The following is a 131,975-nucleotide window of genomic DNA, read 5'->3' as shown; positions in this document are numbered from 1 at the left end:
ACTTGCAATTTCGAGCCCTGATTTTTGTGAGCTGGCTTTTTTCTGGCTTTTTTCTAAACGTTTCCTTCTTTTTTCTCTTCCTTTTGTTTCTTTTTTTTCTCAGCTTTTCACTACTTTTTCATTTTGGTATTTTTTCCTTTTTTGTTCTATTCCCCCCTTCCTTTAAGTCATTTTGTGCATAATTCTACATAATATTTGGTCATGTTGGGATTAAAGAAGCGAAAACAACCCGAAGAGCCGTTTAGAACCCGAAAGGGCCGTTTCGTTTTAGTGAGCCAAGCCGAAGAAGCCGGTTCCCCGACAAACTCTACTAACTTTACTCAACTTCGTTCTCCTTCGACTCGACTTCAAAATACCGCATTTAGGACCCAACGTCAGGGGAACCCGTGTAATTTTCACCTTCATGCACAGTAACTTTGACTTAATTTGCTTCTTAACTTGCAATTTCGAGCCCTGATTTTTGTGAGCTGGCTTTTTTCTGGCTTTTTTCTAAATGTTTCCTTCTTTTTTCTCCTCCTTTTGTTTCTTTTTTTCTCAGCTTTTCACTACTTTTTCATTTTGGTATTTTTTCCTTTTTTGTTCTATTCCCCCCTTCCTTTAAGTCATTTTGTGCATAATTCTACATAATATTTGGTCATGTTGGGATTAAAGAAGCGAAAACAACCCGAAGAGCCGTTTAGAACCCGAAAGAGCCGGTTCCTTTTAGTGAGCCGAGTCGAAGAAGCCGGTTCCCCGACAAACTCTACTAACTTTACTCAACTTCGTTCTCCTTCGACTCGACTTCAAAATACCGCATTTAGGACCCAACGTCAGGGGAACCCGTGTAATTTTCACCTTCATGCACAGTAACTTTGACTTAATTTGCTTCTTAACTTGCAATTTCGAGCCCTGATTTTTGTGAGCTGGCTTTTTTCTGGCTTTTTTCAAATTTTTCCTTCTTTTTTCTCCTCCTTTTGTTTCTTTTTTTCTCAGCTTTTCACTACTTTTTCATTTTGGTATTTTTTCCTTTTTTGTTCTATTCCCCCCTTCCTTTAAGTCATTTTGTGCATAATTCTACATAATATTTGGTCATGTTGGGATTAAAGAAGCGAAAACAACCCGAAGAGCCGTTTAGAACCCGAAAGAGCCGGTTCCTTTTAGTGAGCCGAGTCGAAGAAGCCGGTTCCCCGACAAACTCTACTAACTTTACTCAACTTCGTTCTCCTTCGACTCGACTTCAAAATACCGCATTTAAGACACAACGTCAGGGGAAGCCGTGTATTTTTACCTTCATGCAAAAATTCAAATTAGTTTGGATTCTACAGAAGTGCTTATTGAACACATTTTAATATCAGGATGAGAAAAAGATTTTTTTTTTAAAAACATCCAGTACAGAAAAAATAGTTTTATGGGGGTACACAAAGGGACCCAGGTGAGTAAATTCTTATTGCCTTTAACAGCCCGTCAGTGAATTCTCTTTTAATTCAAGGTTGGTTTGTTGCCTCAAATGTTCTCTGGTTGATAAATGTTTTTCAGCATATATAGCTAAAGAATAACATTTTTGCGCCCTTCTGTGTTAATTTTACCACTCCATAAGAAAAAGAGTGGCGGTGGGCCAAACCGACTCAAAATTTGAGAGGGAGGGGGGAAATCCCCCAAATGGTAAAACTCACCTCATCTGTTGCGCTGAACATGGCCAAATAGCTGACTAGAGAATAATGGAAACAGGTAAGGTTAGATAGTGCAAGTGACGGATTCATTTTTAAATTATTTTTCTCATCTAGCCAGCCCAAACTCCACCTTGACATGATTGGGCCCTTCGGGAAATATCTCATTCTTCCTGATTAGGAATATTTCCTCTTAGAGATATTCCCCCAACCGTCTATATCAGGGGTGTCAAACGGGCGGCCCGCGGGCCAGATCAGGCCCGCTAAGGGATTAGATCCGGCCCGCGAGTCAACGCTCAGAGAAGTGCAAGAGAAAAACGAGCTGCAGGTTGAAATATATCCACTTGATGTTGCCAAAGCCAGGTGCCTCTCACAAACGCTGTACTTGTATTTCTCTCTCTCTCTCTCTCTCTCTCTCTCTCTCTCTCTCTCTCTCTCTCTCTCTCTCTCTCTCTCTCTCTCTCTCTCTCTGTCTTCTTTCCACTCTTTATCTCTCTCTCTTTCACTCTCTCTGTCTCTCTTTTTCTCTTTCTTTGTTCCTCTTTGTCTCTGTATTTTTACCTTATTTCACTCTCTCTTCCCTTTCTCTCTCTCTCTCTCTATTGCTTTCCCCTTTTCTCTTTCTCTCATTCTCTTTTCTTTCCTTGTCTCTTTCTCTCTTTCTATTTCTCTCTGAATTTCATTCTCTCTCTTTCCCTCTCTCTCACTATTTCTCTTTTTATCTATTTTTTTTCTCATGCTCTCTCTCTCTTTCTTTTCTCTCTCCCTCTCTCTTTCTCCCTTTCTCCTTCTTTGTCCTACCCTTTCTACTTTTCTCTCCCTCTCTTTTTCTTATTTCCTTTTTTTTTTTTTCGTTCTCTCTAATCTACTAGTTCGGCCCCCGAGAGAATGTTTGTTCTCTCGCGTGGCCCCCGGGTTAAAATGAGTTTGACACCCCTGGTCTATATAGTCAAGTCAAGTCATGTTGATTGTATAGCCCTTCATCACAAGAAGTCTCATAGGGATGTGCAGACAATACACAATCATGAATGAATGAATGAATGAATGAATGAATGAAAACTTTTATTTCGAACATTAAATTAAAAACAGGACAAAAACAATGAGTCAACAACAAAATAATGGCACAGAACATGTTCGATAACTTCATCAACATGAAATATAAGTAATTTGATGGAACATATCTATATATCTAATCATCACAAATGCTTCAATTGCCATCAAATATTATTATTAGGGTCGGGGTCTTCATTTGCACGTGATCAGGAAGAATCTGAGAGAAAATGCTAAAATCTGGGGGTCATCAAATATGCGCATAATTGCTTGTGTATCACTATCAGCAATTTGCCGGCAGCATGTGGGCAGGGAACATGGCTTATACAGGGGCAACAAATTCAATTGGTGAACAGTAAAGGAGAGCTAATTTTAGTCTTTTTACTTGTAAAATAGGTTTTTAATCCACAATACCTAGAGCAGGGGTGTCAAACTCATTTTAAGTCGGGGGCCACACGATAGAACAAAAATTCTGTTGGGGGCCGGACTAGTAGATTAAAGAGAAGGAAGAGAAAAGAAAGAAAGAGAGAGAATAAGAAAGAGAAAAAGAAATTAAAAAAAGAGAAAAAGAAAAAGAGAGAAAGAGAGGAAGAAAGAAGAGAAAGAGAGAAGAGAAAGAAAGAAAGAAAGAAAGAAGAGAAAGAAAGAAAAGAAAGAAAGAAGAGAAAGAAAATAAAGAAAGAAGAGAAAGAAGATAAAGAAAAGAAAAAAGAGAAAGAAAAGAAAGAAGAGAAAGAAAGAAGCGAAAGAAGAGAAAGAAAAGAAAAAACAAAGAGAAAGAAAGAAGAGAAAGAAAGAAGAGAAAGAAAGAAGAGAGAGAAGAGAAAGAGAGAAAGAAAGAAGAGAAAGAAAGAGAAAGAAGAGAAAGAAGAGAAAGAAAAGAAGAGAAAGAAAGAAAGAAAATAATGAAAGAAGAGATAGAAAGAAAAGTAAGAAAGAAGAGAAAGAAAAAGGAGAAAGAAAGAAGCGAAAGAAGAGAAAGAAAAGAAAAAACAAAGGGACAGAAAGAAGAGAAAGAAAGAAGAGAAAGAAGAGAAAGAGAGAAAGAAGAGAAAGAGAGAAAGAAAGAAGAGAAAGAAAGAGAAAGAAGAGAAAGAAGAGAAAGAAGAGAAAGAAGAGAATGAAAAGAAGAGAAAGAAAGAAAAGAAAGAAAAGAAAGAAAAGAAAGAAAAGAAAGAAAAGAAAGAAAAGAAAGAAAAGAAAGAAAAGAAAGAAAAGAAAGAAAAGAAAGAAAAGAAAGAAAAGAAAGAAAAGAAATAAAAGAAAGAAAAGAAAGAAAAGAAAGAAAAGAAAGAAAAGAAAGAAGAGAAAGAAAGAAGAGAAAGAAAGAAGAGAAAGGAAGAGAGAGAGAAATAAATACAAGTACAGTGCCTTTGTGAGAGGCACCTGGCTTTGTCAACATCATGTTGACATAGTTCAACCTGCAGCTTCTTTTACTCTTGCGCTTCTCTGAGTCTTGTCTCGCGGGCCGGATTCAATCCCTTAGCGGGCCTGATCTGGCCAGCGGGCCGCCTGTTTGACACCTGTGACCTAGAGAAAAAAGAAACACAGAAATGGAGAAGGAGATCATGGACTGGTTTGAAGCCCAGAGACAAAATGGATATGGAGCGGCTCGGCTAAGTGTTTGTTTGCAAGCCCTCAAGATTGAACAGGTTAGTGTACACGTTTTCTTGTATTTCTTTAATCTTGTGGCTATTTTAAAGCAGTTTCAGAGGGTCGGCTTAAATGTAAGTAATTTGTAATTAGATAGTTAATCTAAGAGTATGCTACCTTTAGGTGTCAGTAATCCATTACTTTTAGGGAAAAAACTATATTAAAAATGTAGCGTTTACCAAATTGTTTGAATTAGTAATCTGACTCCATTAACCAAACACAAACTTCATTCTCCTAACAATGCATGCTCTTTTCTTAATTTAGGGAAAATATTGACAAGAGACCGGCATTTCCACACGGGGGCAGATTTATTTTCTTAAAATATTTAACTAAGTGAATTCCATCCAATTAGCCGAATTATTGTCGCTCGAGACATCCTCGAGCCTCCTTTTTCAATTGTCCCTCTCATTGTCCGATCTGATCCCCCATCTCTCGTCTTCCGTCTCTGAAGTTCTTTTTCACAAGTCGGGGCGTCGGCCACCCCCCACGGGGCGGGACAGGAACTCCCCACGTGGCCCCCACTTCGTCTGACCAGTGCGTCACGAAGCACCCCGCCCATGGGGCGGGTCAGGTGCCAGCTTCACCACCATCTCGCCGAAACGCGCTGCCACATCTAAAAAACTCACAACAAGAAAGCTTATCAGGCAAACAATGTCTCCTTTCCCGCGTCACAGGCTCCTCCGGCATCCGCCCTTGCCCCCGTTTTGGCTGTTTTTCTGTAAACATCATTCTTGTCTAGGCTACAATGACCTCACCCCACAGCTCAGCCAGTGAATATCTTTTGTATTTAAATGTAATTTGTATTTGATCGAAAAAAATCCTTATATTCAAAAATATATAAAACATAAAATCCTTCAGTGGTCATGGAATTACTTTGGAAATGAAGTTACCAGTAACAGTGTTCTCGTTTGTGTCATGTCCAGCATGGTCGCCGTGGCGACCGGCTGGCCCCGCCCCCTGGGCACCGGCTGGAGCAGATCGTCTAATTTGTGTGTGGGCTTCTTAAGGGTGGGTTGTGGGTATTGCGGGTTGCTGGTTCATTGCATTTTCTGTTCTGTTTTGCTCTGTCCTGTTTTGTTTGATTCGGAGGAAACCTGTGTTTGCACGTTTTGAGTAAAAGCCTGTTTTGTGAGTATCCCTAGTCTTAGTTCCTGTTTGCCTGTAAGCCTGTTTTTGTTTTGTTTTGTCCCTGAGTGTTGGACGACTTTTATCTCCTTAATAAAAGTATCTGATTGTTAACGCGAATGAGTTCTCCCTTCCTGCCTCCTGCCTCTGATCCGGTCCGGTCTCCTGACAGTTTGCCCTGCGTCCTAGAAGCATCATTTTTGCTGGGGACGCATAGTTTCAAATCAACGTTCGTTCCCGGTACGCAACTTTTTTGACACAAAATTGTCATTATTAACCGATTACATTTTTTTTTAAACAAAGATTTACCGCACTCCAAACTTTTCGTCAGGCAGATCCGCCATTGTTGTTTTGGTCTCGCCGTTCGAGTTTTCGTCTGCACGCCGATCTCAAGTTGTGTGGTGAAAAGTCCGTCTCTTTTTAGAGAACCGGCTTTTTCGGCTCAACTCATTAAAGAGAGCCGGCTCTCAAACGGCTCATTTGCTTTGATGCATTATATTACGAATGATGATGTTGTATAAAGAAGTTCAGAAAAAAGGAAGTATAAAAGGAGGAAATGAAAAAAACAGGTTTGTGGTTATCCCTTCAATCGGTATATTAGCAACAATAATTTGATGCAGAAAGTGGTGAAATATTACTCTTTAAAATCAATTGATGAAATGAAATGAAATGATCCGCATTTCTATAGCGCTTTTCAAGTCAATGACTTCCCAAAGCGCTTTACAATGTGCTCCACATTTCCCAATAGCGGCCTTGCAGCCATGTAAGGCGCTCACCTGCTTATTGGGGGTATTAGGGGTTCAGTGTCTTACCCAAGGACACTTCGACATGTAACACGGACGAGCCGGGATTCAAACCGGGATCCCTTGATCCCAAGACGAGCGCTCTACCTCCTGATCGATCAATCCTTTTTTTTTCCCTCCCAGTGGGTGAAAAGGTTTGGCCACTCCGAACTAGATAAAACATATAAGGCCATATGTAACTCATGAAATGGGTTTTAAATGGTGACTGTGTTTCCTTGTGACCTGTTCTCCTCCCACTTTTCAAACATTAACAGGTGGAGTGGCCTTGGGGACTCTCATGGGAGGAGTCACATGGAATTTGCAGACAGAGGCAAACAGCAGGAGAATGACGCTTTACGTCCAACTGTGTGTTCGTGACTCAGACACACAACATTCGATCTTAGAAGTTTCATTGAAGAACTTACTTTTTGCTTTTCTGTCTGTCTATTTGGCTTTCACCTTGGCAGGGTTCCTTTTCCTTTTCCCATTGGAGACTTCTCTTTTCCTTTTTTTCCTTTTGTTTTGTTTTTTGAATTATCTGGCCGAATATGACAGACTTCCCTTCCAAGGTTACCACCGAGACCGGTTCTTCCAATGCTCAGAACGCTCCACAGGGGGGCAACAGCCTGAGAGGGCTGGCATCTAACGTGACCACCAGCATGGACATGGCCTTCGTCAGGAGCATCCCATCTATCCTCATGATGGCTCAAATAGTGAGTGATAGGTTGGTGGATAACATCTTTCGCTTTGCCGTTTGGGATGTAACACGAATAACAGAAGTGTCTAACTTAGTTTTTGGCCAAATTGAGAATTTGATCTGCATTTCTATAGCGCTTTTCAAGTCAATGACTTCCCAAAGCGCTTTACAATGTGCTCCACATTTCCCAATAGCGGCCTAACCTGCTTATTGGGGGTATTAGGGGTTCAGTGTCTTACCCAAGGACACTTCGACATGTAACACGAACGAGCCGGGTTTCGAACTGGGATCCCTTGATCCCAAGACGAGCGCTCTACCTCCTGAGCTACTGCCGCCAAATAAGTTTCACATGGTAAACAGCACAATCAGAATTGAATTGAATATAGATGACTTTATTGTCATTGATATCAAAGTAGTGAGACATTTTATGCAACAAAATTAGACATTGCACCCAGGTCAGTAGCCTAGATGGTAAGGCGCCCGCTTTGAGACTGGGGGGTCGGTGGTTCGCGCCCCGGCCGAGTCATTCCTAAGACTTAAAAAGTTGTCGGCGGCGCCCTCTGTTGGCTGCGGCTGCATCGGCTCGCTACAACGGGTCAGGTGCAATCGACATTTCGTTCTGTGTACATTGTTACACAGAATGACAATACAAGGAAATTATTATTATTATTATTATTATAGGTGCAGTGTTCCCTCTAAGCTGCGCGTGTGCGCAATTGCGCACTGCTCGCACATTCTCAGCGCACAAGAAAATCGAGCCAGCGCACAAAAATCAGGGCTCAAAATTACTAATTAAGGAGCGACTTAAGTCAAAGTTACAGTGCATGAAGGTAAAAATACACGGGTTCCCCTGACGTTGTGTCCTAAATGCGGTATTTTGATGTCGAGTCGAAGTAGAACGAAGTAAAGTTAGTAGAGTTTGTCGAGAACCGGCTTCTTCGGCTCGGCTCACTAAAAGGAACCGGCTCTTTCGGGTCCTAAACGGCTCTTCAGGTTGCTTTTGCTTCTTTAATCCCAACACGACCAAATATTATGTAAAATTAGGCACGAAATGACTTAAAGGAAGGGGGGACTAGAACAAAAAAGAAAAAAATACCAAAATGAAAAAGTAGTGGAAAGCTGAGAAAAAAAGAAACAAAAAGAAGAGATAAAAAGAAGGAAACATTTCGAAAAAAAGCCAGAAAGAAAGAAAAGAAAGAAACAAAGGAAAAAGCTAAATAGAGAACAAAAAGGAAAAAGTAACAGCTAGGAAAAAATAAACACAATGAGATTTTTTTTTTAAAAAAGTAGAAAAAAAACACGAAAAAAGAAGAAAAAGTTTGTGTCGCATTCAAATAATTTCCAATTATATCAAGTGAATCTTGTTGCCAACATTGTACTTCCACTAAAAAATGTGATTAAGTACAGTTCTGTATCTTGCAACCGACTAAATAAGCCCCCCAAAATGTTAGTATTATGCGACAAAAGGTACCAGGAAAAAAAAAGAAATGGAAATCTTGTGAAATAATTTTTGTAATAATAATAATAATTTCCTTGTATTGTCATTCTGTGTAACAATGTACACAGAACGAAATGTCGATTGCACCTGACCCGTTGTAGCGAGCCGATGCAGCCGCAGCCAACAGAGGGCGCCGCCGACCACTTATAAAAACAAATGACGTTTGTAGGCCGTACAACCTTTGCAATAGTACACGAGTCAATTCATTCAAAAGTGAAAAATAATTTTGCATTGCCGGAAACTCAGCAAAGTGTAACACGATGTCAAGTTTTGGACGTGTTTGATAATGATTTAGTTGCCACACTTGGGATTGCCGTTGCTCACTGTTGTTTCAAGCGTTGCTCACCGACTTTGTGTGAACGCTCAGACCCGTAAGGAAAATTACAGGGAACATTGGGTGCGATCAGAAGAAACTAGAAGTCTCAGATCTGATCAGCTCTTAAACAGCTTCCCTTCTTTATTACAAACAAATCAGTCACAGAATGGGGTAAGGGATACTTGACAATTCAATGGGACACAATCGTAAAAAGGGGGAAAAATCAAAGAGACTCGGCTCGTCCGTGTTACATGTCGAAGTGTCCTTGGGTAAGACACTGAACCCCCTAATACCCCCCATCACACCAATACCATAATGCAGCTTGTCTTTTCAGGCCAGGTGTTTGGGAGCTTGGGTAGTTCACTTCCCCAACATGTTGAATGAAAACTTTATAAATGAAAACTTAATTCGAACATCAAAATAAAATAAAAAACAGAACAAAAACAGTAACTCAACAACAAAATAACGTTACATGATATGTTCGAAAGGGGTAGTAAGAAGCAAATGCTTATACTACCTACCCCTTCATCTTCCCCACCAAATGTACCAATTATATGACAAATAAATATAACTATATTAATAAAAACAGTTTTGATATAAGAATAGCAACAATAACACAAAGTTAACTAGACGCACTATTCCCAATCTCTCGTATCACTCATACCCGGTTTTCTTCATCTCTGTACTCCGCCAGGAATGTTTTTTTGTATTTAAATTTGAACAAGTGAATATTTGGACACCGTTTGTTCTCCGTTCCAAAGCTTGACTCCACACACAGACACACACATACTTTTCCTGGTGGTTCTCACCTTTGGGATTATGAATTCACTACAGCCCCTTAAATTATAATTTCCCTCTTTCCGAATGAATAATTTATGGATGTTTTCTGGCACTATGTATTTGTTGACCTTAAATAGCAGTTGTGCAGTGAAAAATGTTACTAAATCCTCTAATTTTAATAATTTGGACTGCAGGAATAAAATATGAGTATGATCTCGATATCCTACCTTGTGTATGGTTCTAATTTCACGTTTTTGGAGGATAGAAAGGGGCTGTAGTGAACTTTTGTAATTATTGCCCCAGACTTCTGCAAAATATGTATGGCAGAACTAGAGAACAATATAATAAATACAATGCATTATAGTTTAAAAGGAATTTGGCTTTATTGATTATTGAAATGCTTTTAGATACATTATATTATAACCCCCAAGAACTTAATTTCTGATACAATGTCTATTGCAGCACCCTCCATTTTTACTTCTAAAACTCTAATTGCCTTGCGATTACCAAAGAATAAATTTAAAGATAATTTATTTATATCCATCCATACTTTTAGGTTAATTAGTTCACGATGAATACAGGTTACCAAATCAATATGGTTATCATTTGAATAGAAAATGTTAGTGTCGTCTGCAAATATTACTATTTTCAATAGTTTTGAAACATTAAAAATATCCTTAATACATAATATATGTTAAGACTCTATAAAGCAAGGAAAATACTGCAGTCGATTGGAAAGTCCCTGTAGTGTTCATAATGCATTTAAATGAAATGAAATGAAAAATGAAATGATCTGCATTTATATAGCGCTTTTCAAGTCAATGACTTCCCAAAGCGCTTTACAATGTGCTCCACATTTCCCAATAGCAGCCTTGCAGCCATGTAAGCCGCTAACCTGCTTATTGGGGGTATTAGGGGTTCAGTGTCTTACCCAAGGACACTTCGACATGTAACACGGACGAGTCGGGATTCGAACTGGGATCCCTTGATCCCAAGACGAGCGCTCTACCTCCTGAGCTACTGCCGCCCCGAGCTACTGCCGCCCCATTTACAATAATCATATCTATAAGCTAAAGAGAATGGACAAATGCATGGATGGAACCATTACATGATGATCTTTCTGTGCCACTGAACAGTCATACGTAACCATTAATGGACTATTGTGTTTGCATTCTATTGTTGATGTTTGCACGACGGATATGTGCAGGGTTGGGTAGGGTTACTTTAACTGGATTACTTTTAATAACTTTTGGATTACTCCAATACCAAATATGCTAATAAAAGACAAAAGAAACTAAATATGAATAAAGTGACTCAATTTTGTGCAGGTTTGGGGAGTAACGGAACACATGGAACGGCAAAAATGATGTTGGCAAGCTGTTTGGATTTATTTTCATTTTCTTTCTGTCGCATTTGATGTTAGTTTTGCCGGAGATCAAAGCCAGGAGAGAAAGCTTACCACGTGTTGTGAGTCATCACTTTATTCCTATTTAGTTTCTTTTGTCTTTTATTAGCATATTTGGTATTGGAGTCATCCAAAAGTAATTGAAAGTAATCAAGTTAAAGTAACCCTACCCAACCCTGGATATGTGACCCACTTTTTGACCAGCGTATTCAAGTGAAACTAGGTGTGTAGGTGAGTCCATGTATCAAATTCGACAATCAATCACTTCCTTCCGGAAATAATGTCAGATATGTTTGAACAATCGGATGCTTTTAGACTTGTAGATGACTTCACCAATCGCAGTGGTGAAGCGCGTGATCATTCATGTGATTGCAGCATGAATCATTAACTTGTCCTAGTGTTTTATGAGCTCGTATTTGTAACTAAATACCCCTAAAGACAACATGAAGTGCACCTGCAAAGTCAAATCGGATAGAACACATCAAATTCTAACTTTTTGAAAAGAATTATCCTCCATTTTTCTCAGGTTTTTAATAGATTCTGGAGGTGTTGCTTGTATAGTTCTCATATGCTGTAATTTGGCTCTGCAAGTATCATTTTTAGGGATTTGTAGCCGCCTGCTAACAAGTCACATTTCAAGATATCGTATCTTTAAATGCTATCAACCAGACATGGGGACTTGAGACTTAGTGACTTGGACTCGAGTCGACTCGAGTCGCTGTTTTTATGACTTGTGACTTGACTTGGACTTGGCAATCTAAGACTCGGGACTTGACTTGTGACTTGACTTGCCCAAGAAAAAAATACTTGGGACTTACTTGGGACTTGAAGGTGAAGACTTGAGACTTACTTGAGACTTGCACATGTGTGACTTGGTCCCATGTCTGCTATCAACACAGTTCATGCTTTTGTGGCTCTAAGTTAATGTATTGTACAAATACATATTTTGTCATGATTGCCGATTCAAGGCACCTGTGACTGCCGATGGCGCCAACAGCCCTGAGAGCTGATTGGCTAAGAGACTCCTTTTAAACCCCCGGCTTCAAGAGGAAGCCGTCAGATCGTTGCGAACCGATGCTCCCAGCCAGGCAAGCTCATACTTTCAGACATTTCTCCTGCCCTGTTTTCTTCTGCTTGATACCTGTTGCCGACCTGTTTCTGGACCCGATTCTGGACCCGATTCTGCCCTGTTCTGCCATCCCGACATCCGACCTGTTTTGCCCCGCTTCCTGCCTGACACCTGTTGCCGACCTCGTTTCTGAACTCAATACCGCCCTTGCTCTCAAGTCCTGGCTCACGGCCAGTATTCCTGCAAGTCTACGATTATCCTCGCTCGACACGGAAGTGCCACTTCCACGTTTCCAGCAACCTGCTACCCTTGTCCGTCAACCATCAGATCGTGGAAGCAAGCCCTACTCTCCCTCTTTATTAATAAAACTGAGTAAACGAACGCTACTGGGTCCTGTCTCTGTTTCTGGACCGTGACATATTATGGTTAGGACATTTGCTGACCATTGGTTTATTTAATTAAACTTTGCTGAATAAATAAACACATTTCCATAACTTTGGTTTATAGGTATGACTCCAAGTAGCAATGCAGCTCTTTATAGACCAGTTTTAAAATCTGAAACACGACTACTAATACTTTAGTCATTCTGTATTTGTATCTGTATGTACGCTCCACTCATCAGTATCGGGTTGGAGAAAAAGAAGCTGTTTCGAGCATTCCTACCCATCCATGCAACCATTATCTGCACCGCTTATCCTCAGTAGGGCCGTGGAGGGTGCTGGAGCCCATCCCAGCCATCTTTGGACAGTGGGCAGGGGACACCCTGAACTGGTTGCCAGCCAATCGAAGAGAACACAGGGACAGACAACTCACTCGCTCACATCTAGAGACAATTTGGACCGGCCAATTAACCTGACATGCATGTTTTTGGATGTGGGAGGAAACCGGAGTGCCCGGAGAAAACCCACGCAAGCACGGGGAAAACATGCAAATTCCACGCAGGAAGCTTCAAGCTCATGACCTCAGAACTGTGCCGCGGGCGCGCTAACCACTTATCTGCCATGCTGCCAGCATTCCTACCATTTAATGTAAATTGAAATGTACACAAAACTGATACTCAACTCTTTATTAGTCTAGTAAAAAAGTAAAAGAAAAAGAAAAAGTAGTGAAAAGCTGAGAAAAAAGAAACAAAAGGAAGAGAAAAAAAGAAGGAAAATTCCAGAAAAAAATCCAGAAAAAAATAAAAGAAAGAAACAAAGGAAAACAAGTAAATAGAGAACAACAAGAAAAAAAAGTAACAGCTAGGAATAAATAAACACAATGAGATTTTTTTTTTAAAGGAATTAAAAAAAAAAGAAAATAAAACAGGGAAAAAGAAGAAAAAGTTTGTGTTGCATTCAAAACATTTCCAATTACACCAAGTCAATCTTGTTGCCAACATTGTACTTCCACTCAAAAATGTATTTAAATACAGTTGTGTATCGTGCAACCTGTCATGTCCTGCATGGTCGCCATGACACCCAACTGGTCCCGCCCCTTGACACCGGCTGACACAGATTGACTTAATTGCGTGTGGGATTCTTAAGGGCTCGTTTCGGGACTGCCCGTTGCCATACCATTGTTTTGTTTGATTCGAAAAAGACCTGTTCATGCCCGTTTGTTCTGAGTTATTGCCTTTAAACCTGTTTTGTGAGTATTACCTAGTTTGAGTTTTTGATTGCCTGTAGATTGTTTTGTTTTGTCTTTGGTCCCTGCGTGTTGGACAACTTTTATTTTCTAAATTAAAGTAACAGATCGTAACGCAAATGAGTTCACACTTCCTGCCTCCTGGTCCGTTCCTTGACACAACCGACGAAATAAGCCCCCAAAAATGTTAGTATTATGCGACAAAAGATACCAGGAATAAAAGAAATGGAAATCTTGTGAAAGAATTGTAAAAACAAATGACGTTTGTACGCCCTGCAACCTTTGCAATCGTACATGAGTCAATTCATTCAAAAGTGAAAACATTTTTGCATTGCCGGAAACTCAGCAAAATGTAATTTGATGTCAAGTTTTGGACATGTTTGATAATGACTTAGTTGCCACACTGGGGATTGCCGTTGCTCACTGTTGTTTCAAGCGTTGCTCACCGACTTTGTGTGAACGCTCACACCCCTGGAAAATTACAGGGAACATTGGCTGTAAGTGTACGTATAAAGCGCACAACAGGTACACAGTAGCTCTTACTGTAGTCGCAATTCCATGCGCCCTATAGTGCAGTGCGCCTTAAATATGAAAAAAAATGACAAAAGAGTATTTTTTGGGGGTGTGTGCCTTATGATCTGATGCGCCTTGTGATGTGGGAAATTCAGCACATCAGTTAAGCCCTAGGGTGGGACATTATTTAAATATGCTAAAAACACATTACGGGGCAGCACGGGGGTGCGATGGTTAGCGTGTGTGCGGCACAGTTCTGAGGTCATGAGATTGAACTTTCCTGTGTGGAGTTTGCATGTTCTCCCTGTGCTTGTATGGGTTTCCTCCCACATTCCAAAAACATGCATGTCAGGCTCATTGTCCGGTCCAAATTGTCCCTAGGTGTGAATGAGCGAGCGTATTGTCTGTCCCTGTGTGCTCTGCGACTGGCTGGCAACCAGTTCAGGGTGTCCCCTGCCCACTGCCCGAAGATGGCTGGGATGGGCTCCGGCACCCCCGCGACCCTACTGAGGATAAGCGGTGCAGATAATGGATGGATGGATGGATGGAAAAACACATTACAGTATATTGCATTGCCTTATGTTTTGTTTGTGTGTATTTTCCCTCTGTAGTTTTTCGGGCTCCTTCACTGGGCGCTGATCGCCAGCTCGCAGTACATGTGGGCACCGGCCAATGGCTGGGTTCTCTTTGTGGCCATCACATTCTGGCTTCTCACCAGCATCCTTTTCGTCATAATCCTCTTTGGTGCCCAGAGGAGACTCACCGCCATACCCTGGCCAATCACGGTACGAAGGGCAATAAGTTATTTATTTAAAAAAAATTTTTTTGGGACAATATATGTGTATTATTTGTTATTGCAACATCCATTGCAGCCTGGTCATCCTGGAAGGGGGATTATCTCATGTGTGGTCCCTTCTCGCGGTTTCTTCATTTTCCTCATGTTGAGGTATTTTTTTAGTTTTCCTAGCCCTCATTTAGGTTTTAGATCAGGGGATGGTGTCATAATAGTCTGTGGTTTGCAATAACCTGTGCAGAGACTCTTTGTGATTAAGGGCTATACAAATAAAAATGACTTGACTTGACTTGAGGCTGGAAAAGCTGCAAAAGTAATATAATTGGCAAAATAGGATCTAGTAAAAACTGGTTTTGCAAGAAGAAACTTTTTACCATTTTAATTCTAACATTATAAATGATGGATAGATGGTGTTATGAGTGCACTGCAGGAAAGAGGTCTAAATATAATGGAAGCTAGAGCTCTTGTTGGTGATAGGAAGGAGTGGAGAGGTGTTGTGAAAGGATAGTGGGATTTGGACGCGTTCTTAAGGATGGGCTGGGCACCCGTATGATGCGGCAGGGGTAAACCAGTGAAAGCTGTCGGGCCCTGCTGTTGAACAAACGAGTGTGTTGTGTCACCCTGACCTGAGTGACATCTGGAGGGACGAAAGCATGACCAACTTAGGTGCCGAGGTGCCTAACTTGTTTGGGTGTTTGGGCAATTGGGTTGGCCATGGTCCCAAAATTTTTGTGTGTGTTTTTTTTTTGCTATTTTTTTCCCTTTTATTTTCTTTGTTATTGTATGTGTTTGTCTTGCTGTCCGTCACCCCTCTTGAGGGATATGACCAAGGTAGATAGGTAGATAGATAGATAGATAGATAGATAGATAGATAGATAGATAGATAGATAGATAGATAGATAGATAGATAGATAGATAGATAGATAGATAGATAGATAGATAGATAGATAGATAGATAGATAGATAGATAGATAGATAGATAGATAGATAGATAGATAAATGATGCCCCTTTCTAAAACGTGCAATAATGAAGGCTCAAAAGCAAAAAGTATAGGGATTCTCTGGATGATACAATGACACATGAAACAACTGCGATCACAACAGAATCCAAACATACTTAAAAGGACATCCTGTCACAAACCAGAAACGGACACAGGACCCAAAAGCGCTCGTTTTCTCAGTTTTTATTAATAAAGAGGGAGAGTAGGGCTTGCTTCCACCATCCGATGTCTGACAGACAAGTGGAGTAGGCGATGCGCAAGTGGTACTTCCGTGTCAGGCGAGGAGGATCAGAGAAGGGCGGGAATTACAAGTCGTTAGCCGGGACTGGAGAGCAAAGGCGGTGTCAAGTTCGGAAACGAAGTCGGCAACAGGGGGCAGGCAGGTAACGGGGCAAAACAGATCAGGTCACAGGCAGGCAAAACGGGGCAAAGTCAGGTCCGGAAACAGGTTGGCAACGAAGATCAGGCAGAGAAAAGCAGGGTAGGAACAGAGTCGGACGTAAAGGCTTACTGAGCTGGTGGTAACAGTTCGCATAACGATCTGACAGCTTCCTCTTGGAAGCCGGGGGTTAAAAAAGAGTGCATTAACCAATCAGCTGTCCAGGTTGTTGCCACCAATCAAGCAGTCGCAGATGCTCTGAATCGGTAATCATGACACATCCTGTATTATTAAGCGTCTCTGAGTGTATAAATCACTATTGATTTGAATAGTAAGCAAACATAAACACTATGAACTATCATATGAACATGAGTGTTTTTAAATACTTATAGGTTTAAGACATTTTTATTTATTTTACATATCATGAGGCTCAGCTAGAGGGAGCTGACATGATTGTCCGCCATCTTGCTGCTACGGGTACCCCTGGAAAACCAAAAATATTGTGTAAGGCTGGGCAAATTATAGAAACAGAATTTTGTTGTTGTTGTCAAAGGTAAAACTTGTACTGGGATACAATTGATATACTTTATGATGCTGTCATAAAAAACAGTGTCGTCGTTCAGAGAATATGACATGACAGCAATGTTTCCTTTTCTAGGTGATGGTGTACCACGGAGTGGCTACAATACTCTATTTGACGGCCTTTTTGGCAAATGCTGCAAGTGTTCAGCCCTTCTACTACACTTCATTCTTTGGAAATATGGCTGCTGCTGCTGTGAGTACACTCTGATATTTGGCACCTCCAATAATTTCTGACAAATTCTATCTATCTATCTATCTATCTATCTATCTATCTATCTATCTATCTATCTATCTATCTATCTATCTATCTATCTATCTATCTATCTATCTATCTATCTATCTATCTATCTATCGATCTATCGATCTATCTATATATCTATCTATCTATCTATCTATCTATCTAGACATCTATCTATCTAGACATCTATCTATCTATCTAGACATCTATCTATCTATCTATCTAGACATCTATCTATCTATCTATCTATCTATCTATCTATCTATCTATCTATCTATCTATCTATCTATCTATCTATCTATCTATCTATCTATCTATCTATCTATCTATCTATCTATCTATCTATCTATCTATCTATCAATGTATGTATGTTGGTATGTATGTTGGTATTGTTAGGAAGTAATTATTAAAATGTATCGTTTACCAAATTGTTCGAATTAGCTATCCGACTCCATTAACATTCACTCAACAATTCGCGCTCGTTTCTTGATGGAAAAGATGGACAAGAATAGCCGACATTTTCACACAGGTGCAGATTTAATTTCTTTAACAATTTAACTAAGTGTACTCCATCGAAAATGGCCGAATTAGTGTCGTCGGTGTCTCTGGCAAGCCTTCCCTGAAGTCCTCCATCCTTTTCCTTCCGGCCCACATCTTTCCGCAAGATGGTGTACCGGCTCCTCCCATAGGCGTGCCAGGGAAGCTCACGTGGGCTCCACCACCTCGCCTTGATGTCTGGAAAACTCAAGAAGAGAGCGTTTCTCAAAACATTGCCTGCCATCCTCCGTCATCAGGGCCTTTTGCGTCGTCGGATGTGCTGATTATATTATCAGCCTCACGTCCCGTTCCCTCCATTCCCGTAAACATCATTCTCCACTAGGTTGCACCGACCTCGCCCAACAGCCCAGCCAGTGAATATCTTTTGCATTAAATGTAATTTGTATTTGATTGTACAAAATCCTTTATAGTCAAATGTATAAAATCCTTCAACGGCCATTCCTTTAAATATTGGTAGGTCAAGAAACTTGAATTTATTCTATATACTATGAGATTCTCCTTGGAACGACTTGACATGATTGTTCACTATTTATCTACTTGGGGTGCCCTAAGAAGCCAAAAACCTTTTAAAAGGCTCGGCAAAAAAATTAGGAAAAAATGGTGTGTTGTGGTCACTTTGAGTCTGTTTGTAGTCTTCGCTTTTGCTTTGTAGCACTCGTTTTTGGTTGCACTAAACAATACAGCAACATGTAGTGGGCAAATCTTACTGTCATGATGACTGATTAGTATAGCCTGTACCCGCTCGTTTGGCGCCAGCCGCTGCGGGCTACCTGATTGGTCCCCTGTCCTTTTTTAAGCCCAGTCCTTTCACTCTCCTGTTGTCAGTCCGTCAGCAAACCTCTGTTTCTACAAGGCAAGCACTTTAACTCTGACTCCCGTGGTCCCGCATTTTGCACCCGTTTTCCACCCGTCTGTTCCTGATTACCCCGGTTGTCTCCAACTACGACCTGTTTTTTGACCCCGACCACGTTTTGCTCTCCCGTCCCGGTTTACGACCCGTTTTTGATCCCGACCACGTTTTGGCTCTCCTGTCCCGGCTATCAACCTGTTTTTTTCCGTCTTCTACAATATGATCTCCCGTTCCGGGAGATCCACTTCCGCATTCGGAACACGTTTCGATTCTGAGAGCTGCTTGCCTACCGCGTCCAGCGAGCACCGGATCGCGGGCGCTGCCTTTCCTCTTTATCTCAATAAACTTGTGAGAAACGTTACGCGATTGGGTCTACCCTTTGTTCTGGACGTGACACTTACGGTGTCCCTTTAAATGTAATGTGATTTTTGGAATACTTTTCTTTATGAATGTAGAAAAAAGTTAATGTGTGTTTAACAAAACATTTAAAAAAATGTAGTGGGAGAAAAGAGTTAGTAAAAAGGTGTGCTTTATTTGTACTTGCTCCTCAAATATAGCGAAGGTGTGGAAATATTCATGCTCACATGACAAGCCTTAAGCTAAAGTCCACAACACTTCTGTCTCATACGCTCGGCTTTTATATTCGAATGAAATGTTATCTGTCCTATGTCTCGCGCTACAAACCCCTTATTGTGAAGTTAAATCTTACAATTTCTCATGCGGTTGATTGTAAAACTCCAGGTCAGAAAAATTAAAGTACGGTATTTTCCGCACTATAAGGCGCAGCTAAAAGCCTTTATTTTTTTCAAAAGCTGACCATGCGCCTTATAATACAGTGCGCCTTATTTATGGATCAACATTAAGTCGCAAAGTCTTCCAACTAACTTGCAGCCGCCGACTAGATTTTCCCCCGAACGCCAAGTAATCCGCGGTGTATGCTGGGATTTATTTACCGGCGTTTCATTGGCTAACCAATGTGTCAATCATCAGTTGAATCGATCACTTTTAGGTAAAGTTATTCGGAGGTCAAGAGGCGGATCCTTTTTATCATTTACAGGCTGGCATTGGCTTAAACGGCAAAACAAAGCCTGCAATTGGCCGAAAAAGATGAATGTGTATAGCACGTGGTTGACGGCATACAGAAAGCATTTTTTACCATACTGTATTTGTAAATATTTTATTCTCCTGGATTTACTACACTCACGGATGTAAGAGGACATAGGCTGCACAATATTATGAACACAACGACTTCGGTGAGCTACTCTGGCTATATATTATTCCTTTATCTTGTTTCAGACTGAACTCGATGTTTCTGTGATAAGCGGTGCAGATAATGGATGGAATGGAGTGTCTATTTTTAAATTAAACTCAATTCCAAGTGTTTATTGTCATATGCACAGTAAAGTTGCGAGCGAAAAAGAAAATAGAAACTAAGGAATGGTTGGCATTTCTTGAATCCCAAGACTTTAACCTTCCGAATGATGGAACGATGCATTTGAGTGACATCGTACGGACACCGCATCCGCACGTGTTCTCGACACGTATTTGCTTCTTTGCAAGCTTTTGGAATGTTAAGGAGGTAATAAGTTTGACTGAACTATCTGACTGTTTTGTCGACGTTCCCATTATAGCGCCTTATAATCCGGTGCGCCTCATTTATGTCAAAAATAGGACCAAAAACTATTTTTTCGGGCTGCGCCCTATAACCCGGTGCGCCTTATAGTGCGGAAAATACGGTAATCAATTGCAGTTGGTAAAGGTAATCCCAAATCCTTAGACATGCAAAAAGTGAGGAAAGAGTACATGTTTTTTGCATACAACCTAAATATATTTATCTGGATTAAAGGATTTTATACATTTGACTATAAAGGATTTTATACGATTGAATACAAGTTACATTTATTGAGTGCTATGAAGATTTTCACTGAGTAGGTTTAAGTTCAATGACAGGTCACGCTGATCCGAATACGGAATGTTTTGTCTAGTTCTGTTGATAACAGGACTCTGATGTAGGACGGCAGGCATTGTTTTGTTTTTCAGACATCGGGACGCTCTTCTCCGCGATGGAGGAGCCCACGTGGGGGCTTCCCTGGCACACCCTTGAGAGGAGTTGGCACATCAGCTTGCGGAAAAACGTGGGCCGAGAAGAGAGGCAGAAAAAAAAAACGAGAGAGAGGAGGATTGACAGAGACTCGCGCGATGCTAATTCGGCTAATTCGGCCATTCGATGGAGTACACTTAGTTAAATTGTCATGCAGAATATTTTGACTAGGGAATTTTGATAACAGGACTGTTTTGAGAACCAGGCCCCGATGACGTAGAAACGCTCGGTGTTGTTTTGAGTTTTCCAGACATTGCGACGCCCAGGTTGGGCTTCATTGGCACGCCCATGGGAGGAGTCGGCACACCATCTTGCGGGGAGACGTGGGCCGAAAGGAAAAAAGGCTGGAGGACCTCAGAAAGGCTTCACACAGACGCCAGAGACTCCAACGACACTAATTCGACTAATTCGGCCATTTTCGATGGAGTACACTTAGTACACTTCCCAACAGGATATTCCAATTATTTTCCGAGATAATGTCAGAGTAACACCAACACGCTTGCAAGCCATTCGCCATATCATTATACGTGTCAATGAATCAAAGAGTTTACGAAAAGTCATTAAATTATTGCCTGTTTCTATCCAGACTGAGAAAAACAACAGTAGGTGTTGTCACAAGCAGTTTGTGGAAACTCAATACCCGTACCGTCACTAAAAATCTAGTTTTTGTCAAGAACCGGAACAGGAGGAGAACCCAGATGCGTGACGTTTCTCACACAAGCTTTATTTTACGGGAAATGAGGCAGTCATGCACGTTAGGCAGCAGTCTGGCGTGGAACGACAGGAAGCCAGAGGCCGACGAGATCGATACCAATTGTAGGAGCAGATATCAGACAGATTGGGTCGATACCGGACAGGACGGGACTGACAGGATAGATATCAGGCACTGGAGACTGGAGTCCGATAACAAGCAGGACGAGATAGACGGAAACGATACCAGACACTGGAGATCGATGTCAAACAGAACAAAATAGCCAGGAACGAAACTGGAGAACGATATTAAACAGGACAAAAATAGACGGGAATGATACTGGACAGGGACAATGTTGCCTCAAAATTTCCACGGGTCTGAGCGTTCACACAAAGTCGGTGAGCAACGCTTGAAACAACAGTGAGCAACGGCAATCCCAAGTGTGGCAACTGATCCATTACCAAAACTTGACATCACGTTACATTTTCGGCAAAAAAATTTTTCACTTTTGAATGATTTGAGTCATGTATTATTGCAAAAGTTGTACGGCCGACAAACGTCATTTGTTTTTACAATTCTTTCAAAAGATTTCCATTTCTTTTTTTTCCTGGTATCTTTTGTCGCATAATACTAACATTTTTGGGGGCTTATTTAGTCAGTTGCACGATACACAACTGTATTTAATCAATTTTTTTAATGGAAGTGCAATGTTGGCAACAAGATTGACTTGGTATCATTGGAAATTATTTGAATGCAACACAATCTTTTTCTTCTTTTTCCCTGTTTTTTCTATTTTTTTTTAATTCCTTTAAAAAAAATCTCATTGTGTTTATTTTTTCCTAGCTGTTACTTTTTTCTTTTTGTTCTCTATTTCCTTTTTCTCTTTTCTTTTTTTTCTGAATTTTTCCTTCTTTTTTCTCTTCCTTTTGTTTTTTTTTTCAGCTTTTCGCTACTTTTTCATTTTGGTATTTTTTTCATTTTTGTTCTATTTCCCCCATCCTTTAAGTCATTTTGTGCACAATTTTGCATAATATTTGGCCGTGTAGGGATGAAAGAAGCAAAAACAACCTGAAGAGCCGTTTAGGACCCAAAAGAGCCGAGCCGAAGAAGCCGGTTCTCGAAAAACTCTACTGACTTTGCTCAACTTCGTTCTACTTCGACCTTGACTTCCAAATACCGCATTTAGAACACAACGTCGGGGAACTTGTGTATTTTTACCTTCATGCACTGTAACTTTGACTTAATTCCCTTCTTAATCAGCAATTTTGAGCTGGCTAGATTTTCTTGTGCGCGGAAAAGCTCTGGGTAGTGCGCAATTGCGCGCACACACGCAGCTTAGAGGGAACATTGCGCTGGATAGATTTTCTTGTGCGCTGAGAATGTGCGTGATTGCGCACGCGCGCAGCTTAGAGGGAACAGTGGACAGGGAACACAAGCAGGAAATCGGACAGAGTCAAAACCAGTGTCTTGCGGTTGCAGAGGTTCGTTAACGGACTGACAAAGGGTGAGTGAGAGCACTGAGCTTAAATTGAAGGCAAGCCAATCTGTCAACGAGCCGCAGCTGGCGCCAGATGGGCGGGGCCAATTGGGTGCCAGAGTGAACAATTAATAGGGAATAAACTATACATCAAGACGAGATGTATGCGATACTTGAAGTGCATCCATAGTTTTACAACAGTAAATATATTCACTCTGTCGGTCTTTCATATGGCCTGTTCCTGATTCAAAAGCAAACTGCTTCTGAACAAAAAATTTCAAAATGTATTTTATGAAAAAGGGATAAAAGCTGATAATGTGATCGAACCCTATCTCAGAAGAAGGCCCTCTAACACAACCAAGCAATCAGTGTTGATCAATTGATCAAGTCTGTTTATCTAGTTCTAGGTCTTTGTGGCTCCATTTATATCTGGGAATACAGTAATCCCTCGGTTATCGCGGTTAATGGGGACCAAAACCACCCGCGAAAAGTGAAAATCCGCAAAGTAGTGACGCCCCTTCAAAAATGTTTAAAAAATAAAATAAAGGAAACTTCTTTTAATTTTCAAAAAAAAAAAAAAAAATTTTATTATTATCATTTTTTAGACCCGGTTAATGGGGACCAAAACCACCTGCAAAAAGTGAAAATCCGAGAAGTAGCGACGCCCTTTCAAAAATGCTTAAAGAAAATAAAAATAAATATATGTATATATATATATATATATATATATATATATATATATATATATATATATTTATATATATATATATATATATATATATATATATTTATTTTTTATTTTTTTTGAATTATTTTATTTTATTATTATTAGTATTTTTTAGACCTGGTTAATGGGGACCAAAACCACCTGCAAAAAGTGAAAATCCGAGAAGTAGCGACGCCCTTTCAAAAATGCTTAAAGAAAATAAAAATAAATATATGTATATATATATATATATAAATATATATATATATATTTTTTTTTTTTTTGGGGAATTATTTTATTTTATTATTATTAGTATTTTTTAGACCTGGTTAATGGGGACCAAAACCACCCGCAAAAAGTGAATATCTGCGAAGTAGCGACGCCCCTTCAAAAATGCTTAAAAAAATATATATTATTATTATTTTTTTTTTTAATTTTTTAGTATTTTTTAGACCCGGTTAATGGGGACCAAAACCACCCGCGAAAAGTGAAAATCCGCTCAATTTTTTTTTTTTTTTATTATTTTTTTGTAATTTTATTTTATTACTATTAATTTTTTAGAGCAGCACACCGGCGCAGTGGTTACACGTGTGCAGGCACAGTTCTAAGGTCTTGGGAACCTCCTGTGTGGGTTCAAATCCAGCTACCGGACTTCCTGTGTGGAGTTTGCATGTTCTCCTTATGCTTGCGTGGGTTTCCTCCGGGCGCTCCGGTTTCCTCCCACATTCCAAAGACATGCATTTCAGGTGAATTGGCCGGTCCAAATTGTCCCTAGGTGTGAATGAACGAGCGAGTTGTCTGTCCCTGTGTGCCCTGCGATTGGCTGGCAACCAGTTCAGGGTGTCCACTGCTCACTGCCCGATGATTCCTGGGATGGGCTCCAGCACCCCCGCGACCCTACTGAGGATAAGCGGTGCAGCTAATGAGAGGATTATTTTTTAGACCCGCGCAGCTCTGAACTCGAGGTCCCACTGTACCTTTAACACTTGGTTTCTCTGCCCCACAGTTTTTTGGCGCAGTGGTGACGGTGGCTTATGGCGTCAGTGCATATTTCTCCTATTTGGACTGGAGGGGAGATGGCGGAAACGCTGCCACCAGCACAGTACCCACATAGAAAGAAAATCCAAGCGACTTTTGGAGGTTTTATTCATGCCACCAGGTTTTATTTCATATATTAGGCCAGGAGGGGGCGAACTTTTGGAATCACGGGTGAAGAATTATGGATAAAAGGCCCTGAAGGATAAAATTGTAAATGATTGATTTTAGTCTTGAATCCAATACCTCGGTAATACATCAATAGATGAGGTAAAAGTATAACGTAGGCTTATTCTATTTTTTATTATGACCTCCCGGTTATCTCAATATTTTTCCTTTTGTGCATTTTTTGCAAATCCCTTTCAGGCAACAAAAAAAAAACACAAAAAAAGAGAATCTTTTTTTTAAAAAAACAGCGATAATACATATTAATGAATTAACAAATATGTAGACATTTTATACGTACATTTTATATATATATATATTTTTTTTCTCTCTATAAACATACTTGAAATGAAATGATGTGCATTTATATAGCGGTTTTCAAGTCAATGACTTCCCAAAGCACATTACATTGTGCTTCACATTTCCCATTAGCGGCCGTGCAGCCATGTAAGGCGCTAACCTGCTTATTGGGGGTATTTAGGGTTCAGTGTCTTACCCAAGGACACTTCGACATGTAACACGGACAAGCCGGGATTCGAACTGGGATCCCTTAATCCTAAAACGATCGCTGTACCTCCTGAGCTACTGCCGCCCCATACAATTTAATTAATTTTGAAGCGCTCAGAATTAAAGCAGAGTAATAAATGATGTGCCCTCTAATAGAACAATATTGCATAAAATGCATTGATAAACTCAAAATGCAATGTAGCTACTTCATTTTTTTTCATTGCATGTGATAAATATCTTAATTAAAAATGATACATGATATAAATAGCAGATAAAATAAAATGTAATAAGCTATTTGAATGTTAGGTACACTGGGGACAAAATTCGTACTAGTACCATTTCCATATAATGGCGGCGCCCTCTGTTGGCTGCGGCTGCATCGGCTCGCTACAACGGGTCAGGTGTATCGACATTTCGTTCTGTGTACATTGTACATAGAATTACAATACAAAGGAAATTATTATTATTATTATATATATATATATATATATATATATATATATATATATATATATATATATAGGGTTGGGTAGGGTTACTTTAACTTGATTACTTTCAATTACAGGTTAGCTACGGTATATCATTTTTTCTATCGCATTTTGTGTTAGTTTTGCCGGAGATCAAAGAGATCAAAGCCAGGAAATAAAGCTTACCACGTGTTGTGAGTCATCATTTTATTCATATTTAGTTTCTTTTGTCTTTTATTAGCATATTTTGTATTGGAGTAATCCAAAAGTAATGAAAGTAATCCAGTTAAAGTATATATGAAATAAACCTTTTCGTTTGGTGGGCTAGATGAAAAAGCTTGGCAGAGGCATGTGGCCCGCGGCCTGTAGTTTTCCCACCACTCTTTTTTGTATTGAAAACTTTGATAGCTCCTCGTCTTGGCTTTTTACCTCACTGTGAATGTGTGAAACTGGAGTGTCATGCCCAATTTCATTGTCACAATATGTTAACCCATTTTCTAACAATGAAAATAAAGGTATATTCTATTCTATTGTATTCTATTCTATTAGGCTTGATGTGCGTTTTCACATCACTCAAGAGCCCTTCGACATAAAAATGGCTTAAAGGGACAGTGTGTATTATTTGACCCCTAGATTTTGCGGTATTGATTAGTGCAACTGAAAACAAAATGCACAACGAATACTATCCCTTAACAAATTACCAGGTTGTAATTATTGGCCACTAAAACATCAAGTCAAATTTCACAGAAAATCACAATGACCAATCACCAGTAAGCTATTTTTAGATATTGTACGTGGTGCCCTCAGGCTACAATTTGAAGATCCCTGATTTAGATCAATAGTTTTTTAATGATTGAAGTTATTTTTTTTTTACCACTAAGAGGCACTAAATAACACAAAATGTCCCTCTAATGCTACAATGGATATTTTTAAATCTTAAAAATTCTCTATTTAAAATTTTTTTTTTTCAATGTTTGGGTTTATTTGAATTCTTTTTCCGAAGTAAACTGTACCAAAACACGTTGTATTCATTTGTTTTACTCATTTGTTTCTACATTTTCTATCAACTCTGAGCTGGGTTTTAACAAAGATAGCAAAACTTGGAATTGATTTTTATTAGAATGTACTGCATTTACAAATATTTTTGTAACATTCAGTGGAACCTCGGTTCTCGACCATAATCCATTCCAGAACCCTGTTGGAAAACCGATTTGTTCGATCACCGAAATCATTTTTCCCATTAAAAATAATGTAAATCGTTTTAATCCGTTCCAACACCCTCAATGTTGACCTTGAATGTTTAACATAAACATAAAGCTAACCCAGGCTAATCGTACGTTCGCGTTATCGTAATCTTCCGTACAAAAGATTACGCTAACATGAACGTGTAAAAATAAAAACATCAGGTCGTTTACAAGTCATTTAGCACCCGGGTCTCCACAACAATTGGTGAGCGATTCATTGGAAAGGGGGCTCCGTTCCAACACCCTGAGTGTTTACCATGAATGTTTAACGTAAACTTAAAGCTAACTTAGGCTAATCGTACGTTCGCGTTATCATAATCTTCCGTACGAAACGTGTAAAAATAAAAACAAAGGATAAAGAAAATAATTATGAATAGGATTTCTTACCTCTGTGGTGGTCAGCAGAAGGCGCTCGCACACCTCCTTCATATTTGGCTATTTTTTCTTTCTTAAATGTAATAGTTGTACGCACTACTTTTCTTTTGTCACCTGTAGCAACGTGTAAAAATAAAAACATCAGGTCGTTTACAAGTCATTTAGCACCCGGGTCTCCACAACAATTGGTGAGCGATTCATTGGAAAGGGGGCTCCGTTCCAACACCCTGAGTGTTTACCATGAATGTTTAACGTAAACTTAAAGCTAACTTAGGCTAATCGTACGTTCGCGTTATCATAATCTTCCGTACGAAACGTGTAAAAATAAAAACAAAGGATAAAGAAAATAATTATGAATAGGATTTCTTACCTCTGTGGTGGTCAGCAGAAGGCGCTCGCACACCTCCTTCATATTTGGCTATTTTTTCTTTCTTAAATGTAATAGTTGTACGCACTACTTTTCTTTTGTCACCTGTAGCAACGTGTAAAAATAAAAACATCAGGTCGTTTACAAGTCATTTAGCACCCGGGTCTCCACAACAATTGGTGAGCGATTCATTGGAAAGGGGGCTCCGTTCCAACACCCTGAGTGTTTACCATGAATGTTTAACGTAAACTTAAAGCTAACTTAGGCTAATCGTACGTTCGCGTTATCATAATCTTCCGTACGAAACGTGTAAAAATAAAAACAAAGGATAAAGAAAATAATTATGAATAGGATTTCTTACCTCTGTGGTGGTCAGCAGAAGGCGCTCGCACACCTCCTTCATATTTGGCTATTTTTTCTTTCTTAAATGTAATAGTTGTACGCACTACTTTTCTTTTGTCACCTGTAGCAACTTTGCCGCTTGCACTGACTTTCTTCGGAGGCACAATAAGGGGCTAAAACACCCGTACGCCGATCAGCATCGCACCCTAACGTACGCACTCACGCATTACCGGCGTTCGAACTCCGATTTTTTGACCGAACAGCGAAGCAAGAGTTTTTCGAAATTTTTGGTCGGACCCCGATTTGTTCGAACTGAGAGGCGTTCGAAAACCGAGGTTCCACTGTACCTCTTAATGGCCTACACAAACCAATACACTTGTTCTAGCAGTCTTTCCTACAGAGATGGGCAAACGTTTCAATTCGCAGGCCATATTGCGTAAAAAGAAAAAAAACTTGGCAGAGGGCTGTGACAGGAGGAACAACAGCATGTTTTCCCTCTGTTTGCCTGGAGAAAACTTTTGCAACTTTTAGTTATATTGCCATGTTTCAAGATTCAAATTTGAAAAAAACCTGAAAATATTTCCCAAAAAACAACGGGAGATGTTATCGTGAAGTGCATCAGATTTACAATGAAAAAACTGCAAAGTAGGTGTGAAAATATGATGCACCTGTTCACTCAGCTGAGCCAACCGACTTCCGAATGATCCAATGTCAACCTAAATGACTAACAATGACAGAGTGCACCTGTCTGATTAGGTCTAAGTTTTAATACACCTACTCTGTGATTGGCTCAGAAGTCTGTGAAAGGGGACACCGGAGAACAGACAGCATAACAAAGATTGAGGAACACACCAGGCAGGTCCGGGAAAAAAGTTATGAAAAGGTTCAAAGCAGAAGTGGGACACAAGAAGACCCTGAGCATAAAGCGTAATATATACAATGGAATGCACTGAAAACAAGGGAATGCAAAATGTGCATTGTAGCAAATATATTTATTTTAAATCATAACACAAAGTAGAACGTTCTAGCGATTTTTTTGCATTTAGATCCCTCAAGTTTGACTTCTGTATCCCTTTGACTTTTTTAGGCACCTAAATGCCCTTTTGTTGTTCTATGAGAATTTAATAAACGAAACTCTTAAAATGAACACCTAGTAATGTTCCTGTGGGTTATTTATCTTTTTAAATACTTAGTTTTTGTTGTTTAATTTTTGTTATTTTCCCAAGATTGTTCAACATTTCCATTGTGGTGCTAGCACAATCCTTCGGTGAAATGGCTCTATTGTAAAGTACTGTATACTGTAAGTCACATTAACAGGGATCAGAATGGAGATTTTCATTTTCAGCTGAAATAGCGAGCGTCCAGGAATAAACCAAGGCGGAGCCCCCCCCCCACCCCAAACCTGGGTTTTAGGCAATTTACTTGTCCAAAACCATGCTTATATTTATCATTTAAGTAACATTTTTAGAAGATTAAAATAATTTGCCCACATAACTGATTTTTTTGTAAATACTGCAAGATAAGTTCAAATGCAGTTCAGTCCCTGCAGCTTGTGCGACAATGCGGCCAATTTTTCTAACGACCGCCAGGGTGCGCCAGAGCAATAAAGGAAAGAGTGAGACAGTCGGATTTTGAATTTGTTTGCTACGCAAGAGAAAAAGTGAAAAAGTCGGAATGCCTTTGGGGTTCAAAAACAGCGGAAATCCGCGGATCCGCGGAAAATTCTGATCCCTGCGTTAAGTACTGAAACAGCAGCATAGATGAAACTTGTTTCTTGTTTATTCAAAAACATGTCACCAGCATTTTATTATGGACCAAAAAACTATACAAATCACTATTTACACATTTAAAAATCACATTCACAGGAACAACATCATACCCAAACAATAAATATCGTAAAAATGCATTTTTTTCTCATATTGTTATAAATTAAAAAAAAAAATCCTGTGCAAGTTTCATATAATTCCGTTTTTTTTTCTTGTAATCAGTCTGTCCATATCTCATATTCAACAAATCGAGGAAATACTAACATTTATCAAAAAAAGACAAACAAAAAAAACATTCAAAGAGTTTCTACTAAATGACAATCAAATTAAGGGAAGCTTCGAAGAAATACAATTCCCAAGTCTTGAGCAGTAGTCTCACACCTGTGCTGCAGAGGGCTGGGTAGGGTTACTTTAACTTGATTACTTTCAATTACTTTTAGGTTACTCCAATACCAAATATGCTAATAAAAGACAAAAGAAACTACCGTAAATTCCGGACTATAAGTCGCTACTTTTTTCCCAAACCTTCAACCCTGCGGCTTATTCAGTGATGCGGCCAATTTATGTCATTTTTCTAACGGCCGCCAGCGGCGCTCGAGTACAAAAGGTGGAATGTATGCGCCGAGGAAGACTGCAACTTCTTAGCTTGTGCACAATTTAAATTAGCGTAGACATACCCTCACCATGTAAATTGCAATAAGAAAGACATATGACGCAGCTTTCAAGCTAAATGCAATCGAGCAGTCCGATAAAGAAGGAAACAGAGCTACTGCACGTAAACTTTAATTTGCGCGTGTGTTGCTAGTGTGCTTTTGAATAAGGGAGCGTGGGACGACGCCTATATGACAAAGTCTCTTTCCGATACTGGGGAAGTCGACTTTGATGACGTCAGTTACAAGGAGGTAGATGAGGACAGCTTATCTTGATTTATACAAGTACCGTACATTTTTTTTAACAGACTCATTTACTGTGTTAAAAGCGTGTTCCTAGTAGCGTTTTGCTACCCTTCACAGGCACTGTTTGGGATGAAAGTTATAATATTATTATTAAAGCTTTGAAAGCTCTCTCGGTGTACCGTCTTTCTTTGTAAATATGTGTAACCATGTATAATATGTATTTGCAACTGTATATTTTTGTAATGTATTTATTTTAGAGACTTATTCTGAAAAACGGGGGCTGATGGGAAGTGGAGTAAAGGTGAGACGTGTTTGTGGACGCAGCGGACAATTATGGATATATATTTTTCCCACCCTTACCTTTGGAAATATACATTTTTTTCCCTTGGATTATTTTCAACGGGACCCGGACTCTGCAGGTTTGCATCAAACGTTATCAATTTCCGTTTATTTTGCCGGCTGTGGAATTTGGACTGTGTACTTTATATTCAGATACAATCGTGGGTCAGGTTTGGGTTAATTTTGTGATCGTGTTACATGTTTTAATGTGGGCGCATGCGGCTTATGTACAGGTGCGGCTTGTGTAAGTACAAAAGCGGTTATTCTCTTAAAATGTGGTAGGTGCGGCTTATAATCAGGTGCGATCTAAATATAATAAAATTATGACTCACAACACGTGGTAAGCTTTCTCTCCTGGCTTTGATCTCTGGCAAAACTAACATAAAATGCAACAGAAACAAAATGAAAATCAATCCAAACAGCTTGCCAACATCATTTTTGCTGTTCCATGTATTCCGTTACTCCCCAAGCCTCCACCAAATTTAGTCATTTTCTTCATATTTAGTTTCTTTTGTCTTTTATTAGCATATTTGGTATTGGAGTAATCCAAAAGTAATTGAAAGTAATCCAGTTAAAGTAACCCTACCAGTGCATCAGTTAGCATGTTTGCAGAATTAGCAAAGAGGTTAGCTACGGTATATCTTTTCCGATGTTCTTGAAGTGTCCTTTGACTTGACCACATTGTGTATAGGAGAGACAGGGTTGGGTAGGGGTACTTTAACTTGATTACTTTCAATTACTTTTGGATTACTCCAATACCAAATATGCTAATAAAAGACAAAAGAAACTAAATAGGAATAAAATGACTAAATTTTGTGCAGGCTTGGGGAGTAACAGAACACATGGAACGTCAAAAATGATGTTGGCAAGCTGTTTGGATTTACTTCCATTTTCTTTCTGTCGCTTTTTATGTTCGTTTTGCCGGAGATCAAAGCGATCAAAGCCAGGAGAGAAAGCTTACCACGTGTTGTGAGTCATCATTTTATTCATATTTGGTTTCTTTTGTCTTTTATTAGCATATTTGGTATTGGAGTAATCCACAAGTAATCGAAAGTAATCCAGTTAAAGTAACCCTACCCAGCCCTGAGGAGGGATAGGTTGTTTTTATATTATTATTGTGACATTTAATCGTAACCGTGAGCCGACGGTGGATTTTAAGCCTAAATAACATAATAGCATAATTTATGAGTTGTGTCTGTGTGAAGAACTCATTCCAACTGATTGGATCCAGAGCAGCCGGAAGGTGCCGGGGTTAAAGGTGTGACTACAAGTCCTTGGCTCAGGTCTAAACTCCGGCCTTCCTTTTCCTAGAAAATGTGGATGGAATGGTATCAAAATCTCCATATACTGAAAAAAAAATATATTTCTTTACGAACATCTTTCGGTCAACGTACCACTTTATATTGCAGAACCATCTCTTTGAAGGCCACAAAGTCGATAAAGGAGAGGAGGATGTCAACAATATCACCGGATACCTCGTCTTTGTGTTTCCTACAGGTGGAAGGGAAATCTGTTATGAACGTGTGTGCCATCTAGTGGCCATTAACAAAATAAGATTTCCATGAAAAGCCTTAATTTAATTCTAAAAAGAAAAATATACCAAGGAAATACTACAAAACTACGACTATGCTAAGTGTGATTCAAAGATACTACTACAGAAATATTATTAAAAAAAGTTACAGTAATATTACAAAAATATTGACGACAGTCTACAAAAATGCTACTAAGATATTACTTCAGAAATAATTCTACAGAAATATAACAAAAACACAACTGCAGTAATGCATTTACAAAAATAAAACTACATTACAAACTACGAAACACTATAGAAATACTACTATAGAAATATACTGGCAAGTTCATTTCAGATGGGCCCATAATGGTTAGCAACAAGGATATGCCTTGTGGAGGTCTCAAAATCACATTCAAGGTCATAACATAGTAATAACACTGTTATTACACTTTAAAAACTTTTAAAATATACATGTTCAAATAGAATGGGCCGTTTGATTTGAATTGGTCCACCCGGAATCCATTCAGCCTATTCATTTTGCTGATTCGTTAGCATGTGTCCATTAGCATACATTTTTAGCATGAAGCAGTTAGCATTTAACCATTAGCATCACTTTAAAGCCTGTAGCCATTAGCATAACTCATCAACATGTATCCATCAGCATAGTTTGTAAATATGAAGTTGTTAACCTACTCCTCTTGTCGGTTGAAAATAGTTTGTGTAATATAGTGTAACAATCTGTGAAGCCCTTTGAGACTCTTCGTGATTTAGGGCTATACAAATAAAAATGACTTGACTTGACTTAAAATAAAGCCATCACCGAATTTTTTTAGCATGACGCAGTTAGCATTTAGCCGTCAGCATCACTTTTTAGCATGTATCCATTAGCAAAACTCATCAACATGAGGCCATTAGCATATTTTGTAAATATAAAGTCTTTAAAATATTGCCATTACCAAAATTTTTTAGTACGAGGAAGTTAGCATTTAGCCGTTAGCATCACTTTTTAGCATCTATCCATTAGCATAACTAAGATAGTACTTCAGAAATAATTCTACAGAAGTAACAAAACCCCCAATGCAGTAATACATCTACAAAAATATTACAGCCAAAATATTACAAAAATAAAACTACATTACAACATACGAAACACTATAGAAATACTACTACAGAAATATAAAAACAATTCTAAATCTGGTATGAAAATGTGTGCCATCTAGTGGCTAGTAACAAAATAAGATTCCCACGCAAAGCCTAAATTTCATTCTAAAAAAAAAATATACAATGGAAATGGTACAAAAATACTACTATGGTAATAGCATGATTCAAAGATACTATGACAGAAATATCAAAATACAATTACAGTAATACTACAAAAATATTGATGACAGTCTACAAAAATGCTACTAAGATAGTACTTCAGAAATAATTCTACAGAAATTTAACAAAAACCCATCCCAATAATCATGAAATGAAATGATCTGCATTTATATAGCGCTTTTCAAGTCAATGAAGACTTCCCAAAGCGCTTTACAATGTGCTCCACATTTCCCAATAGCGGCCTTGCAGCCACGTAAGGCGCTAACCTGCTTATTGGTGGTATTAGGGGTTCAGTGTCTTACCCAAGGACACTTCGACATGTAACACGGACAAGCCGGGATTCGAACAGGGATCCCTTGATCTCAAGACGAGCGCTCTACCTCCTGAGCTACTGCCGCCCCAATCATCGGGCAGTGGGCAGGGGACACCCTGAACTGGTTGCCAGCCAATCGCAGGGCACACAGGGACAGACAACTCGCTCGCTCATTCACACCTTGGGACAATTTGGACCGGCCAATCCACCTGAAATGCATGTCTTTGGAATGTGGGAGGAAACCGGAGTGCCCAAAGGAAACCCACGCAAGCACGGGGAGAACATACAAACTCCGCACAGGAGGTTCCCAAGACCTTAGAACTGTGCCGCACATTATTTTGTATTTTGTAAGGGAAAATACAACATTTTGCAAGGGCATGGAGCCGTGGAGGTCGACAGGTATGGAAATCGATCGCACGGATCATCCTCAAAGAAAAATAAACATAACGATGACAAAAATGAAGATTAACACTTGTTTTTAGGAACTCATGATACAACCAACATGTTGTCTTTGCTATAAGAAGCAGTGGCGCTCATTCATAAACGAAGCAATAGCTCTATCTAGTGGTGGTTAACAATACTGCAGTTACATTCAAACACACCACAGAAAAACTTTTTAAAAGTCAGCCAGAGAGAAACTTGCACGGCATCGAACTTAATCATTGACATTTTAGTCCCTAACCCGAAATTTGGGCTGGTTGAGGCTGCAGGCCGAGGATCTTACCTCTAAAGCAGACTGATGCATCTTTTTTATTCATGCATACATTAAATGTACAGTAATCCCTTCCTAGATTGGGGTTTACGTTTCACTGTATCTATACTTTGCGGATATTTATCTTGCATTGTGTTGTGCATTCTGATCAGCTTAGCGGTCACTCCGCCTCTTCTTTACTGTGCGTCAATAACGTTTCGGTTTAATATGTAAATGTACGTAAAACAGCTTGCGCAAAATCCTGCTTTTTCGTGTTTCGTGAACTTAAGCGAGTAGCTAAAGAATGGAACTCTTCTGAGTTCATTCCAGTTCCCCAACGTAATTAATTGCGACATGTTAGCAAAAGAGTACTGTAAATTCCGGACTATACGCCGCTACTTTTTTCCCTAACTTTCAACCCTGCGGCTTATTCAGTGATGCGGCCAATTTATGTAATTTTACTAACGGCCGCTAGCGGCGCTCGAGTGTTGCTACCATTAACTGCCCTGTCAAAGCTATATTATTATTAAAGCTTTGAAAACTCTCTCGGTGTACCGTCTTTCTTTGTAAATATGTGTAACCCATGTATAATATGTATTTGCAACCGTATACTTTTGTAAAGTTTATTATGTATTTATTTAAGACACTTATTCTGATATGTTTTGTACGGATGAACGAAAAATGAGGGGCGGAACAAACGCGGGGTGCCGAGTTTAAGTTGGGACCGCTAAAGGTGAAGGACAGACAAGGAGGGGGTAAAAAGTTGGTTAAAGAAAAAGGAGTAAATGTGTTCATCTGATATATTTTTCCCACCCTTACCTTTGGAAATCTACAATATTTTCCTTGGATTACTTTCAACGGGACCTGGACTCTGCAGGTGTGCATCAAACCTTAAGTACCGGTATCATTTTCCGTTCATTTTGCCGGCTGTGATTTTTGGATTGTGGACCTTAATGAAGGACATTTAGTTTCAAACGCGGGACTTCAGATTCAGATTCAGATCTACTTTATTGTCATTCTAGTACACGAGTATACAGAACGAAATGTCGATGCATCTGACCCCCACAGTTTCCTTGAATGTACAGATATAAATAAAGTTGTATTGTAATTGGCTACGTATAGTATTTTACCATAGTGCCGATAGTGCAAGAAGAGTAGCTAACCAGATGTGCAAAATGGGCAGTCAGGTTAACAAGTCAGGTACACAGTAACATTAACACTGTAACAATAACGCTGTAATTACCATAGTGCAGAGAGCAATGTGCAATGAGTGGCGGGTTTGGGTTAATTTTGTGTTAGTGTTACAATTTTTTAATGTGGGCGCATGCGGCTTATATACAGGTGCGTCTTGTGTATGTACAAAATCGGTTTTCCTCTTAAAATGTGGTGGGTGCGGCTTATATACAGGTGCGCTCTATAGTCCGGAATTTACGGTATATTTGGTATGTTACCACCAATATGGAGCAATCAATGTTATATCAGCGCCAATATTATGATTAAAAAAGATTGATTGATTGATTGATTTAGTGGAGAAGAAAGAGTTAAATCACTTTCTTTGTTGAAGCGCTGACGCATAGGACCAATTCATTGGCTGTGAATTTCCTCTATTCATGTGAGAACCATTTCCTTGCATTTTGGTGGATAAGGATCTTTTTGCCAAAAGGAAAAAAGACAGACAACTGCCAAGCACTATATTCTCTCAAAAAAAATACCTGCACCAGACTGGAGTCAGGACGCAGCGGCTCTGATGATTACCAATTATAATTTGACAGTACAAAAGTTAATTGTAATAAAGTTTATAAACTACAGTTTTTTCATTTATTAAACAAATGTTCGGGTTTGGCAGCACGGCGGTACAGTGGTTAGCGCGTGTGCGGCACAGTTCTGAGGTCATGAGATCGAACCTCCTGTGTGGAGTTTGCATGTTCTCCCCCTGCTTGCGTGGGTTTCCTCCGGGCACTCCGGTTAACTTCCACATTCCAAAAGCATGGATGTCAGGTTAATTGCTGGTCCAAATTGTCTCTAGGTGTGAATGAACGGGTGAGTTGTCTGTCCCTGTGTGCCCTGCGACTGGCTGGCAACCAGTTCAGGGTGTCCCCTGCCCACTGCCCGGAGATGGCTGGGATGGGCTCCAGCACCCCCGCGGCCCTACTGAGGATAAGCGGTGCAGATAATGGATGGGTGGATGTTCGGGTTTGTAAAATGAAATGATCTGCATTTATTTATAGCGCTTTTCAAGTAAAGACTTTACGCTTAAGCGCTTTACAGTGTGCTTCACATTTCCCAATAGCGGCCGTGCAGCCATGTGAGGCGCTAACCTGCATATTGGGGGTATTAGGGTTTCAGTGTCTTACCCAAGGACACTTCGACATGTAACACGGAGGAGCCGGGATTCGAACTGCGATCTCTTGATCCCCAGACAAGCGCCTTACCTCCTGAGCCACTGCCGCCCCCATTATGTGGGTGTTGGAACGGAGCCCAACTTTCAGGGTGTTGGAACAGAGCCCCCATTTCAATGAACCGCTTGTAAATAGGCTTCGTTTTTGGTTTTCAATGTATAATAGACTGATAATTGAATAGAGGTTTTGACAATGCGGATTCTGCTTATCGCAGGCTCTTTTTGGAACGCAACCGCAAAAAACGAAGGATTTCTGTATCAACAATTTAGTAATAAAATAGGGGGCCAAGGAGAATAAACTGAAAATTTGATATCCATAAGTAGTAACTCATAGGCACAAGACATAACACATTGCTAAACAGTCAACTTTCTAAATAATAGTTATCTTACATGAGATGATCGATAAAGGTGGACATGATGAAGCCGGGGATCCTCTTGATGAGCTCATGCTCCACGTATTTCTCCAACCGCTCCACCTATGCAGAAGCAACAAATGGATACATAAAAAAATAAATTAAAAAAATAACACGTTTTTTTTAAATCAAACACATATTACGTGCCCCAAAGACTCTATACCAGGGGTCCGGAACGTATAACTCCGAGCCAAGTATTGTTCTTTCTAGAAGTACCGTATTTTCCGCACTATAAGGTGCACATAAAATCTGATTCTTAAAAAAAAAAAATCTGACTGCGCCTTATGCGGCGCCCTCTGTTGGCTGCGGCTGCATCGGCTCGCTACAACGGGTCAGGTGCAATCGACATTTTGTTCTTTGTACATTGTTACACAGAATGACAATACAAGGAAATTATTATTATTATTATTATTATTATTATATTCCGGTGCGCCTTATTTATGGATCAATATTGAATTGCAAGCTCTCGCAACTAAGAGAAGCAGCCACCGACTCCATTTTTCGCGTAGAAGAAGTGCGCTGTGCATACTGGGAAATATTAAACAACGATTCTCTTTTATTTGTGCGTTTGTATAAAGACCCTGAAATGGCTCCTATTAAGAGACACGCTTACAACGCAGAGTTTAAACTCAAGGCGATCAGTCACGCAGTAGAACACGGAAATAGAGCAGCAGCAAGAGAGTTTAACATTAATAAATCGATGGTGCGGAAGTGGAGGAAGCATGAGGATGAGCTGTTTACGTTTTACAGTTATTATGTTATTGCTTTATTGTTATTGTTTTTGCACATTACGAGTGTCACTATATTGCGATTGCACTAACGTTTAATTTACCATAACAATATCAGACGTTTTTTTGCGTGTTGACTAAATGGAGGAAAAGTAAAATGTTATGCCTTGCTGTTGGTCAAAGATGTTAAAGATGTGTCACGAAAATGCTTTACCTCAGAGAAAATAATAAAACAGCTGTTTATTCATTTTGGGAGCGAATGGAGTTGTGGAAAGCTTGTTTGTTATCTATTAATAAAGTTTGACTGACCTATCTGACTGTTTTGTTGACATTCCCTTTAGCGCAGCACCATCTAATGGTTACATAACGTAACTACAGCCTCTACTGTAGCCATCTCAAGTCAAGTCACATTTATTTATTTAACCCATAATCACAAAAATGTCTCGAAGGACTGCACAGGATTACAATTACAAAATTGCACAATTACCTGATCTTAAACCAGCATGCACTTATAGCGCCTTATAATGCGGTGCGCCTTATGTATGGAAAAAAGTTTTAAAATATATCATTCATTGAAGGTGCGCCTTATAACACGGTGCGTCTTATAGTGCGGAAAATACGGTACATCTGGTTTGGAGATAAAATCGTTGCCATGCTTATATTTTCTTTCCCATCGTCCAATATAAAAACACGAAGCAACCAGTTAGGGATAATAGTTTTAGCTACAGTTTACAGTCACAGTGTTACAGCTGTACGTCTCTGAGTGTTCCTGTATATGGAAGCTCGTTTAATAATGTAGGCTTACTATTAAAAAACACCTGAAAATGCCAGCCAAGCACCCAGAGCAATTTGATTGGGCGAACGATAGGGGTGGGCGGATCTCTGCACACATAGCACACCCCCTTCTCTCTCTTTCTCAGCAACATCTTGAAGGAAGCTAAATACACTCGTAGCCTTCTTGTTTGCATTATTTTGTGACACTTTTACTAAAGAATTCTGCTTGCACCTTGTTTTAAAACCATTATTTACGGAAAAAATGACAGTCTAATTGAGCGATCTTAAGTAAGCGCAAGAGGAAGACTGTTTTAAGTGGTACATTTGTTGATATGGGACACGGGTTTTGGCATTATTATTATTTCATAGCTTTATCAAATGATTAACTGTCACAAACTTGAATGAAATGTGCTGAAGAATTAGCTTCCGTGTGGAGAGCGGGTTGGACGGTTTTGTTTTATGATATAAAGGTATGGCTCTCGAATTTTTCTTTAATACAGTTTAACCTCGGTTTTCGAACGCCTCTCAGTTTGAACAAATCGGTTCTCGACCAAAAAATTCGAGAAATTCTTGCTTCGCTTTTTGTTCAAAAAAATCGGAGTTCGAACGCCGGTACGCTAGGGTGCGATGCTGAGTGGCGTACGGGTGCTGAGTGGCGTACGGGTGTAGATTGCCCCCACCCCTCGTGAAAAACTGTTATGACGTGCGCGCGCACTTCTTTTCGCTTTTAATATCGGTGAACGGAGTGTTTTAGCCCCTAATTATGCCTCCGAAGAAGGTCGGTGCAAGCAGCAAAGTTGCTACAGGTGAAAAAAGAAGAGTAGTGCGTACAACTATTGCATTTAAGAAAGAAATAATAGCAAAATGAAGAAGGTGTGCGAGTTTCCCTTCTTTTGAGGGAATAGAGCATGGCTTCTGCAGACCACCACAAAGGTAAGAAATCATATTCTTTTCTTTATCCTTTAACCGCTTACCACTTTTTGTGGAGACCCGGGTGCTAAATGGCGTATAAACGACCTGATTTTTTTATTTTTACACGTTCATGATAGCGTAATCTTTCGTACGGAAGATTATGCGAACGCGAACGTACGATTAGCCTGGGTTAGCTTCATGTTTACGTTCATGGTAAACATTCAGGGTGTTGGAACGGATTAAAACGATTTTACATTACTTTTAATGGGAAAAACGATTTTCGGTGATCGAACATATCGGTTTTCGAACAGGGTTCTGGAACGGATTATGGTCGAGAACCGAGGTTCCACTGTATATGCTTTTTCTTTTTTTTATCTCTCTTTTGTGGCTCTTCCGAGTCAAGCAGGTTCCTGACCCCTGCTGTATATGCAGGGTTGGGTAGGGTTACTTTAACTTGATTACTTTCAATTACTTTTGGATTACTCCAATACCAAATATGCTAATAAAAGACAAAAGAAACTAAATATGAATACAATGACTAAATTTTGTGCAGGCTTGGGGGGTAACGGAATACATGGAACGGCAAAAATGATGTTGGCAAGCTGTTTGGATTTATTTTCATTTTGTTTCTGTCGCATTTTATGTTCGTTTTGCCGGAGAGCAAATCCAGGAGAGAAAGCTTACCACGTGTTGTGAGTCATTATTTTATTCATATTTAGTTTATTTTGTCTTTTATTCGCATATTTGGTATTGGAGTAATCCAAAAGTAATTGAAAGTAATCAAGTTAAAGTAACCCTACCCAACCCTGTGTATATGTTTGTGAGGATGGAGGATACTCAAAATTCAAATACCAAACCTAACGAAGACGGACGAGCAAACCAGCACCTACATATTCATTGAAAATGGGTGTGTAGCTGAGCTTGTTCTCTTCAGTGTTGTCAAACTCCTTATAGTGTTGCTCCATGAAGTTCCGCTGTTGTAGCTGGAAATCTTCCTCTATAGAAAACACACAAACATTCTTTGCATGTCATCCAAAAGCTGCATAATCACAAAATACTATATACAGCAGGGACTAGAGTCAAAATCATCTCACCCATAATGATATCTTCAATGCAACCTATGACAGAGTCGAAAGCAGTGTCTGCAGACGAGGAACTGATTGCACAACAAAATAATGAGATATATAGTAAACATATTGACATATTTTCAATCCAAATTGATTACATTGATACGTTTTACCCAACCTGGAAATTGCAAACGTTTCGTCTTCCATGTCGACCATGTCCACAATGTTCTCGCCGCAGCTCTGCACACCTGCAGCGGTTGAGGACATTGTGAGACGACGTTTGCTTTAAAATGTAAACCTCTTTAATTCGTCAGAGCTGTGATTATCGCACATGGTGTAGCTTGAGCTCTATACTCAACGACAACGTCAGCTAACCTGCTAGCGTAGGTAGCTCTAGCTAGCTAAACACGTGAGTAGGTAGATACCAATCGGAGTCAATTTATTTTGCTTGGATGACTAAAAGTATGATATTTGAGCTCATTTTAACGATTTACCGTGAACTTACTTCGTTCTCGAATGTCCATGTTGAAAACGATTTGGTCACTGGATTGTAAAAAGTCGTTGTGTTGCCAAGGAAACGTCAAACTGGCCGGTGTTACTATGTAACGGGGCCGACAGACTCAAGCGTTCTGAGTATTAGTTCCGTAGTGCAGTACCATCGCCTATCACACTGTTGTTAAACAGGCGGCCCGCGGGACAGATCAGGCCCACCAATGGTTTGAATCCAGCCCGCAAGACAACAGTGAGAGAAGCACAAGAGGAAAATGAGCTGTAGTTTTAAATATTGCCATCGGATGCCACCAAAGCCAGGTAACGCTTGCAAAACAATTGTGGTAGTATTTCTCCATTTCTCTCTGACTCACTTCTTTTTTTATTTATTCCTCCCTCTTTTTCTTTCTCCCGTTCACTCTTTCTCTTTTTCTCTTTTCTCTATTTCTCTCTCACTCTCTGGGTTGGCATTCGGACTGTATTTGAAACAGGCCTTTTCTTACGTTCACCATGTTCATGATAGAATTAAAAAAATGAAAAATGAACGGAAGCGTAAAATCACTATGCTCACTTTTTGTTGTATGTTCAAAAAGGAAAAAAGAACGATACAAATAAAGTTACATACATTTTTTTTAAGAAAGGAAAAGAGAGGAAGGGGAAGAAGAGCCCCGTGAGGTGGGGTTGTGGAAAAAAAACAAAGGGAAAGAAAGAAGAAGCAGAAAGCTAGGAGGGGGAGAAACAATAGAAAAAAAAGAAAAATAGAGAACAAAAGAGGCACTAGGACACAGGTGTCAAACAAAGGTGGGCCTGATCTGGCCCACAAGACAACAGTGAGAGAAGCGCAAGAGGAAAATGAGCTGTAGTTTTAAATATTTCCACCGGATGCCACCAAAGCCAGGTAACACTTACAAAACAATTGTGGTAGTATTTCTCCATTTCTCTCTGACTCACTTCTTTTTTTATTTATTCCTCCCTTTTTTTTCTCCTGTTCACTCTCTCTTCTCTCTCTTTTCTCTTTTCTCTATTTCTCTCTCACTCTCTAACTCTTTCTTTTTCTCTGTCTTGCTCTCTTTCTATTTTGTCTCTCTAATTTACACTTTAATTCTCTTTCTCTTTCTTTCTCACCCTCTTTCTTTCCTTTTTTCGACCTCTCTGTCTCTCTCTCACCTCACTTTGTCTCTTTTTCTCCTGCTGACTCTTTCTTTCTTTTGTTTCACTTCTCTTATTCTTTTCAGCTTTCTATTTTTACACTTTCTTTTTCCCTCTATATTCATTTCCCCCTTCTTCTTTAGTCATATCTCTATTCTGCTCCCTCTTTTTCTCTCTCTGTCTCCCTTGTTCTCCCTATCTGTTTATTACTCTCTCTTTCCCTCCCTCTCGTTCTCTCTCTTTTTCTCCCTCTCTTAAACTTACTAGTACGGCCCCTGTGAGATTTTTTTATGGCATTTGTGGCCCCCAGCTTAAACGAGTTTGACACCACTGGCCTATCAGGTGAGAAGTCCCTGTTTTGAGACTCATACCTGTCAACCTCCACGGCTCCATGCCCGTACAAACTGTCGTATTTTCCCTTACAAAATACAAAATAATCTTACCTCATTTTTTGGGGGGGAATAATGCATGATGGGAAATCCCCAAGCGGCAGACGCATGCGCACAGTAGCATCAAACCGCTCGCTTCGTTTGCAATGAAAACAATTTTTTCAAGTCAATGACTTCCCAAAGCGCTTTACAATGTGCTCCACATTTCCCAATAGCGGCCTTGTATTGCAGCCATGTAAGACGCTAACCTGCTTATTGGGGGTATTAGGGGTTCAGTGTCTTACCCAAGGACACTTCGACATGTAACATGGACAAGCCGGGATTCGAACTGGCTCATGTTTATCATCGCTTGAGAATCCCGCCACTATACCGTATAACTTCAATGTCCAAAATTCTCACTCAACATCGAAAAGCTATGGGACCACCAGAAAAGGTTTTTGTTTTTTGGCACGATTTGGATCATTGTTTTTACACTGGTGTTTTTAAACTACAGTAGTAGGTGGTGGAATTTTTTTCAGTGGGTCTCGCGCCTTTTCCCTAGATAAATAATGCTAAGGAGAAGAAAAAAAGAAAGTGAATAACACAGGAAAAGGCAATAATGCCCTGCTCGATCTCTTCTTCCTTTATAGTCAATCGATACTCTCCTAATTGTTTTTGAGAGGGTCCACATCTCATTTTATCATGATTTATTTTTTAATTCCTTTTTTTGCCTATAATAATAATTCCCAAGAAAGGAAAAGTGGAAACCGTGACAACAATGATCTAGCCAAAGAAGTAGAAGGTAGATAGATAGATAGATAGATAGATAGATACAGTAGTTCGATAGATAGATAGATAGATACTTTATTCATCCCCGTGGGGAAATTCACACTTCTAACAGTCTCCTTTGTTGTTTATAAACAGATTAACAGGATGCTTTTTTGTAGTTTAGCCACAGCGGAGTGGATGATGTCACACGCTAGTCCAAAAGTTTGACGTCCCTGCAGCAGATGGAAATCTTTGTGCCCAGGGTTACACCACCTCTTGTTAGCAAGTCCACCTCATCTCCGCTTCCCGCAGGCTTTCGTGCCTCTGTCTAGCAGCGCTGAAGCCGGATAGCTCCGGGTAGCTACACGTTAGCGTCCGGGATGCTAGACGTGAGCCACGTTTCTTCAGGATTTGCAGCGAGTATTTCTTACAAGGTCATTTTATTTATTTCTGAACAATTTTATATTAAGTAGGTGCGCATCATGTCAGAGACACTAATTTATCTACCAACAAGTTAGCTAGTGCTACTGTAGCTAAAAAACACTACTCAGTTACATTTGAGATATGCTGGCACCCCAGATAAAACATATTAGCATACACAGCTAACATCATTGTCTTAATTTTGCTGTCAGCATAGCAACGTGTAGCAGTAACCCAACCAGCCACAAAGAACTGGTAAGCATCCAGACCTTTAGGTCAGCACAGGTGTATGGGAGTACTCCATTTACAATATAGAAAAAGACATGGGGGGAGAAGAGAGAGCCAGGAGGAGAGAGGAAGCGGGAGAGAAGTGAGTGAGAAGTGAGTGGTGAGAGAGACTTGGTAGAGAGAGAAACATGATCGAGAGGGACTAACTCTGGTCACCTGGAGCAGTCATGTGGGCGCCTTCTGATTGGCTGACGCTTCATTCTTTAGCGCGCTGCGCCCAGACCTCTTCGTCAGAGTATTACGATTGTAACTCTGTGTGACTCTCCTGATTGCCCGTTTCGTCTAGAACTGTTTACCTGTTTCTGCCTGCCTCCGACCCGACCTGCTTCCGTCCCACGCCACGATCTTCTCTCCAACCCCGGTAAACTCGACCTGCTTGTCTTCCGCCCTCCGATTGGCCACCCGATCCGAAGCTTTCTTTCCGGCTCCGCTGCTGACGTTCGACAGCGATCTCGTCTCCCGCAAGCCCTGATCTGTAACGAATGATCTGGGGTTTCCTGGTCTGTTCTGGTCTCTCGATAATTTTTGCTTATTATTCAAATCAATACTAGAGGCAATAAATCAAATACTCTGTCCCTTTAATTTGCGACTCATAATCTGATGATTCATTTTATTGTAACAATTTCCAGGTTCTGTTAGTCCAAAAAAAAGTAGTTAGCTATACATGTATACGTGCATAAATACACACATGCATACATACATACATAAAATACACAATATACGTAACATTCATGACATATATAACATAGACATGCAGTACATTTGATGTATGGTAAACCTAAACAAAATAAAACATCGCATATGTTTATATTTTATTCTGCATTGTCTACAAATAACATGAGTATAGGCACACAATTATAAAATAACACTTTTCAGTTTATATTACTGTCCCGTAGTATACCAACAGCAGCCAGCTACTCTCCCATTCGTTGGAATATTCAGAGTAAAAAAAGGAAATGCCTTGCGCACAAATTGTGACATACGAGAGCAGCCACGTCCAAAGTCCGGCCCGCGGGCCATTTACGGCCCGTGGTCAAATTTTTATTGGCCCTCGGCCTCTGTCATAAAATTAATATGTGGCTCGCCAGTAATGTTGAAAGCACTATAATATCATTTGGCCACCTTGCCTATGGCTTTCTGTGAGAATATAAGCCCACCCCATTTACAACATGTGGAAATAAAAAAGAAAACTGAGAGAAAATTCGGGTAGTTTTTTCACCCAAATCCGGAACAAATCCTAATTTGCCAAGAGACTATTTTTAAAAAAAAGTAATTTCAAGAGGCACTGCAAGCCCAAAAGTGCTACAAAAACCTAATTGTAAATGAACACTGTGAAAAGGGGAAGCAAATGGAAGCTGTTTTAACGGCACTGCTGCGCTTTTTTATGGTACAAAGGAGAGCTGCGAGGCCGTGCCGCTGAACGCCAAGCACTGAAAACTATTCACTGAGGATGAATTTACAGTGGAACCTCGGTTCTCGACCATAATCCGTTCCAGAACCCTGTTCGAAAACCGATTTGTTCGATCACCGAAATCATTTTTCCCATTAAAAATAATGTAAATCATTTTAATCCGTTCCAACACCCTGAATGTTTACCTTAAATGTTTAACGTAAACTAAAGCTAACCCAGGCTAATCGTACGTTCGCGTTATCGTAGTCTTCCGTACGAAATATTACGCTCACATGAACGTTTAAAAATAAAAAATCAGGTCGTTTACAAGTCATTTAGCACCCGGGTCTCCACAACAAGTGGTGAGCGGTTCATTGGAAAGGGGGCTCCGTTCCAACACCCTCAATATTGGGCTCCGTTCCAACACCCTGAATGTTTAACTTAAACTTGAAGCTAACCCTGGCTAATCGTACGTTCGCGTTATCGTAATCTTATGAATAGGATTTCTTACCTTTGTGGTGGTCAGCAGAAGGCGCTCGTACACCTCCTTCATATTTGGCTATTATTTCTTTCTTAAATGCAATAGTTGTACACACTACTTTTCTTTTTTCACCTGTAGCAACTTTGCTGCTTGCACTGACTTTCTTCGGAGGCATAATAAGGGGCTGAGACACCCGTACGCCGCTCAGCATCGCACCCTAGTTCGAAAACCGAGGTTCCACTGTATTAAAAACTGTTCAAAGAATGCAAGGCTAAATAGTCGGCCCTCATACATTTTCACTTTACCGAATCTGTCCCGCTTTTTGAAAAGTTTGGCCACCTTTGTACTAGAGGATGTTTCAAAATGATCCATTTAACAAATTTTGTGTGATATGCTTCTGCCGTTGTTGTAATGAGAAATAAAAATATGGCATGTGGACAAAATATGTGTCGAAGTTACCCTTTTGGTTTTTAATGGCCCGGAGGCAAAAGATGGAAAATGTTTTGAAAAGAAAGTTGCTTTGGAATTCTTTTTCACCAAAACCTAGGGAAGACAACCTTTTACTTTTGTTATTATGAGGCCCATTTATAATTATTGGATACATTCTGTAAAGTCCACGGAATAATTGATTCGGAGATATTTTCCAACACCCATGAAAACCTCTCATAAGTAAATATCCATTCTCTGCGCACATGAGACAAATTGATTTTCCAAATGCACAATATTGTGAGAAATAAAACATTTAAGTACTGTATTTTACAAAAATGATCAAATCAGGTGTAATACTGCAAAGTTTCTGTGCACCTGACCTGGCCTTTGAGTCTGGGGGTCTCCAATCAGTGTTCCCTCTAAGCTGCCCGCGTGCGCAATTGCGCACTGCTCGCACATTCTCAGCGCACAAGAAAATCTAGCCAGCGCACAAAAATCAGGGCTCAAAATTACCAATTAAGAAGCGACTTAAGTCAAAGATACAGTGCATGAAGGTAAAAATACACGGGTTCCCCTGATGTTGTGTCCTAAATGCGGTATTTTGAAGTCAATGTCGAACGAAGTTGAAAAGTAAAGTCAGTAGAGTTTGTCGAGAACCGGCTGCTTCGGCTCGGCTCACTACAAGGAACCGGCTCTTTCGGGTCCTAAACGGCTCTTCAGGTTGTTTTTGCTTCTTTAATCCCAACATGACCAAATATTATGTGAAATTATGCACAAAATGACTTAAAGGAATGGGGGAATAGAACAACAACAAAAAAATACCAAAATGAAAAAGTAGTGAAAAGCTGAGAAAAAATTAAACAAAAGGAATAGAAAAAAAAGAATGAAAAATTTAGAAAAAAAGACAGAAAACAGAAAAGAAAAAAATGTTGGAAAAAAGTAAATAGAGAACAAAAAGATAAAAGTAACAGCTTGGAAAAAATAAACAGGAAATTAAAAGAAAGTAGAAAAAAAAACACAGAAAAAAGAAGGAAAAGTTTGTGTTGCATTCAAATAATTTCCAATGATATCAAGTGAATCTTGTTGCCAACATTGTACTTCCACTAAAAAATGTGATTAAATACAGCTGTGTATCGTGCAACCGACTAAACAAGCCCCCAAAAATGTTAATATTATGCGGCAAAAGATATCAGGAAATAAAAAGAAATGGATATCTTGTGAAAGAATTGTAAGAACAAACGATGTTTGTAGGCCGTACAACCTTTGCAATAGTATGAGTCGATTCATTTAAAAGAGAAAAATAATTTTGCATTGCCAGAAACTCAGCAAAATGTAACTTGATGTCAAGTTTTGACTTGTTTGATAATGATTTAGTTGCCACACTTGGGATTGCTGTTGCTCACTGTTGTTTCAAGCGTTCCTCACCGACTTTGTGTGAACGCTCAGACCCGTGGAAAATTACAGGGAACATTGTCTCTGTAAATAGCTCACTAGTGATTGGTCATTGTAGTTCTCTGCGAAATTTTAATTTTAACCGACATGATGTGTTAGTTGAACTATACTTCTAAAAATCACTACCTTGTTTTAACAAAGTAACAACATAGTAATAAAATGATAAATTGTTATTTTAGATGAAACTGGTAGCCCTTTGCACCAAAAGGTAACAAAAAGTTGCTCTCAGCTTCAAAAAGGGTGGTGATCAGTGTTCCCTTCAAGTTGCGCGCGTGCGCAATTGCGCACTCCTCGCACAATTGCGCACTGTTTCCACATTCTCAGCGCACAAGAAAATCTAGCCAGCGCACAAAAATGAGGGCTCAAAATTACTAATTAAGAAGCGAATTAAGTCAAAGTTACAGTGCATGAAAGTAAAAATACACGGGTTCCCCTAACGTTGTGTCCTAAATGCGGTATTTTGAAGTCAATGTCGAACGAAGTTGAAAAGTAAAGTCAGTATAGTTTGTCGAGAACCGGCTTCTTCGGCTCGCCTCACTAAAAGGAACCGGCTCTTTCGGGTCCTAAACGGCTCTTCAGGTTGTTTTTGCTTCTTTAATCCCAACATGACCAAATATGATGTAAAATTATGCACAAAATGACTTAAAGGAATGGGGGAATAGAACAAAAAAGAAAAACAAAATAGCAAAATGAAAAAGTAGTGAAAAGCTGAGAAAAAATGAAACAAAAGGAAGAGAAAAAAAAAGAATGAAAAAATTAAAAAAAAGAAAAGAAAGAAATATAGGAAAAAAGTAAATAGAGAACTAAAAGGAACCGGCTCTTTCGGGTCCTAAACGGCTCTTCAGGTTGTTTTTGCTTGTTTGATCCCAACATGACCAAATATTATGTAAAATTATGCACAAAATGACTTAAAGGAACGGGGAAATAGAACAAAAAAATACCAAAATGAAAAAGTAGTGAAACGCTGAGAAAAAAAAGAAATAAAAGGAAGAGAAGAAAAGAAGGAAATAAAAAAAAGACAGAAAAAAAGAAAAGAAAGAAATGTAGGAAAAAAAGTAAATAAAGAACAAAAAGAAAAAATTAGAGGGAACATTGGTGGTGATCCCTGGATTAGACTGATAAATTTGAATCTATCTGTGCACCCACTGTGCTGTTTTGTTGTTTACTTCTGCAGTGCATGTTGGCAGCACAGGTGCTGAGTTCACTCTTTACTTGCTCTTCTTTCATGAAAAGATCGACTAATAATATCTTCTCCTTATGGATCTGGAGGCTGATGTCTTTTGGGATGTCTGGGATCAGCCAGTCCACAAGGTCATTCATCAGCATGACAACATTCTGAGAGAAAAGAGAAAATCAAAGAAATGAGTGATAGTCTTTTAATACTGTAAAATTATATGAGAAAAAAGGTAGGACTGTCACAAATGCAAATATTTTATATAATGTATTTTTTTTCAACAAACTACTTCAATCAATAATAGTGGTATGTGTGCATGTGAGTTCCTGGCTTACCAGAGAGGTAAATCACTAATTCCTAGGACCAAGCTAAGGACATTTATACCTGTCAACCTGTGCGTTTTTGCCGTAAAAAGTACTTTTATTACGCATTTTAAGAAGTGTACGACGTACGAGAAAGTCTGTACGGAAAAACGCAATTTTGTCAATTATGGGTACCATCCGGTATACACCGACTATCACGAAACGGCAAATTAATCAAGTCAAACGAGTTCACCGCGGAAGCCTCTATCTCGGTATCGTTTTTTTCATCGCAAACGAAGCAAGAGGTTTTGATGTAGTGAAAGGCAGTCTGTCTCTTTTTAGAGAACCGGCTTTTTCGGCTCAACTCAGTAAAGAGAGCCGAATGATTATGTTGTATAAAAAAGTTAAGAAAAAAAGGAAGTATAAAAGGAGAAAATGAAAAAAGACAGGTTTGTGGTTATCTCTTTAATCCGTATATTACAAACGATAATTTAATGCAGAAAATGAATTCATAATTTGAATAAGAAAATGTATTGTTCTATTTAATTATATTTGCATGTACTTTTTCCCTCTACAGCAGGGGTGTCAAACTCATTTTAACTCAGGGGCCACACGATAGAACAAACATTCTGTCGTGGGCCGGACTAGTAGATTAAAGAGAAAGAAAAAGAAATAAAGAAATAAGAGAAAAAGGGAAGGAAAAGGAGAGAGGGCGGGACTAGGAAAGAAAAAGAGAGAGCGGGAGAGAGCGTGAGAAACAAAAGATAAAAAGTTGTGAGAGAAGGGGAAAAGAAAGGGAGAGGAAGAAATAAATCCAAAGAGAAATAGAAAGACAGAAGGAGAGAAAAGAAAAAACATAGTGCAAAGGGTATGAAGAGAGAAAGAGAAAAGAGAGAAAAGGAAAAAAGGAAGTTAGAGCAAAAGAGGTTAAAACACACAGAGAGAGAAAGAGACAAAGAGCAACAAAGGTTGAGAAAAAGAGAGACACAGAGAGTGAAAGAGACAGAGAAAGAGTGGGAGAAAAGGGGTGGGAAAAGAGAGAGAGAGAAAGAGAGAGAGAGAGAGAGAGAGAGATATAGATAAAGAGATAAATACAAGTACAGTGTCTTTGTGAGAGGCACCTGGCTTTGGCAACATCAAGTTGACATATTTCAACCTGCAACTTGTTTTTCTCTTACGCTTCTCTGAGTGTTGTCTCGCGGGCCGGATCCAATCCCTTAGCGGGCCTGATCTGGCTCGCGGGCCGCCTGTTTGACACCTGTGCTCTACAGTGAACGTCCAAGCTACTTAATTTTTGAACTTTTTTTTATGATAAACATCATTCATGTCGAGCAATCTAAATTTGATTATTCAAATGAGAAAAAATTGGCATTATATTTTGACCATTTTCGTTTGGTGGGCTGGACAAAAATGCCTGACGTTTGTAGTTTGCCGACATCTGTGCTAGACCAATGATTTCTTGTTATGTGAATAGTCCTTTGGCGTACAGATCTGTTCTTGAGGCTTTGTTCCCTGTGACCCATCCCAACCACTCACTGCATTAGAAGTGGAGGAATGTAAAGAACACTGGCACAAGAACATATACTTTACCTGAAAAATAATCACAAAAGCAAGCCGAATAGCGAGTACTGCCCAAAATTCCTTCGAAATCTCATACGGAGTGGTCGACCAAGGTGGTTCTCTGTAGTCTTTGTATCTAAAAAGAACAAAGAATTGATTTTGATATTGTTCATACTATAGATCACATGTGTCAAACTCCCGGCTTGCGGGCCACGTCCGGCCCGCCGTGTAATCATATCCGGCCCCATTTTACATTATTGTTATTAATGGCCTGTCAATATGAACAATGCCATCTCATCCCTGAACATCATATTCTGACGTTTTAGTCACTTTACCTATTTTTTCATATATGACTTATACTATACTCTATACCTGGGGTCGGGAACCTATGGCTCGCGAGCCATATGTGGCTCTTTCTATGAGTACCTGTGGCTCAGAGACAAATTTAATTGCATGCAAATTTTCTCCATCTCGTTCAAAACTCAAGCCATTAATCCTGTTCAGATACACGCAAAGCCAAACCAAAGCTGGATTATGAAGCAGTACTTTTCAGAATATATAGGGCACATTTTCACTTCAATTTACAGTCAAGGTGTCACACAAAAAAAACTCATTTTGGCTGTACAACGCTAAAGAATCCTTGATATAAAAGCTCACTATATAATCTGTGTTCAGATACTTTTTGATGAATCCACGGAACAAATTGTAAACACGCCAAAACACCGGAAGAGAACTTAAAGTTATTTGATTGGGTGAGTGAGAGGGATGGGTGGAGCTATGTAAAAAGTGCAAGCACTCCCTCCCATCTCTCGCCCTACTCGGTCTGCGCCAAAGGTAAGCGCATCAGGCTCCCTGTTCTCAGAATGTTGTGACGTTTTTACAAAATAATTTGTGTAACATTTTCATATTTCTACTTTTGACAGGAGATATATTAAGGAGAGCAAAATCTTTTGGGATATTTAAGTTTTTTTTAAATATATACATCGACATAGGAGCAAAGGAATTCGAATATTATTTTAATGTGAAGTTGTTTAAGTTAAGTTCTAAGTTGTATAATTTAACAAGCTATTTTTATTTAGAGCAAAATAATAAATACTGTATAAGTGATTTAAGGTTTAAATTTAATATTCTTGTCTGTTTTTATTCATATTTATGTTCCAAAAACATTCAGTTTAAGTGTGTTCAATAAATGTTTATCCTGGTTGGCCCACGACCTTAAGTGTGTTTTGAATTTTGGCCCCGTGTGCAATTGAGTTTGACATCCCTGCTATAGATACTGATTAAAATGTTCTATTATGCCATAATTAAAGTCCATACTTTGCAAAAGTAATTGCTGAGGCTGAATGCGAAAAAAAACCTACACATTACCTGGCTTGGAGTTTCCCATCTCATTCGCATGGTTGAACAAATAACTTAATGATTAAACAATGTATTGAGAGGCCTATAAATCTGTTTTTAGATAATCCGAAAATTACAATGGTGACCCAACCCTCAACGTTTATTGTGCCTGCAGGGCTCTTTCCATTGAGTTTTTAATTTACATCAACCTGGCCTTGGTGCACATAGACCACAGACAAAAACGTGGAATTTATAAGGTTTATGCAGGTGTCTAGTTGAATAATAATAATAATAATTTCCTTGTATTGTCATTCTGTGTAACAATGTACACAGAACGAAATGTCGATTGCACCTGACCCGTTGTAGCGAGCCGATGCAGCCGCAGCCAACAGAGGGCGCCACCGACCACTTTTTAAGTCTTAGGAATGACTCGGCCGGGGCGCGAACCACCGACCTCCCAGTCTCAAAGCGGGCGCCTTACCATCTAGGCTACTGAGCTGGTGAGTTTGATGAACAAAAACTATGACTAGTCAAGTTTCAAATAAAGCACGACTGCTGTACCTCCCCCCAACTCAAGAACTCCAGACTTCTCCCAGACATTGTAACAGGGTTTGTGGGGTTGGTTCAAAAGAAGATACAGAAAAAGCTTGTGTCGTGCCTTTTTAAACAGAACAATGAACTATGAAATGTTATATGTCTGTTTTGTAAAATACGTCAAAACTGGGATTAGACTTGAGGTGACCAGTGAAGGATTTTTATACATTTTACTATAAAGGATTTTATACAAGTTACATGTATTGAATTCAACGAAGATTTTTAACAGAGAAGGCTTAAGTTCGATGACAGGTCGCGCCGGGTGTTTTGGCTGGGGAATTTTGATAACAGGGCGCTGACGAAGGACGTCAGGCCTTGTTTTGATAAACGCTTGGTGTTGTTTTGAGTTCCTTCAGACATCGAGGAGCCGTGGAGCCCACGTGTTTTTTTTTCCTCTGGCCCACCTATGGGAGGAGTCGGCACGCCCATGGGAGGACTCAGCACGCCCATGGGAGGAGTCAGTACGCCCATGGGAGGAGCCGACACGCCAGCTTGGGAGAAAGACGTGGGCAGAGGAAGAACTTCAGAAGATCGAGGAAGAATCGAGAGAGAGGCTCGACGAAGAGCGGCACTAATTCGGCTAATTCGATGGAATTCACTTAGCTTATTATTTAAGAAATTAAATCTGCCCCCGTGTGGTAATGCCAGTCTCTTGTTCATTATTCCATAATGAAAAAAGCATGCACTGTTAGGCGAATGTAAGTTGTGTTTGGTTAATGGAGTTTGGTTACCGATACATTTTAATAATCCAATTCCTAACACCAGCTCGGTTGATGTCACCTGTCCTTTGCGCCTTCTTATCCGTAGGTACTTCAGCACAAATTATCCAGTCTGATCCATTTGGTCACAGATTGGCAAATTTGTTAGTCTGAGTCATGCTCTGCATGCCAGTCCAACGGTGGAGAGGGGTTGCTATGCAATATCCCCCCCGAGAAGATAAGGCATTGTCTTACAACCATATGTTCAAGTCAGCCTGCATTTGCCATTTGTCCTAGCTGATCAACCTCCCATGAGCTCCTCATACTTTAGCTGATTTTCACAAATAGAGTGTGCTTTTGATGCTTCCCTATGCCCCGCTGTCTTAGCAAATCCTTGGGATCCTGCAGGATGAGCCGAGTAAAGTAGTCACGGAGCGAATCGTCTGGTCTACCCTGCTGAAGCTGCCACCCCTGTTACTTGAACTCTGTTAAGCAATGCAGGATAGATTATTTAGCTGTTATTTCTAGCTTTGGAAGGAGACCAAGAGGAAGGCCGCGTTGACGTGGATGGATGGTGTTATGTGTGCACTGGAGGAAAGAGGTCTAAATCGAATGAAAGCTGGAGCTATTGTTGGTGATAGGAATGAGTGAAGAGGTGTTGTAAAAGGATAGTGGGCTGTTCGGGCGCGTTCTAAGGGATGGGCAGGGAACCTGTATGATGCGGCAGGGGTAAACCAGTGAAAGCTGTCGGGCTCTGCTGTTGAACGGAGTGTGTTGTGTCACCCTGACCCGAGTGACATGGCCACTTTCTGGTGTCCCGTTTCATCTGGAGGGACGAAAGCATGACCAACTTAGGAGCCGAGGTGTCTAACTTGTTTGGGTTGGCCATGGTCCAAAAATGTTATGTGTTTTTTGCTATTTTTTCCCTTTTATTTTCTTTGTTATTGTATGTGTTTGTCTTGCTGTCGGTCACCCTTCTTGAGGGATATGACCAAGGTAGGTAGGTAGGTAGGTAGGTAGGTAGGTAGGTAGGAAGGAAGGTAGGTAGGTAGGTAGGTAGGTAGGAAGGAAGGAAGGAAGGAAGGAAGGAAGGTAGGAAGGAAGGTAGGTAGGTAGGTAGGTAGGTAGGTAGGTAGGTAGGTAGGTAGGTAGGTAGGTAGGTAGGTAGGTAGGTAGGTAGGTAGGAAGGAAGGAAGGAAGGAAGGAATGTAGGTAGGTAGGTAGGTAGGTAGGTAGATGGATAAATAGATTTCTAGCTTTGTTCCATACGCCTTACTTGTTTCTGGCTGGGGATCTTAACTTTTGATACAAATTAAATTAAAAATCCAGTTATGTTGTCAAGTTCTTACCTGCATATCTGAACGACATAGCCAAGATGCAATGGATCCATGGGCTCTTTCCCAGCCTGGAAATGGCTGACATTGAAATAGGAGAGAGTATGGTTGACAAATCCATGCATGGTGCCATCGGGGCTGTACATGTACTGGTAGACCATTCGAGGGATGAAGTCTGATGTGAAGGAGATGACAAATGCCTACAAATCATAGGTTAGGATCTATTGTTAAAGATACAATACAAATAGTTGGGACACGATAGTAGCCAAAGTACCTATTAATAAAAAAAATGCAACCGGAAATAGCACTCGTGGAAACGGGATGTAATACAATAAACTGTTAAGTGACAATATGGTCATGCGGTATCAACAAAGATTGAAATTTAATCTGTTATCACAAAATGAATTGGAAACCATTGTAAACTTTATTATTACATTTTCCTGTGTACGGCCTATTATATGTTTTAGTGCTCCAAGATTTAATATAATTGAGGCAGGGAAATTGTATTACCTTCCCTCAATCTTAGAAAAACAACTGGTGAGAAAAAACAACACATTTACTGTTTGGTCTGCATTTATATAGCGCTTTTCAAGACCTCCGAAAGCGCTTTACAATGTACTTCACACTAACCCATTGAGCTACACTCTTATACCGATAGCAGCATCAGCTATGCAAGGCAACTACTTGCTTATCGGGGGGATTCGGGATTCAGTGTCTTGCCTAACGACAGTTCAACATATAATACGGAGGAGCCGGGAATCGAACCTGCGACCTCTTGATCCCAAGACGAGCGCTTTCACCCCTGAATTACTGCCGTGTGTTGTCTTTGGAAAATACTACATTTGAAATATGGCCTATGAATCATTGTGGTTCACACAAGTCCGAGTTAGAAGTGCATGAATGAAAAATTTACAAAGACAAGGTCACATTCGTATACCGTAAATTCCGGACTATAAGCCGCTCCTTTTTTCCCTAACTTTCAACCCTGCGGCTTATTCAGTGATGCGGCCAATTTATGTAATCTTTCTAACGGCGAGTGTTGCTACCATTAACTGCCCTGTCAAAGCTACATTATTATTATTAAAGCTTTGACAACTCTCTCGGTGTACCGTCTTTCTTTTTAAATATGTGTAACCCATGTTTAATATGTATTTGCAACTGTATATTTTTGTAATGTATTTATTTGTATTTATTTTAGACACTTATTCTGGTATGTTTTGCACGTGTGAACGAAAAATGAGGGGCGGAACAAACGCGGGGTGCCGAGTTTAAGTGGGGACCGCTAAAAGTGAGGGACAGACAAGGAAAGAAGAGGGGGTAAAACGTTGGTTAAAGAAAAAGGAGTTGCGTGAGTAAATGTGTTCATCCGATATATTTTTCCCACCCTTACCTTTGGAAATATACACTTTTTTCCTTGGATTACTTTCAACGGGACCCGGACTCTGCAGGTCTGCATCAAACCTTAAGTACCGGTATCATTTTCCGTTCATTTTGCCGGCTGTGATTTTTGGACTGTGGACTTTAATGAAGGACATTTAGTTTCAATCGCGGGACTTGAAGTTGGGTTTGGGTTACTTTTGTGTTTGTGTTACATGTTTAAATGTGGGTGCATGCGGTTTATATACAGGTGCGGCTTGTGTATGTACAACATCGGTTTACCTCTTAAAATGTGGTGGGTGCGGCTTATAATCGGGTGCGCTCTATAGTCCGGAATTTACGGTACATGTAAATTTTTTATAAAACGTTAGTATCTAATTGGGGTTTTAATAATTACGATTATAACAATGTGGCGAATAAAGCTGTTAAGGATATTTTCAGTTGTAATTATTTTCCCCATGGACCCCACTTTGGGAAACACTGCCCTAGATGCTACTTAAACAATTTGTCTCCTTGGCTCTGTGCTAATATGTTGTCTTTCATGTCACGTCCGAAGCACTTGTCTAAGCTCTTTGTTTATCAACTGTACTGAACCATTGTTTGACGTTCTGGATTAAGAGTACAGCCTGATGACCTCTGGGACTGTTGTCCTCGCTGCTTGGATTTACTGGATCACTGAACTTCTGTCTGCTTTTTGGATCATGATAGTTGCCGCTGGTGTTCTACAACTGTTGCTTTGCCGCCTGACACTTGTGTATTGAACCCTGCCCGGGAGGTGGGTGGTTAGCGTGCGGCCCCACGGTGCAGAGGTTCAGGGTTCAAGTACAGCTACCGCAGCCTTCCCGTGTGGAGTTTGCATGTTCTTCCCGTGTCTGCGTGGGTGTCCTCCCGGCACTCCGGTTTCCTCCCACATTCCAAAAACATGCAAATTGTCCCTGTCTAGGTGTGAATGAGGATGTGTAATAAGGATAAGCGGTACAGCTAATGAGATGAGAAGTACACTGATTAACATGTACATGTCATAGAACCCCCGCCAAATAATCTTTTTACTTACATTGATTATCACCGCCACTTTGGCAATTCCCCTCAGAATGTCGTACCATATACCTTGATAGAGTAAAAGACATTTTAAAATTAAGTCTTGAATTCATTTCTGAGAGTAAGTTAACATTACCACAGATTTTTTTGTTTTGGTTGCAAGAAGAAAGAAAAAAAGGACAGATAGAGTGAATTAAAGAGAAGGAGGGAAAGAAATACCGTAAATTCCGGACTATAAGCCGCTACTTTTTTCCCAAATGTTCAGCCCTGCGGCTTATCCATTATCCGGAGCACGTGCATCAAGGACTTCAACTTCTTAGTTTACGCAAAAACTGTCTATATGACGACGGTTCTTTCAGATGGCGATAAGGCGCCTCTTAAAGCGACAGTTATAGGGAAGAAGATGAGGACGGCACACGGTGAATTTATCAATTACGGTATGCTTATTTAACAGATGCGTTTGATGCGTTGCGAGCGTAATAATAGTAGCGTGTTGGTACCTTTCAAAGGAACGGTTTGGGATGAAAGTTATATTATTATTATTAAAGCTTTGAAAACTCTCTCGGTGTACCGTCTTTCTTTGTAAATATGTGTAACCATGTATAATATGTATTTGCAACTGTATATTTTTGTAATGTATTTATTTGTATTTATGTGAGACACATGCTGATTTTCACGGGCAAATAAAAAAGAAGGGGCTGATGGGAACTGGGGACGGGTAAAGGTGAGTGTTTGTGAACGCGGGAGACAATAGTGGATATATATTTTTCCCACCCTTACCTTTGTAAATATACACTTTTTATCCTTGGATTACTTTCAACGGGCACCCCGACTCTGCAGGTCTGCATCAAATGATAAGTAGCTTGCTCTGTTCACTCCACGTAACGGCCTGGAATTGCAGTACCTCTGGGAACGGTGCAATTAGACTCTTAGATTCTTAGTGCTTTGGCTAGGACCTTGACTGAGTTACCTGGCTGGGAGCAAGTATCTCAGTCTATTAACTTTGAAGTGTGTCATGAATCGACTGATAATGGATAGCTGCTTAAGGCTATAGAATAATAAACCTATACCAAATACCCCCTTTAATAGATTGTTCAATCAAAACAAACGCATGTAGCTAATATACTGGTGCGGCTTGTGTATGTACAAAGTCGGTTTTCCTCATGAATTACGGTGGGTGCGGCTTATAATCAGGTGCGCCTTATAGTCCAGAATTTACGGGTAAGTAAAAAAATAAACACAGAAACAAAGTGAGAGAAAGGCAGGCAAAAAGATAGGCAGGCAGAATGTAAAAAAAAGAAACAAAGAAAGGAAAGGCGGAGAAAAAGTACGAGTATGGCTAAATTGAGGTCTAGGAAGTAAAAATCCGGACATAGATATGCACTAGCTTTCAGTTGAACGGAAGCGCATGTAGTTTAAGCCACACTTTTTGGAGTGCTTTACTTTCTGGACCTCTGCCATGATGATTGTTAGAATAGAATAGAATAGAATAGAATATACCTTTATTGTCATTGTTACAAAATGGGTTAACATATTGTGACAACGAAATTGGGCATGACACTCCAGTTTCACACATTCACAGTGAGGTAAAAAAACCAAGAGGATATTAGTCATATAGATACAGTGAAACCTCGGTTTTCGAACGCCTCTCAGGTCGAACAAATCGGTGTCCGACCAAAAATTTCGAGAAATTGTCGCTTTGCTGTTCGGTCAAAATTCGGATTTCGAACGCCAGTAATGCGTGAGTGCGTATGCTAGGGTGCGATGCTGAGCGGCGTACGGGTGTTTTAGCCCCTAATTATGCCTCCGAAGAAAGTCAGTGCAAGCAGCAAAGTTGCTACAGGTGAAAAACGAAAAGTAGTGCGTACAACTATTACATTTAAGAAAGAAAAAATAGCCAAATATGAAGGAGGTGTGAGAGCGCCTTCTGCTGACCACCACAAAGGTAAGAAATCCTATTCATAAGATTACGATAATGCGAACGTAGGATTAGCCTGGGTTAGCTTTATGTGGGTGTTGGAACGGAGCCCAACCTTCAGGGTGTTGGAACTGAGCCCCCTTTCCAATAAACCGCTCACCACTTGTTGTGGAGACCCGGGTGCTAAATGACTTGTAAACGACCTGATTTCTTTATTTTTACACGTTCATGTTAGCATAATCTTTCGTACGGAATATTACGATAACGCGAACGTGCGATTAGCCTGGGTTAACTTTATGTTCACGTTAAACGTTCATGGTAAAGATTCAGGGTGTTGGAACGGATTAAAACAATTTACATTATTTTTAATGGGAAAAACGATTTCCATGATCGAACAAATCGGTTTTCGAACAGGGTTCTGGAACGAATTATGGTCGAGAACCGAGGTTCCACTGTATATGGATACACAGATAAAGGGCTACCCACCAATGTCTTTGGCTCTTGCTGCCACTGGTCTTTGCAACTCAGTCACAAACTTCTTTGCATCGAGTCGTATTTCAATAATGTTGTTGAGCAGAGCAAACAATGGAGCCAAGGGAAAGGACGCCACAAATAACGTGACAAAACCAAACTGGATTACTGGGAAACAACAAAAACATGAAATACATTAACACAAGATTCATTCGTGTTATATTTTTGATGGCTGTGTTGTTGTATAACAATGATTTATACTACAAATTAGTGTTTTTTTTTGGTGGTTGAAACAAATGGTCTATCCTTTTTCGTGAAAAGGTGTCATATACACATGACAAAACCTTAAACTGCACTGAAAAAAATAGAATTATTCAATTGTTTGTACATTTTTCTCTAATTTTTATCTCGTGTGTGTATATATATATATATATATATATATATATATATATATATACCACACCTTTGGTCGTGGGCCGAACAGGATGAATATTTATTAAATACACTTTCCTTTTATTAGAAAATAAATAAATAAATATGAATTTAAAACAGGGCAGCACGGCGGGGCAGTGGTTAGCGCATGTACGGCACAGTTCAAGTCATGGGAACCTCCTGCGGGGGTTCAAATCCAGCTCCAGATTTCCTGTGCGGAGTTTGTATGTTCTCCCCGTGCTTGCGTGGGTTTCCTCCGGGCACTCCGGTTTCCTCCCACATTTCAAAAACATGCATTTCATGTGAATTGGCCGGTCCAGATGGTCCCTAGGTGTGAATGAGCGAATGAGTTGTCTGTCCCCGTGTGCCCTGCGATTGGCTGGCAACCAGTTCAGGGTGTCCCCTGCCCACTGCCCGAAGATGGCTGGGATGGGCTCCAGCCCCCCCCGCGACCCTAATGAGGATAAGCGGTACGGCTAATGAGATGAGATGAGAACAGGGCAGCACGGCGGCGCAGTGGTTAGCGCATGTACGGCACAGTTCAAGTCATGGGAACCTCCTGCAGGGGTTCAAATCCAGATCCAGACTTCCTGTGCGGAGTTTGTATGTTCTCCCCGTGCTTGCGTGGGTTTCCTCCGGGCACTCCAGTTTCCTCCCACATTCCAAAAACATGCATTTCAGGTGAATTGGCCGGTCCAAATTGTCCCTAGGTGTGAATGAGCGAGTGAGTTGTCTGTCCCCGTGTGCCCTGCGATTGGCTGGCAACCAGTTCAGGGTGTCCCCTGCCCACTGCCCGATGATTGCTGGGATGGGCTCCAGCACCCCCGCAACCCTACAGAGGATAAGCAGTGCAGCTAATGAGATGAGAATTTAAAACAGTCAGGAATATTATTCCAGAATAAACAAACTTAAACATGAAATGAATTAAAAAGCGTTGCTCTCCATAAAAATATCTCCTGTCAAATGTATAAAAATGAAAATATGAAAAAATGGAAAACATAAATAAAATTTGTGCTTTTCACTTTGGGAATTTGCTTTATTGAAAAAACATCTTCATATTCTTCTTTAAATCTTCGACTTTCTGTATCTTTTCTCTGGATTCAAGGTTTTTCAGCTTACTCTGAAGTTTTGTCTTGTAGTGCCGTTTTACATTAAATTCCTTAATTAAGGCAACAAAATCTTCACAAATAACACGCACGGATTTACCGGCAATGTCAGTTAACATAATTTTCTCGGCCATTGTGGTTTTTAGTATCCGAGTATAATTTGAAAGTTATCAGGGTTTCACAGACCCGGGCCATTATAGTAGATGTATATAAAAGGATTTCACGGGCCAGATATAATTGTACGCCGGGCCGGATGTGGCCCGCGGGCCGTGAGTCTGACACCCGTGGTGTAGACGAAGCGTGGAAATGTATTCATTGTGACCTTCCCGGTGTTTTACTCACTGCACATCCAGCAGGAGGCCCCAATAGTGACTTTAGACACACCAGAGAAATATTGTTCCTTACCTGAACTGACATTTTGAGATCCTGTCAGAGGAGCTTCTTTAAGTAAATTTTAGGAAAGAGTGGTCCTGGCTTTCCTGCTCAAGCTGCAACATTGCAATCGTTGATAGGGGGCTGTATATTGAACTGCATATACCGTATTTTCCGCACTATAAGGCCCACCTAAAATTTTTGTTTTTTTGTTTTTTTTTAAGCTGACTATGCATCTTATAATCCGGTGCGCCTTATATATGGATCAATATTGAGCCGCGACAGGTCTCGCAACTTACAGTAAGCAGACCCTGAAATGGCTCCTATTAAGAGACACGCTTACAACGCAGAGTTTAAACTCAAGGCGATCAGTCACGCATTAGAACACGGAAATAGAGCAGCAGCAAGAGAGTAACATTAATGAATCGATGGTGCGGAAGTGGAGGAAGCATGAGAATGAGCTGCGCCAAGTAAAGAAGACTAAACAAAGTTTCCGTGGCAATAAAGCGAGATGGCCACAGTTAGAGGACACACTTGAACAGTGGGTTGTTGAATTGTCCCCGAACAGCCAGACAACAACAGCGACACTGACTCGATTAATGACGACCTTGATGAGACGGAGCCGGACGTGTTGGATGGCCCATTCACTGAGATGGTCAATTCGAACACTGCAGAAGAAGAATTTGAGGGATTCGTAGATGAGGAGCTGATAGAGTGAGCTTTATGTTTTTCTTTTGTGTGTTTACGTTTTACATTTTACAGTTATTATGTTATTGCTTTATTGTTATTGTTTTTGCACATTACGAGTGTCACTATATTGCGATTGCAATAACGTTTAATTTACCATAACAGTATCAGACGGTTTTTTTGCGTGTTGACTAAATGGAGGAAAAGTAAAATGTTATGCCTTGCTGTTGTTAAAGATGTTAGAGATGTGTCACGAAAATTCTTTACCTCAGAGAAAATAATAAAACGGCTGTTTATTCATTTTGGGAGTGAATGGAGTTGTGGAAAGCTTGTTTGTTATCTATTAATAAAGTTTGACTGACCTATCTGACTGTTTTGTTGACATTCCCTTTAGCGCGGCACCATCTAATGGTTGCATAACGTAACTACAGCCTCTACTGTAGCGCCTTATAATGCGGTGCGCCTTATGTATGGAAAAAGTTTTAAAATATATCATTCATTGAAGGTGCGCCTTATAACACGGTGCGGAAAATACGGTACTGTATTTCTCTCGAGGTGTGCATAAGGATCATTATGGCCATTTGTGTTAACATATGTATGTATAAATAAAGAAAAAAACATTAACATTTGCAACTTACTCATTTCCATATACTCAGGTGTTAACCCTGAGAATGGCTCTAAGAAGTGGTCCGTTTCATATCTTTGCAGCTTCTTCTGCATCTCTTCTTCTTGAAAGGAGCCTTGCTTTGACTGGCTGTAGCGAATAAGCTTTTTTAACTTCCTGAGGAATGTACATACACAAAAAGATCATTTCAAATGTTTCCGTCACCAGGAAATGAAAAAAAACGAGTGATCTAATCGTGATAAACTGTACATTCTGAAGTTGACACCAAGAGCATATATTCGTTCTAAGTTATGTTGGGCTCACCCAAACAACTTCAGCCTTATGCTTAACACATATTTTCAAAGACATAAATACAGTGATTGCTTTACATACGAAATACCGCATAATCCGGACTATAAAGTGTACCTTTGAACCCCAAATTGGCCAGAAATTTGAAAGTGTACCTTACAATCTTGTGCCTTACATCCTGCATAATGCAGTGGATAAAATTGGAAATGCAATTAAATGATACTGCGTTCGGTAAGTGTTCTGCCTTTCAACATAGAATGGATTTCAAGTGCTCTCTTATGATCAGGGTTGGGTAGGGTTACTTTAAGTGGATTACTTTCAATTACTTTTGGATTACTCCAATACCAAATATGCTAATAAAAGACAAAAGAAACTAAATATGAATAAAATTATGACTCACAACACGTGGTAAGCTTTCTCTCCTGGCTTTGATCTCTTTGATCTCCGGCTAAACTAACATCAAATGCGACAGAAACAAAATGAAGATAAATCCAAACAGCTTGCCAACATCATTTTTGTCGTGTATTCCGTTACTCCCCAAGCCTGCACAAAATTTAGTGATTTTATTCATATTGAGTTTCTTTTGTCTTTTATTAGCATATTTGGTATTGGAGTAATCCAAAAGTAATTGAAAGTAATCCAGTTAAAGTAACCCTACCCAACCGTACTTGTGATTGACATTATATTTGTACAAACATGCTTGTTACATTTCAACAAATGATGAAAGGGTCTAATAGTAACCGCTATGCAGGGTTGGGTAGAGTTACTTTAACTGGATTACTTTCAATTACTTTTGGATTACTCCAATACCAATACCGGATTTTCAGTTTTTGCGGGTGGTCTCGGTCCCCATTAACTGCGATAACCGAGGGATTACTGTACTGCGTTTTAAACACAACGGAGGTATAACTAACGTTTTGCTACAAGAACATTAAACAACGATTTTGAGGTGAGGGCCACTGGACACTTTTGGCCCAGAAACTGCAGGTTTGAGACCCCTGCCCTATAACCCTCCAATCTTTGGGAGTTATATCGTTGTTGAGAAGTGGATTGGGCTCACGCCACCTATAATATCCTGACTTTAGCAGCAAGTGGTTCAAGGGTGGAGCAATGTGTTAGCATAGTGTTAGTGCGTCCAAAGAGTTAAAGAAGAGAGCATATCGTTTTTTTGTCTTTCAAGTAAAACAATTTTTGCAAAAAAACTTACGGTATTCCAATCTCAAAAAGGTTGTTCTGAATTAGCTGCTTCCCCAACATGGTGATACTCAGCTGAATACACAACTCCATCAAACAGCCGCCATGAGTACACTGTGATTTCGGAAAAAACATTGTTAAACAGCAGAGGAATTGTACTTTTGTATCAATTCTAAAACATCCCTATTATCATGAAGCACAGATGTCTTTTTTCTCCAAGTGCTGTGTGCAGATATTTATCAGCTCAAGGAACTCAAAGCGTGAGACAGATTGTGAGGTAATGGTGAAGATATATTTCAACATAAAATAAAATAAAAATTACATGTTTTAAATTGTAACACAATCAATAGCAAGGATCAAATGATAAGAAAATGAGCGGTCTTGGGAACCTAGCTAATCCATCCTTCCATTATCTGCACCGCTTATCCTCAGTAGGGCCGCGGGGGTACTAGAGCCCATCCCAGCTATCTTTGGACAGTGGGCAGGGGACACCCTGAACTGGTTGCCAGCCAATCGCAGGGCACACAGGGACAAACAACTCACTCGCTCATGCACACCTAGGGACAATTTAGACCGGCCTGACATGCATGTTTTTGGAATGTGGAAGGAAACCGGAGTTCCCGGAGGAAACCCATGCAAGCACGGGGAGAACATGCAAACTCCACACAGGAAGGTTCGATCTCATGACCTCAGAACTGTGCCGCACACGCGCTAACCACTGTGCTGCCGTGCTGCCCTACTCCAATACGAAATATGCTAATAAAATACAAAAACTGTAAAAACAAAATTACTAAATTGTTTTTGATAGAAACGAACAATGTAACCTTGAAAAATAATTGGAGGAAACACAGGCTAAGTAGTTGCTTGTACTTACATTTAACCAAGTAGTCCAGTTTATTAAGCACGGCAAACATGATGTGCTCTGATTTAGTTTACAATAAGAAGACATAGAGAACCTAATCTTTTTTTAAACACACTAATCAATTTTTGATTTGGTTGAAGTAGGGAAGGCAAACCTCTTGAAAGTCCAATATTGAGAATTACAAGGCCAAGTTAATTGTTTCCACAACGTAACAATACACTGATCGAATAGTTGATTTTGAACAACAATTAACTGCAAAATGCAAAAAGAAGATAATCTATCAAATTTATTAAATGTCCATGAACGCATCACTAGCGAGCAAATTTGCTGCCTGTGCACGTTAGCAACTCATGCGAATTCAACAAAATGAGTGCTACATTGATGAAAGAAATAAAATACAGACAAAAGGAAACCTGCTTTGACCTGCAACACACTCTGACAAACATGCATTGGTGGTGGTAAGGTGCCGGTCTGTACAATCTGCGCATAACAGAAACAGCTCACGTAGCGTGTGTGTAAACCTAATCTCTCCGTCAGCAGTGTTCATTTTTCCTCTGGAAATTGATGGGTCCCGGGGACTCGCATGCTCAAAAATCTATGGGTCCCAACAGAGATCTATGGGTCCCCAAAATTTAGTGTTATCGAGGTTGAAATTGTAAATCAGTGACAAATAATATAATAAAATCTATATATTCATTCAGTTTTAATCATCAAATTATGAATTCATTTTTTGCATCAAATGATTGTTGGTAATATACTGATTAAAGGGATAACCACAAACCTGTTTTTTTTTTATTTTCTCCTTTTATACTTCCTTTTTTTCTTAACTTCTTTATACAACATCATCATTCGTAATATAATCCGTCAAAGCAAGTGAGCTGTTTGAGAGCCGGCTCTCTTGAATGAGTTGAGCCGAAAAAGCCGGTTCTCTGAAAAAAGAAGGACTTTTCACTGCACAACTCGAGATCGGCGTGTAGACGAAAACTCGAACCGTGAGACCAAAACAACAATGGCGGATCTGCCTGACAAAAAGTTTGGAGTGCGGTAAATCTTTGTCTAAAAATATGTAATCGGGTAATAATGACAATTTTGTGTCAAAAAAGTTGCGTCCCGGGGACGCACGTTGATTTGAGCCTATGCGTCCCCAGCAAAAATGATGCATGTAGGACACAGGGACGCGGGCAAACGAGAACACTGTGTCAGTGATTGAAATTATGACACAAATCGTCAATCGCATTTTACATACATGAAATATAGTTTCAATTGCATTCCTGAACAAAGTAATCCTTATTTTAACGGAATATCCTTGGAATTTGGTAACGTCGTTTCTTTCAGTAATGGAATACAGTTACAATTTTTTTTCAATTTGGATCAAGTAATATATATGTATTCCGTTACCTTGATTATTTTCGAAAAATGGCCAAGCCGTAAAAATATTGTCATACATTGAACCGGTTTGTGGTACAGAAAAGGTTTGGGATCACTGTATTACAGAACGACATTGAAACCCTTACCTCTTCCATTCTGTAGGACTCAAACACATACAAATAGTTGCCTGGTCGCCCTACTAACCTGAAAATCAATGACAGGGAACAAAGAGGAAAGCAGGGTTTTAAAGGTTGACCTTGTTACATACATGGGGATTATTTTAGCATGATTCTTATTCAATTTTCTGCACAGTTTCTAATGAATCAGGTTTGTGATAAAAGCAGGGGTGTCAAAGTCAAATGGACGGAGGGCCGGATAACAAAATTTGGCTGCAAGCGGAGGGACAGACTACAGTGGGACCTCGCTACTTCGCGCTTCGACGTTCGCGGCTTCAGAGCTTCGCGGCCTGTAATAGTTGAAAAAAAATAGATAAATAAAAATAATCTCATCTCATCAGCTGCACCGCTTATCCTCAGTAGGGTCGCGGGGGTGCTGGAGCCCATCCCAGCAATCATCGGGCAGTGGGCAGGGGACACCCTGGATTGGTTGCTAGCCAATCACAGGGCACACAGGGACAGACAACTCGCTTGCTCATTCACACCTAAGGACAATTTGGACCGGCCAATCCACCTGAAATGCATGTCTTTGGAATGTGGGAGGAAACCGGAGTGCCCGGAGGAAACCCACGCAAGCACGGGGAGAACATACAAACTCCGCACAGGAAGTCTGGAGCTGGATTCGAACCCACGCAGGAGGTTCCCATGACATGTACTGTGCCGCACATGCGCTAACCACTGTGCCGAGATGAGAAATAAAAATAATATCAATTTAAAAAAAAATATATAATAATAATGAAAAATATTACATTGAAATTAGAAATTACATTATTTTACAACATTTTAAAACAAAATATTCAATTAGAATTCGTAATCGCATCATTTTACAAAATTTTAAAACACAAAGAAATGCACACATACGCTAAGCGTCACGGCCATAAACGCTAGCTCATTGGCCAGCACTCGCTGAATACTCGACTCCCATTGGCCCATTCACTACAGTAGACCACGCTTACCTCGTTAACAGTACAGTACTGTACGCTTCTCGCCATAGCTCGCAGTTAGTTAGCCTTTTTGTCACAGTCAATTTTTTAGTTTTTTGAAACCCTTTGTGATTCCTCCCAAATGCTTTTTATCCCTTGGTGTATCTAGTGAACCGAAGAAAAAGCGAAATATGTTACCGATTAATGAAAAAGTGAGTTTATTGGACAAGTTGAAAGCAGGAAATACTGTAGCTACGCGAGCGTAGCTCGACAATATGGCCTGAATAAATCCACGGTACGGTACATAAAGAAGGAAGAGAAGAACATCTGCAAAACTGCTGCAATATCTTTCACGAAAGATGCCAAAAGGGTTGTAAACACCCAGAATAAGACCATGGTGCGAATGGAAAACGCACTGGTTATTTAAATCCACGATTGTAGGGCGAAGAAAATCAGCCTGGATGCAAACCTCAGCCGAGGTTAAAAGACCTTATTGGAAAAGGTAAGTTAAATTTTGTTTTATTGTTTGATTGTTTTACAAGAATCTCTCTCTCTAAACGTATTCCATATGGTGTACTGTATTGTACTGTATACAGGGGGGGGTGTACTGCAAAGGTTTTTTTTTTGGGAAGGGGCGTCGCTACTTCGCAGATTTTCACTTTTTGCGAGTGGTTTTGGTCCCCATTAACCGCGATAACCGAGGTCCCACTGTATTGCGAGTGGTTTTGGTCCCCATTAACCGCGATAACCGAGGTCCCACTGTAACTGAATCTTGAAAACATTTAAATTGCTGCAAGAGGTCTAGTGAAACTAATTGAAACTTTTGAAAACCTCACAAATATACTTCAATAGGATCAGATAAATAAAGCAATACTATCTTATAACTAAGTGAGCAACCTTTAAATTTCAAAAGTTATATGAGACAAATTTCCTTGATATAAAAATCCCCATTTGATGAACATTAAATAAAGGTAGCCAATATTTTTCAGGCACCATCAGTACGCTACAATTTCTATTTTAGCAAACGCGGGCTAAATTAAAAAAAGAAATTGTTTTAATTCAATCAACTGTAATAATCCTTAAAAATATAATTGGATTGAAATACAATACAATAAAGTGCAAAAATGTATCATCAAAAGTCAAGTCATGTCAAGTAATTTTTATTTGTATAGCCCTTAATTACAAAGAGTCTCAAAGGGCTGCACAGGTTATTACAGAGACTATTTTTTCAGACTATTATTACACCATCCCCTGATCTGGAACCAACATGGGGGCAAGGAAAAACTCAAAAACCTCAACATGAGCAAAATGAAGAAACCTTGAGAAGGGACCGCAAAAGACAACAATTTCTTCAAGCAGAAGTAACGCACACTAAAGAAAATACTCAACGATTTTAGTGTATGATACAATAGATCAAGGGGCATAGAAAAGATTCTTGCGGGCCACATCCGGGCCACGGGCCTTGACTTTGACATAGACAGTTTAAAAAGAAGAATACAGAGCTGCGAAATGCTTGATGTCAAACACAGGGTTGGGTAGGTACTTTAACTTGAATACTTTCAATTACTTTTGGATGACTCCAATACCAAATATGCCAATAAAAGACTAACTAAATATAAATAAAATTATGACTCACAACACGTGGTAAGCTTTCTCTCCTGGCTTTGATCTCTTTGATCTCCGGCAAAACTAACATAAAATGCCACAGAAAGAAAATGAAAATCAATCCAAACAGCTTGCCAACATCATTTTTGCCCTTCCATGTATTCCGTTACTCCCCAAGCCTGCACAAAATTTAGTCATTTTATTCATATTTAGTTTCTTTTGTCTTTTATTAGCATATTTGGTATTGGAGTAATCCAAAAGTAATTGAAAGTAATCAAGTTAAAGTAACCCTACCCAACCCTGGTCAAACGTTAAAGCATTATGGAAACAAAACAAACTTCAGCGATTTTAATCGAAATAAATGAAAGCATGATAGATTGAGAAATAACTCACCGTCCTCTGAAAAAAGCAATGTAGATAATTGGTGTAAAAGCATTGACAAACTTCAGAATGAAGGTTTTGAATATGAGTCGCTCCTCAAAATTCTTGTCTGTTTTTGGGACTTCTAAAAACAGAAGAAAAGAGACGTTTTGCAAGGGCTCCATTTCCTTCACTCAATTCCGATTCAGATTCAGATATACTTTATTTAAAACAAAATATCTTGTACACGTGTATACAGAACGAAATGTCGATACATTTGACCGGCACAGTGTCCTTGAATGTACAGATATAAATAAAATGTTGTATTGAGTTGGAGTATTGAAGTACTAATAATATACTAAATAATTATAGCTATGCATAGTATTATACAGTAGTGCAAAGAGTGCAAGAGGAACAGCTAACCAGATGTGCAAAATGGGCAGTCAGGTAAACAAGTCACTATACAATAACAATAACACTGGAGTACGATAGTGCAGAGGAGAACAGATGTGCAAAGGAGTGGCTAAGTATAAGAGAACTGCCAGTAGTGCAAGGACAAAAAAAAACCCAAAAACCGCACACTGCAGTACCTCTTCCCAGAGGCTAGCAGAGTGAACAGTTGGCAACAGTGTTACCTAAATTTCAATCAATGAGTGATGAGGCAACATGATATGTGTACTGTGTAGGTCACAACAGTGCCTGAAATTCGATTTACAACAACCAATCTATTAAACACGCTTAAATATTTGATCTGACAAAGATTATTGGTAATTGTTGGAGCCATTTATTTTCAATTTGTTTTCTTTCAACTACTAAGTGGGAGTGATTTTTATTTATGACACTTGCATATAAAAGAAAGGTTCTCAGGAGACTACAGTATGGCCATGGATCATGGGCGAATCAAGAAAAAAGTTAATTTTTCTTTGTTTAATTTTTTTTTAAAAAGCACTACTTTCAACCTAACAGAGCCTCCAATGGCAGATGCAGTTGAAATTTTGCAAAGTATTGGCAACTAACATTATACTTGCGAATAATATCACCAAGCAGAAGTATATAAACACTGAAAAAAAGGAGGAGAAGTACTGAGCTCTGCGGAACACCACAAGTAAAATCAAATGGCTCAGAGCTTATATTACGGTATCTAACACCGTGTGTCCTGTCTGAAAGGAACCCTAAACCAGGGGTCTCCAAGGTGGTGTCCGCAGGCACCAGCTACCTGTGGTGTAGCATGTGGTCGGTTCGCAAATTGCTCACCAGTGCCGAGTCATTGTGATTTTCTCATATTCGATTTTCTTTTCGGGGTTGACTGAGTCTATTGAACGCGACTTCCAATGTCAAACCCAGAAATGACATGATAAGTTGTTATTTTAGAAATGCTAATCAAACGGACAGTGCGTTGCACTAATTAGTAACAAAAAGTAGCTCTGAGCTTAAAAAAGATTGGAGACCCTTAACCGAATCAATGGTCGAACGGTTCTCCATTCGGGCGGCGGTGCTATGGAATGCTCTGTCCAAGATAAGATCTGCAACCTCGGTGTGTTTGAACCTAGTTGTTCACCTCATACTATATTTTCCTGTTCTTGAGAGAAAAGAAGGAGCCTGGATGCCTTCTGAGCCATAGGCACCTGGACCTGAGGCACCTGGACCTGATGCAAGCCATAATCCAGAACCAGGTTGGGAAAATCTCTGAATTGTGTGGCAGACGTGCTAACCATTCATCCAACGTAGCATATTTTTATTGAACTAAGAATATAATCTTCACTATGAATAATTGTGTGAGAGTGAAGATTTAGTTACTCCTTTATTCAATATTAGGTGTGAAAACAAAAAACTCAACACACAAATAAAACAGCATTTGTGGTTTGTATTCTTTTTTATTATTTTACATATCATTTATTATTTCTTCATAAGTTATTTTAATATCTGACAACTGTCACATATGATATCGAATTTACTCCTTTTAAACTCCAACTTGTTGCAAAATGTATACCTAAAATGTAGGGGATTATTTTTTTTCGTTTGACAAGATTATACTTTACCTAAAATTTAACTGTAATTATTTAACTTTTCCGATACATTTTTCAATGGTAGACATTAAACATCTTCAGTGCCACCTAACCACACTCACTATTTTACACACCGTATTTTCACAACCATAGGGTGCACCGTGGTAAAAGGTGCACTCTCAGTAGCTGGTTTTATTTCTGTATTTAACACGACACAGGGCGCACCACATGATAGGGCGTGGGGCCGCTGTTGTGCTGAAAAATGACAACCCGCTCTCTAGACAAAAGCTTATTCTTCAGCACATTTTTATTTCACTGTGTGTCATTTGATGATTTAATCAAATGCATGAAATGATAACAATGTCAAATCATGTGTCCCAAATCAATGAAAATATGCCATTTACAATTTGTCATCCACCTTCAGTTAAGAGTGTTGAGGCAATTTTTTTCCATGAAATTTGTCCTTAATAACGGTTTCAAAACAATGTGCATGCAAAGTTCTTTTGTAAAAATGTCACAAATGACTGCAAACGATAAGCATAGGGTCATATTCACTTTAGGTTTGGACTGCACTGAGCGAGAGAGAGAGAGAAGGAAGTGCCTTGCGCTGTGTGCAGGGATCCGCCCACCTGTACTGCTCACCCAATCAAAGTCGTTTGCCAGCGTTTTTATCTATCAGTTTAAATGGTTTCTTAGCAAACTTCTGCATTAAGTTGCTTCAGCTTTTATATGGACCAAAATTGGAATGAAATCACTTGACTTTGAAACGTCACAGAGAGATGTGCAATAGTTACATTTTATTTCGGAACCATACGTACTCATGAAAAGAGCCATACATGGCTCCCGAGCCATAGGTTCCCTACCCCTGGCGTAGACGCATTGGACAACAGTTCCATCTAGTGGTCAAATATTACACACTGGGGCTTCAAATGGAACATATTTTTCATAGCCCTTACCTAAAACAGTAAGCCATTGCGCGACAGCTCCATACACCTCATCCAATATAAGGATGACCACTAGGTTGATGATGGCTGCTGTTGTTTTAACAGTAAGTTGTACATAGTTCCGTGTGACTGGACTGGAACTCATATGAAGAGCAGCTTTTGTGGATATCCGGTATATGATCACACCAAATACAATGGCAAATGTGACGCCGATCTGACAACACAAAATCGCTCAGTTACAACAATATTATGTATCAATGTTCCCTCTAATTTTCCACAGGTCTGAGCGTTCACACAAAATCGGTGAGCAACGCTTGAGACAACAGTGAGCAACAGCAATCCCAAGTGTGGCAACTAAGTCGTTATCAAACATGTCCAAAACTTGACATCACGATACATTTTGCTGAGTTTCCGGCAATGCAAAAAAATGTTTTCACTTTTGAATGAATTGACTCATGTATTATCGCAAAGGTCGTACGGCCTACAAACGTCATTTGTTTTCACAACAATTCTTTCAAAAGATTACCATTTCTTTTTTTTCCTGGTATCTTTTGTCGCATAATACTAACATTTTTGGGGGCTTATTTAGTCGGTTGCACGATACACAACTGTATTTAATCACATTTTTTTAGTGGAAGTACAATGTTGGCAGCAAGATTGACTTGGTATAATTGGAAATGATTTGCAACACAAACTTTTTCTTCTTTTTACCTCATCTCATCTCATCTCATCTCATTAGCTACACCGCTTATCCTCAGTAGGGTCGCGGGGGGTGCTGGAGCCCATCCCAGCAATCATCGGGCAGTGGGCAGGGGACACCCTGAACTGGTTGCCAGCCAATCGCAGGGCACACAGGGACAGACAACTCACTCGCTCATCCACACCTAGGGACAATTTGGACCGGCCAATTCACCTGAAATGCATGTTTTTGGAACGTGGGAGGAAACCAGAGTGCCCGGAGGAAACCCACGCAAGCACGGGGAGAACATACAAACTCCGCACAGGAAGTCTGGAGCTGGATTTGAACCCACGCAGGTTCCCAAGACATGAACTGTGCCGCACATGCGCTAACCACTGCGCCGCCGTGCTGCCTTCTTTTTACCTGTTTTTTTCTATTTTTTTAAATTCCTTTAAAAAAAATCTCATTGTGTTTATTTTTCCCGAGCTGTTACTTTTTTTCCTTTGTTTCTTTCTTTTCTTTTTTTCTGGCTTTTTCTGAATTTTTCCTTCTTTTTTGTTTCTTTTTTTCTCAGCTTTTCACTACTTTTTCATTTCAGTATCTTTTTCTTTTTTGTTCTATTCCCCCTACCTTTAAATCATTTTGTGCATAATTTTTTACATAATATTTGATCATAGGGATGAAAGAAGCAAAAACAACCTGAAGAGACGTTTAGGACCCGGTTCTTTTTAGTGAGCTGAGCCAAAGAAGCCGGTTCTTAAGTCATTTTGTGCATCATTCTACATAATATTTGGTCATATAGGGATGAAAGAAGCAAAAACAACCTGAAGAGACGTTTAGGACCCGAAAGAGCCGATTCTTTTTAGTGAGCTGAGCCGAAGAAGCCGGTTCTCGAAAACTTCTACTGACTCTACTCAACGTCGTTCTACTTCGACCTTGACTTCAAAATACCGCATTTAGAACACAACGTCAGGGAAACCCGTGTATTTTTACCTTCACGCACTGTTACTTTGACTTAATTCGCTTCTTAATTAGCAATTTCGAGCCCTGATTTTTATGAGCTGGCTAGATTTTCTTCTGCGTGGAAAAGCTCTGGGTAATGCACAATTGCGCACGCACGCAGCTTAGATGGAACATTGCGCTGGACAGATTTTCTTGTGCGCTGAGAATGTGCGGGCAGTGCGCGTTTGCGCACGTGCGCAGTTTAGAGGGAACATTGATCGTGACAGTTTTCATATTACAAGCAATAACAACCCCAATGTTAGTAGCGACTTACCATTAACAACATTGTGACAATATTTATCATGTAGGCAGAAAGGCGATCTCGACATGTCACCTTTTCCATCTGAGGAAGACAAAACTTATTATAAATGCACACATATAGTGAGGCGGACAGCATCTGGTAAAAAAGAAGAAAAGATACAATATCCAAACCTTAAGTGATTCCTGTGAAAAAAATACACCAAGAAAGACACAAAGGGGGTGGAGGGGGAGATATCTTTTGTTAGTAAAAATTCGAACAGCAAAAGCTAATTATTGCTATAAAATGGTTATTTAATCTCACATTCACACAGGGTTGGGTAGGGTTACTTTAACTTGATTACTTTCAATTACTTTTGGATTACTCCAATACCAAATATGCTAATAAAAGACAAAAGAAACTAAATATGAATAAAATGACAACATTTTGTGCAGGCTTTGGGAGAAACGGAATACATGGAACGGCAAAAATGATGTTGGCAAGCTGTTTGGATTTATTTTCATTTTGTTTCCGTCGCATTTGATGTTAGTTTTGCCGGAGAGCAAATCCAGGAGAGAAAGCTTTCCACGTGTTGTGAGTCATCATTTTATTCATATTCAGTTCCTTTTGTCTTTTATTAGCATATTTGGTATTGGAGTAATCCAAAAGTCATTGAAAGTAATCAAGTTAAAGTAACCCTACCCAACCCTGCATATATTTAAGTTTTAATGGTGCCATTAGGTCCACATTCATACTGCAAGCCCAAATCTGTATTCAAGCACCTCCAGATTGTATCTGGATGGCCCTTTTGTTTACAATGAACTTCAAATTAGATTAAATATCAGGGATACAGTTTTAAATCTACCTGGATTCGTGCATATTCAGTCTAAACTGCTCTGAATGGACCAATTGGACCGGTCTTTCCCTGACCTACAGCAACGTGATGTCATAATGGCCTATTTGGAACACCTGTGGCAGCTTTATTGGCGCCAACAGCCCGGACAAGCTGATTGGTGGCCACACCCTTCTCAAGCCCCGACTTCAGTTGAAACTTTGTCAGATTGTTGCGAACTGTTGTGTTTCACTCAGTGAGCGTTCCCGTCCGACTTCGTCCCTGTTAAAACCTGTTTCCTGCCTGATTCCCGTTTTTTTCGGCCCGTTTCCGAACCTGACTACGCCTGTTTTGCCTGACGCCTGCCTACGACTACTATTACGAACTTTACATTGCCTCTGATCTCCAGCCCTGGTCATACGACTTGCCATTCCCGCCTGTCTTCTTCCGACACGGAAGTGTCACTCCCGCCTTGCTCGTTCCCGCTCTCCGCCAGTCTTTGGATCAAGCAATCAAGCAAGCCTTACTCTCACTCTCCTTCAATAAAATCTGAGAAACGCATGCAATTGAGTCCTGTGTTCGTTCTGGTCTGTGACACATGAAGCAAAATCCAAAACAACCAGGCCGCAACTGCTATGATGATCTTGTCAGGGAGCTGTAGGTATGTTGTGGTTGGCAGGGGCTTGGGGCATCGAGTTTCCTGGGCCTTGTCTAACAACACCCCCCACCCTCCTTCGCGTCGTTCAAAGACTAGAAATATAACGACATTTAAAAAATAGACACACCACGAGAGCGCGGAATCAGGTTTGCATGTCGGGAAATGCCCAGGTAAACTGGGGCGAGCTATTGCTGGCAACTAATAGGATATGACTTTCAGTGATCCAGCGTAGCTTGAGGCAAAATCCAAACCGCAACTTTCAGCTGCTCTGCCCCCTATCTCTGAAACTCATTGCAACCTGCCCTACAGAATTCTGCCAGCCTGTCCACCTTCAATTCTGAAATTAAAAAAAACCCACCTCTTCAGACTTGCCTATTCATGATTAACTGCCTCACATACACCTCCCCTCTTTTTTAATCTTTACCTAGTTTTTATTCAGTGTCCTTGGGTGTCCTAAATGGCACTTTGAAGTAAAATATCTCATCTCATCTCATCTCATTAGCTGCACCGCTTATCTTCAGTAGGGTCGCGGGGGTGCTGGTGCCCATCCCAGCAATCATCGGGCAGTGGGCAGGGGACAGCCTGAACTGGTTGCCAGCCAATCGCAGGGCACACAGGGACAGACAACTCACTCGCTCATTCACACCTAGGGACTATTTGGACCGGTCAATTCACCTGAAATGCATGTTTTTGGAATGTGGAGGAAACCCACGCAAGCGCGGGGAGAACATACAAACTCCGCACAGGAAGTCCGGTAGCTGGATTTGAACCCACAGAGGAGGTTTCCAAGACCCTTAGAACTGTGCCGCACACGCGCTAACTACTGCACCGCCGTGCTGCCCGAAGTAAAATATATTATTATTAATTTTGTTAAACGACATCCCGTATCTCAGCTTTCTCGTATCTCTAGCATCTTGTATGTTAAGTATTACAGTATATGAACATGATCTGAAACGAAGTCTTTTTTTTTGGAAACAGTTAAAAGCCTTGAGAAAAAACAGTCGAGGAATGGTGAAACTGTAGACAATAACGATATGGCCGAGGTTAACCGGGCCAGATCAGACATAGTCAGGGTGAAAACTAGGTGAAGCATCAACTTTAAAAACTGAATTTGATCAGAAATCCTATTGGAGTGTGGAGTAATGCATCACTACTTGGACTCACCAATAAGCACCACAGGCACAAACAGGATGCCCCTGGGATTATTAGAGTACCAACGCAACCTACAGACACGATGTATAAATAAGGAAACGTCTTTTATGCAGTACCAACCCAGTAATGGATGGAAATAAGCCTCATTCTCTACGCCTGAAGACAGCTTAAAAATGCACAACAGTTGTTTGTAGAGATATTCTCTGACGGGCTACAGAAACTGCTCTTTTTTTACCCTGCTACAGAAACTTCTCCCCTATTTGCATTCCGTCTACTGACTCAAGTGTCACACCCTACCCTCGCATCATTTGTTCTATCAGATGATGTCATGATTGTCCTATTTGAAACACCTGTGGCAGCTTGATTGGCGCCAACAGCCCGGACAAGCTGATTGGTGGCCACACCCTTCTTAAGCCCCTGTCTCCAGTTCAAACTTTGTCAGATCATTGCGAGCTGTTGGTTTACACTCAGTGAGCGTTTCCATCCGACTCCGTCCCTGTTAAACCTGTTTTCTGCCTGATCCCTGTTTTCGACCCATTTCTGAACCTGACTACGCCTGTTCTGCCTGCCGCCTGCCTACGACATCGCCTCTGAGCTCCTGCCCTTTGGCGTTTGCCAACACCTGACGTTGTCGCCGCATCTGGGCCCGGGCACGTGCCAATCTTCTGCAGGCGGTCAACACCTACTCTAATGGGGACAACCGTAGGAGGGTTCCGGCGCCGACGTACCAGGTGGGCCACCAAGTATGGTTGTCCGCTGCGGGTGGAATCTAAGAAATCTGCTCCACGATTCCTGGGTCCCTTCCCGGTGGAGAAGGTCGTCAGTCCTACTGCGTTCAGACTTCGCCTGCCTGGTACCATGAGGGTCCACCCTACCTTCCACGTGTCCAGGATCAAGCCTGATCCTGACTACGCCTGTTCTGCCTGCCGCCTGCCTACGATCACTTTTACGAACTCGACATCGCCTCTGATCTCCAGCCCTGGTCCAACGACGTGCCATTCCCGCCTGCCTTCCTCCGACACGGAAGTGTCAACCCCGCCTTGCTCGATTACGCTCTTCGCCAGTCCTCGGATCAAGCAATCAAGCAAGACTAAATCTCACTCTTTCAATAAAACCTGAGAAACGCCTGCAATTGAGTCCTGTGTCCGTTCTGGTCTGTGACAGATGATTAGATTACTGGAGCCGACTGACAAAGTTCTCCAGTGGAATAAACATCTAGGCTGATGTTAGATAATTCCTAAACATTAAATGTTTAATTTGGGAAATTTACCAACGAGAGTACCACCAGAAAGTTTGGCATTGGCAACCAAATTTAGGGTTTTCTTTCTAGTAATCACATCATCAAGCGAGCCCCCAAGGGAGGGGCACATGGGCAAGGTCTTATCAGGAAAATTACTTACCTAGTTAAAATTATAAAAAAGATTTAAATCGCTCAAGTGTGCATGTAATTAAAAGATTGGTGATTTTTCTTTGTGTGATGACTTCTGGTTTGTGCTTACATTGCTGTGAAGCTTTAATTCTTGAGTATTCTGAATGACACATTTAGTCCCTCTTGGTGTAGGGATGAGAATTTTATGGTCGAAAAAAAAGCTTAAAGTACCTAGACTTGAGAGGAAGTTGCGATGCTAATTCAAATACCATAATTTCCGCACTATAAGGCGCACCGTGTTATAAGGCGCACCTTCAATTAATGATATATTTTAAAACTTTTTCCATACATAAGGCGCACCGCATGATAAGGCGCTACAGTAGAGGCTGTAGTTACGTTATGCAACCATTAGATGGTGCAGCGCTACAGGGAATGTCAACAAAACAGTCAGATAGGTCAGTCAAACTTTATTAATAGATAACAAACAAGCTTTCCACAACTCCATTCACTCCCAAAATAAATAAACAGCTGTTTTATTATTTTCTCTGAGGTAAAGCATTTTTGTGACACATCTATAACATCTTTGAACAACAGCAAGGCATAACATTTTACTTTTCCTCCATTTGGTCAACACGCAAAAAAAAACGTCTGATACTGTTATGGTAAATTAAACGTTAGTGCAATCGCAATATAGTGACACTCGTAATGTGTAAAAACAATAACAAGTGCGAAACAATAACAATAAAGCAATAAGATAATAACTGTAAAAAGTAAAACGTAAACACACAAAAGAAAAACATAAAGCTCACTCTATCAGCTCCTCATCTACGAATCCCTCGAATTCTTCTTCTGCAGTGTTCGAGTTGCTGCTGCTCTATTTCCGTGTTCTACTGCGTGACTGATCGCCTTGAGTTTAAACTCTGCGATGTAAGCGTGTTTCCTAATAGGAGCCATTTCAGGGTCTTTATACAAATGCACAAACAAAAGAGAATCGTTGTTTAATATTTCCCAGTATGCACAGCGCACTTCTTCTTCTACGCGAAAAATGGAGTCGGTGGCTGCTTACCGTAAGTTGCGAGACCTGTTGCGGCTCAATATTGATCCATATATAAGGCGCACCGGATTATAAGGCGCATAGTCAGCTTTAAAAAAACCAAAACAGATTTTAGGTGCGCCTTATAGTGCGGAAAATACGGTAACATCGTTCTGGGGGTCGCTAACATCACGAGGAGGCTTAAAAAGCAGGCGACGAGCACTGCCTTGCTCTCTTTCCCAGAAATCCAAGCCCGCAAACATCCACCCCCATGAGCCACAACCGAAAAATGTCTCAAAGAAGAGTCCTCGTCCGCAAGCGCCTTTCTATCTCAACCAAATCACTCAGAAATAACTACGTCTCACTCAATACAATAGCTTCAGCTGACTTTGAGCAACAGAACGTCTCTCTCTACCAAACAATGTACTTATCCGCAACCCAAAAAAGCATAACGGCCAGTTACTGCAAGTCAAATGCTTCAAACATGCCATCAAATAGCTCATTCCTCTCATTAGTTATTCTCACTTCCTACAATAAACCCACCACTCCAGAAATTGTATTTTAACTGATGATTGACACATCCAATTATCATCTTGTTGAAATGTTTGGTTATAGAGCTTAGTTAGAATATATTTTTTTAATAAATCAAAGTGTGTGTGTGTGTGAGTGTCTCTGTCTGTTGTGACCAATGTTCCCTCTAAGCAATCGCGCACTGCCCGCACATTCTCAACGCACAAGAAAATCGAGCCAGCTCACAAAAATCAGGGCTCAAAATTGCTAATTAAGAAGCGAATTAAGTCAAAGTTACAGTGCACCAAGGTAAAAATACACAGGTTCCCCTGACGCTGTTTTCTAAACGCGGTATTTTGAAGTCAATGTCGAACGAAGTTGAAAAGTAAAGTCGGTAGAGTTTTTCGAGAACCGGCTTCTTCGGCTCGGCTCACCAAAGAGAACTGGCTGTTTCGGGTCCCAAACGGCTCTTCAGGTTGTTTTTGCTTCTTTAATCCCTACACGACCAAATATTATGTAAAATTGTGCACAAAATGACTTAAAGGAAGGGGGGAAATAGACATTACATTTTGCTGAGTTTCCGGCAATGCAAAATGATTTTTCTCTTTTGAATGAATTGACTCATGTATTGCAAAGGTTGTACAGCCTACAAACGTCGTTTGTCCTTACAATTCTTTCACAAGATATCCATTTCTTTTTATTTCCTGACATCTTTTGTCGCATAATATTAACATTTTTGGGGGCTTATTTAGTCGGTTGCACGATACACAACTGTATTTAATCATATTTTTTAGTGGAAGTACAATGTTGGCAACAAGATTCACTTGATATAATTGGAAATTATTTGAATGCAACACAAACTTTTCCTTTTTTTCCCACGTTTTCTTTCTAATTTTTTCTAAATTCCTTTAAAAAAAATCTCATTGTGTTTATTTTTTCCGAGGTGTTACTTTTTTCTTTTTGTTCTCTATTTACTTTTTTCCTACATATCTTTCTTTTCTTTTTTTTCTGGCTTTTTTCTAAATTTTTCCTTCTTTTTTTTCTAAAATTTTCCTTCTTTTTTTTTTCTTCCTTTTGTTTCTTTTTTTCTCAGCTTTGCAATACTTTTTCATTTTGGTATTGTTTTCTTTTTTGTTCTATTCCCCCATTCCTTTAAGTCATTTTGTGCATAATTTTACATAATATTTGGTCATGTTGGGATTAAAGAAGCAAAAACAACCTGAAAAGCCGTTTAGGACCCGAAAGAGCCGGTTCCTTTTAGTGAGCCGAGCCGAAGAAGCCGGTTCTCGACAAACTCTACTAACTTTACTCAACTTCGTTCTACTTCGACTCGACTTCAAAATGCCGCATTTAGGACATAACGTCAGGGGAACCCGTGTATTTTTAGCTTCATGCACTGTAACTTTGACCTAAGTCGCTTCTTAATTCGTAATTTTGAGCCCTCATTTTTGTGAGCTGGCTAGATTTTCTTGTGCGTGGAAAAGATCTGGGTAGTCACAATTGCGCAGCTTAGAGGGAACACTGAACGGGAGACAGTTATGCCTGCATTCTGAACACAGCCTAATAGCACCATTCCATCAGTAAATTACCCATATTATTGGAACAATCATGGCAAAATACCATCCTTTTTGAACTTCAGGCGAGTCACATGCTGAATCGTAACTTTCATGGCTGCACAATAAATAAATATCTAAAGAATATCAAAGTTTTCCTAATTTTACTAGACCGAGTTTATCTTTTGTTTAAAGGGACCTTTATTAAACAAAAATATTGTGTTAAATATAGACTTTTGTACATATAAGTATTTTTTTTTCCGCTGATTTTTTAATTTAGAAAAAGCAATGCAGTTGTTAAAATTGGTCATACTAATAAACATTAAACATTATAACCTTACCTCCTCGTCTTCAAACCCAGTCAGGTCCCATTCATAATTGAGTCTTGTTTGTCTCCTCTTCCAATGCTCCATGAACATAGCAGCTATTGTGGTGGAAAATAAAGATGATCAAAATAGAAAATATTGGTACCGTATTTTCCGCACTATAAGGCGCACCGGGTTATAGGGCGCACCCCGAAAAAATAGTTTTTGGTCCTATATTTGACATACATAAGGCGCACCGGATTATAAGGCGCTACAATGGGAACGTAGACAAAACAGTCAGATAGTTCAGTCCAACTGATTACCCCCTTAACATTCCCAAAGCTTGCAAAGAAGCAAATACGTGTCGTAGACACGTGCGGATGCGGTGTCCGTACGATGTCACTCAAATGCATCGTTCCATCATTCGGAAGGTTAAAGTCTTGGGATTCAAGAAATGCCAACCATTCCTTAGTTTCTATTTTCTTTTTCGCTTGCAACTTTACTGCGCATATGACAATAAACACTTGGAATTGAGTTGAATTTAAAAATAGACACTCCATTCCATCCATTATCTGCACCGCTTATCACAGAAACATCGAGTTCAGTCTGAAACAAGATACAGGGAAAATATATAGCCAGAGTAGCTCACCGAACTCGTTGTGTTCAATAATAATGTGCAACCATGGTCCTCTTATATCCGTGAGTGCAGTAAATCCAGGAGAGTAAAATATTTACAAATACAGTACAGAATAGTAAAATACTGTTTTCTCTATGCCGTCAACCCAACTTGCTATTCACATTCATCTTTTTCAGCCAATTGCAGGCTTTGTTTTGCCCCCTTTAGCCTATGCCAGCCTGTACGTAATAAAAATGATCCGCCCCCTTTACCTCCGAATAACTTTAGCCAATAGTGATCGATTTAACTGATGATTGACACATCTTTTTCGGCCAATTGCAGGCTTTGTTTTGCGCCTTTAGCCTATGCGAGCCTGTAAATGATAAAAAAGATCCGCCCCCCTTACCTCCGAATAACTTTAGCCAATAGTGATCGATTCAAATGATGATTGACACATTGGTTAGCCAATGAAACGCCGGTAACTAAATCCCAGCATACACCGAGGACTACTTGGTGTTCGGGGGAAAATCTAGTCGGCGGCTGCTGCATTAATTGCAAGACTTTGCGACTTAATATTGATCCATAAATAAGGCGCACTGTATTATAAGGCGCATGGTCAGCTTTTGAAAAAAATAAAGGCTTTTAGGTGCGGCTTATAGTGCGGAAATTACGGTAATTTAATATTTTGGCTTGGCAACTAGTGTAGCATGAACCCAACATACTTCCCGAAGGTTTCGATAGGCTCCTGCACCCCGCCTCCACTAGTGAGTGTGAGTGGTTAAGACAATTGATGGAATTTTTAAAAATGTATCACTGTAATTCACATCTGTTGATGACACCCTGCTTTAACAGAGTCCAAGGGTCCAGTTTTGACCTTGGTATTAGAGCTTTTTACCGCTCCCCTTTTACTAACCCTAACGCCATCGTCCACCCAATCGAACTTCCCAACTGTTTGGACTCAAGTTCTTAATTCTCTGTATGTTTTTCTATGTTCTTGATGTTACCTTGTTTTCTGTCAATAACACACTCAGGTGGCGTAGAAGCACAGTGCAGACTTAAATAAGTACAATAAGTGGTGTTTTTTTCTTTGGGCAGGACTCTGTACATGGAACATCAGGTAGCTAGACAACAGTATCTAGAACAGCAAAGGCAACAAAGATGATCCAAGAGGCAGGCGAGGTGTTACAGTAAAACCTAGCAACGAAGTAGACAGTTTAAGAGCTCTTCCGGTGTAACTCGTGATCGAGAAGGTCAGGCAGGAGTCAAACTTTTTTTTTTTTGCACCATTTTATTCTGTCATGTCTTTTTTGGTATCTGTTTCAGTTTATATTTTTACTTTATTTTGCTCTTTGAGCAGGATTCGAAATGCTTTCACTTTCTAAAGGACTTTCGAAAAAGACTTATCAAAGGAGATCTGTCTCGGCCTGTAAGGCAAGTGTCATTAAAAAGAGTTGTAGCATGACCGGTTACATCTTCTGGATGTTTCTTTTAAACTAAAGCAGCTACTACCTCCCACTTAGCCAAGACCTCTCTAATCTCCTTCTTAGACATACCCTCTGGTTCATCCTATTCACTGTTTTTTTTTTTTGCAGCACTCTCATATGTTGCATCATCTGTAGTTTCTTTCAACTCGTGCCCCCGCTCAAGTCCATTGATATCCCCTTAATCTAACGAGGGAAACAATTTCATCCAACATCACGTCAGACTTTGGTTGGGGGTCGAACCCTTCAACGTTTCTTTCAATGAAAAAATTTGAATACAGGAATACAAGTGAAATGAAATGAAATGATTTATATAGCGCTTTTCAAGTCAATAACTTCCCAAAGCGCTTTCCAATGTGCTCCACATTTCCCAATAGCGGCCTTGCAGCCATGTAAGGCGCTAACCTGCTTATTGGGGGTATTAGGGGTTCAGTGTCCTACCCAAGGACACTTTGACATGTAACACGGATGAGCCGGGATTCGAACTGGGATCCCTTGATCCCAAGACGAGCGCTCTACTGCCGCTCCACTGTAAAACTAAGTACAGTGGATCAGGTGTCTGATGACCTAAAGCGCACAGGGTTGGGTAGGGTTACTTTAACTGGATTACTCTCAATTACTTTTGGATGACTCCAATACCAAATATGCTAATAAAAGACAAAATAAACTAAATATGAATGAAATGATGACTCACAACACTTGGTAAGCTTTCTCTCCTGCTTTGATCTCTTTGATCTCCGGCAAAACGAACATAAAATGCGACAGAAACAAAATGAAAATCAATCCAAACAGCTTGCCAACATCATTTTTGCCGTTCTATGTATTCCGTTACTCCCCAAGCCTGCACAAAATTAAGTCATTTTATTCATTTTTAGTTTCTTTTGTCTTTTATTAGCATATTTGGTATTGGAGTAATCCAAAAGTAATTGAAAGTAATCCAGTAAAGGATTCCTACCCGACCCTGGAAGCGCATGCACTAACTGGAACAAGCTGATGCTGGCAGTAAATGGTCTTGAGTGGTGAGCTGTGTTGAGCGGTCTCTGGTAGTAACCTCTCATTTTCTGTTGTATCTCGAGCAAGACACTTGTTTTAAATAAATCTCGTATTTTGATATTTTCGTATACCGTAAATTCCGGACTATGAGCCGCTACTTTTTTCCCAAACATTCAACCCTGAGGCTTATTCAGTGAAGCGGCCAATTTATGTAATTTTTCTAACAGCCGCCAGCGGCGCTTGAGTACAAAAGGTAAGATTTGGACCTGTGGAATATATGCGCCGAGGAAGACTGCAACTTCTTAGCTTGTGCACAATTTAAATTAGCGTAGACATATCCTCACCATGTAAATTGCAATAAGAAAGGCACATGACGCAGCTTTCAAACTAAATGCAATCGAGCAGTCCGATAAAGAAGGAAACAGAGTTACTGCACGTGAACCTTGCTTTGCGAGTGTGTTGCTAGTCTCTTTCCCATACCGAGGAAGACGACTTTGATGTTGTCAGTTATGAGGAGGAAGATGAGGACCGTTTACCTTGATTTCTACAAGTACCGTATATTTTTTTTAACAGACCCGTTTACTGTGTTGCGAGCGTGTTGGTAGTAGCGTTTTGCTACCCTTCACAGGCACGGTTTGGGATGAAAGTTATAATAATATTATTAAAGCTTTGAAAACTCTCTCGGTGTACCGTCTTTCTTTGTAAATATGTGTAACCATGTATAATATGTATTTGCAACTGTATACAGGGAGTGCAGAATTATTAGGCAAGTTGTATTTTTGAGGATTAATTTTATTATTGAACAACAACCATGTTCTTAATGAACCCAAAAGTCTCATTAATATCAAAGCTGAATATTTTGGAAGTTGGAGTGGGGCTTTTTTAGTTTTAGCTATTTTAGGAGGATATCTGTGTGTGCAGGTGACTATTACTGTGCATAATTATTAGGCAACTTAACAAAAAACAAATGTATACCCATTTCAATTATTTATTTTCATCAGGGAAACCAATATAACAGCTCAACATTCACAAATATACATTTCTGACATTCAAAAACAAAACAAAAACAAATCAGTGACCAATATAGCCACCTTTCTTTGCAAGGACACTCAAAAGCCTGCCATCCATGGATTCTGTCAGTGCTTTGATCTGTTCACGATCAACATTGCGTGCAGCAGCAACCACAGCCTCCCAGACACTGTTCAGAGAGGTGTACTGTTTTCCCTCCTTGTAAATCTCACATTTGATGAGGGACCACAGGTTCTCTATGGGGTTCAGATCAGGTGAACAAGGAGGCCATGTCATTAGTTTTTCTTCTTTTAGACACTTTCTTGCCAGCCACGCTGTGGAGTACTTGGATGCGTGTGATGGAGCGTTGTCCTGCATGAAAATCATGTTTTTCTTGAAGGATGCGGACTTCTTCCTGTACCACTGCTTGAAGAAGGTGTCTTCCAGAAACTGGCAGTAGGACTGGGAGTTGAGCTTGAGTCCATCCTCAACCCGAAAAGGCCCCACAAGCTCATCTTTGATGATACCAGCCCATACCAGTACCCCACCTCCACCTTGCTGGCGTCTGAGGCGGACTGGAGCTCTCTGCCTTTTACCGATCCAGCCACGGGCCCATCCATCTGGCCCATCAAGACTCACTCTCATTTCATCAGTCCATAAAACCTTAGAAAAATCCGTCTTGAGATTTTTCTTGGCCCAGTCTTGACGTTTCAGCTTGTGTGTCTTGTTCAGTGGTGGTCGTTTTTCAGCCTTTCTTACCTTGGCCATGTCTCTGAGTATTGCACACCTTGTGCTTTTGGGCACTCCAGTGATGTTGCAGCTCTGAAATATGGCAAAACTGGTGGCAAGTGGCATCTTGGCAGCTGTACGCTTGACTTTTCTCAGTTCACGGGCAGTTATTTTGCGCCTTGGTTTTTCTACACGCTTCTTGCGACCCTGTTGACTATTTTGAATGTAACGCTTGATTGTTCGATGATCACGCTTCAGAAGCTTGGCAATTTTAAGAGTGCTGCATCCCTCTGCAAGATATCTCACTATTTTTGACTTTTCAGAGCCTGTCAAGTCCCTCTTCTGACCCATTTTGCCAAAGGAAAGGAAGTTGCCTAATAATTATGCACACCTGATATATGGTGTTGATGTCATTAGACCACACCCCTTCTCATTACAGAGATGCACATCACCTGATATGCTTAATTGGTAGTAGGCTTTCGAGCCTATACAGCTTGGAGTAAGACAACATGCATAAAGAGGATGATGTGGTCAAAATACTCATTTGCCTAATAATTCTGCACTCCCTGTATTCTTGTAATGTATTTATTTTAGAGACTTATTCTGATATGTTTTCCACGGGCGAATCAAAAACGGGGGCTGATGGGAAGTGGAGTAAAGGTGAGACGTGTTTGTAGACGCAGCGGACAATAGTGGATATATATTTTTCCCACCCTTACCTTTGGAAATATACATTTTTTTTCCCTTGGATTATTTTCAACGGGACCTGGACTCAAACCTTAAGTACCGGTATCAATTTCAGTTTATTTTGCCGGCTGTGGATTTTAAACTGTGTACTTTATATTCAGTTACAATCACGGGTCGGCTTTGGGTTAATTTTGTGATTGTGTTACATGTTTTAATGTGGGCGTATGCGGCTTATGTACAGGTGCGGCTTGTGTACGTACAAAAGCGGTTATCCTCTTAAAATGTGGTGGGTGCGGCTTATAATCAGGTGCGCTCTATAGTCCGGATTTTACGGTGTATATATAATGTGTATGCGTGTGTGTATGTATGCATGTAATGGACTCACCCCAAAGAGCCATGAATATAGAGAAGAATACAGTAGCCGGGTTGTCAAATAAGTGACTGGCTCTTGCAGTTGCACAAGCAGAACTCAGCTTCCAATAGCTACAGACCTTATCACACAAAGGACACATTGTAATGTTGCTTCTTGGGTGGCATATCTCCATGCTGTGGAACACAAGTAAAACACATCTTTATGTAACGGGTGTAATAATAACTTTTGTTTGATTGAAATTCCTGCTGAAATATGTGTATAGTTTTTGGTAAGTGTCCTGCAATAATGAGTCCAACAGTGCCACCTGCTGGTATGGGGTGGGGTTTGGTTTTGGCTTTGGACATGTGACCGGAAGGCGGGGTTTGTTGGCAGTCTACAGAGAGAGCTGCTAACGGTAAGACACATCTTTTGGTGCTCCACGAAAGAAGTTAATTTTAAACATTATAACCACAGCTGACAAATCTCTCAACATGCACAGTAATGTGATTGATGTTGTTAAGCTGTTTGGAATTATTTTTGTTTTGTTTCTGTTTTACTAAAATGTTAATTCCCCTTGGAGAGATAAAAGCCAGCAGAAAAGCCAATGTTGTGACTCATTTCATCTGCAGGTAAATTGTATCCGTTTTTAAACTCATTATTGTTATTTCCATTTTCTCATATAAATTAAAAAGGATGATGTTGGTTGAAATTCAGACTAAAGAAAAATATGTTTAAATTATTGTAAACGTTAAAAATCCACTTTACGATCTCTTGTTAAAAAGGATGTAAAAATGTATTGTGACATTCTAAAATGTATTTTATGTAAATTGAAAAGAAATCTCTTTGATATGCTTTGGGCAGTCTACAGAGAGAGTTGCTAACGAGATCAAAGAGATCAAAGCCAGCAGAAAAGCTAATGCTGTGACTCATTTCATCTGCAGAAACTGTAATAAAAACCTCATCGTCCAGTCCAACGTGAATGTGGATCTTTGGTGGGACAGGTACACCGCGGTTACAAGATAGGAAAATAATTATTTTAGCACAGTGATATCTCTTAAAATAACTAGTGTCAACCTGTTGATGAAATTGTACAGTGGGTATAAGTGAATTCGGTACTAGCTGTGAGAAAATAAGATAAACTGATCAGAATCATTGTCGACTTTAGGAAAAACCAGCCCAACCATGCCCCACTTTGCATCAACAACAAGGCTGTGGAGGTTGTCAGCAGTATCAAGTTCCTAGGGGTGCACATTACAAACAAACTCACCTGGTCCGTGAACACTGCATCACTGGTTAAGAGGGCACAGCAGCGCCTGTACTTCCTGCGGAGGATGAGGAGAGCCCACCTGCCCCCACCCTCCCTCATCACATTCTACAGGGGCACCATAGAGAGTATCCTGACCAGCTGTATCTCTGTGTGGTGTGGAGGCTGCAGCGCTACCGACTGGGGTAGTGTGAGGAGGGTAACGAGGACAGCAGAGAAAATAATCGGGACTACACTTCCCTCCATTCAGGACATTGGCCAGAAGCGCTGCCTATCCCATGCTAAGAACATTACCGGGGACCCCTCTCACCCCCATCATGGACTGTTCACTCTGCTAGCCTCTGGGAAGAGGTACTGCAGTGTGCGGTGCAGGACCACCAGGCTCCGCAATAGTCTAGTCCCCCTGGCCATTAGACTGTTAAATGGTCAATCTAACATATAGTTAACTTAAATCTAAACGGCTGCTAATCTGACTTTTTGCACTACTGGCAGTTTTTTATAGCTTGCCACTCCTTGCACATTGCTCTCTGCACTATTGTAATTACAGCGTCATTGTTACAGTGTTAATGTTACTGTGTACCTGACTTGTTAACCTGACTGCCCATTTTGCACATCTGGTTAGCTACTCTTCTTGCACTATCGGCACTATGGTAAAATACTATACGTAGCCAAAATACAATATAACATTATTTATATCTGTACATTCAAGGAAACTGTGGGGGTCAGATGCATCGACATTTCGTTCTGTATACACGTGTACTAGAATGACAATAAAGTAGATCTGAATCTGAATCTGAATCTGAAGAATCAGAAGAAACTACAGAATCCTGCTACAGAACCACCATGTGCACATGGTAACAATATATGATATTTATAATATACAGGGTTGGGTAGGGTTACTTTAACTGGATTACTTTCAATTACTTTTGGAAGACTCCAATACCAAATATGCTAATAAAAGACAAAATAAACTAAATATGAATAAAATGATGACTCACAACACGTGGTAAGCTTTCTCTCTTGGCTTTGATCTCTTTGATCTCCGGCAAAACTAACATAAAATGCGACGGAAACAAAATGAAAATCAATCCAAACAGCTTGCCAACATCATTTTTGCCGTTCCATGTATTCCGTTACTCCCCAAGCCTGCACAAAATTGAGTCATTTTATTCATATTTAGTTTCTTTTGTCTTTTATTAGCATATTTGGTATTGGAGTAATCCAAAAGTAATCGAAAGTAATCAAGTTAAATTAACCCTACCCAACCCTGAGCATAAGGATGACGATAGGTAGACAGGTAAGGCTAGATGATACAAAAAACACAAAAAAACTCAGGATATAACATTGAGTGTATGTTTTTTTTTTCCATTGGATTTTTTCGTAGATAGTTGGGTTTAAAGTTGCATTTTTTGTGTCTTTTTAATGAACATGCTTGCGTTTTGGTGCTTTCCATTGTTCACCTTGGAATATTATCGTTGACTGTTGCACATCCGTAGATAAAAACGATGACTCCCACCAGAGAAGCAGGAATCAGCATCTGTGTGTATAAGCCCAACCAAGCAAAGTACAGACCAATCTTCTCTCCAAAGTATTTCCTGAATAAAACGACAGTCACAAAGATTCATTGAATTCCTTATTGAAATATGTACAATTATTTCATAATAGAATTCATTATATCCTCCATAGATTTACTCTAATATGATAGGGGCAGTAACGCTTCGCAATGTAACTCCATAATTAAGACTGGAGCAACCATCTGCGTCATTTTTATAAACTTTTTTTTCCCCCTCTCTATTTAAAAGAGTCAAACTACCAGGAAACACGGCACTGGAATTGATTTCAAGCATTTTCAAGTACTTCAACCAAATCTAAAGCATTTTTCTGACCATGACAACATAACATTAAAATTGAAGCATTTTCAAGGATTTCAAGCACCTGTACAAACATCAGGCTAGTAAAACTTAACAAGAAGGATTATCAAGCACAATGGGAATTTGGGGATTTTTCATTTTCGTATCAGTCTAATTCTCATGGACGGACAATGTTACCTGACAAATCCGATCGGCTGGTATTTGTAGAAGACACTGTAGTTTGCCCACTCCTCATACAACAGCTGAAAAAATATACAGTATAATGATTAATAATATCCTAGCATGTCAACTTATACATAAATTTAAGAAGCGAATAAAGTCAAAGTTACAGTGCATGAATGTAAAAATACACGGCTTCCTCTGACATTGTTTTCTAAATGCGGTATTTTGAAGTCAATCTCGAAGTCGAACGAAGTCGAGTAAAGTCGGTAGAGTTTTTCTAGAACCGGCTTCTTTGGCTCGGCTCACTAAAGAGAACTGGCTCTTTCGGGTCCAAACGGCTCCTCAGGTTGTTTTTTTTCTTTAATCCCTACACGACCAAATATTATGTAAAATTGTGCAAAAAATGACTTAGAGGAAGGGGGGACATAGAGCAAAAAAGAAAAAAAATACCAAAATGAAAAAGTAGTGAAAAGCTGAGAAAAATAAACAAAAGGAAGAGGAAAAAGCCAGAAAAAAAGAAAAGAAAGAAACAAAGTAAAAAAAGTAAATAGAGAACAAAAAAGAAAAAAGTAACAGTTAGGAAAAAATAAACACAATGAGATTTTTTTAAAGGAATTTAAAAAAACAGGGAAAAAGAAGAAAAAGTTTGTGTTGCATTCAAATAATTTCCAATTATACCAAGTCAATCTTGTTGTCAACATTGTACTTCCACTAAAAAAATGTGATTAAATACAGATCGTGCAACCGACTAAATAACCCCCCAAAAATGTTAGTATTATGCGACAAAAGATACCAGGAAAAAAAAGAAATGGAAATCTTGTGAAAGAATTGTTGTAAAAACAAATGACGTTTGTAGGCCGCATGAACTTTGCGATAGTACTTTAGTCAATTCATTCATAAGTGAAAAATAATTTTGCATTGTCGGAAACTCGGCAAAATGTAACTTGATATCAAGTTTTGGACATGTTTGATAATGACTCAGTTGCCACACTTGGGATTGCCGTTGCTCACTGTTGTTTCAAGCGTTGCTCACCGACTTTGTGTGAACGCTCAGACCCGTGGACAATTACAGGGAACAGCACAGGTGTCATTGGCGTTATCGTGCTGTGTTCTTGCGAGACTTTTGTCGCTCGAAAAAGAAAAGCGTGCCGTGCGGGTTTCAAATAGTTGGGTGGGGGACGAGGTGAGGGACATCGGGGGAACTTTTTTTTTTTTACTTTTTGATTTTCCCATTAATCAAGTGAAGTTGCACCATCACTACACTAAGGAGCAGTGGTGTCTTATTGGCAGAGTGTTTTGTTTATATTTAGCCTCCATATTGCATGAAGCACCTCAAGTGAACCTGCACCTGCCGTGCGGCCCTCAGAACGCAAATCCAGCCGCCGAATATGCAGCACATTCACTACTCCTATACAGGGTTGGGTAGGGTTACTTTAACTGGATTACTTTCAATTACTTTTGGATTACTCCAATACCAAATTTGCTAATAAAAGACAAAAGAAACTACCGTATTTTCCGCACTATAAGGCGCACCAAAAAGCCTTTATTTTTTTCAAAAGCTGACCGTGCGCCTTATAATACAGTGCGCCTTATTTATGGATCAATTTTAAAATTGCAAAGATTTCCAACTAACGTGCAGCCGCCGACTAGATTTTCCCCCGAACGCCAAGTAGTACGCGGTGTGTGCTGGGATTTATTTACCGGCGTTTCATTGGCTAACCAATGTGTCAATCATCATTTGAATCGATCACTATTGGCTAAAGTTATTCGGAGGTCAAGGGGCGGATCCTTTTTATCATTTACAGGCTGGCATTGGCTTAAACGGCAACACAAAGCCTGCAATTGGCCAAAAAAGATGTGTCAATCATCATTTGAATCGATCACTATTGGCTAAAGTTATTCGGAGGTCAAGGGGCGGATCCTTTTTATCATTTACAGGCTGGCATTGGTTTAAACGGCAACACAAAGCCTGCAATTGGCCGAAAAAGATGAATGTTTATGGCACGTGGCTGACGGCATAGAGAAAGCATTTTTTTCTATTCTGTATTTGAAAATGTTTTATTCTCCTGGATTTACTACCCTCACGTATATAAGAGGACATTGGCTGCACATTATTATGAACACAACGACTTCGGTGAGCTACTCCGGGTTTTATATTTTCCCTGTATCTTGTTTCAGACTGAACTCGATGTTTCTGTGATAAGCGGTGCAGATAATAGATGGAATGGAGTGTCTTTTTTTAAATTAAACTCAATTCCAAGTGTTTATCGTCATATGCACAGTAAAGTTGCGAGCGAAAAAGAAAATAGATACTAAGGAATGGTTGGCATTTCTTGAATCCCAAGACTTTAACCTTCCGAATGATGGAACGATGCATTTGAGTGACATCGTACGGAAACTGCATCCGCACGTGTTCTCGACACGTATTTGCGTCTTTGCAAGCTTTGGGAATGTTAAGGGGGGAATAAGTTGGACTGAACTATCTGACTGTTTTTTCGACGTTCCCATTGTAGCGCCTTATAATCCGGTGCGTCTTATGTATGTCAAAAATAGGACAAAAAACTATTTTTTTGGGGTGCGCCCTATAACCCGGTGCGCCTTATAGTGCGGAAAATACGGTAAATATGAATACAATTATGACTCACAACACGTGGTAAGCTTTCTCTCCTGGCTTTGATCTCTTTGATCTCTGGCAAAACTAACATCAAATGCGTCAGAAACAAAATAAAAATAAATCCAAACAGCTTGCCAACATCATTTTTGCCGTTCTATGGTTTCCGTTACTCCCCAAGCCGGCTCAAAATTTAGTCATTTTATTCATATTTAGTTTCTTTTGTCTTTCATCAGCATATTTGGTATTGGAGTAATCCAAAAGTAATTGAAAGTAATCAAGTTAAAGTAACCCTACCCTACCCTGTTTAGGGTATACTTGGAGGCGAGAACAGATTTATTAGCTTTCAGTTATTTCGTATCCCTCTATATTACTACTTACATTATGTACTACAAATAATCAGAGGTTAGATGGGGCCTAGGAAAGACAGCCCAATCCGGGGCCGTGAGTATTAAAGCCCGAACCACCCCGAGCCCGACCAATTAACTTGATTTGAGGGACCGAGCCCGAAGCAAACCTAAATTTTCACATTTTAATTGTGAGGACTCGGGAGGAAGAGGGGTGTTTTCTGTGAAATTTTGGGCCAGTTTTGGGATTAAGAACTTGTGTATACAATATGCTATAATAACAAAACATACCTAATTAACTAACTACTGTGCAGTTTAAAGGTCGGCTGCAGACTGAGCAATACAGTCTTGACCAATATTTAACAGAAAACTTACTTTTCGGTCATTTGCCTCTGCCCTCTCTTCATCAACATCCCCCTATAAACAAAAAGATATGTTGCATCAAACACAGATAATTTGGTCTGCAATATTTTTAAATTTCCAGAAATGGCAACTTGTCTACTCATGCATTGCAGATACACACAATATACGTGAACTCAAAAACAAAGTGTGGGAACCTTCAATTAATATTACAAAACACATAATCCTTTAAACTTGGCACGTTAATTAAATCCTTAATAAAAATAAAATCCAGTGTTACTTCTACATAGGAGCTACTCAAGATACAAGATGTCTTTTGAGCAACAATCTTCCCCATACCTGTCAACCTGTACGTTTTTGCCGTACAAAATACGTTTATTATGCATTTAAGTCGTGTACGAAAATCTGTACGGAAAAACGCAAATGTATTAATGATGAGTACCATCTGGTATACACCGACTATCATGAATCGGCAAATCAATCAAGTCAAACGAGTTCACCGCGATATCGTTTTTTTCGTTGCAAGCTACTGTGCGCATGCGTCTGCTGCTGTAGTGCCTAATTTCGACTCCCCTGCAAATCCTCCCCCCCTCGCATGAACGCGCATTCTGCTGCGCTTCCGACAATAGCAGTCGTATTCTTTATAATAAGCTTGTTAAAACAATAAAGCTATTGTCGGAAGCGCAACAGAAGGGGGGAGGATTTTGCAGGGGAGTAGAAATTAGGCACTACACATCAATTCAACACGTGGACTGAGCAAATAGGGAAAAAACACTGGACCGTGTGTACAGTAAGATCAAAAATCTAGTTGGACCCGCCCATCTCTGTCTGTCCCTTACCCCCTCATACACCACACCCCTCTTCGGAGGAAAACAAAGCCTATACAACAAAGACAGTTAAAACATCTTCTTTGTTCCTTTATCTCTTTGTTTTCCTTACCCTCACTGTAAAATGTGGACCTGAAGTGCCACGTCTAATTTCGTTGTCACAATATATCCCATGTTGTAACAATGACAATAAAGGTATATTCTATTCTATTCTATTCTATTCTATCTATTCAATGGTTGATATTGTAGTTTGGTTTACAAAATAGAAATGCCAACTATTTTTTTTCCTCAAAATATCTTTATTTACGAATTAAAATTTAAAGTGTTACTAATGGATATTTTAGTTACGCTGATTACAATTGAGGCAGCACGGCGGCACAGTGGTTAGCGCGTGTGCGGCACAGTTCTGAGGTCATGGGTTCCAATCCAGCTACCGGACTTCCTGTGCGGAGTTTGTATGCTCTCCCCGTGCTTGCGTGGCACTCCGGTTTCCTCCCACATTTCAAAAACATGGATTTCAGGTGAATTGGCCGGTCCAAATTGTCCCTAGGTGTGAATGAGTGCGCGAGTTGTCTGTCCCTGTGTGCCCTGCGATTGGCTGGCAACCAGTTCCGGGTGTCCCCTGCCCACTGTCCGAAGATAGCAGGGATGGGCTCCAGCACCCCCGCGACCCTACTGAGGATAAGCGGTGCAGATAATGGATGGATGGATGATTACAATTGTTGTACAATGCTTTTTTTTTAATTATTAAGAATATGTACAGAATGATATAACGCAACACATGTACAATATAACATGTTAAACTACATAAATAAACACGTCTGAAAAAAAAATATGGTGTAAGATTATTATGTATTTTGTAAGGCAAAATACAACATTTTGTAAGGGTATGGAACCCTGGAGCGCGACAGGTATGGATTCATCTCGTATGTAGAGGTATTAGTATATTGAATTGTTGAATACACGGCAAAGACAACTTACATCACGTGCAAATCTCCACGTTTTACATAAAAGGATACATCTTTGAATACAGTTAAGTTAACTTCCAATAACATAATGCACAAAGTTCATATATTATTTTTTGTTGCTTTGTCTACTCACATCATGAAGAGGGTAAGCAGCTGTATAGACACCGCTACCAAGGAGACTGTTGATACCTGTCAAGGAAAAACATGTTATTCTAAATAGTTAAGGTCATATTTTCCCTTATTGCCTTTGCAAACTAAATTCTTAAAACGTCACGAAATTGTGAATATGCTTAGTTGCTGTTGAGATTTTATTTGCTAAAAAACAAAAAAAACAAACCAAGAAGTATTTAATTGCTGTTAAAAAGTGTCGCTAACAACTCATATTGTTGGGATATGATATAATGAAATTGTGTGTTTAATTGCTGTTAAAAATGTCGAAAAATTGTTAAAACGTCATATTGTCAGATATAAGGAAATTGTGAATAATGAAATTGTCCATCCATCCATCCATTGTCTTCCGCTTATCCGAGGTCGAGTCGCGGGGGCAGCAGCGTTAAAAGGGAAGCCCAGACGTCCCTATCCCCAGCCACCTCCTCCAGCTCATCCGACGGGACCCCGAGGCGTTCCCAAGCCAGCCGAGAGACATAGTCTCTCCAACGTGTCCTGGGTCGCCCCCTGGGCCTCCTGCCGGTGGGACATGCCCGGAACACCTCCCGAGGGAGGCGTCCAGGAGGCATCCTTATTAGATGCCCGAGCCACCTCAACTGGCTCCTCTCAACGCAGAGGAGCAGTGGCTCTACACCGAGTCCCTCCCGGATGACTGAGCTTCTCACCTTATCTCTAAGGGAGAACCCAGACACCCTGCGGAGGAAACTCATTTCGGCCACTTGTATCCGGGATCGTGTTCTTTGGGTCATGACCCAAAGTTCATGACCATAGGTGAGGGTCGGAACGTAGATCAACCCGTAGATCGAGAGCTTTGCCTTTCGGCTCAGCTCCCTCTTTACCACGACGGACCGATACAGGGTCCGAATGACGGCAGACGCTGCACCGAGCCGTCTGTCGATCTCCCGTTCCATAATGAAATTGTGAATATGCTTAATTGCTGTTAAGATTTTCGAGAAAATTTGTTCAAACAAAAAAATCTACATAACAGTAAGTTTGTTTCAGATTGAAAGGATGCTTAGAGGGATGATAAAATGTCAATGTTAAAGAAGTTTCTTTGTCGAGCCAATTGAATGCAGTTAACATTTTGACTTATATACAGTATTAAGTAAAAGAATCGAGAGCTTGACACATCTCGTAAGGGAGTGAGTCAAAATAGTTTCAGTTCATTAAATCAAGTGAGGTTTTGAATGTGCATTTGTTTGTGTTTGTGACTTTTGGCACTTTACACTACTCAACACTGTTTTTGATTCAAACACTTTCTATACCCAACAAAGGTCAAATGATACCATACCTGCCAACACAACTGTTTCACTCCTCAAACTCCCGCATTTCTTGTGTAAATATTGTGTAAATTATAACTATAACCTTATCCTCCTTGTTTTATAACCTTATCTTCTCTGTTCCCTTATCTTCTTGGTTTTTTTACCTCACTGTGAATGTGTGAAACTGGAGTGTCATGCCCAATTTCGTTGTCACAATATGTTAACCCATTTTGTAAGAATGACAATAAAGGTGTATTCTATTCTATTCTATTCTATTCTATTCACCCCTTCAAAACGGCGGCCGCTTGATAAAATAAATAAATTTTAAAAACATTTTACCACTCTTTCAAATTGAAAAAAATATATATTGTCACAAGACTAGTATTTTAGTCCATGGCTGGTTAATTTCTAAGCCAGACTAAGTCACTGTGGTGACATATTATCAGGGTTGGGTAAGGTTACTTTAACTTGATTACTTAGTTAGTTTTGCCGGAGATCAAAGAGATCAAAGCCAGCAGAGAAAGCTTACCACGTGTTGCGAGTCATCATTTTATTCATATTTAGTTTCTTTTGTCTTTTATTAGAATATTTAGTATTGGAGTAATCCAAAAGTAATTGAAAGTAATCCACTTAATGTAACCCTACCCAACCCTGCATATTATACAATGAGGCTACTATAGTACACCAAATAAAGCCTACTTGTGGACAACCGGGTGTGATCGTGGATATCATAGCGTTTTGCTACATTGGGTTGCCTTCGGTGTTGGTTACATTTGCAAATGTCTGAATAAACTCATCATAAATATTACGATTGCTTTTTTGTCTCCAATCAAAGTTCTTTAATAAACACATTATACAGACTTACCGCGACTGTCACAGACCAGAAACAGAAACAGGACCCAAAAGCGCTTGTTTACTCAGTTTTATTAATATAGAGGGAGAGTAGGGCTTGCTTCCACGATCCGATGGTTGACGGACAAGGGAAGCAGATGGCTGGAAACGCGGAAGTGGCACTTCCATGTTGAGCGAGGATGATCGTAGATTTGCAGGATTACTAGTCGTTAGCCGGGACGGGAGAGCAAGGGCGGTATCGAGTTCGGAAACAAGGTCGGCAACAGGTGTCAGGCAGGTAGCGGGGCAAAACAGGTCGGATGTCGGGATGGCAGAACAGGGCAGAATCGGGTCCAGAATCAGGTCGGCAACAGGTATCAGGCAGAGGAGGGACAGGGCAGGAAAAAGGTCTGAAAGTGAGAGCTTGCCGAGCTAAGAGCATCGGTTCGCAACGATCTGACAGTGTTCTCTTAAAAGGGGTTTAAAAAGAGTCTCTTAGCCAATCAGCTCTCAGGGCTGTTAGCGCCAATTGGGCAGTCACAGGTTAGATTTTGCAGGGGAGTCGGCACAACACCCCCGCTTCCATCACGCTGCCCTTGAAACTAAACCTAGTCGCCGGGTAACACCTTTGCTGCTCCTTTGGAGCGGGGCGGGGCTTTGGAGTCATTCTATTATCATCTTATTATTTTATTACTGTAATTGTATGTTCAATTATGAATTGAAAGTGTTTTATTAATGAAAATGATGTGTTTTATAGCTATCTAGGGATAACTTGGATGATTTCGGCAGGCCGGAAATGGATTGATGGGTTTTCAGTTATTTAGTATCGGGAAAATTCACTCAGAAAACGAGCGCTTCTAGATACGGGCACAATACGAAAACAAGTTCATCTTGAATGTAGGGGTATCACTGTAGAGGCAAATGGATGATTTGTTCCACGTTGGTGGCACTTTGAGAGTTGGGATTCATCCATCATTAGGGACAGAGGGAAATACTCCTTGAATGGAGACGCACGTGGTCAGGGAGCAACAGTCGGCCAGATAGTCCGACAGACGGCCGGGCAGACAGTAAGCAGTGTTTATTTTACCTCTGAAAAGTGATGGGTCCCGTGGACTCGCATGCTCAAAAATCTAAGGGTCCCAACAGAGATCTATGGCTCCCCAAAATTTAGTGTTATAGAAGTTGAAATTGCAAATCGGCGACAAATATATAAATAAATATATAAATGTATATATTCAATCAGTTTTAATCATCGCACTCAATTGGTAATACAAAGCAGTTATCACTTCGGATTTTTCAGTTCAGAAAAATATTGTACATTATACAAAATAAGATTGCTGAAATATTAGTCTATATATTCTTGTAGTTTTAATCACTTCAGATTTTTCAGTTCATATATTCTTCGTGGTTTGCTGTCCCTGCCTTCTCAAGGTCCAATTGCAGCAACGGAATATCCATAGCTAATTTGTGGTTTTCATTGTCGTTGTGCCGATCCAATGTGCTTTTCTGAAAGTTCGTATTGCGAAGTGATTTATGCAATCCAGTTTTTTTGTCACGCTGGGTGCACGCATCACAGAACAGGTAGCCTCCATTATCATCCTCCTCATAGCGTAACCAGGAATATAATGAGTCGATTTTGGCAGAAAAGTCCTTTTCTTGCTAGGAGTATTTTTTTCAATATCTTTTTTCGAATCGTTGGCTTCAAAACACGTGTTTTCCTTGCCTTCGCGGTCTTCTGAAGAATTTCTCCGCCGTTTCTTCGTGCCGGAATTATTGTCGTTGTTACCACTTTCTGTATTATGTTTCGACTTATTACCGACACTGAAGAAATGACCAATTTTTTGTTGATTTGCACCTAGTACCAACTGTTTTTATGGAGGCATACTTCTCTTTCACCCGACAACCACCAAAAGAAGTCATCTCGAAGCGACGTTTGCCGCCGAGATCTCGTTTGCCGAGATCGGCGCGAGACCATAACAACAATGACGGATCTGCCTGACGATAAATTTGGAGTGCGGTAAATCTTTGTTAAAAAAAAAAAGTAATTGGGTAATAATGATAATTTGGTGTAAAAAAAGTTGCGTTCCAGGGACGCACGTTGATTTGATCCAATGCGTCCCCAGCAAAAATGATGCGTCTAGGACGCAGGGACGCGGGCAAACCAGAACACTGAGTAAGGCAGCGTAAGCATTCTTCAGCAGCTCGCATCTTTGTTGGAAACAAAAAACGAGAAATGCTAGGCTTTCTAGTTTTCAAAAGCTCTCGCAGCAAGTCTTCACTGGCTGTTTTTTTAATCATTTACAGCACAAGCGTCAAACAGGCGGCCCGCGGGCCAGATCAGGCCCGCCAAGGGATTGAATCCAGCCAGCGAGACAACAATTAGAGAAGCACACGAGAAAAACAAGCTGCAGGTTGAAATATGTCAACTTGATGTTGTCAAAGCCAAGTGCCTCTCACAAAGACACTGTACTGTACGTATTTATTTCTCTCTCTCTCTCTCTCTCTCTCTCTCTCTTCCACACCTTTCCCCCACTCTCTGTCTCTGTCTCTTTCACTCTCTGTGTCTCTCCTTTTCTCTTCCTTTGTTGCTCTTTGTCTCTTTCTCTCTCTCTCTGTCTTTTTAACTTCTTTTGCTCTAACTTCATTTTTTTCCTTTTCTCTCTTTTCTCTTTCTCTCTTCCTACAAATCGCGCTTTCTTTTCCCTTTTCTCTCCTTCTGTCTTTCTATTTATTCTTGGAAATTTTTCTTCCACTCCATTTCTTTTCCCCTCTCTCACGACTTCTTTTTTTATCTCTATTGTTTCTCACGCTCTCCCCATCTCTCTCTTTCTTTGTCCCGCCCTCTCTCTTCTTTTCCCTCCTTCTTTCTCTTATTTCTTTATCCCTCTTTTTCTTTCTCTTTAATCTACTAGTCTGGCCCCCAACAGAATGTTCGTTCTATCGTGTGGCCCCCGAGTTAAAATGAGTTTGACACCCCTGATTTACAGTTTGCTGCCATCCAACAAATATAAACTGCAAAAAAAAAGGTTTGCCTCTTTCTCTTGCCACGGTTCATCATGTGCACCATTGCAAACATTAGCGCTCTCTCCAAGCAAGTGGAAAAAAACCCAATCTTTTTTAAATCAATTACCGTATTTTCCGCACTATAAGGCGCACCTAAAAGTCTTAATTTTTTTCAAAAGCTGACCATGCGCCTTATAATACAGTGCGCCTTATATATGGATCAATATTAAGTCGCAAGGTCTCGCAACAAAGGCAAGCAGCCACTTTTCTGTATTGTGTTTGTAATAATTTTGCTCTCCTGGATTTACTACACTCACGGATATAAGAGGACCATGGTTGCACATTATTATTGAACACAACGACTTCGGTGAGCTACTCCGGCTATATATTTTCCCAGTATCTTGTTTCAGAGTGATATCGATGTTTCTGTGATGGGTCTTTTTTTAAATTAAACTCAATTCCAAGTGTTTATTGTCATATGCACAGTAAAGTTGCAAGCGAAAAAGAAAATAGAAACTAAGGAATGGTTGGCATTTCTTGAATCCCAAGACTTTAACCTTCTGAATGATGGAACGATGCATTTGAGTGACATCGTACGGACACCGCATCCGCACGTGTTCTCGACACGTATTTGCGTCTTTGCAAGCTTTGGGAATGTTAAGGGGGTAATAAGTTTGTGTCACGAGACGCGTCGGGGTCGAAGGGGTGATCGGACCAGAACGGAGGCAGGAGGCAGGAAGGGAGAACTCAATTGCGTAACGATCCAAAAGTTTTATTTAACAAAATAAAAGTTGTCCAAAACTCTGGGACATGACAAAACAAACAGTTGATTCTTCCAACTCAACTAAACTGGACAAGGCATAACAGAACGGACAATGTTTTAAACTAAAACAGGACAAGGCATAACAGACCGGGAGTGTGTATATGTAATGAGCCCGCACCCGCAAAGCCCAAAATCCAGCCTTAAATAGCAGACACTCGATTAGTTGAACTGCTTCAGCTGGGTCCAGGGGGCGGGGCAGACCGGTCGCCAAGGCGACCATGACAGTTTGACTGACTATCTGACTGTTTTGTCGACGTTCCCATTGTAGCGCCTTATAATCTGGTGCGCCTCATGTATGGAAGATATAGGACCAAAAACCATTTTTTGGGGGTGCGCCCTATAACCCGGTGCGCCCTATAGAGCGGAAAATACGGTAACTTCAAGGAGAACATTGTGATAGCTATTTGAGCTCACCTGGACCTTTCAGAAAATGGAACAAAGTTATAAATTTTGCCACAGCCGGTTGCCACGCAAACACGGACCGTTATGAACTTGGAAGTGAAAGCAGAAGATTGTCCTGACATACTGTATGCCCAAGCAGACTAGAGGGAAGTAGGGCTTCAATTCAGGAGACACCTAATTTGGAAGTCTTGACGAGAAATTACATATCTGATAAACATATCAATACTGGGTTCTCATCTCATCTCATCTCATTAGCTGCACCGCTTATCCTCAGTAGGATCGCGGGGGTGCTGGAGCCCATCCCAGCAATCATCGGGCAGTGGGCAGGGGACACCCTGAACTGGTTGCCAGCCAATCGTAGGGCACACGGGGACAGACAACTCGCTCGCTCATTCACACCTAGGGAAAATTTGGACCGGCCGATCCACCTGAAATGCATGTCTTTGGAATGTGGGAGGAAACCGGAGTGCCCGGAGGAAACCCACGCAAGCACGGGGAGAACATACAAACTCCGCACAGTAAGTCCGGTAGCTGGATTCGAACCACACCTTAAAACTGTGCCGCACACGCGCTAACCACTGCCCTGCCGTGCTGCCCCAATACTGGGTTGTTGTGATTAAAATACCAGTACATCATCAGTAGTCTGTTTTATAAAATATGTTCTGAATATTTTATTTTTTAAAGATATCAGACTTACCCATGCTGTAGTTCTTTTTGCATTTAGTCCTTTTTAGTATTTCATACACCTAAAACAAAAATTATGAATTAATTACTCCGGAAACATTCATAGAATGTGTGTTTGAAGCTATTTTTTCATTTAATTTTGAGTTACCAAATTAGAGTGTGCTGACAATTTTAATTTAAAGCAATGATTTAAGAATATTTGTTTTTAAGATTTTTTATTCACCTGTCTGCTAATTCTCTGATAACTCTTTGCCTTAGACTTTCAGAGAATAAGTGTTAAAAATACTAGCTTCTGATCTTAAATACTATTTTAATTTTAAAATGTCACAGCCTGTATTTAGTCATGATTATATAATTTCTTAATTTATAACCTTATTTATTTAGTCATAATTATGTAACTTCAGTTGTGTTTTATTTTATGATATCACCTTTTTCTTCTCAGCGAAATACATAATGAGATAGAAAACGTCCATTTCAGTTCATGAGCATATATTTAAACAAGTACATTCCTAAAAATATCTTATTAAGCAACGTCCTGCTTTTGTTCTTGTTAATAATATACAAATGAATATATATGTATATATATATATATATATATATATATATATATATATATATATATATATATATATATATATATATATATATATATATATATATATATATATATATATATATATATATATATATATATATATATATATATATACTGGACTGTCTCAGAAAATTAGAATATTGTGATAAAGTTCTTTATTTTCTGTAATGCAATTAAAAAAACAAAAATGTCATACATTCTGGATTCATTACACATCAACTGAACTATTTCAAGCCTTTTATTATTTTAATATTGCTGAATTTGGCTTTCAGCTTAAGAAAACTCAAAAATCCTATCTCAAAATATTAGAATATCATGAAAAAGTATACAAGTAGGCTATTCAACTAATAAACTGAATCATCTAATTAACTCGAAACATCTTGCGAGGGTTTCCTGAGCCTTAAAAACACTCAGCTTGGTTCAGTAAACTAAATCACAAGTATGGGGAAGACTGCTGATCTGACTGCTGTCCAGAGGACCATCATTGATACCTTCTATCAGGAGGGTAAGACACAAAAAGAAATTTCTCAAGGAGCAGGCTGTTCACAGAGTGCAGTTTCAAAGCATATCCACAAAAAGTCTGTTGGAAGGGAAAAATGTGGCCGGAAAACGCTGCACAACCAAGAGAGATGACCGCAGCCTTAACAAAATTGTGAAGAAGAGCCGCTTCCAGAATTTGAGGGAGCTTCAAAGACAGTGGGCTGAAGCTGGAGTCAAGGTATCAAAAGCCACAGTTCACAGACGTGTCCGGGAAATGGGCTACAATAGCCGTATTCCCATGGTCAAGCCACTTCTGAACTCAAGACAACGGAAGAAGCGTCTGACTTGGGCTATGGAGAAGAAGCACTGGACAGTTGCAGAGTGGTCCAAAGTCCTCTTTTCAGACGAAAGCAAGTTTTGAATTTCGTTTGGAAGTCAAGGCGCCAGAGTCTGGAGAAAGGCTGGAGAGGAGCAAAATCCAAGTTGCTTGAAATCCAGTGTGAAGTTCCCACAGTCAGCAATGGTTTGGGGAGCCATGTCAGCTGCTGGTGTTGGTCCACTGTGTTTCATCAAGTCCAGAGTAAATGCAACTGTGTACCAAGAGATTTTAGAGCACTACATGCTTCCATCTGCTGAAAAGCTCTATGGAGATGAGTATTTCATTTTCCAGCATGATCTGGCACCTGCCCACAGTGCCAAAACCACCAGTAACTGGTGCACTGACCATGGCATCACTGTCCTTGATTGGCCTGCTAATTCCCCTGACCTGAACCCCATCGAGAATTTGTGGGGTATAGTTAAGAAGAAGATGAAAGACACCAGACCTACAAATGCAAATGAGCTGAAGGCCGCTATCGAAGCATCCTGGGCATCAATAACACCTCAGCAATGCCACAGGCTGATTGCCTCCATGCCACGCCGGATTGATGCAGTAATCCGTGCAAAAGGATTCCCAACCAAGTACTGAGTGCATCAATGGACATTTTCAAATGTTTGATTTAGTTTTGCTGTTATAAAATTGTTTTTTTTACTTGGTCTGAGGGAGTATTCTAATATTTTGAGATAGGATTTTTGAGTTTTTTTCAGCTGTAAGCCAAAATCAGCAATATTCAAATAATAAAAGGCTTGAAATAGTTCAGTTGATGTGTAATGAATCCAGAATGTATGACATTTTTGTTTTTTTAATTGCATTACAGAAAATAAAGAACTTTATCACAATATTCTAATTTTCTGAGACAGTCCAGTATATATATATATATATATATATATATATATATATATATATATATATATATATATATATATATATATATATATATATATATATATATATATATATATATATATATATATATACATATATATACACACGCACCCGCATACGCACAAATAAAAACACACAGAGATATTGTAATATAAACTATAAACTTACAATGGAGCTCCTGGTTTTACTGTCAAAAAACGAATCCTTGTCTGAAAGATCAAACCTAATGACAAACAAAACAAAAATAGGGGTTAGGGTTAGGCAGGTTACGCTAGATATGAAAAATGCCCCAAGAATCTGACTCATCATTTTTGGTTTTGCTGACTCGGCAGCTTTCCCAGAAAGAAATTTTACTCTCTCAGAAAGGAACAAGTTTGGCCAGGATCACAATATTTTACAAGCAATCAGGTAAGTCACTCCAGAGGTGAAAATGGCCCAAAATGACCCGGCACTTGTGGTTTTGCTGATTCAGCAGTTTTTCTCGAAATAAATTACCCTCTTCTAACCCTGAATAACATTCAAATTAAACACAATGCCTACATTTAGAAGGGTAGAGCTATATGTGAAAAAAATGCCCCCAAAAAGTCTACTCATCAATTTTGATTTTGTTGATTTAGCATTGTTTGACATTCTCCTTTCCTAGACCAGAATAAAATTGAATATCAACACCATCGTTTACAGACAGGCAGATAGGTTACCCCAGATGTAAAAACTACCTACAAAAAGCTTAAAGTATCTATCTATCTATCTATCTATCTATCTATCTATCTATCTATCTATCTATCTATCTATCTATCTATCTATCTATCTATCTATCTATCTATCTATCTATCTATCTATCTATCTATCTATCTATCTATCTATCTATCTATCTATCTATCTATCTATCTATCTATCTATCTATCTATCTATCTATCTATCTATCTATCTATCTATCTATCTATCTATCTATCTATCTATCTATCTATCTAAAGCAGGGGTCAGGAACCTTTTTGACCCAAAGAGCCATAAAAAAAATAGGTTTTAAAACGAAATTGAGAGAGCCACATCATATATTTTCAGACAAAATTGAAAAAACTGCCAAGCACGCTCTCTAGACAAAAGCTAATTCTTCAGCACATTTTATTTCACTGTGTGTCATTTGATGATTTCATCAAATGTATGAAATGATGATAATGCCAAATCCTGTGTCCCAAATCAATGTAAATATGCCATTTACAATTTGTCTCCCACCTTCAGTTAAGAGTGTTGAGGCAATTTTTTTCCATGAAATTTGTCCTTAACGGTTTCAAAACAATGTGCATGCAAAGTTCTTTTGTAAAAATGTCACAAATGACTGCAAACGATAAGCATACGGTCATATTCACTTTCGGTGTAGACTGGACTGAGCGAGAGAGAAGGAAGTGGCTTGCGCTGTGTGCAGGGATCCGCCCACCTGTACTGCTCACCCAATCAAAGTCGTTTGCCAGCGTTATTATTTATCAATTTGAATGGTTTCTTATCGAACTTCTGCATTAAGATGCTTCGGCATTATATGGACCAAAATCGGGATGAAATCACTTGACTTTGGAACGCCACAGAGAGATGTGCAATAGTTACATTTTATTTCGGAGCCATATGTACTCATGAAAAGAGCCATATATGGCTCCCAAGCCATAGGTTTCCTACCACTGCACTAAAGCCTGGAACTGTTTACCCACTGAACCAAAGAAAGAGTCAAACTGGGTTCTTTTTAAACATAAACCCATAGACTTTTTAATCAGAGGTCAGATAGGAGAGATAGCTTACCACGTGTTGTGAGTCATAATTTTATTCATATTTAGTTTCTTTTGTCTTTTATTAGCATATTTGGTATTGGAGTAATCCAAAAGTAATTGAGAGTAATCGAGTTAAAGTAACCCTACCCAACCCTGGATATGTGACCTCCTGTTGCCTCTGCAATTGTGCTGATTTATAAATTTGTGTATTTTATGCATGTTTTTATCTGTAAAAATCCTTCTGGGGACAGATATTGAGAATTAGCCTTGGCTAAAATGTTATAGTATGTGACATGAGTTTATGGAACATACTTGTCCCTTTTCAAATGAAAGAAACCAGAAACAAGTGCTTTGCGATGGTCAATTTTACAACACAATAATAACAGGAAGTGTTTTTACCAGTAAAAACTTACAAGTGCTGCTTTTCCCTGGAAAAAGTGTGTGAGAGGTGCTTGATGTTCTTCAATTGTGGCTCCTCAACGCGAGGATGAAGAGGTTCAAGCGCTTTGCTGACTAATAGATTAAGCTTCTCTTTAACGCCACTGGATCTTTTCAGTTCGTACACCTACAAAGAAAAAATATTTAGATAATATGGTTGCATGGACCCTCATCTGAGCATAAACGGACATCTGTGTGAAATAAGTTCTCACTACTTCTAAAAAGTAACAGAGTTGGTAACTGAATTACTCTATAGTGAAACTAACTACCGTAAATTCCGGACTATAAGCCGCTACCTTTTTCCATAACTTTGAACCCTGCGGCTTATTCAGTGATGCGGCCAATTTATGTCATTTTTCTAACGGGCGCCAACGGCGCTCGAGTACAAAAGGTAAGATTTAGACCGGTGGGATATATGCGCCGAGGAAGACTGCAACTTCTTGGCTTGTGCATAAATTAAATTAGCGTAAACATACCCTCATCATGCAAAATGCAAAAAGAAAGGCACATGACGCAGCTTTCAAGCTAAAAGCAATCGAGCAGTCCGATAAAGAAGGAAACAGAGCTACTGCACGTAAACTTTACCAGACCCGTTTACTGTGTTGCGAGCGTGTTGCTAGCGTGTTTTGGAATAAGCGAGCGTGGGACGACGTTTCTTTCCGACACTGAGGAAGACGACTTTGATGGCTTTAGTTCAAAGAGGAAGATGAGGACGGTTTACCGTGATTTTTACAAGTACGGTATGTTTTTTACCAGACCCGTTTACTGTGTTGCGAGTGTGTTGCTAGCGTGTTGCTACCATTAACTGCCCTGTCACAGCCACCGTTTGAGATGAATGTTATATTATAATTATTAAAGCTTTGAAAACTCTCTTGGTGTACCGTCTTTCTTTGTAAATATGTGTAACCCATGTATAGTATGTATTAGCAACTGCATATTTTTGTAATGTATTTATTTGTATTCATTTTAGACACTTATTCTGATATGTTTTGCACGGGCGAATGAAAAAGAAGGGACGGAACAAACGCGGGGTGACGGGAAGTGGGGTAAAGGTGAGGAACAGGCAGACCTGTTTGTGGACGCGGCGGACAATAGTGGATATATATTTTTCCCACCCTTACCTTTGGAAATATACACTTTTTTCCTTGGATTACTTTCAACGGGACCCGGACTCTGCAGGTCTGCATCAAACCTTAAGTATCGATATCATTTTCCGTTCATTTTGCCGGTTGTGATTTTTGGACTGTGTACTTTAATGAAGGACATTTAGTTTCGATCGCGGGACTTAAAGTCGGGTTTGGGTTGATTTTGTGTTTGTGTTACATTTTTTAATGTGGGCGCATGCGGCTTATATACAGGTGCGGCTTGTGTAAGTACAAAATCGGTTTTCCTCTTAAAATGTGGTGGGTGCGGCATATAAGCAGGTGTGCTCTATAGTCCGGAATCTACGATAGCTACCAGGGAAATTAACTATTTCCTTTACTTTAAAAGTATGTTGTTGTATGTCAAATAATTTAAAAATTTCTGAGCAAATACTAAGCACCGTGATGACATGTTTGACCGGAGTTTAGTTGTAGAGATTTGAATTCCGACTATTCTTAGAGAAGTGTCTTGTTCGGCTTGGCTCACTAAAAAGAGCCAATGCCTCTTCAGTTTGTTTTTGTTGCTTTAATCCCTACATTACCCATTATCACAATATGTAAACCTATTTTGTAACAATGACAATAAAGGTATATTCTATTCTATTCTGTTCTATTCTATTCTTTTCTATTCAATTCTATTCTATTCTATTATGTTAAATTACCCACGGAATGACTTAAAAAAGGGGGAAAATAATGGATAGAAGGAAAAAAAATGAGAAAAGAAGAATCAAAAGATAAAATACAATAACAAAGGGTAAAATAAATATAAAAGAAGAACAAAGAATAACATCAAATTTTATACTAACACCTTAGCACTGAAAACACAGTAAAAACATAATTTAAATGTTTATAAATCTGTAAAAAAAATTATCCTCTTTGCTCAACAAATATAAAGCCAACAACACATTAAGGGTTCAATTTCTTGCCGAAGGACACTACGACATATAACCCGGAGAAATTGAGAATTTAACTTGCGACCTCTCAGTCCCAAGACGGTTGCTCTACTTCCTGAGTTACTGCCGCTCCAAGATCTTTTAGATTCTACAAGCCAGAGTTTCTGACAGTGGTTGTGTCGCCTGTTTTATAATTTCCTCCCCATATGTAGCACCTTTCTTAATTCCATCCATCCATCCATCCATCCATTATCTGCACCACTTATCCTCAGTTGGGTCGCGGGGTGCTGGAGCCCATCCCAGCCATCCTCAGGCAGTGGGCAGGGGACACCCTGAACTGGTTGCCAGCCAGTCGCAGGGCACACAGGGATAGACAATTTGCTCGCTCATCCACACCTGTCTTTTATTAGCATATTTGGTGTTGGAGTAATCCAAAAGTAATCCAGTTAAATTAACCCTACCCAACCCTGTCAATACCACACAGCTGGTCAGGAAAGCTCAACAGTGCCTGTACTTCCTGAGGAGGCTGAGGAAGTTTGGAATGTCGAGCAAAATCCTCAGCAACTTCTACAGGTGCATGGTGGAGAGCATCCTGACCAGCTGCATCACTGTTGGTACGGCAGTATCCCAGCTATGGACCACAAACGCCTGCAGAGAGTGGTTAAGAACACTCAAAGGATCACCAGGACTACACTGCCCTCTCTGTAGAGCATATACTACCACAGAGTCCACAGGAGGGCTGCTTCCATCACCAAGGGCCCATGTTCCCTCTAAGCTGCGTGTGTGCACGCAATTGCGCACTACCCGGAGCTTTTCCACGCACAAGAAAATCTTGCCCGCTCACAAAAATCAGGGCTTGAAATTGCTAATTAAGAAACGAATTAAGTCAAAGTGACAGTGCAAGTAGGTAAAAATACACGGGTTGCCCTGACGCTGTGTTCTAAATGCGGTATTTTGAAGTCAAGTAGAACTACGTAGAGAAAAGTCAGAGTTTTTCGAGAACCGGCTTCTTCGGCTCGGCTCACTAAAAGGAACCGGCTCTTTCGGGTCCTAAACTGCATTTCAGGTTGTTTTTGCTTCTTTAATCCCTACATGACCAAATAGTATGTAAAAATTATGTACAAAATGACTTGAAGGAAGGGGTGAATAGAACAAAAAAGAAAAAAAATACCAAAATGAAAAAGTAGTGCAAAGCTGAGAAAAAAAGAAACAACAGGAAGTGAAAAAGAGAAGGAAAAGTTTAGAAAAAAAAGCCAGAAAAAAAAGAGAAGAAAGAAACAAAGGAAAAAAGTTAATAGAGAACAAAAAGAAAAAAAAGTAACAGCTAGGAAAAAAATAACACAATGAGATTTTTTTTAAAGGAATTTTAAAAAAAGTAGAAAAAAACACGGAAAAAGAAGAAAAAGTTTGAGTTGCATTCAAATAATTTCTAATTATATCAAGTGAATCTTGTTGCCAAAATTGTACTTCCACTAAAAAATGTGATTAAGTACAGTTCTGTATCTTGCAACCGACTAAATAAGCCCCCAAAAATGTTAATATAATGCGACAAAATATATCAGGAAATAAAAAGAAATGGATATCTTGTGAAAGAATTGTAAGAACAAACGACGTTTGTAGGCCGTACAACCTTTGCATGAGTCAATTCATTCAAAATAATTTTGCATTGCCGGAAACTCAGCAAAATTTAACTTAATGTCAAGTTTTGGACATGTTTGATAATTAATTATCTTGCCACACTTGGGATTATGGTTGCTCACTGTTGTTTCAAGCGTTGTTCACCGACTTTGTGTTAACGCTCAGACCCGTAAGGAAAATTACAGGGAACATTGAGGCCAACCCTCATCTTATATCATCAGTAAACGTTCTTTTTGAGTTTCAGTGTTTTTGGTTTTACTTGATTATAAATAAAACAAAATTTCTGTCTACGGTTGGAAGTATCAACAGGGTAAGATATTTTGGTACAACTCCAGGCACTGTTTGGTCGAGTATTGTAAATGCCTGCACTGAAGTGCAGGGGAGTGGGGAAATTAGCCTTCATTACAGTACAGAAGAAACGGCCATATTGAGAGTGCACTGTTAATTTATCTAATACAGTCATTAAAAAATACACTCCACTAACTCCTAATAGCAATAATAGCAATTGAAACAAATGACATGCAGTGGAACCTCGGTTCTCGACCATAATCCGTTCCAGAACCCTGTTCGAAAACCGATTTGTTCGATCACCGAAATCATTTTTCCCATTAAAAATAATGTAAATGGTTTTAATCCGTTCCAACACCCTTAATGTTTAACGTGAACATAAAGCTAACCCAGGCTAATCGTACGTTCGCGTTATCGTAATCTTCTGTATGAAAGTTTACGCTCACACGAACGTGTAAAAATTAAAAAATCAGGTCGTTTACAAGTCATTTAGTACCCGGGTCTCCACAACAAGTGGTGAGCGGTTCATTGGAAAGGGGGCTCCGTTCCAACACCCTGAAAGTTGGGCTCCGTTCTAACATCCTGAATGTTTACCTTGAATGTTTAACGTAAAGCTAACCCAGGCTAATCGTACGTTCGCGTTATCGTAATCTTCCGTACGAAATATTACGCTAACATGAACGTGTAAAAATAAAAAAAAGGATAAAGAAAAGAATTGTGGTGGTCAGCAGAAGGCGCAGGTGGACGGTGGGGAGAGGATCAGACTCTGGCTCACCTCCGTCATATTTTGCTATTATTTCTTTCTTAAATGCAATAGTTGTACGCACTACTTTTCTTTTTTCACCTGTAGCAACTTTGCTGCTTGCACTGACTTTCTTCGGAGGCATAATTAGGGGCTAAAACAATTCGTACACCTATATTAAAATGAAGCACGTCCGCATGCAAAAACTACACCCGTACGCCGCTCAGCATGGCACCCTAGCGTACGCACTCACGCATTACCGGCGTTTGAACTCCGATTTTTGGACCCAACAGCGAAGCAAGAATTTCTCGAAATTTTTGGTCGGACTCCCATTTCTTCGAACTGAGAGGTGTTCGAAAACCGAGGTTCCACTCTATATAAAAACGTCCTTTTTTCTTTCTGTAAACAGAGAAAAACATCTAACTTTAATCATGAACAACCACTTTTACCCTTTTAGTCGGCATCTTTAGCTTCATGAATTCAGCTTCTCGACAGAGAACATTCCACGGAGCGTGAATCTTCACAAAGCCCACACCGGGAATCTTAGACTGTGGAGAACAAGACACAAACAATATTATTTCAACACTGCCCCTGAGTGAAACCAGGCCAAAAAAATGTAAGCAAAGAAAAGTTTAAGCCGGATGTCCCATGTTCTTTGAGGATTTATTTGAGAAGGGATGTCAAAACGTGGTCAATATTTTGAGGACGCTGCCTCATTATTGTAGCGTAATCACGGGGTCAAAAGATTATCTAAACAGTTAATCGATTGATCAATTACTTTGAAGGGGCAAACATAATATTTGTATTTAGTTTGTGTCGCCTATTTGATCCCCACAGCATGTTTTAGTTATTTTTATTCTGAAAAGCGTCTGAAAAACCCCGTAATCGATTTCATAATCAAAAGTGTGTCTTAATATGGGTGGTCAGTACCAGGGTTGGGTAGGATTACTTTAACTTGATTACTTTCAATTACTTTTGGATTACTCCAGTACCAAATATGCTAATAAAAGACAAAAGAAACTAAATATGAATAAAATGACTGAATTTTGTGCAGGCTTGGGGAGTAACGGAACACATGGAACAGCAAAAATGATGTTGGTTTTGTTTCTGTCGCATTTTATGTTCGTTTTGCCGGAGATCAAAGAGATCAAAGCCAGGAGAAAAAGCTTACCACGTGTTGTGAGTCATCATTTAATTCATATTTAGTTTCTTTTGTCTTCTCATCTCATCTCATTAGCCGTACCGCTTATCCTCATTAGGGTCGCGGGAGGCCTGGAGCCCATCCCAGCCATCTCCGGGCAGTGGGCAGGGGACACCCTGAACTGGTTGCCAGCCAATCGCAGGGCACACAGGGACAGACAACTCATTCGCTCATTCACACCTAGGGACAATTTGGACCGGCCAATTCACCTGAAATGCATGTTTTTGGAACGTGGGAGGAAACCGGAGTGCCCGGAGGAAACCCACGCAAGCACGGGGAGAACATACAAACTCCGCACAGGAAGTCTGGAGCTGGATTTGAACCCACGACAGGTTCCCATGACATGAACTGTGCCGCACAAGCGCTAACCACTGCGCCGCCGTGCTGCCCTTTTCTTTTGTTTTTTATTAGCATATTTGGCATTGGAGTAATGCAAAAGTAATTGAAAGTAATCCAGTTAAAGTAACCCTACCCGACCCTGGTGAGTACTGCTGTTAAGTATAGTGTTTCTAGTTGCTGTGGATAATGTTACTTTATCTTATTTTAACATATTTTTCTGTTTCTTTTTCCTTATTCACAGCACAAAAAGATCAATCATTAATTAACAGATGGAAAAAATAAACATTTTGCACAAGAAAAGCTGTAGTTTGGTTCTGTCGGTATTACACAAAATTATCCATGGATTCGCCCCCTCATATCTTTCAGATTTAATTTCCCCTTATGTTCCAGGTCGGAGCCTTCACTCGGAAAATGCTGGTCTACTAGTGATCCCAAGAGCCAAGAAGAGAACCCACTCGGGCCCCGATGTTGTGGAATGCTCTTCCCCCTGAGATTTCTTAAACAAATTAACTAAGTGAACTCCATCGAATTAGCCGAATTAGTGTCGCTCGAGTCTCCGTCAAGCCTCCTCTCTCGATCTTTTCGCTTCCTTCTCTCGGCCCACGTTTTTTTCCGCAAGTTGGTGTGCCGGCTCCTCCCGTGGGCATGCCAGGAAAGCCCCCTCGCCTCGATGTCTGAAATGGTCAAAACATCCCCGAGCATTTCTACGTCACCAGGGCCGTCTGCGTCAAGAAGTGCTTTGTCCCAGTTCCCTCTGTTTCTGTAGACATCATTTTCCACTAGGTTGCATTGACCTCGCCCCACAGCTCAGCCAGTGAATATCTTTTGCATTTAAATGTAATTTGTTTTTGATCATACAGAATCCTTTATAGTCAAATGTATAAAATCCTTCAGTTTGTATAATGAATGCGCATGTTCAGTTACACTGTATCACGAGAAATTGGAGCTTGTTCACTTGGATATATGTACCCTTTACAAGGCTGCTTTTTGTTTTGTTCTTTGTTTAACTTATTAGTACTATTATGAATATCCACACAATTTTCATTGTTTTTATTGTTAATAATGTTTATTTGGTGCGCAACACGATTAGAGGGCACATAGACCCCACGTCAAGTCAAGTCAAATTTATTTATATAGCCCTTAATCACAAAAATGTCTCAAAGGACTGCACAGGATTACAATGACACAATTACCTGATCTTAAACCAACATGTGGGCAAGGAACAACTCAAAACCTCAGCGTGAGGAAAAAGAGAAACCTTGAGAAAGGACCTCACAAATGGTAAGCCCCCTTCCAGGATGACCAGGGTGAATCACAATTAGCATTGCTATAAACAAGCATAGTAAACACTATGTAACATGTTGAAAATTTGACCGGAAAGTGCATGACAGCATCGACGCCCCCAGCCTGTAAACTAGTCCAGAGAGTTTATGATGGCCACGACGCAGTTTTCCATCTCTGCCAGCTGGTCCATGCAGGCGTTCACATGCTTCAGGTCAAACGCTGGTTCGCTGACTCATCTCAAATCGTCCTTCTCCTTCGTATCACCACCAGGCAGGCAGTCGGAAAAGGACAGGACAATACAGAATATGGGGTGGGCATCAATCATAAGCTTTGGAATAGAAGTGTGTCTTAAGCCTTGATTTAAAAACTTCCATTGAGGTTGCAGAACTGAGGTTGAAGAACTGTTGTCAATTGTACTCAGAAGGAAACTTCAGTGGTATGGTGACGTCACAAGATCATCAGGACTGACCAAGATAATTCTCGAGGGCACAGTCCAAGGGGGCAGGAGGAGAGGAAGGCCGAAAAAGAACTCAGCCGACAACATTAAGCAATGGACTGGTGACAACTTTGCCACGACCCAAAAACAGGTCAGGAATCGTAAACAGTGGAGAAAGCTGTCCAGAGTTGCGTCCATTTATTATTTCTTCTTATCCAGACACCTGCAAGATTTGTTTTTGCACATTTTCGTTTACTGGAAACTGGAGTAGGAGGACCGATAGTTTGGTTCCTTGCATGACACTGAAGATTGCTGTTCCAGAGGCACTGGTTTGTTGTGTTATGAGTGTGTGTTTGCGAGTGGGGGTGTTAGGAATGCCCCCCCCAAATTGTTATTTTAAACTTCTTAGTTTTTTCCATACTTTGACTTTTTGACTTTGTATGCGACGCAGCAATTAACTCTCCTGAAAGTCTACTACATCCGTGTCAAAACCAGAACAGACGGTAGACCCAAACACGTAATGTTTCACACCAAGCTTTATTGCGAAGCAGAGAACACATGCGCGAAAAAACAAACGCTAGTGACTCGGCGATCGCTGGGCTGGAGAAGCAGGAAGCCCATGAGATCAGAGCATGGTCGGAGGGCGAAAAGCGTCGAGCGGCAGAGACGGGAGATCGGAACGTGGTCGGAGGAAGGAATCAAGTCAGGTAGCCGGAGACGATCGAGATGCCATGGGCAGACGAGTAGGATAAAGAATAGGACTGGACATACTTTGGGATTGTTTTGAGGCTATTAAAGAGATTCCAAAAACCGTTTTAATATGCTCCACGGACAGACTGAGTAGATCATTTCTTCCTCATGCCATGAGGCTCTTTAACTCCACCCGGGGGAGTAAAAGCCCACATTAAACCACACCCACACATTTGCATAATACCCTATTTTTATTACAGTGTGTATTTTATGTAACTATTTAAATACTCAATATCAACAAGTTACAATAGGTATTTATGTATTATATTCCATATCCTTTATTATTGTTTTATTTTCAACACAAGGATACTGCTGGAAGTGTAAATTTCCCTACGGGGATGAATAAAGTATCTATCTATCTATCTATCTATCTATCTATCTATCTATCTATCTATCTATCTATCTATCTATCTATCTATCTATCTATCTATCTATCTATCTATCTATCTATCTATCTATCTATCTATCTATCTATCTATCTATCTATCTATCTATCTATCTATCTATCTATCTATCTATCTATCTATCTATCTATCTATCTATCTATCTATCTATCTATCTATCTATCTATCTATCTATCTATCTATCTATTAACTGGTAAAAAGGAGCATTTATAAACAAGTTCTCCTTTTTAACATAGCAACAAATCAGGCAAAATATTGATGTACCAGGCACATGTAGCGATTGCTTCTAGGCTTGTTCCTAGATGAGCATTCCTGACTGGGTTGGTCCTCACAAACCTAAAATAGATTTGTGATTACTCCACAAGACTTAATACTTTTGAGGTTTCTTTTGAACAATCTGTAAGCAACTACGGATCTAGACTATGAGTGTCTAGTTTTTTCGAGAGGAGAGTTATTTTTTTGCTAATTAGCCAGTGCAAAGGGCAACCAAATTGATAATCATTTCTAAAATAACAATTTATCATGTTGTCACTATGTTGGTGCTATTTTACTGCCCGGTTAATTATCACTAAAAAATCAGTTTACAAGAAGATTTCAATGACTCGGCACTGGTGAGCTATTTTCAGAACAGGTCCGCAGGCATCTCAGCAGGCCTTAGGGGCCCTGTTTGATCTAGACAGTTTGACCTACTCTCAAGTAGACATAAATGCCTTTGGCTAAGGAGGTGGCCTGATATCAATTTCAAAGCTACAGGAGGTTTTAGAGCCCCTGGCCCAGAAGAATCCTTGAAGACCTATTCTACTGTACTAGCTCCAATTCTAGTAAGAGTGTCAGCTTGATTGGAGCCAACAGCCCGGACAAGCTGATTGGTGGCCACACCCTTCTTAAGCCCCCGACTTCAGTTCAAACTTTGTCAGATCGTTGCGAGCTGTCGTGTTTTCACTCAGTGAGCGTTCCCGGCCGACGCCGTCCCTGTTAAACCTGTTTTCTGCCTGATCCCCGTTTTCGACCCATTTCTGAACCTGACTACGCTTGTTCTGCCTGCCGCCTGCCTACGATCACTTTTACGAACTCGACATCGCCTCTGATCTCCAGCCCTGGTCAAACGACGTGCCATTCCCGCCTGCCTTCTTCCGACACGGAAGTGTCACCCCCGCCTTGCTCGATCCCGCTCTCCGCCAGTCCTCGGATCAGGCAATCAAGCAAGCCTTACTCTCACTCTCTTTCAATGAAATCTGAGAAACGCATGCAATTGAGTCCTGTTTCCGTTCTGGTCTGTGACAAAACATGCTTAATGTTGCTTTTCAAAGTGGACGTTTGCCTTCAACTTTCTGTGAAGCACTAATGTCTCCACCAAAAAAGACAAGGAGCCCTTTCGTTGCAGCAGTTATAGACCTAAAAAATCTACAAACAAATGTTTTTTGGAGTTCATACTTTCACCATGTACCTTTGGGTATGTAAACTTGTCTCTCATTGTCCATTTCACATCCTTTTTCTCACCAGCTATGATGCTTGTAGTTCTTAAAAAGGTGAAACTCGTGCCTCATGTCATGCATCCATTTTAACTCAAAATAATATTTCCATTACACTCCATCTCGATTGCAGATTATGCTACAAACATGTTGAAGATAACTTTTTAAAAAGTATATCATGTTGTATAAAGAAGTTAAGAATAAAGTATAAAAGAGGAAAATGTTTAAGTTCAAAATTAAGTAAGTATCCGGAGTCGGATGGGAACGCTCACTGAGGAAAAGTATAAAAAGTATATTCCGGTTTAATTTTTTGACTTCTCCCGAAATTGCAATCCCACCTACTATGCCAGCATATCATGCCAAACACAATGACAGCCAGCTTCAGCTGTTGTAATTGAACATTGACGCATACCTGTCAATCTGTACGTTTTTGCCGTACAAAGTACATTTATCATGCATTTTAAGACGTGTACGACGTACAAGAAAATCTGTACGGAAAAACGCAAATTTGTCAATGATGGGTACCATCGGGTATACACCGATTATCACGAAACGGCAAATCAATCAAGTCAAACGAGTCCGCCGCGGAAGCCTCTATCTCGGTATCGTTTTTTTTCTTTGCAAACGAAGCGAGCGGTTTGATGCTACTGTGCTCGTGCGTCTGCCGCCTCGGATTTCATGTGGTAGTTATGTGGTGAAAGGAAGTCCGTCTCTTTTTAGAGAATCTGCTTTTTCGGCTCAACTCACTATCGAGAGCCGGACCTCAAACGGCTCACTTACTTTGATGCATTATATTACGAATTATTATGTTGTATAAAGAAGTTCAGAAAAAAAGGAAGTATAAAAGTAGAAAATGAAAAAAGACAGGTTTGTGGATATCCCTTTAATCAGTATACTACCAACAATAATTTTGTGCAGAAAATAAATGAATAATTTGAATAAGAAAATGTATTATTCTATTTAATTATATTTGCATGTATTTCTACGGTCAACGTCTAAACGACTTAATTTTTGCACCTTTTTTATAATAAACCTCATTCATGTCGAGCAACTCAGTATCTCACAACAAAATGTTAACTAACAATATATAGGATATAACGAAACACATGTACAATATAACATGTTAAACTACATAAATAAACACGTTTGAAAAAAATATGGTGTAAGATTATTTTGAATTTTGTAAGGGAAAATACAACATTTTGTAAGGTTACGGTGCCCTGGAGCTTGACAAGTATGTTGACGTCAAAACCTTTCTTTTCCCCCAGAAAACATTCAAGCGCAACTTCAACCAGATTGTCATAATTGAATGTAATTACCAGATGTAATGATACTGATACATGACATAGAGAACATTTTAACTCTGGACATCGAAAGAAAAACAACGAAAGGAATCACTATTATTCTTATTCAGTGCTGCTAATCCGTGCTAGCCAAATTATAGACCTGCAATTAATGTTTTTTTTTCTTGAGACTGTCTTCTGTACTTTGTTTTCTTCTTTTGGGCTTGCACGTTTAACAACCCTCCTCAACTGTTTCAACCATTCAACATAATACTGAACAAAGCCGCATGTTGGTATATCAAAAATAAATTGAAATGAAATGAAATGATCTGCATTTATATGGCGCTTTTCAAGTCAATGACTTCCCAAAGCGCTTTACAGTGTGCTTCACATTTCCCAATAGCAGCCTTGTATTGCAGCCATGTAAGACGCTAACCTGCTTATTGGGGGTATTAGGGGTTCAGTGTCTTACCCAAGGACACTTTGACATGTAACACGGACAAGACGGGATTCGAACTGGGATCCTTTGAGCCCAAGACGAGGGCTCTACCTCCTGAGCTACTGCCGCCCCAATTGGTGTAATAAAGGGACTAATAGTCTGATTAGAATAATGCCTCCCCAGGAAAGTAGTTTTCTTAAGTTTCAGTTTGCGCAACCTGTATTTTTCAGTCCTGAGTGTTGCGTATTATTCAATTTTCTGTCATAGATTTGTTTTAAACAAATTCTCCTGAGTATTTGAATGTGTCAAGTCAAGGCAAGTCATGTTTATTTGTATAGCCCTTATTCACAAAGAGTCTCAAAGGGCTGCACGGACCATGTTTTGATTAAAATACAAAGAACCTCTCAATGGTTCAAATAAGTCACGGTTAGATTGTGTGTATAGCCACACTTATGGTTATAATATAGAGAGGTTTTCAGTGTCATGATTGCAGATTCAGAGCACCTGCGACTGCTTAGTTGCCGCCAACAGCCCAGACAGCTGATTGGCTGATGAACTCCTTTTAAACCCCTGACTTCCAAGAGATCCCTGTCAGATCGTTATGCGAACCGTTGCTCCCAGGTCGGCAAGCTTTTACGTCATACTCTGTTCCTGCTCTGTTTTTCTATGCCTGATCCTCATTGCCAACCTGTTTTCGGACCTGACTCTGCCTTGTTCTGCCCGCCCGTTACCCGATCTGTTTTGCCCCGCTACCTGCCTGTCGCCTGTTGCCGACCTTGTTTCCGAACTTGACACCGCTTTGCTCTCCAGTCCCGGCTAACGACTTGTAATTCCTGCCTTTCTTCGACCCTACTCGCTCGACACGGAACTGCCGTCAACCGTCTGATCGCGGAAGCAAGCCCTGCTCTCCCTCTTTATTAATAAAAACTGAGAAAACGAGCGCTATTGGGTGCTGTGTCGGTTTCTGGTCCGTGACATTCAGCCAATTTCCTGATAAAATGATCTAATTTGCAATACAAAAAGGAATACGAGCTTGATATAAATTTTTTTTTTTTTTCCTCTTCAGATTAATTTGTTTATTGATTATTAATACAAATAATGTATTGATCGCTAGATACGCTACAGACACCTGTAATATTTTTCCAAATATATGCGATTGGTTCCTTTGCATATATCTGACTTTGTGTGAGCTTGCTTCAAGCATAGTTTCCTGTTTGTAAGCAGATGTTTCCAGATATTTCCCTGGAGAACACACAGTGTAATGTTACAGATGTCACGTAGGGAAGGTTATTTCATCCGGCACACACAAATCTTTATGGTCTACAATCAGATGCAGAGGTTTTAATTCATGCGTGTATTACTTCTCGGCTTGATTACTGTAAGGTCTTGCTTTCTGGTCTCCTGATGTCTAGCATCAAAAGTTTGCAGCTGGTTCAGAATGCAGCAGCTAGACTTTTAACTAAGACCAAAAAGTTTAAGCATATTACTCCTGTATTGGGCAACTTGCACTGGCTCCCAGTCCACTTAACATGTGACTTTAAGGTTCTCTTATTAACATACAAATGTTTGCATGGACTTGCACCCTTTTATCTCTCTGATTTGATTTCCCCCTATGTTCCTGCACAGAGTCTGCGCTCGGAAAATGCCGGTCTACTTATGACTCCGAGAGCCAAGAAGTCTGCAGGCTTAAGAGCGTTCGCCATCCGGGCCCCGGAGCTATGGAATGCCCTGCCTCTGGAGATAAGATCTGCAACCTCAATGGAAGTCTTAAAATCAAGGCTTAAGACACACTTCTATTCCAAAACTTATGATTGATGCCCACCTCATAATCTGTATTGTCCTGTCTTTTTCCAACAGCCTGCCTGGTGGTGATACGAAGGAGAATGACAATTTGAGATGAGTCAGCGGACCAGCGTTTCACCTGAAGCATGTGAACGCCTGCATGGACCAGCTGGCAGAGATGGGAAACTGCGTCGTGGCCGTCATGGACTTTCTGGACTAGTTTACAGGCTGCGGGTGTCGCTCCTGTCATGCACTTTCCGGACAAATTCTCAACATGTTACCTAGTGTTTACTATGTTTGTGTACTGTAATGCTAAATGTAATTTACCCTGGTCATCCTTTCTCAATGTTTCTCTTTTTCCTCACGCTGATGTTTTGAGTTGTTCCTTTCCCGCATGTTGGTTTAAGATCAGGTAATTGTGTCATTGTAATCCTGTGCAGTCCTTTGAGACATTTTAAAAATTGACTTGACTTACAAGCATAATATTTCAGAATTTACATTAGAAATTGGCTATAAATATTTAGAAAATTAGAGAACAAACTTCATAAATGGGATGCATCCTAAATAGTCATAATAAAATCAAGTCAATACAAATCAATGAGGAAAGTGGCTATGAACTCACATCATTGTCGATCTCCAGCTCCAGCCCCATATCTCTAAGTTTTCCTTCAAACTCCTCCCTCCTGAAATATTTTTGATCTTCCTGACCATTGTACGTCTCTCCTGAGGAAAGTGTTGTGGTTGGTGAAGATAAGCCTCTCTCAGCAGATGTTGGAAGTCGGTTACGTTGCAAGCTACGTGCTACGGCATTCTCCGTCAGCAAATGTGTTGAGTATCGGATGGAACGTGCGCCAGATGATTTCTTCATTGCATAAGTGAGAACGTAGTCCACATGTCGTTGACCATCTCTAAAGTAGAGACCGCGTTGACATTTGCCGTTTTCCTCTGGGGTGACAGTCTTGAGCATCTGACAAGATTCAAAGAGTAGAGATTAATGATGAGAATTTTTTTTTTCATACCTGTCAAGCTCCATGGCTCCATTCCCTTGCAAACTGTCGTATTTTCCCTTACAAAATACAAAAAAAATCTTACACCATATTTTTTTTTCAAACGTGTTTATTTATGTAGTTTAATATGTTACATTGTACATGTGTTGCGTTATATCATATATATTGTTAATTAACATTATGTTGTGAGATACTGAGTTGCTCGACATGAATGAGGTTAATTATAAAAAAAGTTCAAAAATTGAGTAGCTCGGACGTTCACTGTAGAAGGAAAAAATACATGCAAATATAATTTAGTAGAATAATACATTTTCTTATTCAAATTATTAATTCATTTTATGCAATAAATTATTGTTGGTGATAAAGGGATAACCACGAACCTGTCTTTTTTCATTTTCTCCTTTTATACTTCCTTTTTTGTTAACTTCTTTATACAACATAGTAATTCGTAATATAATGCATCAAAGCAAGTGAGCCGTTTGAGAGCCGGCTCTCTTTAATGAGTTGCGCCGAAAAAGCCGGTTCTCTAAAAAGAGACGGACTTCCTTTCACTACATGACTACCACATGAAATCCAAGGCTGCAGACGCATGCGCACAGTAGCATAAAACCGCTCGCTTCGTTTGCAATGATAAAAAACGATACCGAGATAGAGGCTACCGCGGCGAACTTGTTTGACTTAATTGATTTGCCGTTTCGTGATAGTCTTGTATACCGGATGGTAGCCATCATTGACAAATTTGCGTTTTTTCGTACAGATTTTCTTGTACATCGTACACTTCTTAAAATGCAATCTATCGAGTCAGACTGTCGAAAAACTATGCAACAATTGCAAGCATTTACAAGCACATTGCCCAAAACTCAAACACTTGTTAAACCTCAAGAACACAACATAAAAATTCAAGCATTTTCAAGTATTTCAAACACCCGTACCAACCCTGTTTTGTTAAAAGATATTTCTATTTTAAATAGGCAACTTACGCACCATATTATAATGTACAAATGAACTAAGAAATGCGATAGTAAAGCGAAGCCACCAGAGAGCAGTGTCGTCGAAATTTTTTACGCAGGATTGTTTTAGTTTTCTTCATATATAGTGCAATCTATCGAGTCAGCCTGTCGAAAAACTATGCAACAATTGCAAGCATTTACAAGCACATTGCCCAAAATTCAAACACTTGTTAAACCTCAAGAACACAACATAAAAATTCAAGCATTTTCAAGTATTTCAAACACCCGTACCAACCCTGTTTTGTTAAAAGATATTTCTATTTTGAATATTATAATGTACAAATATATACTGTATGTACTTACTTCATGTGTCGGATACTCACCTCAAATTTGCCATGAAAGATGACATCATGCAGAAAATGTGGAATATGCTGTGCTGGCGATTCTGAAAGGTCTGTGTACTCTACTTCATTCGTCATGGTCAGTCGAGACACGGATGTGCTAAAAACCAACAGAAAGGTGAATAATCCTGGAAGGTTTCTCCTCATTGGAGTTGTCTGCTAGTTGAAATATCTCATCTTTCAATGAACCCCACATAAAACTATCCTTATTCTTGTCAATGGCTAGATGATCTCCCTTGAAAGCTCACTATTGAGTGTCTTTTTCTGTCTGCACTGACCCAGAAGCCTTGCTACTTGGGAAGCTGAATTTGAGCCAACATCTAAAGTTAGACAACCATAAAATTGATGAACACAAGACAAACTCCCTCACTTCCTGTTGCGCACCCTTCTCCTCAACAGTATCTACTGCTAAATTCACAAACTTTGGCATTTCCTCCCTCTGGAAAGACTGTCAAAAGGTCAAATGTAATTCAAGAATTTTCTAGGAACGCATCCGGTACACAGGCGATCCTCAACCATTGAATCATGCTGATATAAAACTCAAAACAAATGGTAGCGGTGATTCTTTTCTTTTAAGTGTTAATCCGCAGAGCCCTGTTTTTTTAAAAAAAAAAAAAACGCCGTTTTGGTGGATAACACAAAATTGAACAAACCTGGAGTGAACAAGAATAGATGTGAACTCCAAAAACCTCTGACAGGGATGCCGTTTTTTACAACGGTGATTGGATGAAGGGTCAAAATCTGTTACAGTGGCACCATCTTCTGCCTCTAGTGAGAGTGACAAGATGAGGGGGGGTGAGGGTCAAACAGAGTTGCCGGATACAACCGGAAAGTTTGATCTTACATTACACATAGTCCATTGTTTTTCCGAATTGCTCAGTCCACAATTGAATGGATTTGGGAGTACAGTCCATAAACATGCCCGATTAAAGTCGCCGTCGACGATAAAGCTCCGTTGGTGTGTGCAAGCTGCTGTTTATTGATAGCAGCGGGCAGGAGATTTAGCGCTATGCTAACGTTAGCATCCGGTGAAACGGTTAGCGGTGGAAAGTAAACAGCAAACACAAAGACCACAGTTAACTCTCCCGGTACATAGAAGGGTCTGCACGATACTGCTAGAGACTCCATATCGAGTGAGCAGTGTGTGTCAATGGTTCGGCTGTTATTGTAGCGCGTAGTCTCCAAGCCCTGTTTTATTGTGGTACGCATTGTCAGGCTGCTGCATGCCAAAGTGCCAAATATTGAATTGGGAAAAAAAAGACCATCTGCTGGCTGTGGCCATTAAACACAGGTGGATTTAAATCAAGTCAATTCAAGTCAAGTCATTTTTATTTGTATATCCCAGAATCACAAAGAGTCTCACAGGGCTGCACAGGTTATTGCACAGACTATTATTTCAGACTATTATTACACCATCCCCTGATCTGAAACCAACATGAGGGCAAGGAAAAACTCAAAAACCTCAACATGAGGAAAATGAAGAAACCTTGAAAAGGGACCGCAAATGTGGTTATCCCCCTTTCAGGATGACCAGGCTGCAATGGATGTTGAAATTACAAATAGTACAGAGATATTGTCAACAAAAAATATAGGTTATTCATATGCTATAAAGTAGAAGTGTGTTTAAGCTTAGATTTAAACATTTCCACTGAGGTTGCAGATCGGGGGGAAGAGCATTCCACAGGACCGGGGCCCGAATGGCGAACGCTCTCGAACCTGCGGAACTCTTCTTGGCTCTTGGGATCACCAGTAGACCAGCGCTTTCAGAACGAAGGCTTCGGACCGGAACATGAGGGGAAATCAAATCTGAACGATATGAGAGGGAAAGTCCATGTATGATTTTGTATAATAATAAGAGAACCTTGAAATCACATCTTAGGCTAACAGGGAGCCAATGTACGTTAGCTAAAATCGGTGTAATGTGATCGGACTTTCTTGTCCTAGTTAAAAGCCTCGCCGCAGCATTTTGTCCAGGCTGAAGACTCTTGATTCTGGACTTCGGGAAACCGGGGAGTAGAGAGTATGCAATATAACCCAGAGTAACTTCCAGTTACAAAATGCCTTATGCTGTCCCAGTCTGATGCTAAGATTATAAATCATGTGTTTGTTACATCCCGTCTTGATTACTGTAATGCTCTACTCTCTGGTCTCCCATAGTCTATTATCAAGAACCTGCAGCTGGGACAAAAGACTGCAGCGATGCGTTTAACTTAAACAAGACATTTTGATCACATTTCCCCGATTTTGGCTCTCTGTCAGTTTAAGATGTGATCTGAAGTTTCTGTTGGTATTATACAAAATTATGCATGGATGTGACCCCATATATCTTTGAGATTTAATTTCCTTCCATGTTTTCGCTCGGAGCCTTGGCTTGGTGGGTGCAATTAACAGGGTTGGGCTGGGTTACTTTAACTGGATTACTTTCAATTACTTTTGGATTACTCCAATACCAAATATGCTAATAAAAGACAAAAGAAACTAAATATGAATAAAATTATGACTCACAACACATGGTAAGCTTTCTCTCCTGGCTTTGATCTCTTTGATCTCCGGCAAAACTAACATAAAATGCGACAGAAACAAAATGAAAATAAATCCAAACAGCTTGCCAACATCATTTTTGCCATTCCATGTATTCCGTTACTCCCCAAGCCTGCACAAAATTTAGTAATTTTATTTATATTTAGTTGCTTTTGTCTTTTATTAACATATTTGGTATAGGAGTAATCCAAAAGTAATTGAAAGTAATCCAGTTAAAGTAACCCTACCCAACCCTGGTAATCAAGTGTAGAACTGCCACTGGATTGCCCTCACAGTCCCTTTCATGACTTTCAGGACTAGCCCATTTTCCAACATTCACTGAGAGACGTGCTATTTCTACCCACCAGAGGGCAGTGTCGTCATGTTTTAAACATGGATGGGAGACTCCTGCAATGCTTACACATTGACTTGTACTGATCCATATAAGCGCTGGAGGGGAGAAGTGCAACAAAACAGAAATAACATTCATTTTTGAGCTTGCAAACGTCGAATTTTGCTATGCTCTGTAATCGAATACAAGCAAAATGTTATTGTACTGCGGTTTTTTGACACCGAAATGCAACTCAAAGTGCTTCATAAAACATTCAATATGCAATAAGAAAATCACCACTTGAAATGCACTGAAACACACAAAGAAAATGGATTAAAATAAATATAGAAATAACTAAATGACTGCGATTGGCTGGCAACCAGTTCAGGGTGTCCAGCCCCCCCTGCGACCCTAATAAGGATAAGCGGTACAGCTAATGAGATGAGATGAGATAACTAAATGATAATAAAAAATACATCATACCCCCAAAACACTCTAACAGAGGTACAGGAACGTTTACCTTTCCTGAAATTTTGTCAAAAATGAAACAAAAGGAATAAGAGAACATTTTTTACTTGTAACAGAGTAACCATCTTATTTGAAAATAGGGGGAAAAAATTGAATATTGTTTTACGAAAAATGAAATACTCTACTCAACAAATGTAGTAAACAACACAAAATCCCCCCAAAATGCATATTGACCATAGGGAGCCGGCCCTTGATAGTTCTTGGCTCTTACTCCCCCAATTTTCACGATTATTCATTCCATAACCACCCGTGTTGAAAAGAGGAAAATTATTGATTTCTTTTTCTCAAGTTGCTCCTCAAAAATTACATCTATTGGTGTAAAACATTCATATCAAATGAATACCATATTTTTAAAAAAATGAGTTATCTGTTGCTGCTCTTGTACCCCAATTTCCACCTTTAAAAATTTTGATTTCTGTTATTTTTTTATTCTTGTGTTCAATCCAAATGTATAATTCAACATACTAACAACGTACTAAGCCTCCCCCGCATGTGCCACTGTCAATTAATGGTAGTGAGGTGGAACTTCATTCATGTTTCTGGGTACTTACTTGTCAGCTGACCTCACATGGACTGTCAATGCTACTGATATTCTAAAGTCAGCCAGACAAAGGCTCTACTTCCTTCGTCAACTCAAATCATTCGGATTCCGTCAATCCATTCTAGTCAATTTTTATCCTGCTATCATTGAATCCGTTTCAACTAGGTCAATCACAGTTTGGTTTGCTCGCGTCAATCAGAAATAATTGTCAAAGATGGAATCAGTAGAGAGGACGGCAGAGGAAATAATAGGTAATGGCCTCCTGTCCCTGCAAAGTATCTACATCGATCGAACTAGAAAACACTAAAAATTATAGACGATGCCAGTCACCCTGCTTGCAGGTACTTTGATTACCTGCCGTCAGGTCGCTGTCTTCGCTCCATTGCGAGCAAGACTTTACGTCTTAAAGAGAGTTTTTACCCTTCCGCTATCCGTATGTTCAACGGGAATTGATTTAGGTCATTATGTATGTTATTATTATGCCAACGACGTTCCTCCGACCTATTCTTCTCTAGTCTTGTTATTTACATATTCTTCTTTTTAAACTCATCTGATCTCATCTCATTAGCTGCACCGCTTATCCTCAGTAGGGTCACGGGGGTGCTGGAGCCCATCCCAGCAATCATCGGGCAGTGGGCAGGGGACACCCTGAACTGGTTGCCAGCCAATCGCAGGGCACACAGGGACAGACAACTCGCTCGCTCATTCACACCTAGGGACAATTTGGATCGGCCAATCCACCTGAAATGCATGTCTTTGGAATGTGGGAGGAAACCGGAGTGCCCGGAGGAAACCCACGCAAGCACGGGGAGAACGTACAAACTCCGCACAGGAATAGCTGGATTTGAACCCACACAGGAGGTTCCCAAGACCTTAGAACTGTAACTATCCTATATAATTACCTTGTATTACACACTACAATATATTTTTTACTCTATTCTTTTTATTCTTTTAAATCTATTATTTTATCATTATTGAGTGTTCGCGTGTCAAATTATTTCTTGAATATATCATGTTTATGGTTTATACTGGCTGAATAAATAAATACAATACAATACATATAAGAGGACAAAACAAGGAATATAAAATGACAACTTGAATTCCCTTTGATATTGTTCATTTTAAAAATGTTACCCTTGTAATAATAATAATAATAATTTCCTTGTATTGTCATTCTGTGTAACAATGTACACAGAACGAAATGTCGATTGCACCTGACCCGTTGTAGCGAGCCGATGCAGCCGCAGCCAACAGAGGGCGCCGCCGACCACTTTAAATGGTATTGGTATGCTTTTAAAGTAGATTTATCTAAATGGATGTGTTTAATTTTTCATGTAGATGGGCAGAACTTTTTTGGCATTTGAAAAACACATTTGCACACACACAATTGAGAAATCCATTCATATTATGAAAAAAAACATTTATTATAACAGTAAAATACATCACGATGCTAAAGCAGCAGCAATATTTGATATCCTCACTCGGAATCATATATTATCTCTTTAAGATGCTTAGCTTGTCATAATGTGTGAATAGAACAGTTTACGTTATTGTTTAGCTCGTTTTTTTATCCGCCACAATCACAAAGACGACATTCTGTAGTAATGTGTTGCACGCTTCTTTCCATTGACATTGTTGCCTGCAGGGTTGGGTAGGGTTACTTTAACTTGATTACTTTCAATTACTTTTGGATTACTCCAATACCAAATATGCTAATTACAGACAAAAGAAACTAAATAGGAATAAAATTACAAAATTTTGTGCAGGCTTGGGGAGTAACGGAACACATGGAACGGCAAAAATGATGTTGGCAAGCTGTTTGGATTTATTTTCATTTTTTTTCTATCGCATTCTATGTTAGTTTTGCCGGAGATCAAAGAGATCAAAGCCAGGAGAGAAAGCTTACCACGTGTTGTGAGTCATCATTTGATTCATATAGATAGATAAATAGATAGATAGATAGATACTTTATTCATCCCCGAAGGGAAATTCACATTTCCAGCAGCATCCAAAGTTGCTACAGGTGAAAAAAGAAGAGTAGTGCGTACAACTATTGCATTTAAGAAAGAAATAATAGCAAAATATGAAGAAGGTTTGCGAGTTTCCCTTCTTTCTTTTGTCTTTTATTAGCATATTTGGTATTGGAGTAATCCAAAAGTAATTGAAAGTAATCAAGTTAAAGTAACCCTACCCAACTCTGGTTGCCTGGTGTCCATTCAGCTGTTAGTGTAGTCCTTCGAATCGGCAGTGGCGTGCACATATATACACTTGGTTGTGCTACAAATCTCGCCTTTTTTTCAAAGAAAAAATCCTCCTTTTGAAAGTCCTTTTTTTTATTCATTAGAATCACAACCCTTGTGCAGAACATTTTTGTTCGCCTTGACGAAAAATCGTTGGAAAGAAAACAGCTGAAATCATGACGTGTTGTGTAACAAATACTGATAATAATCTTGCCGCCCCCAAAATGACAATGCACGTTACTAACAATCAGATAATCGTTCGGACCCCCTAAAAATATACATATATTTACATAGGTAAGGACATGTAGCTCATGCTCACCATGGTACAACACACAACCAGTAACATGGGAACATTTTAATAGTAGTCACAGGTTTTAGCAAGCTGTATCCTCTGATATGGAGAATGTTTGTATGTATATCATGTCCACATCAATACATTCCAGCATGCATGTGTGCTTCATAGTAAGATCACAATGGTACACTGAAAAAAATCAAATCGTACCCGGTTGGCAGTATATTTTTCCCTCATTTCAATATTTTTAACTTGTTTATCGAATAATATAGAAATAATCATTCTTTAAAATAAGCATCTGGTAGGTACATTTTGTTATTATAACAAATATTTTTCCTACCGGGATTAGAAATAAATACAAAAACATATCTGCAATAAATTATGATGGATTTCTTTCTTATTTTAGAAGAAAACCAGAAAAACATATCTTAGAATGAGAACAACTATAGCTAAAATGATCACATTTTTCAATAAAGTTTTTTTTTTTCTAGTTCAATTCCAAGTGACGGATATTAAATAAAAATCTGCCATTAGCAGAAAGTTTACCTTTTTTTAAAGTAAATTATCCCATTTAAATATATTTTTTGAATAAAGTAAGTATGTC

At 39.8% G+C, this 131,975-nt stretch overlaps 3 protein-coding genes across 3 annotated transcripts; 1 reads left to right on the top strand and 2 right to left on the bottom strand.

Annotated features, from left to right (window-relative positions):
- The first annotated feature begins 6,589 nt into the window (after positions 1-6,589).
- Positions 6,590-24,864, top strand: pllp (plasmolipin). The gene is made up of 4 exons (XM_088339166.1): positions 6,590-6,969; positions 14,772-14,945; positions 16,992-17,108; positions 24,543-24,864. Exons 1-4 carry the CDS (start codon positions 6,805-6,807, stop codon positions 24,648-24,650), a joined length of 564 nt encoding a protein of 187 aa, XP_088195292.1. The 5' UTR covers positions 6,590-6,804; the 3' UTR covers positions 24,651-24,864.
- Positions 24,865-32,033: 7,169 nt separating this feature from the next.
- arl2bp (ARF like GTPase 2 binding protein) lies at positions 32,034-41,772 on the bottom strand. Its single transcript, XM_088339581.1, has 7 exons — positions 41,674-41,772; positions 41,347-41,416; positions 41,196-41,257; positions 40,992-41,098; positions 37,665-37,750; positions 32,434-32,530; positions 32,034-32,346 (listed from the first exon to the last, which is right to left on the bottom strand). The coding sequence occupies exons 1-7, from the start codon at positions 41,690-41,692 to the stop codon at positions 32,248-32,250; spliced, it is 540 nt and encodes a 179-aa protein (XP_088195707.1). The 5' UTR covers positions 41,693-41,772; the 3' UTR covers positions 32,034-32,247.
- Positions 41,773-42,902: 1,130 nt separating this feature from the next.
- LOC148362163 (anoctamin-1-like) lies at positions 42,903-124,997 on the bottom strand. The gene is made up of 25 exons (XM_088340211.1): positions 124,902-124,997; positions 123,184-123,528; positions 113,621-113,719; positions 108,444-108,595; positions 106,442-106,496; positions 103,948-103,996; positions 96,895-96,950; positions 94,982-95,023; positions 91,664-91,728; positions 91,076-91,210; positions 88,385-88,545; positions 82,522-82,604; positions 81,603-81,698; positions 75,110-75,178; positions 73,167-73,368; positions 70,238-70,349; positions 67,287-67,344; positions 64,924-65,024; positions 63,442-63,584; positions 60,222-60,374; positions 57,834-57,886; positions 55,418-55,602; positions 51,469-51,574; positions 49,593-49,737; positions 42,903-42,991 (listed from the first exon to the last, which is right to left on the bottom strand). The coding sequence occupies exons 1-25, from the start codon at positions 124,995-124,997 to the stop codon at positions 42,903-42,905; spliced, it is 2,850 nt and encodes a 949-aa protein (XP_088196337.1).
- Positions 124,998-131,975: the final 6,978 nt, after the last annotated feature.

Source organism: Urocampus carinirostris, chromosome 7, assembly GCF_059441175.1.
Source record: "Urocampus carinirostris isolate Australia breed hairy pipefish chromosome 7, RoL_Ucar_1.0, whole genome shotgun sequence".
Lineage (NCBI taxonomy): Eukaryota > Metazoa > Chordata > Actinopteri > Syngnathiformes > Syngnathidae > Urocampus > Urocampus carinirostris.
This window is presented reverse-complemented; position numbering and strand designations above follow the sequence as displayed.

Excerpts from the sequence above, each read along its gene's own strand:
- arl2bp (XM_088339581.1), bottom strand. Across the intron at positions 41,099-41,195 it reads CATTGAAGATATCATTATGG|AGGAAGATTTCCAGCTACAA; the intron begins GTGAGATGATTT and ends TGTTTTCTATAG. Across the intron at positions 32,347-32,433 it reads TGGTTCTGCAATATAAAGTG|GAAAAGGAAGGCCGGAGTTT; the intron begins GTACGTTGACCG and ends CACATTTTCTAG.
- LOC148362163 (XM_088340211.1), bottom strand. The coding sequence starts at position 124,997 with ATGACGAATGAAGTAGAGTACACAGACCTTTCAGAATCGCCAGCACAG. Across the intron at positions 67,345-70,237 it reads ATTGCTTTTTTCAGAGGACG|GTTAGTAGGGCGACCAGGCA; the intron begins GTGAGTTATTTC and ends ATTGATTTTCAG. Across the intron at positions 55,603-57,833 it reads AAGTGGCGGTGATAATCAAT|GCATTTGTCATCTCCTTCAC; the intron begins GTAAGTAAAAAG and ends TATGATTTGTAG.
- pllp (XM_088339166.1), top strand. The coding sequence starts at position 6,805 with ATGACAGACTTCCCTTCCAAGGTTACCACCGAGACCGGTTCTTCCAAT. Across the intron at positions 6,970-14,771 it reads TCCTCATGATGGCTCAAATA|TTTTTCGGGCTCCTTCACTG; the intron begins GTGAGTGATAGG and ends TTCCCTCTGTAG. Across the intron at positions 17,109-24,542 it reads GAAATATGGCTGCTGCTGCT|TTTTTTGGCGCAGTGGTGAC; the intron begins GTGAGTACACTC and ends TCTGCCCCACAG.